We start from the raw sequence: 144,179 nt of genomic DNA on the forward strand, positions 1-144,179 counted from the left end.
AAATATAATGCTAAAGAAAAAGCAATAGGTGACAAGGATAAGCTAGAATAGAGCAGGGGGGTCATTATTAAAAGTTACTCCCATGTACCCCCACCTGCTGCTCAGTAAAGTCTGTAATGTGCAGGCATGTATTAGGACAGCCAGTATCAGCAGTATCCTAGCTGCAGTCAGGTAAAAGAATGATAGTTGTTTTAATGCTCTCTGATGATTTATTGTTCAGAAGTTGAACTATATGCATTCAATCACCTGTACTGGCAGATAATAAATACCTGTACTAGGTTACTGAAAATAACTGTAAACAACAAACATGGGCTTATAAGCACTCAAAAGATACAAAAAAAAAATAATGTATTTATTTAAAGCTACATTAAAATGAATACCTCTAAAAACATCTCCACTTGGCGAGTGCTTCTACATTTGGTCTTTTATGTGTCCATCATTATTTTTTTACTGAAAATAACTCTCAGATAAAAGTTTCATCAGGCACTGGTCTGATTGCCCTCGACATAACGAACCTGACACACATGTCTGATTTCATACTATACCACTATGGTATTAATTGACTAGACTTTGTTAAACTATAATTTATCTTCCATTATTGCTGCAGACTTTCATCTCCAAAATTAACGCAGCGCCTGTGTTAAGTGCAAATCATTTGTCTTGCGAAAGCTGCTGATATTTACACAAGTGTAAGAACTAATTTTAGCGAGTTATGTGGTGGCAATTTAGGTCAAATTGTGGATATTTTTTGTAGACAATATAACTGTTACAAAAGACAATACAAATTAATAGTTTATATAAATTATCAATACATTGCACTGATAAAGTATTTTTTTTATTAATGTATTATCTAATTCATTATGGACAATTATTAAATAACTGCTATTAGTAACACTGGTCGTGTTAATTGTCATCACATCTAACCCCCTAGACAATTTTGCCTTACTATTTCACATTTCCACTACTTCACTACACTACACTTTCCGGGTAGTGAGAGAAATTGGTGCCATTTTGGCATGGATAGAAAATATTTTAGTATAAGACTTAAGTAAATACATTGTGCCATAAATGTGCAAAGAAAGACATGAGGTTGCAGTTTTGTAAAACAGCTCTGGTAATTTAATTTTGTTGTTATTTTACAACAATCTGTTTACTATATGTGTGTCAATTGTTGTGTGTAATCGTTTTTTTGCAAAAATACTAAAAAAAAAATACTAGCGCTTGTAAAATAAACATTCTGGTAGTGTAACATACATGATCCAATGGGAAACTGATTCTGGGTCTGATGGGTATTGTAATTAATGTCAAAGTCACAGGGACATATGGACTGAGAGTTGGTGTTACAGTTTGGAGCCAAACACCCCAAGAGGAAGAACAGATTGTACATGTTGTTTGGCTTATGTGTGTTTAATTAGCCAATGCTGTTGGTGAGATAAGCAAGCCAAATATATTACTCTTTAGAAATCATGGATGTGTTTTAATGGCTTATAAAAGTAAACTTTTACATGTTTATTAGTGATATATTATGTATCTTAAAATGTTCAGGCATGACAAAACCTAGTTGTCCTAGCTGTGCAGCATTCCATTAACATCCTCCAAATTACATGAACATATAGTTGCTTGTTAACTGATTATAACACAATATTAGGGTTAAGGAAAGTAGTAAAGAAGATTGATGCCACCCAGACTAAAACGGCAATTAAAGCAGTGACATCTAGAGACCATGAGGGAAAAAAAACAAGGTGGAAATAATTTACCACTTAATATTTCTGTTAAATATAAATTAACACATAAGGGGGCATTTAAAAATGCAGTCATTTATATATTACATTTTTCCTATGGGACTCAAAGCTCTTTTACAGCAATCAAGGCATTAAGTATGCCGGGACATTGGGAGACTTCCAGGGTCACAAGGAATTGCAACAGGGAAGTACAGTATACAGATGAATACGTACCCTCTGTCCTCCAACGCTAAGGGAAAGGCCGCCATCATGCACCCCTCCAGGAATCTAGTCATCATCGCACATTACTGAAAATCTTAGGTCACTGTCACATTCAGTCTTCTCTTAGGTATGTATGCCTTCCTTTTACCTTTTGTCATTTTCTACCCTTTGTTCCCTTGCATGAGTAAGAAGAGAACAGAACACAGTAACTCTTTGGGGTCTCAGAAATATGTCTTGTTACATAGTTACATAGGGTTGAAAAAAGACCAGTGTCCATCAAGTTCAACCCATCCAAGTAAACCCAGCACACTTAACCCACACCTACCAATCTATACACTCACATACATACACTATATATACAACCACTAGTACTAACTGTAGATATTAGTATCACAATAGCCTTGGATATTCTGATTGATCAAGAACTCATCCAGGCCCCTCTTAAAGGCATTAACAGAATCTGCCATTACCACATCACTAGGAAGGGTATTCCATAACCTCACTGCCCTCACCGTGAAAAACCACCTACGCTGCTTCAAATGGAAGCTCCTTTCCTCTAATCTAAAGGGGTGACCTCTGGTGCGCTGATTGTTTTTATGGGAAAAAAGAACATCCCCCAACTGCCTATAATCCCCTCTAATGTACTTGTACAGAGTAATCATGTCCCCTCGCAAGCGCCTCTTTTCCAGAGAAAACAACCCCAACCTCGACAGTCTCACCTCATAGTTTAAATCTTCCATCCCCTTAACCAGTTTAGTTGCACGTCTCTGCACTTTCTCCAGCTCATTAATATCCTTCTTAAGGACTGGAGCCCAAAACTGCACTGCATACTCAAGGTGAGGCCTTACCAGGGACCTATAAAGGGGCAAAATTATGTTCTCATCCCTTGAGTCAATGCCCTTTTTTATACAAGACAGCACTTTATTTGCTTTAGTAGCCACAGAATGACACTGCCTGGCATTAGACAACTTGTTATCAACAAAAACCCCTAGATCCTTCTCCATTAAGGAAACCCCCAACACACTCCCATTCAGTAGATAGTTTGCGTTTATATTATTTCTACCAAAGTGCATAACTTTGCACTTATCAACATTGAACCTCATTTTCCAGTTTGCTGCCCAGTTATCTAATTTTGTCAAATCGCTCTGCAAAGCGGCAGCATCCTGCATGGAACTTATAGTTTTGCACAATTTTGTGGATGTCTGGACTGATGAAAGCTTTCAATATTTATACAAAGCTCAATATATTAACACAGATAAAAAAGATCAGTTCAACTTTCTGTCATGTAATGGAATGGTGTTGTATTTTGCCTCATTTCTGACAGCTGGAACTTTTGGTAGAGCTCTTAAAGGGAACTGTGCACCTTTTTTAACTTGTATTTATCGTAGGTTTAAACAGTGAACACATACACAGCAAAGGAGCAAACCTTCAGCACCTTTCCATTGCACATTACCTGCCATGGGGCAGGTGGAGCTTTTTGCAAAAATAAGTTCATTATTTAGACTAGAGAAGCCCAGACATGGGAAGCATAAGTATGGACTAACATTGTCAGTACCAAGGTATATTAATAAATGTGTTTTGCTTCCTTTCAAATTGTTTGTGTAGGATTTTATGCTTGAATGATTTTATTTAATAATTATTTGGAAAATACCCCATTAATAATTTTAGCACCAGGCCTACGAGGTTCTTAAACCACTGGGTCCAAAACAAAGGAAAATTTCTTCCCCCTGTATTTGTTGGGAGTCGAAAAGATTTATTTCACTTAACACTTATATCACATGTGTCAGGCACAAGGCCCAACTGGCTGTTTTTTGTGGGCCCCAGTGACTGTGCCTAAAGCTGGTCATACACGCACCGATAATATCGTACGAAACCTCGTTTCGTACGATATTCAGTGCGTGTATGGTAAGTCGGCGAGTCAACCGATATCGCAGGAGGCTGCTGATCTGCCAGGTTAAAAGATTTTGATTGGGCGCCATAGAAGGCGCTTGGTCAAAATCTGCCTTCTGGGCTGAATCGGCAGAAGGAGGTAGAAATCCTATTGTTTCTACCTCCTTATCTGCTGTTTCAGCCCTGAAGGTTAGTGGCCGATTGTACGATCGATGGTCGCACGAAAGATTGTAAATCGCCACGTGTGTGGCCACCTTAACTGTGCAGCACCAATCGCCTAACTGCACTGTGACTGTGCCTGACTGTGCAGCACCAATTGCTTGACTGTGCCACTCCAGTCCCAGTGGCAATATGACTGTGCCTGACGGTGCAATTGCCTGACTGTGCTGCTCCAGTCCCAGTGGTGTTCTGAACGTTCACCCTTCAGGGCAGAACGTAAGCGGTCGCTCGGAGTCCCACTGGACTGGAGCGGCGCAGTCAGGTAAATGGTGCTGCACGGTCAGGCACAGTCACCAGGGGCCACATAAAACAGGCAAAAGCGTCCACTTACACAGCACTGTTACCTCATGCCGCAAGTTTGCACCTAGTGAGTCCTGTCCCACGGCTCACAGTTTGTAATTTAACTTCTTCTAATTTAACTTTTACTTACAGTTTGCTTTGTGATCGTTGTTATTTTCTGAACATGATTATTGCACAAGGATGGATTGTGATATGGTGTTTCAGTGTGAGTAAGGATTTATCCTTCTACTACTTGTGTTTTAAATTTCAGCCACCTTATGTGATTGGGTTTGACACCCCGGACTTATATGCATGACGCCAAAGAAATCTAGTTGGCTGGTGTACTTTGACAATGTTTATTGCTGGCTTTTGAGCATTTTACTGTCACTTCTCAAATCAAATGACTGCAGGGATACTGAAAGTGTAAGGCAACAACATAGCCAGAAGGCATGGCAGTCTGGCAGAAATATATTGCATTTTAAAAGTTAAACTTCTCAGTGTCTTGTTCTTTATTAACAGTGGCATTTTGTTTTTTCATATGTGCAATGTGGCACAAAACCAGAATGTAATAGATACAGATCTAAACAAAAATTACAAAGGTATTTAAAACACACACACACATATATATATATTACACAGGGAGGAGCACACTATACATGTCCAAATGCCCTTGGTGCAGGTCAAAAACAAAAATAAAATAGAAAGAGTGCCGCACACACAGGGACCTGATACAAAAGAAAATGTGTTTTTATTGAAAAAATTCCATTATTTTTAATAAAAACACTTTTTCTTTTGTATCAAGTCCCTGTGTGTGCAGCACCCTTTATATATATATATATTTTTTTTTTTGTGTGGTACATTGGTATAATAAATGGGGTAAGCTCCCCAGCTGAAATTTTGCTTGAGTGCAGTCTCTATTTCTGTTTTGTTCTATACATTGTTGGGGTGCTGCCATATGCCTAGGAGACTTTGCACCACAGAAAATTGCCTAAGGTGAGTGCAGCTGTTTGCTAGCATATAAAAGAGGCCTGTCATTCTATCTTAGAGTCGACTCTCTTAGACAGGATGGGCCTTCGCTATATGGAAGAGACCATGCGGAGCAAAGGGTGTAGATAGACTACAACTCACTGTAGCTGTGTACTGCAGGTGTAGTAAATATGGACGCCAGAAAGGTTCTTGCTGTTTAACTATGATATGTGACAGGCAGAGGTAGATGTTAATTGACAGTACACTCTGAGGAAGAAGAGAGGATGTACACCGTTTTATCCCACCTCTTAGTATAGTCTGGGCAGGGTAAATACACCTTTCAGCTTAATACCCCTGCGGAGGTATCCTGGTAAGATATCTTTTCCTTTAGGTTATTAACCTCTATTATATGAGTCCTCCGGGTGAGTAGGGATCAGCGTTTATTCTAACCTGTCACTATCACTACTCCGTGGCCCTACACTGAGGCAACATTGCCGGATAGGAGAAATACTCCCAGAACTAACTCTCATTTGTTGGGGCTATTAAACTGCCCTTGCTTACTAGTGCTCACTATGTCACTTTCCTAGAAAGTGCTATGACAGACCTGCTGTGCTTGCTAGACCTCATTCACAGGGGGCCCTGTCCCCGACTTCTCCAGAGGGTATGGTGTTCTCTGAGGTAAAATGGCTTCTGGGGCCTCCTTGCCAGACACTATATCAGTCTGCAAGGGGTGTGAACAACCAAACTAACCAATAGGGTATAAGTATAGTACAAACATAGGACTCTGCCTAGTAACAGTAGAATATGTGAAGAGGTAGGGGAGCTTAACCCTAAGGGTCCCTACACAACATTCCCTCTAATTTCACTTTTTGTGTGCAACAATGATAATTAGTATGAAACATAGTCTCCTATGATAGATTTGTGACTTGGAATAAGTAAAAAGAATGATGCTTTTCCAATAAAAATGCTTTGTGTGCAACACATTTTGTGGTGAGCGATGGCCTTAAAATATATGGTTTGTTAGGAAGCCAAGAAAGTATTGGGGGCTCATTTTGCAATTGGTGTTCTTGGGAAGCATGGCCTTAAGTAAGGGGAGCTTTCCACTGTTTTTGCAGTTGAATTTTTAATCCAGCTGCTTTACCTGCCACTAGGTTTAAATTAATTGTGGTGGCACATCCATGGTATACCAATGTTTTTGGCTGGCATTGTCTGTGCTCCTGTCTGTGTTGTGAAAATCTTTTCCTTCTTTACAGCTTCTTTTTCTTGTGCCATGGTTTTTCTCACCTGTTCAGCATGGTTCAACCTGCAACAAAACTGGTTTGCCTGGTTCCTTTGTTTAGGGAGCGTTTTCATTGCTTAGAAAACATAATAAACTATTACACACATACAGAAGCAGCACATTACTGATTGGTCTACAAGCTTTATGTAAATAACGGTAATGTACACTAAGACATTAAAAAAACTTTTGAAACACTTCCGGATTCTTAATTACAAACGAAACAAGAGATTATGTGAGAGCTGCAATGTATGCTGGGGAGTGTAGTTTTCAGGCAGCAATTGTGCTGTTGTGTGGGTCGATGTCTCCGCCTCTTGTCCCGGCAATTCAAATGTCTGTGACTAGAAAATCATTGCAGCATTGCACGCAAATGTTAATACGTAGCAAAATGTATGCATTACACGGTCACCAGAAATGTGCTACTAGGGATTTCTATTTGTATGTTAGTGTGTTTTATAAGAGTGGAATCCTTTGCTGTTTCAGCATATGCTAAACTGTATTGGGATTGTGTAACTATGGCAGTGCATAACTCGCAACAATCGCAACCAGACAGTTACACTTTCTATGAGAAGGTTGAGGGAAAACTACCATGGTTTGGGTTAAAGCCGCAGTGCAAGCTGGGTAGTGTAGTTTTTTGGCTTCGGCAGACGTGTGAGCTGTTTGTGTTGCCGGGGGCAACCGTTCTTCGCCTTCCATCACAAGCTCTTTATAGAACTCAGGATTTTAAAACTAGGACCTGGAAGACTGAACCAAAAGGTATTTAATTGCTACTGCAAAAATACATGATCTATATTTCAATAGCTCTTTTTTTATTTAAAACTTTGGGATTTTAAAGGTTCTTATGGTCTGAGGGAAATTTGAAAGAACAACACACTGCATATATAAAAGAGAAGACATAAAATGTGACATGGAGTTATTTAGTGAAGGCACCAGGTGATTGTGTTTTGTTGCAAAAACATTTATCAGTCTGTGTATTTTTTTTATACCTGTGCCCACAAATTAGTGTTGTACACACAGCTAAATATGTGTAAATACACATAAAGGCTCACTTACTGAAATAGTTATGCATGTAAAGTGCTAAATATTGGCACAGAGCAGGTTTCTTTTTTACTTGCAATGTGGCATTTTATCTAGCACAATTGTTGTCATTACAAGAATTGTGTGACCTTTTCTACATTATAGTTTTAGCAAAAAATAGCTTCTAATGCAATACAATTTCTTTTACCACTGTGGTGTAATAGTATACAGTTATAGGATCTGTTAGCTGAAGTGCCTGGGACTTGGGGTCTTCCCCAAGGTTTTTTCCCTTTATAATGAGCACCGAAACTTCTAAAATAATTTTTATAAAATTTAGTAGTGCATCTAAAGCTAACACCCTGTTTCTGGATGCCAGGAGTTCCTAAACCAATGGCAGATGTTTATCAAGTATACAATGAATCATTAATTAGTTATTTAAACTCATGTAGCAGAACTGATGGAGTTAAAAGTTTAGGTAAAGTGGTCATAGCAATATACAATTGCAGAGCACTGATACTCCCCTCAATATAGCCTATTGGCAGAATCCCACATCACCCCTGTGACACCATTCAGTGAACATGGAACACCTCTAGTGAAACTTCCAAGAAAATCCTTTAAACCTGAATCTCTTTCAACTATGATCTCTAATCACTAACAGGCAGTATCATCTCCAATCTATCGATTCTAAATTTTAGCTCAGGCTGCTCTAGCTCAAACTGTCTTCCCTACTACTAGAGCAGTGGTTCTCAACCTTCCTAATGCCGCAACCCTTTAATACAGTTCCTCATGTTGTGGTGACACCCAACCATAAAATGATTCCTAAGACCATCGTAAATATGTGTTTTGCGATGGTCTTAGGCGACCCCTGTGAAAGGGTTGTTTTACCCACAGGTTGAGAACCACTGTACTAGAGTGTACTATAACAAGAGCTCAACTACCACTAGCTATTCACTGGGTCCCCAACCTCACTAACGGCTGACCTCTCTTAGGGCTCTTTTTCACTGGGGCCTTGGTCACAGACTCCCCAGTTGGGTCTGCTCCTCCTTAAGTTGCTAGTTTAATGAAGAAATGGAAATAGATAGATAAATAGATTTCAAATTATTGAAGCATCTGCTACACATCCCATGCCACAGCCTTTTTCCATTGAAAAAACTGGTTTGCACAGCATTAGTGCATTAGCAGTAATATTTACTCCATGTATTAATAAACTGTTCAGGGGTCCTTACCCCTGGTCATTTTGGCTAACCTCCCTAATAATATCAAAAGTCATCCTAACCCTTTCTGACTTTTACTGCTGGCCTCCCACCTTGTATTATACACTTTGCATGCCAGAAATGAAAAGAATGATGCTGTGAGATGGTTTTGGAGCATCAGCACAAGTTGAGTGAGTATTTGTGTTGTATGGTATTAATGCAAACTCATCTGTTTTTTAAATTATGTCCCTTAGATAAGAAACTATGGAAGAGTTTACTGTTTCTGACAACCTCCTTGAACAAACAGACATGCTGTTAACGCAAAAAGATGAAGATCTTGATGATTACTTCTTGGATGGAAATGAACAGATGATGGGTAAATAATAAATGGATGTACTTGTATGAATGTGCTAGAAAACACACAAGCTGCGCTTGGCTTTGTCTGCAGTTAGGACTTTTCCTTTTTAACTATTTTGTGTCCTTCTTTGAAAATTTGTGGTATTTTTCTCACCCTTGCTCGGCATCATCTATTGTTTATGTTTATTGAGGCACATTGGAGCATTAGGATATTAAAGGAACAGTAACACCAAAAAATGAAAGAGCTTTAAAGTAATAAAAATATAATGCACTGTTGCCCTGCACTGGTAAAACTGGTGTGTTTGCTACAGTAACACTACTATAATTTATATAATAAAATGCTGTGTAGCCATGGGGGCAGCCATTCAAGCTGAAAAAAGGAGAAAAGGCACAGGATACATAGCAGATAACAGATAAGCTCTGTAGAATACAATAGTGTTTTATCTGTTAACTGCTATGTGCCTGTGCCTTTTCTCCTTTGAATGGCTGCCTCCATGGCTACACAGCAGCTTATTTATATAAATTATAGTAGACTTTCTGAAGTAAACACACAACTTTTACCAGTGCAGGGCAGCAGCACATTATATTTTAGTTACTTTTATACACTTTCATTTTTTGGTGTTACTGTTCCTTTAAAAAGACACAAAAAATCTTCTGCTTGGAAGTGTTACACCTCATTTTATTCCAACTTGTTTACTGTTGAGGTGGAGCCTAGGGCCTTTTTTAAGCTTTTGCTGATTTCATTATTATTCATCTCCCATTCCAGCCAGCACAATTACCAGCTACTGGACAGGTGTAGGCAGGCAGGTGTACCCTCTTCACAGTTTTCTCAGACCTTGCCTGGCCTGCTTTGTTTCAGTCATGTCCCTGGTCCATTGTAACTTTTTTCAGGTAGGGCCCTTTGCTTATTTGTCTGTGCTGTTTTGCATTGATTATATTTTCTCTACATGTATTTGATAACAGACGCAACCTAAAACTTTCTGTGCCATGTACCTATGTGATGCATCTATTTGCAAGCACATTTTGCTGGCAGCTTAAAGCATCCTACTGGGACTATAATTTGGTTAAAAGTGTGCATTTCTGAAGCATATTCATGTTTTATTTTGCAACATATAAAAATGGTATAATCTTAAACTGTAATGTTACTGTTCTGTCAAATCCTTATGTTTTTTTCTTTTATGCCTTTATTTTATATTAGAAAATGAACATAATGCTGAGTATACAATTGCTAGAAGCGAATCTGAAGAGCTTTTTCACGAAATAAGTGACAGCTATGAATCAGAATCTAGCTGGTAAGTGCAAAGGCGGAGAAATACACATATTACTCAGTGTTCATAGGACGAATGGTGTATGATTACTGTTATTTTTTATAGTTTTTATAGAGAAAATAGATAGCAGAGGGAAACAGAAGTTTCAAAACACATATGATTACATTTAGATAATATAATTTTCTTACCCCTTTCTTATCTTAAGAGGGACAGACTGTCATTTAAATTATAAAACAAGAAAAAAAGCTAGTTTTGTTTTTACTGCTCATTTGCAGGATGCTTCTCCTAAGAGGTATTAGAATCAGATGCTCTTAATGGAAAAATATGCTGTGTATACAAATACTGTTTCTCCTACTGTACTGTAAATCATTCTTTACCAGTTTATTTTGCTTATGAACAGGAGGTGCCATATTGCTTTTCTGTGTGCAATCACATATGATAAATAGTAATTCAATACTTTGTTGGCCTGGTCTGCTCCAAAAACAAATACATTTTTTGGCGCTGTATTCGTGGACCCAAGCAGCTATGATTGGAGTAGTACTACTTCACACAGAACTTCCTTTGCTTCTAATCAGCAGTGCTGAGTATCAGTTATCTTAGTCTAAATTCTTTAGACCATGGGCTACTTATTCATTTTGATTCTTCTTATGCTGGGCATAATTATATTTATGTTAATGAATGTGTGAAAATCTAATTTTTTATTTTAGTGAAAATGAGGTGTATCCTACAGACGAAGAGAGATTTTTGAAAAAGACCGGTTATATAGATAAAGTGCAGACCTTCCGTCTACGCAACAGACTAAACCAGCTGGACAATCTTTACAGGGAAAAGGAATCAATGATTCAGAAAATCAGGTTTGTAATTTTTTTTCTATATTTCATTCCCCAAATTCAGGAAACTAGAATCACTTTACAATAAATTATTAGGAGTCACTAGAAAGTAATCAGCTATTAGTTGTCATCAGTAAGCATCAGCTGGACTACGGAAAGCAAAATTCTCATTGGTTGCTATGGGTTACTGTTCTAAACGTGTACCCTTTACGAATTATTTAATAGTATATTTTCTCCCAAATGTACACCCTAAAACTGTAAAATATATGGGGTGTGGCACCAGGGTGCTGTAAGTGAGGATGGGAAAAAGGTAGTGCATGGCATGAATGTGATAAACTGGTGCAAATACATTGGGGGATTAATATTTCTAATGATGAGCTGGGACAGGTGTTCTTTCATTTACTGGGATTTGCAAATGCAACTATGTGCAGCTGGATTAAGGAAAGGCATATTGGATGGGAGCATGTGCCAGCTGCAACTAAAATTTTCATTACCAAGAAGTCTCTTAAATCTACTTGAAACTGTACTGTTGTTACTGTAAAACCCAGCAGCCCTGTCATATTAATATGAAAATCCTACAAACCATAGTTCTATATTTTGGCAGACCTTTAAAGCAACCCTAAGGGGCACATTTACTAAACTCTAATTATTATTTTTAAAATTCAGCTAAACTCACTTACATGAATGTCTGACATTTGCCAAAAAATCCAAACTGAAAAAGTCAGAGCGGAAAAAAAGTTGGCAATGCTGCAACCTTTCCGAATTGTCGCCCCCGTTGTCGCAAAACATCTATCATTGACTTCTACATGATCTCGGCAACTTTTATCTGGCGAATTGTTGGATTCGGATTTTTAGCCCTATTTTTTTTTCCACCCACTTTTAGCGCTAAAAATCAGAATTGGAAAAAAAAATCAGAAGGTTAAAAATTACCCCCTCAGCTTTTGCAGTATGCCAAATTTACTGACCACAATGCAATATTGTTCCCAGAATTCTAAAATTATTGCACTCAGTTAGACCAGTGCAAATTTTAGCTCTTGGTACAGGAGGTAGAAAGATTTGTGCTGGTATAATACATTTTGTATATTTGGGCATGTATTCCTTACAATTTAAGGGGTGGGGCATGTTTGAAATGTTTACATTTACAATATTGCTATTGTTCTAGCACCATCATGCCCTGCAGCATTTTACAGAGTAAATGGATACAAATACAAAACATAACAGTTTAGGAGACAATATGTAGAGGGCCCTGCATGCAAGATCTTACAAAAGTAGCTTTGTACTGCTCAAGGCAGCTGAGCATGCAAACTGAGGCACCTTTTGTCTCTTTCAAGAAAGCACGCACTTCTAGCAGATTGGTCCATGGTGCTCCTATACTGTAGATGGATACAATAAAGGGAATTTTTTCCTCCCAGTTTGCACTTAGTGTTATTAAATAAACCCTTTTGTCTCTCTTTTTACTTGCGGAAACTTTGATGGTGGGAATATGTCATTGTTTTCAGATGTCAATTATGATTTATCAGTGCTTGTAAGAAAAATCTGTTTTAAAGGAGACATATTAGATAAATGGTAAAAACGCAAATTTTGTAGGCAATTATGAATAATATCTGGTGCTGGTTTCCCTTTGTGCTAAAAATTAATCCTCTCTGTAAAAATGGCCCCTTTATTGGAGCTCCCTATAGATCGTATCACTTCTCCGTCCAGTGTGAAATGAAGAGTGGGGGTGTCCTAACGGTCCCTGCCAGAAGCACAGTAGGAGGGGGATAGCCAATCACAGCCCTGCACTCACACAAACACAGACAGGCTTCAGTTCCCTATCAGGTCAGCCTAGCTGCTGATTGGTTCCTATCCTACCGTGCAGTGTACGGAGGGCCGCCGGTACCCCAGCTCATCCAGAGAATTCAGCTAGCAGGAAGTGACACAGATGGGCGGGGCTAGTGAGGGTTTGAGGGAATTTCTCAATAAATCAGTCACACAACTTTTTTAGCACAATCCTTCTAATTCACTGGTACATTCTTAATATTTATAGGATATGTCTCCTTTAACAATTACTAAACAGGCAGAAAGAAGGTACCGTATTTGATTCTGCAAACCATTTATTATTTTGAATGTTTTATTAGAAAATATCTGTTAAAATTTGGCTTCCGGTCATTTGGAAAAAGGCGATATGACGATGCAGGGGAAGTATAGCAGGATAGGGCAATTATTGGGGCAGGGTAGAATAGATTTTTTACTTAAAAATTTTTAGTGTTATTTTTCCTTTAACATTATAGCTATGAACTATAATATTATACCCTGATAACTATTGGAAACATATTTACGTCTATCTTCTGCCTTTGCTTTAGGGAAGAACTGACTGCATGTAGAGAAAGGATTCAGACTCTGAAACAAGAAAAAAATAATGCAGAGAGAGAAACCGTGGTAGAGCAAGAGACTAACAACATGTAAGTAGTACAGGCTTCTCAAAGTAATTGATCCCACCTGCATTGCAAAAAGTTCTGTAGAGCAGCCTTTTTCTTGCAGTTACACAAACCTAATACCAAAAAAGAAATAGTCCTGTGGAACTGTCTTCTATTGTATATCTTCAGTGAATAATTACATTTTCAATGTTTGCCTATCATCCAGCAGTAAAAGATAATTACAGAATCTGGTGTTTACTCTAGGGATGTAAAATCTCCTTATGGGCCTTCATGGTTACATCACATTCACACACCTGCAATAGCAGAAATCCCATTTCTAGTTTAACAGATTAGGCTGAAAAATATGTAGGCACCCATAGGGTTAATATGCCTAGTCCTTCCACAGTGGTGCCTAACTGGTCTGCTATATTATCTGTACCATCTGCCTTGCTATAAATCCTCATGGTCTGTGAGTATATTCGCTGAACCCTGCCTCTTTACGTTTTTTGCATCAATAAACCTGTTATTTAGTTCATCAGCAAAGGCTCCTGGCTTCCACCTGTTTAATTCTTGCACTTTACACATACACACGGCAGTGGGAGGTGTATTTATACAACACCCTCCCTATAGCACCTTCTATATTGCGAAGGCCCATCCTGTACCCCATGTTCTATCCTAGCTGGACATATTGACTAATACAGCAAATAGGGGTTACAAATATAAAGGTAAGGAATGTTAAACATTAAACTGATGCATCAGACTAGTGTGGGGCGGTATACCGCCATATACCGAATACCGTTTTTTTTAAAAAAAAACTGATATTCATTTTTTAAATACCGGCATACCGGTGAAGATTGGGTTGCGCCCCGTGCATACGTGACGTCAATACGCACGGGGCGCAACCCGAAGCGGCAACAGAAGCGGCTCGGGCCTCAATCCTTTCTGTCGCTTTGAACATTTGGACTAGTGGAGGGGCTGTATGCTCCCTCTACTGGCGCCTCACTGGGACAAACCTCCCAAAATTGCACATTCTAAGTACAGAACTGCATGAAGCAGTGCTTCATATACCGATTTAGAACCCCTGAGGAATTGTACCAACATGAGCCTTTCCATATTTTCAACTTTGTTCCCTGTGGATTAAATACTAATTGTCTCAATAGCAATATTTAGGGGCCCTGGCCACCAATGTTAATTGGGAAAAAAAATACCGTCAAATACCGTGACACCGATCTAATTTTGAAAAATACTGTGATATAAATTTTTGGTCATACCGCCCAGCACTACATCAGACCTTGTGTATGTTATATGTATTGGCTCCACTACACTATTTTATCCACTTACTTGGATGTGCTGTGATCTTGATTTACCTATTGGTCATTAAATTCACCGTAGGGTGGACTCCTGTTTTGTCAGTATTGTCAGTTTACAATACTTTAGTTTCAACTTATGGTGCTGAATAACAAACAACTGCAATTCGTTATGATTTGGTTCTGTATAGTTCTACTATGCTCTAGAGTACTGGATGTTAACTTTTTTTTAACATTTGAGAGCAACAGCTCAAGCATTCACTCACTTGTCCCTCACAGCAGTACCAGAATGCTTTATGACTAAGTACAACACTTTTTCTTATAATGCTTAATAAAAAAAAGCCTCCTTTATATAACATTCAGCAGCAGGGAGAGGGGATCACTGAGGACAGCTCACATACATCACACATGATTTACCTCTATCAGCAGGTTTATGTTCAATAGGCAAAACAATTAAACAGCACCACTATTCTGTGAGGCTAAACAACTTTAGAGAATTTAATTTTCAGTTATTCACAGGTGGCACACCCTAACTAAGTTGTTATAACGCCTTCTTGTAAAAGTATTATAAACACAATAAAAAAGCTTTGGGTGTGACAACAAGGGAGACCTAGGCCTTGTAGTCTTAAATGCAAAAGTTCTGTTATTTTCTAGTAAAAGTATGATTTTCATGTAATTTAAAGGGAGAGAAGTAGTATGATGTGGATAGTAATCTCCACAATATTATTGCTGTTCCATAGATATAAATATTTACCAATGTACTGCAATGGGCATGCTTCACGGCTTCAATAACAGCATTAGAGTCCAATTCATTTGGGGCCAAAGTCAATTGCAGCTATTGATGAAAAATGCTAAGGGCACCCTGAAATTATATCCAGGTCCAGGCTTACTGTAATTCTAGGGTTTTCTTGCATTATTGAGTGCACTTTCACTTAATTCATCATCTAAAGGACTGCAAGATGAAAAGGAGCATCTGTGAATGCACGTACATTTCTGAATAATATTAATACACACTCAGTGTATGTCTTATTTTTACTTTCTCAGTTGTGTATGTGAACGAGCCCTATTAACTGAGCCGTTGTTGTGGATAGAAATATACATACCGTGGATAAACCCAGGCCGAGAAGCAGACCCTGCTGGCATCAGCCTTTCCCTGTGCCTGCACCTGGAGCCATTGCATTGGCCAGGGTGCAGGGAAACGGAGCAGATTTTGGTGCTAAAATCCGAGAGTATGCATTTCAGAACCAATATCTGCTCCGTTTGCCAACACCCAGGCTGTCGCAATGGCTCCGGGTGCAGGCACAGGGAAAGGCTTGTGTCAGCAAAGGGGCTGTGTTTATCCACAGTCCTAAAAATGTTAGGGTAGATTTTGATATGTGATGTGATAGATGTGATATAATAGATATAAAGATGTACTTTTGTTCTTTACAGTGCTTTGACAATTAAAAATTTTGTTATATAGCAACATTCTAATGATTTACTTTCTGAACATTTCTCTTTTTCTCCTTATTTAATGTTACAGTGCTGCTGTGTCCCGCCTACAAGCTGTGCATAAACGTCTCTGCACAGAGTTAGACAATGAAGAAGCCGTGGCATCTACATTAGCCACTATGCTGAAAGAGAACGAGTGAGTGATTTACAGTGACAGCTTTTGGAAGGAAATTCAAGTTATAAAAATTAATAGCCGTTGAGTCTTTATAAAACAGCCAGGCAGTAGTCTTAAGTCATGACCTAGATTTGGAGAGTACATGATCGTGGAGGCATGACTGATGGGAATAAGGACTTGATGGGAAAGTTCTTAAAGGAGCAGTTCAGTGTTAAAATTAAACTGGGTAAATAGGATAACTGTCCAAATATAAAAATTGTTTTTAATATAGTTAGTTAGCCAAAATCTATAAAAGCTGGAGTGAATGGATGTCTAACATAATAGCCAGAACTCAGCTTCCCCTTTTGTATCTCTCTAACCTGTTAATCAGCCAGTGACTTGAAGTGGGGCCACATAAGACATAACTGTTCAATTAATCCATTGATGAACTGCACATCCTACTTTTTATTTTAAAGGTTTGACCTATGGCAAATTGAAGTGGAGCATGGGAAATTTGATAGCCTTCGCGAGAGACTGGTAAAAGATGAAGAACAACTGGAAAGGCAGGAAAAAGAAAGAGCAAGCCAGCGAGCTCAGGACGAGAAAACCTTACTGACCCTTGCAGAGCGCAAGAAACAGAAGGAGCAACTGTGAGTTGAGGCTCTTTTGGTAGAGAAAGTGGTGTTTGGCTGCTCTTGGTTTAAAGGAGAAGGAAAGGCTAATTCACTTGGGTGTGCCAAATACTTAGGCACCCCCAAGTGACTTTAATCGCTTACCTTGCACCCCGGGCTAGTGCCCCTGTTCGGAGAAAACCACACCAGCCTGGGGTACCGGCAGTGAGTGCTTCCTTCTTCTGTGTTCGCTTTTCCGGCAAAATCCCTGGGCCGGCGCATGTGCAGTAGAATGAAAAGCTGACTTTTTTGTTAGAGTTCGGCTTTTCACTCTACTACGCATGCGCAAGTGCAAACACGGAAGAGGAGACGCTGTATGCAGCTACCCCGGCTGGTGCTGTTTTCTCCGAACAGGGGCATCAGTCACTTGGGGGGGCCTAACATTTTGGCACCCCAAAGTGACTTAGCTTTTCCTTCTCCTTTAAATTAGTAAGCAAGCCAGAGCTATTTTAGTAGATTGTTCTTACTTACATTACTAACTCTGAGATTGCGTTATGTTTCTTATTTGCAAACACAGTGTAGCTCTTCGGTATGCAGTTAGTCAATAGGACAAACAAACCAGAGTCATTCTCATAACTGTTACCTGTTCTGGTAGGAAATCTCTAGCTAATCCCAAAAAGTTATTTATCAGTACTCTCTAGCCACAAATTTTTACCAGAAAAGTAGCAGCAACAAAATCAAACCATGTACTTCCCCATGTTGATAATGGGAATCTCTACTAGGAGCGCACATGACTTTTAGGAGGTAACAAACACAAATATCCAGGTGTGGTATTAGCCTCACTATGGCTGTCTAAGAAGCAGACTTGTTTTTGAAAGTAGCAGTAGTGATTGTAAGAAATAGCCATTTGTAGCACACAGTAGCATTCAGTTAAGCATGCAAAACTTCAGATCAGATGTGTATTTTGTCCAGCAAATTGGCTTAAGCTTTAAGCAGCCAGTCCTGAAATGACAAAACATAGGAATGTAAGATAATGTAAGATAATTGTAGGCAGTATGACTTGCCATATACATTAATCGGTAAACAACTGCCAGTGTTAGGTGGCCATACACGTAGCAATTACCATCTTTCCTGTGACCATTGGTCGGAGGAAAAATAGTTTGTTTCCCCCACTTACGTTCAGGGGGGAATCGTCAGATATGGAGGTAGAAACAATAGGAATTCTGCCTCCACCTGCCAGCTCCCCATCAAAATCTTTTAACCCGCCTGATCGACGAGATGACAATATTGGTAGTCTTGTCGAACTGCCATACATGCCCCGAATATCGTATGAAACAAGGTTTCACCTTAATTACACCTAACTTTAAGTGACAGAAAATAAAAGCATGTGAAAAACAAACACCCTTTATTTTAGACACCTACCTGCATTACCATTTCTGCTGTTTCTCATGGTAAAATATCAAGTATATCTTTATATTACTACTAACTTTATGTTAAGTTCTATATAGGAGCCTCTGCATACATAGTCATTTTTTAACTTAGTGTTTCTTGCCATCACTAGATGGCAATATTCCCATACTAGTGTTTTCACATATGAATTGACAAAATAGTGTTATGTACGTAGTGTGTATATCCTTTTATCTGAAAAAAATAATGCATCTGATTCAAAATTGGGAAATCAGGGTAAAGAAAATCTGTGGTGTTGTGTGTGTTATGTGTGAAATTTGCATTCTTCTCCCTGCAGCAAACAGTATTATCATTGTAAATTAAGTTTGTGGGGAAAAGTTTTGTAAGACAGACCACAGCTTAAGGGAGCAAGCAGGGAGTTAACACCAAACATGAACTGCCTTCCTACTGTGTAAAAATATTGGTAGAAGCAATTTATTCAAATCTTAGCCTTAGGGGCTGATTTACTAACCCACGAATCCGACCCGAATTGGAAAAGTTCCGACTTGAAAACGAACATTTTGCGACTTTTTCGTATGTTTTGCGATTTTTTCGGATTCTGTACGAATTTTTCGGATCCAATACGATTTTTGCGTAAAAACGCGAGTTTTTCGTATCCATTACGAAAGTTGCGTAAAAAGTTGCGCATTTTTCGTAGCGTTAAAACTTACGCGAAAAATGCGCAACTTTTCGCGTAAGTTTTAACGCTACGCAAAATGCGCAACTTTTTACGCAACTTTCGTAATGGATAGGAAAACTCGCGTTTTTACGCAAAAATCGTATTGGATCCGAAAAATTCGTAAAGAATCCGAAAAAATCGCAAAACATACGAAAAAATCGCAAAGTACCGATCATTACGAAAAAAACGCAATCGGACTCCATTCGACCCGTTCGTGGGTAAGTAAATCAGCCCCTTAGAGTGTTTATTTTCTGTTTACATTAATGCAGAGATGAATTTCTTAACAGCACCTTGTATATTATTAGGCGAGAAACAAAAAGACTGAAGGAGCAAGAAGTACAGTATCGGAAGGTGATGGAGGATGCCCAGAAAAACCATGTGACTGCTGTTCAGTTTCTGAAGGAAACAATGACAAGGTGTGTTTCTCAACATTATACTTTTTAGCTTCTACTGCTCTTTGCCTGTAACTTGTGTGGTTCCTCTAAATTGCAATGCTAAAATTTAAAAATATATATTGTGCTGGAGGGTTTTGCATCACCAAGTGGCTGGGTTAATAAAAATAGTAATAGCAACATTGAAAAGGATTTATATAGTAAATGTCACAAATAAGCAATCCTTTTAGTGGGGTATTCGGGGGGAGTAAAGGCTAAATATTATGTGGTTGCAATAGCACCTCCCAACTGTCCCAATTTTCCCAGAACAGTCCTGATTTTAATAGCTCAGCCCGCAGTCCTGGATTCTTTTTGAAAACTCCCTCATTTTTCTTTGATCTCCTGCACTGAATGCCCTAAAAAAATACAAAGTTTCTCAAACTTAATTAGATAAGTAGCTTTTGGCAGAGAGCACAGAATACTCACCATCTGCACTTAGATACAATTGTAACTAATAAGCTAAACAGGTGTCTTGGGGGGACTGAGACTTGCATCTTAAAGGGCAATTTCACCTTCTTTAGCAAAACTGTAATAACACATAAAACAAGACCCCAAAACCCCCAGAAATGTGTTCATACTTTACATAACCTGCCAAATTTTAAAAAATGGAAGTAGTATTTAGGGGGTGTGGTAACAAACTTGGCGTGGCTACGCATGGCATTTCTTTTTGTCCCTCATTTTAAAGATATTGGGAGGTATGGCAATATTACAAGCTTCATCTGAATCACCTGCTTTTGAATCCTGCAGCTATGATTCAACCAAGGATTAAAACCATGGGCTGATCATATCTTCTGCTGGCCATTGATCAGTAATAATTTATTAGGTGATTTAAAGGTCATGATTTAATGGTCAGGTTTATGATAGTTTGCTGTGCAGTCTCTATAATTGCACCTTACATGGATATCACAAATGATGTAATGAACCATATAGCCCAAAAATCTTGCTGCACTAGTACACCTTGCAAGTGTACATTGCTCATCTGCTCATGCTACATCACATATACTGTTTACCTTTTTTTATATCATTTTATAATGTATGAAAAAATGCACTGTGATTATGTAGGCAGTATGCAGGTTATCAGGTGTCTTTAAAAACTCTGTTTATACTTTGGATAACTGTAATTTTAAAAAGTTGTGAATATTTGGGGCCCCAAAGCATGAGAAATGTCACATGTGGCCTCCTGAACTCCAGTTTTACATGCCTAATCCAAAGTATTGGTGTTTCATACTTATCTGAATAAACAAATCTTGGTATTCACAGAATCCGTGAGAGAGAGAACAAAAAAGAAATGAAGAGCAGAGAGGAAATGGAAAGGAGGATGCAATCAGTACTTTCTCTTAAAAACAGCATTTCTACAAACAGGGTATGCTAAAATACTGTTTTTAATATGGAATAGGTAAAGCTGTTGCTGAAATTCTTCAAATAATTGGAAAATTAGAAAGATCTACGGAATCTTAAATTTGAATTAAAAACAAATTTCCTAGGCAGAGCTCCTTCACAACTCTCATTGTAGTGTAAAATAGCAAGAACAAATCACTGCGGCTAGAGCAATGCTGATGGGACTCTGCAGGTGTATTTCAGCTGGCAGAGATGTACAGAAACCACATTCCTGTTCAACAGGAAACATCTGACAGAGCCACTTCTCAACCTGAAAACACTCACGAGAGCATCCTCGGGCTGAAATTACTGGTGCTTTTAGGTGTTTCCAATTAAAGAATGGGAGTTGGCAGGGGAAGTTTTCTATCAGCAGAGAAATGGCTCTTAGGGCTGTGGCAGACGGGGAGACTAGTCGCCCGCAACAAATCTCGATTTCGGGGAAATCGTGAAGCCGCATATGCCATCCCACCGGCAATTTACATTTTCGCCGATGGGGTGGCATTTCGGGGAGATTAGTCGGCCGCGACAAGGAAGATTTGTCGCGTGCGACTAGTCTCCCCGTGTGCCACAGTCCTTAAGCTAGTATAGATACCTAAGTATAGATACCTAAAATCTAAAAAGGTACATCTATATCCTTGCTGTGTACTAATAATAAAAAAAATCCAATGATTAGGCCTATGGCCTATATTCTGATATGCCTTCCAGCTACCTGTTTTTTTTTAATATCCTATGTTAATTCCCATACAACCTCACAAAAACATAAAACAGAATATATGGGAGGCCAGAGGCAAGTAGTCCGATGGGCAAAAAGGATATTGTACAATTTAAATATTGTTGATCTGCTGATTCACCGTTAATAAACATAGTAAAATATTGAAGAGATTTAAATATTGTACATTCCATTTAATACATTAAGATAATTAATAGAATTATAAATATAGAGGTGTAAAATGGAGCACAATGTAAGATAAAGCAAAATAACCAAGGCAATACTAAATTTAAAGAGCAGAATAGAAAGCAAAAAGAAAAATCACGAGCCAGAGAAAGTAGAGAGAAAAAGAGTAGGTGAAATGGAAGATTTTGAGAAAACCATGTATTCAAAGGGGCATAGATTTACGTGAAGGGGGGGTCCCTCTTCCATTTTACCGAGTGCTGGTAAGGCTCTATCTAGAATATGCTGTACAGTTTTAGTCAGTGCTTAAATGGGATATTTTTGAATTAGAGTCCAAATAAGGGTAACTAAGCTGGTAAAGTGCATGTAAAGTTTCAGTTATAAACTAAGACTGTATAAGATGGGTCTGGAGAAGAGGTGCTTAAGAGGGAATATGCAAACTATGTATAAATATATAAAGGGGTCATAAAATAATCTCTTGAATGCTTTAAATGCTCAGCAAAGTGGGTGAATTTTTCTGTAGTAAACTCTATAGTAAACTTTGACACTTAGGGGCCGATTTAATAAAGAACAGTGAAACTGCTTTTGTCCACTTATTACTGATAATGTTACATGGGGCAGAATTGAACAATAAGGCCCCGTTAACATCCCCACATAAACAAACACTTCGAATTGTACATTTTGTCAGGCAACTATTTACTGACCAGCGCTAGCACAATCAGGCAATATCAGTGATCCCCAACCAGTGGCTCACAAGCAATATGTTGGACACCAACCCCTTTTATGTTGCTCCCAGCAGCCTCAAACCAGAGTTGGAGTTTTGGAGGCATAAAGACCTAAGGCTGATGCCAGATGTGGCGTTTTTACGCTGCATATTTTCTCAGCCTAAAAATGCCGCACAACCCACACAGCTCCTGACTATGGTGTTTTTCAGCCTAGTACAGGTGACGTAGCAAATCCCGTTTCCCATGGTACTACGAGTGCAAAATAGTAAAAACGCTGCGTATTTCCGCAAGGTCTGGCAGCTGCCTTTGTGTACACATAGGAATAGGTCGCTGTGCAAATAACGGCGTATTTCAGCAAACACATGAAAAGTCTGTGGTAACGCGTTTTCTAGCGTATTTACGCATAGTGTGTTTTCCATCCAGACTGTTTAAGTTATTTCTATGGATGATGATATCGTGCGTTTTTCAGCCGCCGAGAGAATTAGAAAATACGCAGCGTAAAAACGCCACGTCTGGCATCAGCCTAATGTACTGCCAAATAGAGCCTCCTGTAGTCTGCCAGTCCTTCTAGGAACTTGTGTTGCTCCCCATCTTTTTTCATATTTAAATATTACTCATGAGTAAAGAAGGTTGGGGACCCCTGGGAAATATCAGTGGGGCAATTTAGAGTTGTGTTTTCTGGACTACATAAAAATGCTGCACAGAAAGCACCCGAAGTACCTTATGTGATACACATATGGTGATTTTCTGTGGTTCATCAGGAAAAATGCATGAGATTTGGAGACTTCCATTGTATTAAATAGGAATCACCTGAAAGTGCCAATGCTGGTGTATTTTCTGAAATTTTAGACTGAGAAACTACACTACTCTCACAGGGGCCCATTTCTCAATCTACGATTGGGTACGATTAAAAAAAAAATCGTTTTAGAACTGTGTGCATTTTCTGCGACTTTTTCTGCGAAGTTTTTTTGCGTCTTTTACGATCATTCGGATACGAAAATTGAACTTTCAGATCATACCACAATATTTTCGTACCAAAATTTTCATTTCTAATACAATTTTTTTTCTAATACAATTTTTTCCCACTTGATTTTTGAAGTCTGAAATTTGGACATTGATAAATCAGCCCCTAAGTGTTTAGGGTGAGGATTGCCCAAAAAAGTACCAGTGGTGTGTTTTTAGGTGCCAAAAATGAAGTAGCTAAATACAGGTATCGGACCCGTTATCCAGAAAGCTCCGAATTACGGAAAGCCCGTCTCCCATAGGCTCCATTATAAGCAAATAATTCAGAATTTTAAAACTGATTTTCTTTTTTTATGTAGAAATAAAACAGAACCTTGTAATTGATCCCAACTAAGATATAAATAATCCTTATTGGATGCAAAACAATCCTATTGGGTTTAATTAATGTTTTATTAATTTTTTAGTAGACTTAAGGTGTGGAGATCCAAATTATGGAAAGACCCCTTATCCGGAATACCCTTGGTCCCAAGCATTCTGGATAATGGGTCCTATACCTGTACTTGAAAAATGATCAGTATGTTATAAGCCTTAATTATTGTTTTCTTGTGACAGGAAAATCTGCGGGTCATTGAGGCTCGAACTAAAGCAGAAGCTATGAAGGCCAAGAAGCAGGAGATACTGGAAAATGAGTCTGTGCTTGCTAGGGGTGAAGATGTTACCAAATTTATTATCCATCAAAAGCGACTGAAAGAGTTTGAAAAAAGGAAGCAGTAAGTGCCCATGTGCATTATTTGTCAACAACAACAATTAAATCATTTTCTGCAATAACAAAGCTCCTATTTCTCTCCTTCCTAAGCTAATATAGTATTGCTGCTTTATACAGTAACAGTACACAGTTACAGTAAACAGAATTAAAGTCTAGGACTGTAGAACATTTCACACCAATTATCCAGTTGAATACCAAAAAAAACAGCTTGAACCATGCTAAAGTTACAAATTACACACTGTGCACCCTGAAACTATAGTGCAGGGTCATTTCTTTTTGGATGTGAAAGTTACAAATGAGGCAGAGTGATTATTTAACAGATTTAAGTATTAACCATTCTCTGCAGCACTAATGCAGCTATTGTTTTCTAAAAGACATTAACATTACTTTTTTAAGAGAATTTGAAGAACAACAGAGAATACAGAAACAAGAAATTATCAGCCGACTACTGAAAGAAGAATCCATGCAGGAAAAACAGAGAAAGCAGGTGTCTTCCTTGGACCTGAGCAAAGGTCGCAAGAGCAGCAAACTCCGTGCCAAGACCATGCAGTACATTAAATCTGTCGTCTATCCTGAGCCAGAGGAAAAAAAGGATCCTCAGGTTTCTACTTAGCAATGATTTTGTATTTGATGCCGACATACACTGTAAACAGAAGATTCATCTCATATCAAAGTTATATCATAGGAGACATATAACATAACAGTATTGTAGCCAATAATGAATAAGATATGGTGCTGGTTTCACACTGGGCTAAAAATTATCATTAACTTAAAAAAAAAAATAGCCCATTATTGGAGCTCCCTATTGATATGCTATGGTCCCTATCTGTGTTTCAAAGGAGGGGTGGGTGTGTTCTAATGGTCCCTGCCAGAACCACGGTAGAAGAGGCATAGCCAGTCACAACCCTGCAGTTATACAGACTTCAGTTCCCTGTGGGTTCAGGCTATCTGCTACAGTGCCACGTGCTGATTGCCACCAGCTCCCTTGCTCCCTTGACTCTATAGGAGCTGCATAACCTTCTTTTCCTGGATCAAAAGGATGCACACAAAAATTTTAAAAGCCAGTAAGCTGGACAAAAAGTGGTTTCAGCTCACATTTGCTGGTAATAATGGTATCCCAGTCATTATAACTGTTTAGCTTTCAATAACAGCAAATGTGCTGCAATAAATATTCTGTTTCACTGAGTGATTTCTCTTAATTTTAGTTTTACTGTGTAGGTTCGGCACTTTTAAGATGCATATTTGGGGGCAATGGGGCACTTTTGCAGTATATATAAAGCACCAGGAGAAGGCTTTGTGGTTATACACAAAATGCTGTGTAACACATAATTCTAATGAGTTAATTGGATTTGAGCAAACATTTGGGCTGTACGTTTTGGTCTGTGATACACTTAGGGGTATATTTATCATGCTGTGTAAAAAATTACCAGTGATGTGTTCATAGCAGCCAATCAGATGCTTTGATTTGGTTTTCTAACAGTTGAAATCTAATAGCTGATTGGTTGTCCTGTAAAACATAACAGTAATGCTTCACTCCACTTTTTACACAGCATTATAAATATACCCCTTAATTTATTTTAGGATGAAGACACATGGAGCTATTAGTAGCAGCTACTTGTCATGGCTACAAAAATAAGTAATGCTGATAATTTCCTAATAATTGTCTGTATTTGTGTTGTAGCAGAGGCTATTCTCAATATTGTCTATGGCAGGGGATTTTCTGGCGTTTTGTAGCTGTGACAAGTAGCTGCTGTGTTTTTGTCCTTAAAGCAGTTTGCCACCTAGTAAAAATCTAAGAAGGCCTGAGAATTATGGTAGTCTTAAGGAAATATCTTAGTTTAGAGAATGACTTGATTCCAAAATATGGTGTTGCATAGCTTAAGAACTCCTATCTAATTGTTTTTCTGAATGTTTAGGATTTATACTTTGCAAATTTTAACAGGGAAACTGGCGTTCACCTTCACCTTTGTCATTCTCATCTGATGAAGAGACAAGCAGCAGTGTGGAAGAGAAGTCTCCAGATGTACCACCAAGATTTACATATAGTTCTGAGGAAGAAGAAGCAGAATCACTTGCTCAGCCAGAGTTTGTGGGATTGTGGAGTCAAAACTATAAGCCACACAAGGTGCAGTATGTTTGTGCAGCAGCCAGGTCTTTTAAACCCGTATGATCTTATATTTTTATTTTCTATTTTAAAGTCTAATTATCAGCATGTGGAACACAACCTTACCTGTGGGTATTCTAGCAATCTGTCTCATTACACTAACTTTGTGATGTGGTGATAAGATATTTTCACATTTTATTGTTGCTTTCATAATAGGAATCAAATTTAGTAACATGCAGCCTACTGGTTACTTTGATTGTGGCAAATAAAAAGAAAATTGTGTGATAATACAATGCATTTAAAAACAGCTTTGCACTAATTTGAGAAAAGTATACAATGATATCCCTTACATCACACCTCTGTAGGGCTCATGTAAGTCCCCAAGTGCAGTGGGCTACTTGAGCTTTTTCCTGCAGTAAGTTGTGCCTAAAACCACTTTTATAAAAGGTACTTGCATCAAAATGTTTTCCTTTCACTTCCCTATAATTGAGCTTGGGGCCACTTAGTCCCTACTGCCTTCTGTTTTGAGTTGTGCATTACTGTCAGACAAGGTGGTAGCTCCAGGGTTCCTCCAGTGCTGAAAGAATAGGGTTGCACAATTGTGTCAAGAGGTGCAGCACAATTGTGTCAACTTTGGTTTCCCCCTAATGCTTCTCAACTCTCTCCATTCCTAATTCATCCCACCACAACTGTGCAGGGTCTGAGAAAACGGAGCAGCATGTTAAAATGATTTAAGAAGAGTATATTTTCTATTCATTTCTAGGCACTTACATTCCTTTTGTGCAGCCACAAATAAAACCCAAATGCATAATGCTGAAAAGTACCAGTGATCAATTTAGATGTGTTCTACATGGCTGCATAGAATTCAGTTACAGTCTACAACATTTATCTGTGCTGATTAAAGAAGTGAGTTAGTAACAGTCTGCACATATTTGGACACAAGCCATTCATTGTGGAATATAATACTCTTGTGTATTATATGCTTCCTTTCGTCTTGTATGTATATTAGTGTATGTGAATACAGATGTAAGGCTGAAGTAGCCTGTTTAATGCCCAGCTATAATCAGAAGTGACCAGTAAGCCCTAGGTATGTTCATTCCTCATATCAGGATAATTATCTTTGCAGCTACTGCCTCTGCAGTATTTCTATTTCTATAAGTGAACATAACAGTCAGATGTGCTGATGATTTCAGTATCACCTCCTGCAGGAATATTTCAGGTCAAGCGCTATGCATAAATAAATCTGTTGTTTCTGTAAACATGTTTCTATTTTTAAAGTTTATCAGCAGCTGAAAGATACAAGGTTGCAAAATTATGAGATAAATACCGAACATATTTAACAATTGGTATGCAATATAATGGCATCTTTTTATTTCGAGGATTTGGGATATATGACCTATGCACCCAACAATCACCCTGACTTAGTATTGCATAATGTGTTGGTTTTCAAATGTTTTCTCAAGCCTTCAGTCAGCAGCACAGGGGACATAATTACCTGTTTACATTCTGACCAACTTCTGCTTTTCAAGGAAAACGTCTGGAGGCCTATTAACTGATGCATTTTGTAAAAAAAAACATATCTTCCCATGACAGAATCCCTTTAAGTTGAAATCTGTGCAGTCTGTAGGTTATTGTTGGTAAACCTATTCATGTGATGATAATAATATATGATAAAGTTTACCCTGAATTATTTTAGATTAATGGCCTCTTGAAATAATTTTCCTGTTCTGTATCTTTGTATATTACTTTGCACTAACCCGTTTAATAAAAAAATGTCCTTCCTTATGCATGTTTGAAGGTCCCAAAGGAAGAAACTGATATGAACCTACAGAGAGGCAGCAAAATGGAGATGGAGATAATGGCAGAGAGATTACAGAAGCTTCGTAGTGGCATTGTTGAAAAGCAGGTGGTCTCGGGACATGAGTTTAAGGGCTGTCCCTTTCATAGTAAACCAAACCTTGTTCATTTTAAGGTTAGTGGAATATATTCCAAATGCCTAGGGGAAGATTTACTAAAACTCATCATCTGACATCTAACGCAAAGTAAATCTTGAAAAACCAGCAATTTTTTTCTTCAACTTTTTCGAGTTTTGACTCGAAATCAGAAAAAATCAAGTGTTGTAAAAGGTCCCTGTAGTGTAATATGTATATAAAAAGAAGTGTCATTCTTGTGAAAAGCAGTTGATGCTTAAAGGGTTGATGCTTGTCACCCTAAGTAATAATTCCATATCCTTTTCTATCATGTTAGTTAGCAAAATAAACTTTATTTAAACTATATAAACTATTTCATTTTTTTCCCTTCAGTCTTGGAATTTACAGTCATGGCAGGCAGGCAAACAGGCACCATTTTGTGAACACTGTTATAAAGGCAAGCTTTGTATCACCCCAAAATCTTATGCATTTGCCATCTAGGAAGTGCTCAATGGATAGATAAAGTAGTTGCTACCCCTCCTCAGTTGACAGGTCAGATGTTTAAATACATTTATAACAGATGAATTAACTTGAAAAAGAATTTGGGTTTCATATTTCAATTTTAAAGAACTTTTAATATACAGCTTGTCATGTGTTGGTGACAGGTTCTCTTTAAATAAACACAAATCTGTGAAATGGTTAGGTATAACCTTATTTTTTTAAGGCAGGTTATTATCACTTTGTTTTTCATGTGCATAGGGTCAGATTCTCGACAGGCCAAAGTCCCATCACGTGGCATAAGCCGCCTGTTGAGAATCTGACCCTATGCTTTAATCAGTGCATTGGCCCAGGTGCAGTAACACAGAGCGGATTTTGGCTCCAGAATGTATACTCACTTGTTTTGGGGCCAAAATCTGCTTTGTGTGCCTGCAACCGGGCCTAAGCAGTGGGTGCAGACACAGAAGATCTCTGATTGAAGCGTAGGGGCAGTTTCTTAGCCTGTGTTTATCCGCCTAAGGGCTCTTGCACAGGGGCATTAGTTTGCATTGCTGTGTGGTGACTTTTTTTTTTGCAGGAATTAATCAACCCCAGTCTTCTCTATAAATACTGTACTGTAATATGGAAAACAGATAAAGGTGGATGTGCAGCATGTTGTGCAGTTTGGTGTTTCAGTGCACTCTCTATAGGGAAGACTGGGATCAATTAACTCTTGTGTTCCCATGTGCAGTAATGCGCAAGAAGGCCACTGCACAGGAGTACAGTTAGAAACAACCTGGATAAATTGTATTATAAAAGTGTTGTTAGCAGATTTTACTTTATTAGATATCATTCTTCATCTACCAGGCTACATACACATCAGCAGGAAATAGCAGCTTCAGCAGGATAAGCTTCTTAGCTTAATAGTCAGTTTGCTATGGATAAATATATTAATGAAGATGATGTCTGGATCATTATAGGCCAATGGTTCCCAAACCATGTGGCTGCCCCTCTTGGGTCCCAAAGCAGTTGCTCAGTTAGGGTGAGATTAGAGAGATCTTCTAGATAGACACCCAGAATGAGGGTCCCTTATGGTGAACATTCATTTTGCTCTTCTACATAAAAATCTAACAATTAATTTTCTGTTCAACAGCATTTTAAATATGAAATTGGATTTCCGCTTTTTGCTGTGTACATGAATTTTATTTTTCTCTGACCTTCAGAACCTTGATGTGGGTAAAATTTACAAGAAAAGAATAACTTTGACCAATGCATCATACACAATTAACTTCTGCAAGCTGGTGGGAGTCAGTGAGCACTTGAAGGATTTCATTACAATACAGTAAGCACCATTATTATTGCATTCAGAATGTTGCTGCTGCATTCTTATACCAGTTTTCAGAAATATGTGTATGTAATATTTATATATAATATTTTACTATGTATTCTATGATTTTTATGTGTACTTTTTGTTAACACAATATCTTAGTAAAACCTTGGTTTTTGTTTTTATGCAGTATTTTATACCTTTCTGTTCTCTTGTTAGTCCTGTTTTTTAAGTGTTTCTGTTTTTATTTTCCTTTTCTCTACTGATGTCAACTCGAGTTCTCTTCTTGCTAAGCTAAGGTGCTTTACCTGTTACATGCTTTTTCCATTCAACTATGCAGTCAAGGGTTCCTATTAATTTTTGGTTTCCATGCCGTTATGTCTGCACTGTCTCATATGCGTGTTTTACATCCTACTTGTCTGTTCACTTGCATCATTGCATATATGCAGTGTGCCCCCCACATAAATCTTAGTTGTATGACAGTCCTAATAATCTAAGGCCTGTAAAAAAGAGCAGAGTGATGTGATATTGTTGCAAAATATTAAATGTCCCACCCTGTGTTTCATCAGAAATAAACAAGACCTGCCATCAATTCTTGGCAATTGCTGGTAATTTATCATCATTTACCATTTAGATTTACCAGTTTATAAATATTTCAAAACTGAACTTTTTTTTTAGATTTGATCCACCTGGGGCAATGTCTGCAGGAATGTCATGTGAAATGGTAGTAATATTTAAACCAATGGTAAGTAATGCACTATGTATGTATTATAGGAGAGATGTGTATAATTTATTATTATATCATAGCATGCAAATTGAGTGTTTTCACAGAATTCCAGCATGCATGTGGCCACATGCAAGTCGCATGTGCTGCAACTGCACAAAAAAATCTGAACCCAATTTGTATATTTCTATCTGAAATAAGGAAAATAATTGCATCATCTGTGAAATAAAAATTGTTGCATTCAAGTGTTCAGGACTTTAAAGTTACATGAATTCAAGGGTTCAGATTTGCTTTGGCACTATCCCTAATGAATAGTTTGGCTCATCTTGAGCTTAGTCTGCGTTGGTTGTATGGTTGTCTTTCTTATTTCTTGCCTAACAGTACTCTGCATGGCTTCATATTAACACTTGATGTCTAGTAGTCTGAATCTGAACAGCTAGTATGTGCTGCATTGCTCTTAAGGCTGTGCCTTCATTTCATTTGCCAGATAAATGAAGATTTAGAAGGAGAAGTGAAATTATTGGCCCAGACTGGTCCTTTTTGTATTCCAGTAAAGTGCATGACGAAAAAATGTGAGGTAAGTTTTTTTTAGGGTAAGTTGGCAGGCAGCAACAAATACAGTATCACTGTATTATTAGGTAAATTATTTTAAGCTATTACACAAGGCTTATGAGGAACCTGCTCATTATATTTTTTTGCATGCCTTTGTCTCAGATAATTATAGTCACTGGAATATTTGTTTCAAAGTCTTATAATTGTGTGAGGCAGTTTCATTTGTTTTTTCAAAAAATATATAAAAACTACTACCAAGCACAATTCAGCTGGAGAATCTTCCTGCTTCCAGTGTTTTGATCATGCAAAACAAAAAAAAAAAAACAAAACAAAAGCAAGCTTGAAACATATTGAGTTACAGGTTCTAGTAGAGTTGCCACTTGTCACTTATTTTGACATACTGTATAACCTGTGTGATGACTGATTTGTTTGTCTTTTTAGTTCCTTTGCTGTGTTTAACATATTTAGACAGCCTGTGCTGTTATTTTTGTGTACATCTGCTCTGACTGTACTTTGGAAACTATGCACTGTGTGAATGAAGAGTTACCATAAGTATTTATGCATGTTTGTGTTTACAGAGGCAGTCTACTGTGTAATGTATGTAATAAAATGGTGCCACATGGTGCTACATGTTAAATATTTATTTGGCTACTGGTAAAATAATACCAATAAATGTGTTTTTCTCACAGCTGGCTTTAGAAAAAGAGCATATTGACTTTGGTACACATGTGGTTGGAGAGACAGTAATACAGACTATTACCTTGATAAACCATGGAGCTCTTGGAACCAAATTTTCTATTCACACATTGACTCATGACAGCGGTACTTGTGAGGCAGAGACGGCACACGTTGCAAGCATGAAAAAAATTGTAAGTGTAAGAAGGGTTTAAATCATTCAAAATGTTTTTAAACAGTTTGAAAGACAATACAAATGTTGGGATTCAAAGCAAAGGTCATAATAATACAGTAGACATAACTCTATAAGCACAGTGTCCCACTAAAAGAAGGACTAAAGGACTCATTAAAAACATATTTGCCAAAAATACAATACCACTGCTCTGAATTTGCAGCTGTCAGACGTAAAGCTTTGCACTTCACTCTGAATGACATGCTAAAAGGTTGTAACCAACAACTAAGGGATATTGTCCCCAATGCTACCAGTGCACCATTCTGCAAATGAAATCAGCAGTAGGTATATCAAGAGCCCTGCACCTAATGTCTGCTCAAAGACACAAAGAAAGCATGGACACATATCGCAATTGGACTGCACAACCAGTAGACTGAAGTGCAATGTACACTGGGCAGTAATTGATGCCATTTAACTACCATTAGCATACCAGCTCTTGCATCTACTGGTTTGTAAATTAATATATCAGGGAAAGGACAGAGCTTATGTCAAAAAAGGTATTAATAATTGCACTTGGAGGCTGAAAAGAATTGAAGAACTGCAGCTTCTAACATGTATGGCCACTGGTATGGTATCCGTCGATTCAACCCATAGGCCGATTTGTTGCAGCATTGTAAGAGTTGGACCATTAATGAATCAAATAAAAGCGATTGTAGGACTGGGCAGTTCAGCTTGAAGTATATTGCGATATATAGACAAACAATCCCTGTTTTGGGATTATCTTAATGTTCTATATATATTTATAATGGGTGAGTGCAGAGGACCTTCTGTTGCTGTCTACAGTATATCCCAATCTCAAAAATATTACGTGTCTGGTATTTGCATCTGCATGAATATAATTAGAAAGTAGTTGTGCCACCTTAGGAATGAACTCTGTAGTGTACAAAGAAAGCATGAAATACTTGTATTACAATGAGCAAGGCCTTAAAGGCCCCCTGACAGACCTTCCCAATCGAAAATCATCCAGGTGTTAATCGAGCAAGTTTGATTTTCCCATCGGATTGAGGACTGCATCAATGATTCCCCAAACCCTAGGACCAAATGTTCAAATTAACGCAATATCACCCACCTTAGGTGGGCATATTTTGAGAAGATCTGCTTGTTTGCCGACCTTGCCAAACAAGGAGATCGTAACGTGTATGGCCACCTTTACTGTAAGTGGCAGGCATGATACACAGTGATGCAATGAAACAGGCACACATTTATTGAGCAGCATCTTGCAGGGAGGCAGGTTACAGACTGGGGCACTGGTTGCTGACTCAAGAATATTAGTTACACAATAAGCAATACTTCAGCAATTTCTCTTTCTGTTTTATACACTCACACAGCTTTCCTCTCCTGAAGCCTCCAGGACCCCTGTTGTGTAGGAATGCAAAGGCAGAGTGGCGTTAGACGTACAGGGGTCTACTCTTCCTAATAAACCTTTTTTTTGTTTCTCTGCAACGTCCCATATACAGTACCCAAGCGTCACCCGGTTCTTCTCTAACCTACACCCAAACATCACTCGGGATTCTACCTCAAAATAGTTACTCCTCGTTGGGACAACAGACTGTCTTTTCTGGCTAACTTAACGACCTTTCACTCCTAGAGTGAACACCCAACTACTGTTTACTTACTAGCCCTAAAAGAATCATTCTCCCACTTGCTTTGGCCACAACTGTCTTCACTCCTGCCTTGATATTCTTAGGCAAAAAGAGGAGGTGGCTGATTTGTGCACTCCCTTATATAGGCTTCTGCAAGGGAGTTCCCCTGCAGACATAACATACCCCAACTATTTATATTATAAAAATAAATATTTATTTCACATACATTTTTTTATTGCTTAGGCTTCTCCAAATTTACACAAAGAGACTGAAACATCCCTAGTGTCTCCAGTGCAAGACCATTCTGATCAACATATGTCACAACAGACTGAAACTCAAAGTAGGGAGGAGCTCTCTGAGAGTCCCCAGCCTAAAGAAGAAAGGATTCTCACAATAACAAATGAAGCAACTGAAGGTACGGTTAATTTTTCAATTTGAGAATGTTAAGGATGGCGACTTTTTGTTTGTGGAGGATATTTATGATTCTTAATTAGAATTAATACAGCTCATTGTGCATGAATGTGCTTTATCGCAACAAGCATTATTAAGCCTGATTTTAGATTTTCCACAATAAAAATTAAGACTAATAAAAAAAAGGTACAATATGTCTTTTGGTTGTTGGTCAGTGATGGTAACAACCAGTCAGCTTTTTAATTTGCAAACTGAAAATATGTATTTACATTTACACCAGAAAAATGCCTTAAAGCTTGTTCATATTGGTGAAATCTATTTTTGTTGTGAAGACACATTCAGGTATTATTATTTTTATTTATGTTAAAAAAAAATATACCAACAAACAAATTTCCAAAAAATTATTCACAGTTGCAATTGGATATTGTTAGGAGATAGTAGGGGGAGGGACCTGCTCGCGAAAGGGAGAAATGTGAGACATTTGGTGAACACGTATAAGTGATAGTGTCAACAGATCTTGAGTCAGTTTGAAAACGCCAACACTTGCTCTTGCAGACTTAAATTGGGCTTTTTTATGTCCTTTGCTTCATACTGCAGTCTTTATTATCTCCTCTAATTGGGCAGTAGCACTTAAACTATGGTGCTGTCCTCAAAGCAGTGTAAGGAGGATTAAATCTGGCCATATATTGTAAAATCTTCTGACTCTTTCTCTGCTGGGCCAAGGTTTGAAAGTCTGGTTAAACAAGGACCAAATACTCTAAAGGTCTCTGTGGGACCCTATTATGATGATCATTGGTCTGGGGGGCAAATGATCTGATTGTCCTGATTTGGCCCACAACATTGATAAATTGAAATACAAGGGTTAATGCTTATTTGCCCTGGAACTATAGGGAATTAGCCATGTTTTAATGCAGCTATAACTTTGTTATTAGCTAAGGGAATCTTTAATTTTAGGTTCTCTGTGTAGGATGATAGTTCCCTTTACAAGAAGCAATCAGGGGCACAGACAGCCTGATAACCATTGGTAAAAAAACAGGTATATCAGCAGTAGAGAAAAGTTAGTTTGTGATTCCTTATCAACTAAAGTATTCTAGTCTAAGCACAATTTAGTGAGGGGAATGGACCCTGTAGTAGCTAAATATTTAATATAACAGCTGATATGTCTTGCTGTTCCATATAATTTCTATCATATACTTGTTATAGAGCATATTAAAGAACCAGGTGCAGCCCCTGTAAGCGAAGACAATGTTTTGGAAGTGTATTCTGAAGAAGGTGTGCTAGAAATCAAACTGGGTGAGGTAAGTGGAATTGACATGTCATTAGTGGTATAATTAGATTATAACATGCCACTAATCTTTGTGGCAGGTAGAAACAGACCAAAGCTATTCTGCAGCAGAGAATATCCAGTATTCTCAAAGACTGTCAGAGGCTACTTATATTTATAGTTGAACAACAGCTGGAGGTTCGTGTCCATTTGAACTCATCCATCTTTACTCTTGATTATATAACTTGTATTTTTAGTTAAATTTATCTTGTTATACATATGGAATAGTGCTTATTCAGTATGATCTGCAAACTTTTTTTTACCATATAAAATAATAAGCTGTTTTATTCAAATTCTTCTACTTGTGTAGACTGGTTAGACAGGTTAGTTTAAGAGCCAGATTATTATTTTGTTTTCTCATTTTTTGACACAAAAATGATTTTCCCTTAAACTGCATTAAGTGTTTCTGAATTCTAATTTTAGATTACAGAAGGTGAAATAGGACCTTTGGGCACAGTAAAGATCCCAGTAATTTTCACTCCGATGGTTCCTGGAAAAAGCTTTGCACAGTTTGAAATTACATTTGATAACTCCAGCTGTAAAACAGTAAGTATTCCACACTTCCTATCATTCTTAATGTTATAAGTTATAAACTGCAGATGCATTCTTAAATAGAACTATAGAACTTCTACACAGTAAAATTAAAATCTTTTTGTTTTCATAAGGGATGTGTATATGTCTTTAGCAATAAGAAGAGAGTAAATAAGTAATATAAAGGCATTAACCACTGCCTGTGCTGTTTGCAATTTCACTAGTGGCTTTTATTAAACATATCATATAAACAGAAGTTATTTTTGTATTTCTACACTATCTAATCTGTACTAACTTTCTGAAATTAACTCTTTCCTGTAGATTCCTGTCTTGGTTACTGGTGATGCTATTGATGTACCTGTCTATCTTCCAAATTCAAACATTGATCTGAAGATATGCACATATGATCGATTGTATCAAGACAGTATTATGGTTCACAACAGGTATATAACCTGTCAACTGAAGCATAACTGCAATTTGTTTGGTGTTTTTTATGTTTGTTTTCCTCTGCATTAAGTTGTCCATTTAGAATTGATTTTCAGGTTAACCAGTCAATTGACCCATCTGCTGCTTAATTGGTTTATATGGAATCTGATCATATACAGAAGAGTTTTGTTTTATTGACTGATCAGTTTGATTGAATTTCTTGCTGTAGACTGGCAGCTATACTATAACGGCAATGAGGATCATTGGCTAAACCGACTGAGTTTTCTTTAAGCAGCTCAACTGTGTTATACAATGAAATCAAAACTAATGCACAGTTTGCATGACCCAGCTCATCAGCATATAACATGATTCCAGAGATATTGTCATCTGGATGATTAATAGCTTGGAATTAATCCTTGTGGGTCAGGTGATTGTTGCTGTCAAATAAAACAGGAGACTGACTGAATTTTTGTAGCCTGATGTCTTCTTACCTACTATCTTTAGGGCATTTAAATGTACTTAGTGCTACTATGAGAAACTTTCAGGCTTACGTACTCCTGCAATGTTAAAGAGCAAGGAAAGCCTTTCTTACCTGCATATTCCCACTAACAAATTATATTGAGCTGAACCTAATTGCTAAGTTATATTCTGTAAAAAGTGCTTCCCTGACTTACATTCACTTTCATTATGTGGTCTGTGTCGCTAAATCACACCGCCATGTTTTCCTGAATGACGTAATTAGTTATGGGTGATGCAGTGTCTTTGCGCATGAACCAACATAATCTGTCCCCTTTACCCTGCAAATTGCTGTCTTGCTTGCACTAACCAATCCCATTCCTGCTGCTGATTTCAAGGTGCATGCTCTGGTCTAGGTCTTTCTCTCCATATGAATTATGGGTAATTTTCAAAGAGAATTCAGCATTTTTTTTCCAGTGCACTGCTGCAGACAAAGGACTGTGGGTGGCGTGCATTAGACAGCTGTACTTAAGGTATTTAGTTAAGGCTTTTATTAGAAGACTATATTTTCCAAAGACATTCCTTGTCCTTTAAGCAGTCTTGGTTTTATGGTAAATGAACTCATGGGCAAAGTGATAGTGGATGCCTCTTGACACAAGCTGATAGTTAAAGTGATGTTTTTGAACAGGTCAGTATGGTGCCTCCTTTCACAAGGTAACCTGTGTTGCTGCATAGGCCTGTCTACTTATGTCTGCTTATTATCAAGGTGTTTCATGGCTTGCCCAGAATCAGTCCCAGCAACTGACCAACGACAAGCCATCTTTCTAAAATTGTTCTTTAATGTTCTTTAAGACATTGCATGCTGCCAACTTTTTTCTTGACTAGTAGGCATAAAATAGTTTTTTTTTTTAATTTTAATAAATAAAACATGAAAATAAAAAAGGTATACTGACATATAGCTATTTGAGCCAACCCCATTGTTAACACAGGTGTATAATGAATTACTGACATGCAATCTATAGCAGCAAATAGATGAACAAATATGGATGAATCTGTGGTTGACTGATGCCTGAAGAACGCCACCTGCCAACTCCCATTTCCTCCAATATTCAATAGATACATGCCTGTCTGTCTGTCTGTCCAACCTTTTTTAAAGTGTCCAGTTTCTCTGAATATATTCTATACTGCTCATCCCAATAGCTAAATTTATTATATATATTATCTCAACTGTATCCAAAGGGGGGGATTCATGTAATTGCTGACACTGTAGGTCTAAGCCTTTCTTCTCATATTGTCATGTTGTTATTTTTCCACTGATCATAAATACATTAGCAAGGCCCCATTTATTGCTCAAAATAGAAAAATAGGGGGACCGGACCATGAATCTATTGCTGGTATTGTCCAACCATGTTTTTGAACAGTATTGCAAATGTTGCCTCATAATCATTTTGTCAGTAAAGGCCAGAATCAAAATATAAAGATAAATATTGCATGTTTTTCTTTTGAAGTATCGTTTGCATGTACATGTGAATATGTATACTTGTGCTGCAGAGCAAGGACTGCCCTACGTTTAAAGTTTGAAGTATGTAAGGAATTGAAAAACCACATGGAGCTGCTTCCCAAAACTGGTTTCATCCAAGCACAGTCTTCTTTCAGTGTTCAGCTAAAGTTCTTACCAAGGTGAGTGCATTCAAGAAAAAAAACCATGATTTGGCTTGAAGATTTGCTTGAAAAAGTAATATGCTAATATAGGCACTGTTCAGGTAAGAAAGAGCATATGTTGTTCTATGTTGGCTGTCTTTGATTATTGTGTGTGTTATTAATTCAAATCTGCTCTGATTACATAATGGCTTTGGGGTAATGTCCCTCATCCTCAGAGGCTTGGGTTCAACGTTAATGTGTGTCAAATTCATAGAGACATATGGACAGAGAATTAACTTTATAGTTTGAAGTCCAAGTCCCCAAGAAAAAGCAGATTGTAAACATTAATTGGCTTATGTTTGGTTAATTAGATTTTTGAGTAATGTAGGTATGGGACCTGTTATCTAGAATGCTTGGGATCTTGGGTTTTCCAGGTAAGGGATCTTTCTCTAATTTGGATCTCCATAAAATAGGTCTACTAAAAAATAATTTAAGCCTTAATTAAACCCAACAGGATTGTTTTGCCTTGATTGTTTTTACAGATTAAGTATATTTTAGTTGGGATCAAGAACAAGGTACTGTTTGTTATTACAGAGAAAAAGGAAATTATTTTTAAAATTTTGAATTATTTGCTTATAATGGATTCTATTTGCGATAGCCTTTCCATAATTTGGAACTTTCTGGATAACAGGTTAACATACAACGGATCCCATACTTGTAGTACATATCAGCCTATACTGACTTTAAATAGGTAACAAATATTGTCCCTTAGATATCACTGAAGTGTTTTCCTTATATCTAATCCTTTATATTTTTAGTAGAATATAGGAATAATTGGAATCAAGTTTCGAGTTTGTGAATTTTTCTAATTCCAATAAAGTCACATTTTGAATTCTCGCTTATTTATTAATTCGAAAAAAAACTCAAAAAAATGGAAAATCTTAAATTGAAAATATGGCTTGCCTAGGACAACTTCCATTGACTACTTTATAAAGTTTTATATTTGAGTTTTTTCATTATTTTGTACTAAATAAATACGACATTCGAGTTTTTGAACCATAATTCGAATTGTGTGAGTTTAAGCTCTAAAAAAACTCTAATCATGAAATAAAATGTAACTTGAATATTGATAAATCTCCCCCTAAGAAGTGTAAGCGCACATATATATACCTATACAGACCTATCTATACACTAACATGCATAAATGTTACAGAACCTTGTAGGAAAGAGCATATCTCTGATTGTTTGATTGATTGTTTCTATTTTATTTCCAGACATTCTCTCCCAGAGGATGCCGGCACATGCTTTGACAAGGACACTGGAGTTTTGGAAGCGCCAATGACAATAACAGTTGCTGATCAGGTTAGCTACTGGTTTCAGAGCTTTCTGATAAATAACTAGGGATTTATGGTCCCATTTGGACCCCCATCTTTGATTCTTATGTGTTTTTTTGCCTAGACAAAAATAGTAACCCTTCAACTGCTAGTTAAGCTCCTATAACTAACCCATTTAGCAGTGAAAAACACAGTCACATTCCTACACCTTACAAATCTGCATACAGTACACTTTTGGTACAGTGGTACAGCAGTGGAAATTCAAAGAACCATATTTCCCAACAGAACAAATGCAGAGTTAAATATATTTTATTAATACAAATGTACAGTAACCTAGTATATAAACTAAGAAGGCCTATTGCTACAGAGTTTAGATTACTGAAGCAGTAAAACTGTGGAATCAAATGTTTTCCAGCAGTACCAATGCAGAATCAAATATATTCAGGTTGTGCAAGTGCAGAGTCAGATATAACCCATTGTCTATTTTCATCCTTTACTTAACTCTTAATTTTCTGCTCAGTTTATTTTTTTCCACAGTATTGGTTATCCTCTCCCATGTGCTATTTTATATTCAAACAGACAGAAATGAGAGGGTATGCTATGGGCTTCTCACTTTATCAATAATGGTGGGGTGATGTATGCTTCTATACACGTAGTTACTATCAATCCATTCTGATGGACAATATTCATCTCATTCAGTGTCTATTCTCTTGACTATGACTGGCAAGTGACTCCAGAATTTAAGCTACTTGCAGACGTGGTCAGTAGAAACGAGAGAGAGGTTGTCCTAGAACTGAGAAATGTATAGGCTTCCTGTGCCGCAAATGTTTCCTTGCAATAATATTTATCTCAGTTCCCTTACCCTCACAATATCATTTTTGAACATGCAGTCCCCTGTGGAAAGAAATGCTTCACCAGAAGTTGAAGACCACACAGAAAATATTTGTTAGCATTTGAAAATGCACATCACATTATAGTAGAGACACAAGAATCTGTTGCGATGCAACGCAAGTTTTAGAACCCAAAGGCTTCTACTGATGTGAATAACAAGTATTTGTGCTGTGAACAGACTGAAAGATGTCTCATGATTGTTTTTGCTGATTATTGGCCCAATGTTTGTTGTTTTTTGCGAGAATGTACTTAATAAATGTGCAATTTTAACATTAATAAGGTGTTATTGCTCTCCGTAACTGAGTGGCTTGTTTTTGAATATGCTGCATAGCCATAGTGTAGATTTATTTGCATTCAACTGAAATCTACTCTGCTAGTTCATTTGACTTTACAGGTATAGGATCTATCATCTGTGATGCTTGGGACCTGGGGTTTTCCAGATAATGGATTTTTCAATAATTTGGATCACCATACCTTAAAAAAAAATGAACATCAAATAGGATGGATTTAATCATCCAATAGGGTGATTTTTGGCCAGCATGAAAAGGGCCACATCTACCAATAGCTCTAGGAATTTACAGTCCAGTACTGCTCTGCCTCTATGTTAATGTATACAAATGTGATGTACTGAAGTAGATAATATTGATACAGAGTGAAATTGAGTGTTTTCCCTTAACTGATATTCAGATGAATGTAGGTAAGGAAGCCAAGTTGCCAGGTAAAATCATGCCACAATACAAGGCTTATGTCTGTAGCAGGCTGCTGAGCAAACATTTTTCTGTAATTTTGCTCATTAAATGACTGCAGTCATGCTGGTAGTATGAATAAAGGCACCAAGTAATAAAGCCTGAAGGGACTGCAGTCTGCCAGAAGATAAATTAATTATACATGCATTACTCTTTAGTTGCTGCTTCCATTATTATCTTTTGCATTTTATACCTTTCTGAATCAAAATACTTCCATAAAATGCCAAACATGTACTGTGGCACCACACCAGACATTTATTTTGTATAAACATAAATAACAAATCTTTAGGATTTTTAAAACCTATCCAGGTTGTACCCTTGGTGACTCTGTCAGTCAGTGCTTCTTTCATTATGCTTTCAGACCCGGCCTGTTCCTTTCACAGTTCATGCGATTGTTACTTCTTCAGATCTGGAAATCAGCCCAACTGAAGTGGATTTTGGATACTGTACTATTGTAGAAGCTGTCCAGGCATCACTTCAGCTAACGAATAAGTCTATACTGCCCCAAGACTTTGGATTTGTTGGAATCCCTGAGGTACACAAACATCAGTATGTAATAGACCTGTGAATATATAAATGTTTGTAAAATATATTATTTTATTCTGCATGAAGAGCAGATCAATTATATCTGGTTCATTTGCATGTACTGGTGTTTATCACAGGAAGTATCACACTGCTTAAAGTGCCCATACACTGAAAGACCTGCTTGTTTGATGTGGTTGCCAAAAAGTGGATCTTTCTCCAATGTGCCCATCTGAGTTGGGCATTCGGATTGATCTGATCATTTGGGCCGGAGGCCCAACAATCAAATCACAGTAACAGGATGTAGGACGTTGGGGCTGTCAGGGACCACATGAACAAGTCGATGCCCTCCTTGTCTCAATGGGATTTTTAAACCTGCCCAATCAACATATGCCTGTTTTTTGGGCAAATATCGGTGGGGTAGGCCTCTCTGATGGCCCCATGCACTGGCTGGTAAGCTGCTGACTCCATCTACAGCTTTTATCGCTCTGTGTATGGCCACATAGTCTGTGTCCCTATGGAACTGTTATCATGTCCATCATATTATTTGGCAAGATTCTGCAGACGATATTAGGCTTCATTATTAATCCTTTCAGAGTGCCGTAGTCCTAAGGGACATTATATTGTGCCCATGGAATTTGTGCAGAGCACTTTGCTGTAGGACCAAAATTCTTCCAATTCCAGTATTCAAGTTTAGCTAACTCCTTTAGACAGGCTGTCACTCCTGTGCTCCTGTTGTAGCACTACATAACCATATACATCATATAGAATAATGGAGGACACCTTAAACTGTAGGTCTTTGCTGCAAATTAGTGTTTATTGGCGTGTTCTGAATTCGTGTTTCATACTGAAATAAGAAACTTTCTAAATATAATCAATTAAAATTATGTACTGTTTCTGAAATAATCAAATTACATTACTATTTCCCTCTTAGCTTCTGCCTCTCCATTTTCTCCTCATGTAGGAGTTGGGTCAGAATTTCATTGACAGTTATATCTAATATATCTTTTGGGGTGCTCCCTTTCCAAGCATATGTATTAGAGCTAACAAACAAAATCTAACAAAATAACCAACTGCATGTAGAGAGAAAGGATTTCTGGTAATTTTAAAATACTGAGCTTTAATATGTTCCACATTTAAATAATGCACAAGCTGGGGGGGTTCCAAAGGGGACACACATACCGCACCCACAAACCTACCTCCATCTGTCACTAGTATCCCAATCATACTCTGTCACCATGTTGTACAGGGTGTTTAAAGGAGAAGGAAAGGCTAATAAAGAGTTAATCTCAAGCTGCAGGCATACCTTCGTTGTCTCAATAGTGCCCTTATGTCTTCCCATATTTCACCTGCCCAGATGATCAGAAGCCAAACAGGAAGAAAAAACACTGAGCTGTGTAAAGAAAGTTCCCATAATGCCTCACTCCTGCACCGAGACCAAGACCAAGTGTACATGCTCAGTTTATAAGACTATGGGGCACATTTACTAATCCACGAACGTCCGAAAAGCGTCCGAATGCATTTTTTTCGTAATGATCGGTATTTTGCGAATTGGCGCTGAATACGAAAAAGTCGAAACAATTCACGAAAGTCGTAATGGCTATGCAAAAGTCGCGACAATTCACGAAAGTCATAATGGCTATGCAAAAGTTGCGACAATTCACGAAAATTATAATGGCTATGAAAAAGTCGCGACAATTCACGAAAGTCACAATGGCTATGAAAAAGTCGCGACAATTCACAAAAGTCATAATGGCTATGAAAAAGTAGCAACAATTCGCTCAAGTCGTAACGGCTACGAAAAAGTCGTAACGGCTACGAAAAAGCCGCAAAATGTTTCCAATCCGATTTTTTCCCATTCGGGATTCGGATTCGTAAATTAGTAAATCAATCCTTATAAGTCAGCTTCCTGCTGATTGGCTCAGATCCATATTCCTAAGGGGGGGGGAGTGAGTTCTTAGCATTCTTGAGGGAGGGGGGAGCAGGAAAGGGGAGACAGCGGAGAGCTGTGTGTCTCTGGCACAGGAATTACAGACCCAAGAAATCTTTTGACAGAAGTCAGTGCAGCATTTTTGTGAATGCTTATGGCTGTATTTACATAGACCTTTCTGATAAAGCTTACTTAGTTTTTACCTTTCTTTATCCTTTAATGCTCTTGTTGCATTTTTGGCAATACGAATGAGGTTAATATGCTATTGGAACACTGTAAATATACTTATGGGGTTTCAACCTTACACTGCTAATGCAAAATAACATATCATAATTATATAAAATGCCGTGTATATTGAAAATGAAACTGTGTCTCTAGGGTCATATTATGAAAAATGCCGAAGTACTTGCCAGCAGCATTTGTGCTTTAATTAAGGCACAAATTTATTTCGGTGCAGTAAACTATAGTAACCAGTGTGCTTAGCCTAACTTGCAATAAGCTCATTAATGCTGATTGAGTTTGCTCCCACACTGGTACAGATTTACAGCCCTTATTCTAGATGATTTTCATATTTGCAATAACGTTTGACCAGTCCAGTGCAATTAACAAATGCAGCAAAGAAAGAAACTGTTGGTTTTTATCCTTTGCTTTATTAAGTATATTTATTTTACTTTCATTAATAGTATGTAGAGATTCAGCCTAATGATGGATTCGGAACACTGCTCCCTCTGGAGACTGTGAAGTTGGATGTTATATTTAGAGCAGAAAAGGCCAAAGAATATAAATTTGAACTAACGTGCAAGTCTGCAATTAACAGGTAAAATATTTTTATGTACATTGTACCAACATATTCTGCAGTGCTGGGTTACTGGGCAAGTGACAATAAACATACTTTAATTATATATGATAATTAACTAATCATTAATTTGGCCAAACTGATTACTTTGTTTCCTTTATGTGTATTGTTAGGCAATTCAAAGTCTCTTGCAAAGCCATTGGGGTCCATCCACCTTTAGCGTTGTCTCACTCTTTGATACAATTCCCTGCAACAGCTTTAAATGATGCCTCCATTGCAACATTACACGTTATCAATTCACATACCAGCCGTAATGAGTTCACCCATCCGGTTCCAAGGATTGGTAAAGGAGACATTGCTCCTATTGGACCCACATCATTTGAGTTCCATGTACCAGAAGATTATCCAATCACCATTTCCCCAGCAGTCGGCACTGTTCTTCCAGGACAGGTAAACCAGTAGAGCTGTTATTGCTAATGCTCTGTACAAATATACGTTATGCAACATAAATATTTGCCCTCATTTTTGATGGAAAAATGTACCCTCCTTTATAATTAGATTCATTTTCACTCTGTCTATTAATTTTCAGTACAACATATGAACATTGTTTATTCTGCATAGAGAGTCTTATTTAAAATTATTGTATTCACTAAAGCAAAGTAAAGGATATGCCCAAAAGTTTTGCATCTGTCCAGTATTTATAATCATAATGGCTATTAAAAAGCCTTTAAACATACTGTTATTTCATTTTAATTGTTGTCTGTGAAATTTCTCACAATTCTAAATTAAGCTCCATCGTCCCCCTTAATATATATATATACAAACAAATGCAATGCACACAAAAATTTAATATTTCACCCCATCCTTATATTTATATCTTTATCTCTCTCATGTAAAATCTTACTGGCATCACTATCAGTCCCTGTTTCAGTACTGAACTGCCCCCATCAGCTGTACTCTTCCAAGTGTTTAAAATGTGTATTCAATACCCTTGGCCAGTGCAGAACTGTAACCTGCAGCTCTGATTTTCTTTTAGTTAGTAAAAAACAGCACCATATAGTATAGGCAGATACTCGTATATGCTCTACACATATACATTGTAATAGAATAACTGTGAATAATACTAGGACTTTTATATTGCCCTCTTGTGGCACAAGAACAGAAAGTTCTATCTGACTTGTGGATGAAAGGAGAAAATGTTCAGACTGAGGGACTGTCATTGTGCCTGTAAAGAGAATGAAAAACAATTATACAGAATTTATTTGAGAATACTTGTAAACAGTGTATCACTTATGTTTCAAGTTTACGTTGCCTGGTGCAGGGAGTGTCAAAAGTCTGTCATTGCTTCTGATTTGTACACGGAAATATTATGCAGATGTTATGATTTCTTACAGGGCATCACTGATTGTTTCATACATAATGGGAAAATGGTGTTCAAGTTATCTGTGTATGTCTAATAGACACTGTAAATAGCAGATCACTGTGATCCAAGGAATTTAGTTGCCTGCAAAGTTGTTTTATTCTTTCTGACTGTGTGTCAGATTGTTTTAGAATAATTCAGTTTAAATGTGGCAGTGTAGTGAGAGGATTGCAACCAAATATGCACTGAAAGGTTCATTTATCAAATCATTTGAAAAACAAGGGTTGATGTGTATCCAGTTTTTCAGATGCTTTGGTAACCAAAGGTCCAAAATGTATAGGCACTTTATATATTGCTGCAGAAGTAATTGCATTGAAATGTACAAAAAGCTGTGCTTTAATGAGTTACTTGCATGTAGAATAGGCATGGAATCACATTATATGAAGATCATCTCCCCAGACTCAATCAAATATTTTTACATTTATTTTTTTTCTCTGTAATAATAAACAAGTACCTTGTACTTGATCCTAACTAAGAAAAAAATCAATCCTTATTGGAAGCAAAACAATCATATTGGATTTATTCAATGTTTAAATGATTTTAGAAGACATAAAATATGGAGACCCAAATTACAGAAAGATCCTATATCTGGAAAAGCCCAGGTCTCAAGTATTCTGGATAACAGGTCCAATACCTGTAATAATGTTTTATAAAAGTGGAGTGAGCATGATAGGCTGTTACAAAACATTTGTTTAAAACTGACAGTTCATCTTGTGACACCTTTGCATATGGGCTTCTGTACATTTTCTTTATTAATGACATATTTCATGTACAAAATGGCTTTAGGAAGCATTCACAAACAAATCTATTTACACTTTAAATACTCTGCCTCAGAAGTAAGAAAATCTATACACTGAAAGCCAGCCGGCTGCATGCATAATGTTGCTGTGTTGCTACAAACTGAACAATTTTTATTTGGGTTATGTAATGTGGGGTGTGGGGTAATGTGGGGTAACACCCAAAATGCATGGGTTTTGAATTGGTTTTGTATGGACTTAAATATAATGCACTGATAAAAATTCAGTTTGATTTATAAGCTACATTTTATGTAAATAAGCTGCTATGTAGCCATGGGCGCAGTTATTGAAGCTGAAACCAGACTGCAGAGCACACATTTACATTGCTGATAATAGAAACTCTGTGTAAAATAGGACATTTGTTATACAAAAGTGGCTAAAAATTGCTATGCACATATATTACTGTACAAAAAGATACATTCATACATTATGGAAAAGGCCTTCTGCAGGAATACATCTTTTAAATATTATTTCTCTTTGGAAAAGAACAGGTTGTTTCTACAACTTGACACTGTGGGTATTTAGCAGAAGAGTATTTTGCCTTCAGCTTTAGTCTTCAAAATAGATTTTGTGTCTTTCCAATATTTGCCTATATGTAGGCGCCATGTAAGTAACAAAAAAACTGAATACAGAATTGTTTTGTGGTTTTACATTTATTAAATTAAGTCTCAAGAAAAAGGAAATTCATTGGGGAGGGTGCTAATATGCTGGATACCCCCTCAGCAAATATAATCATTAATTATATAGTAAAAATGTACAAGCCCTGGGGAAAAAAGTAGCTCAGCACCATGTTGGCATGTTTCTTATCTTTCTCAGTCCTCCCTAGTGCAGACTTAGGGTGAAGACACACAGAGCTACTTTGTAGCAGCTACTTGTCACAGCTCCTAAACCCCAGAAAATACCCTGCCACGGACAATACTCAGAATAGCTTCTGTTAAAACACACGTAGAGACAGTCATTAGTAAATGATTAGCATTGTCTCTTTCTGTAGCCATGAAAAGTAGCTGCTACTAGTAGCTCCGTGTGTCTTCACCCTTAGGGGCATCAAAATGTAAGCATTTGTTACTGAAATTCTAGTGGACTAGCATATTTAACAAAAAATATCACAGTCACAGTCTCATTATGGCATGGAAAAAAAATCACAACTGTTTCAATAAACGTGTAAAAAAATAAAATTAAAATACAAGTTGCTTGAAATCTTCGGAGACAATCCCCACTTACGTCTATAGAAACTTGGCGGCTGTTACTAGCTGAGTTTTTTCATTTGAATTTTGGGCGTTTTTTTTTCTTTAATAAACCACAACTATTCAAGTTTTCTGAAAATACTTTCATCTGTATTTGCATTTTTGTTTTTTAATAGCAAATATAACAAAATTTTAATAAATCGGCCACATAGACTTGCACAGTAGAACATGCACAGTAGATCAAAATCAAAAAATTGTACTCTACTGCACAAGTGAGAGTCTGCCAAAGGATGCCTCGTTAACATGCTGGCACCCCGACAGTAAATTTAACTTTCTTTGACCTTTAACGAATGTGTGTTTTGATGACATCTCTTTGCAGAGATGCAAGATCCAGGTTTCGTTCCAGCCTTTGCTCTCACAAAAGGAAATCAGAGAGGAGGCAATACATATTGTACGCCGAGCTACTGAAGCTCAGGCCACTATGGAAACAGAGGCCACACAGATGTTGGAGAAAGAAATGCAGGTATGCCATATATTGGGCACTGTGAAGGTGCCTTCACTAAAAACTTGAGTCTGATACCCATGCACCAGTGCCAAGTTGCAGTCACATGGGGCAGATTTATTAAAGTGTGAAATTAGAGCTCACCACAGTAAAATGCCCCCACTCTCTTTTCAATGCTCTGGAATTATTAGAAGGGTATTTAACAAAGTGCGAATTCTAACTTTTACTTATTGATAAATACGCCTCTAAAAATCCCATAAGAATGCATAGAGAGTGGGGGAATTTTACTGTGATGAACATTAATTTCACACCTTGATAATACTCCTATTATGTAAGACCAAATTGCCATAATGTGCTGGCTTGTTAATGAAGTCTCTGGATTGCCTGTAAACTGAGAAAAATGTTAAAAAATAAAAAATCGTGTTCCTTTGGCCTTCTTCCACTTCTTATCCAGGCTAAGGATAGATTGATAGATAGGTACATTTTGTCACTTTAAGTTTAATTAGTGCTTTCCTATTAAAAGCAATGAAGAATTCTTATCACTGAGACAGTAAGGTGTCTCTTTCCACATGATCATTAATCTATTGAATATGTTTCTTTTTAACAAGCTGGTATTTGGCAAAATTTGTTCACCCTACTCTAACAAAGTTAAGTGACATGTAAAACAGGTTGTGTGTTAAAACATAACAAACTTTAAAAAAAAGCAACAGAACCTGTGCATTGTTTGGGTCTGCACGAATTCTCAACAAAGTCAAAGCTAATGTACAATATCAGACACAGAAGAGCGCTTATTCTTGGCCTGCGTTTATCCACAGGCCTAGACTGAGGCGGTGCTGTCCAACTTCTACACAAGAAGTTTGTGTAGAAAATCAGCAAGAATAAATATGGGGAGTCATACTAGTAAATAGAGACACAGAAATTCATAGCATTTCTAGAATATACCAGATGTTAGAAATCTTTCATATTAACAACGCTGTTTTGTGGCTATTATTTAAAGGATTTCCTTGCATTCTTTTTCAGGGTAGAAAAGAAAAAAAAGTAATGTCTGGAAAGAAGGAAAAAAAACCTCTCCCTTCCCCAAAACAGCACCCAAAAGAAAAGGGCCCACAGCTGATGCATTCAGTTCCCACAGAGTTACCAAAACCTGAAGACATAAAAGTCAAGTAAGAATGTAACAGAATTGCTTACAGTTTAGTCGGATGTTGCTTTTCAGGTTTGTGCCCCAGTAGGGCCCACCAGAGACATTGCACATGCAGCGCATAGGCCCAAAAATAGGAGAGTGTATGTGGTGCATGTCCCAGATGAAGGGCAGACTGGGGGGTCCCAGGTGCAGTTTTTGCACCTGGGCCTGTGGTCCCCTAGTTATACCACTGCAATCATATGTCACTTTAGCTCTCTACAGTTCTGTCTTACTACCTGAGCTGTCTTTATAACAGAGAATGGGCAACAGAAACCCACAACTTATTATACTGTACAACAAAGTAATAACAAGCAACCAGTGCTCAGTGCTTTATATGATACATATATTTCCTTTATAGCAATGATGTGCACTTGTATTGTTCTCAACATTTGGTTTTCAATTTCAGTTCTGATGAATATGCTGCTGCCCAAGAGTCCATCTATAGAAGATTTATGGGAAAGTTTGAAAGATATGTTATACCATGTTTTATTGCCATTGGAGACACCAGCAAATCCAAAGATGAAAATTTCAAATTCAGGTGCGTAACTATATATCAATATTTGGAGGTACAAATGAGACTGTTTACATGCATGAAAGATCACGCAAAAAAAACAAAAAAAAAACAGACTTCTGGTTAGAGTACATTAACTTTCAATTTTTATTTTTTTTTTAAAGATGCATCTTTATTTACACAAAAATACAATTTTGTTGCAAAAAGAGCACAGGTTTTTTTGAGATTTATTATGAGAAATCCGAGAGCAAAAATACACCTAAAATATACACATCTAAAACCTGCCAAGATCATGTAGAAGTCAGGTTAGCAGGTTGTTTGCACACTGCCTTCCCCATAAAGGACATGGAACATGGACAAGGAAAGTCTAAATATGATAAGGAGTCCAGGGAAAGGCATTCCTTATAACAGCCTGTCACTGCCATAGTTTTGCCCCTCAGATTTTGATCCTTTGATTTGCCGATGCTGGAAGAATGTAACGAGTGCTTCCCCATAACTCACCGCGCTGCTCTCAAGACCAAGACTGAGATACATGCCCAATTTCATTCAGAGAATGCATTCTTAGGAGCTAATACATTAAAGGAATGATAATTCACTTTCAAGATGGTTTTTGCAAAAAAAAATTGTAGTGATCTGGGAGAGGGGAAATGAGCCACTTTGTTAAAACAGCCTTTCCTTTTCCTTTAAGTAGATGTTTTACAAAAGATCAGAAATTCACATAACAGTAAATCATAGTAAATCTGAAGTAATTTCAGCAACATCTTTACACTCTATTCTCATTAACCAGCTGTATCTGTTTCCCACTGCTAAGCAAAGTAACAGTTTTTGTTAAGACCCACACTTGTATATTAAACATTACTTAAAAGACTTGTAACTGAAAGCAGTTCTAATGTGTAGTGCTGGTGCCTTCTGAAAGCTCAGACTCAGGCACAATGCACTGAGATGGCTGCCTACACACCAGTATTATAACTAAAAAATACATTTATCGGTTCAAGAATAACATTTGGAATGGTAGAATAAATTATTTGCAATTTACACAATGTAATTTAGTAATAAAAATGAAACCATGAAAATCATGATAGAATCACTTTAAGGGGCACACACAAAATTCAGTTTCCTATAATGATTTTCATCCTTTTTCACTGGTCTGTTACCTAGACAGAAACATTTGCAGTATTAAATAACTTGTATGTTATATGTAATGAATGGATAAAGGAAAAACTATTTTTATATAACCCCTTTTTTTTAATTCCAACAGCCATTATAATACCCTGTATCTGGAGCTACACTGTCCGGCTATAGCGCCCCCTCTTATCATTACCTCTGAAAATGGAAGGCATCTTATTGACTTTGGAGAAATAGCAATAGGTACTGCATATTTTAATTAAAAAATTACTCTTTAACAACCATCAGACAAATCATATTTCCATATCATCATCTAATGAAATAATTGTAAAAGCACAATATTGTTTTTGAGATAAAGCAGGAATGGTGTATGGTATGCACTCATTTCTTAAAGGGCAGTACACACTTTATAGAACATTGTCCTGAAATAAATCTGTAGGCAAACAGGATACTTCAAACATGCTTTTGTAATAACTACAAATTATACTGTTCTTATTACTACATATATCCCTACTGTTAGAGATAGGCCAACTGATAATTATAAAGAATATTAGAAGTCACTAAGTAGTTCCATGACCTATAGCATTGTGCCTTATGTTCAAGGAACTTCATCTTGATTTCCAATATACTTACATTTATAGCTGGGGTACATGGGTATTTAGCAGGCTGGTAGTGCAGTTTGGGTTTGCAGAGCTGTTGCTTGTGGTTGTTACTATGGTGCAGCTTGATTCAGATATTCTGTTCATGTTTTCTAATGCCAGTATCACCTACTCCTCTTCTTTCTCGTGCCTCCAATGATATCACATCTATGTTACATTCAGTAAAGTAGGTTGGACATTTGATAAAAGTTGTGGGTTAGGTGTGGGTAATTGCATATATATGGGGGGTGTATTTGTAAAACAAAATGCCTGCTAATTTTTAGCAAGCCTGCTTAGTTAGTATAACCAATATGTTTCTCGCCAGGCTTGGGACTTTTCCACCTCTAATCACAATTTAAAAAAATCTCATGAGGATAATGGGATTGCTAAACTGAAGGCATATTAGCATTTATTTAATCAATAGAATATATCAAATTAATGGAAAAAGTACTAATAGGATGCACCCACTGAACTGCCTGTGGCCCTAGGGCCTAAGCAGGGATTATAATCATGATAATAATATTGTTTGATCACTTATAATGTTCCTTGAGGTAGCCACTATTTATTTTTAATAGTGACATTTGTTTTTGTTTTTAATTTTATTGGGTGTCTTATTTTCTCTTGCTACTTAACTTTGCATCTGCTCTATTGAGTTCTTAGATTTTATTTTAGGCAGACATGTCAACATGAGTTTCCTGTTATATCACTGCAAGCTCCTAGTATAGTGAAAGTATCTTTCCATGGTGGGCTAGTAAAGAAGTACTATGCATAGATATGTACAGTGGCTTGCAAAAGTATTCGGCCCCCTTGAACTTTTCCACATTTTGTCACATTACAGCCACAAACATGAATCAATTTTATTGGAATTCCACGTGAAAGACCAATACAAAGTGGTGTACACGTGAGAAATGGAAGGAAAATCATACATGATTCCAAACATTTTTTACAAATAAATAACTGCAAAGTGGGGTGTGCGTAATTATTCAGCCCAATTATTCAGCGAGTCAATACTTTGTAGAACCACCTTTTGCTGCAATTACAGCTGCCAGGCTTTTAGGGTATGTCTCTACCAGCTTTGCACATCTAGAGTCTGAAATCCTTGCCCATTCTTCTTTGCAAAACAGCTCCAGCTCAGTCAGATTAGATCGACAGCGTTTGTGAACAGCAGTTTTCAGATCTTGCCACAGATTCTCAATTGGATTTAGATCTGGACTTTGACTGGGCCATTCTAACACATGGATATGTTTTGTTTTAAACCATTCCATTGTTACCCTGGCTTTATGTTTAGGGTTGTTGTCCTGCTGGAAGGTGAACCTCCGCCCCAGTCTCAAGTCTTTTGCAGACTCCAAGAGGTTTTCTTCCAAGATTGCCCTGTATTTGGCTCCATCCATCTTCCCATCAACTCTGACCAGCTTCCCTGTCCCTGCTGAAGAGAAGCACCCCCAGAGCATGATGCTGCCACCACCATATTTGACAGTGGGGATGGTGTGTTCAGAGTGATGTGCAGTTTTAGTTTTCCGCCACACCTAGCGTTTTGCATTTTTGGCCAAAAAGTTCCATTTTGGTTTCATCTGACCAGAGCACCTTCTTCCACATGTTTGCTGTGTCCCCCACATGGCTTGTGGCAAACTGCAAACGGGACTTCTTATGGTTTTCTGTTAACAATGGCTTTCTTCTTGCCACTCTTCCATAAAGGCCAACTTTGTGCAGTGCAGGACTAATAGTTGTCCTATGGTCAGATTCCCCCACCTGAGCTGTAGATCTCTGCAGCTCGTCCAGTCACCATGGGCCTCTTGGCTGCATTTCTGATCAGCGCTCTCCTTGTTCGGCCTGTGAGTTTAGGTGGACGGCCTTGTCTTGGTAGGTTTACAGTTGTGTCATACTCCTTCCATTTCTGAATGATCGCTTGAACAGTGCTCCGTGGGATGTTCAAGGCTTTGGAAATCTTTTTGTAGCCTAAGCCTGCTTTAAATTTCTCAATAACTTTATCCCTGACCTGTCTGGTGTGTTCTTTGGACTTCATGGTGTTGTTGCTCCCAATATTCTCTTAGACAACCTCTGAGGCCGTCACAGAGCAGCTGTATTTGTACTGACATTAGATTACACACAGGTGCACTCTATTTAGTCATTAGCACTTATCAGGCAATGTCTATGGGCAACTGACTGCACTCAGACCAAAGGGGGCTGAATAATTATGCACACCCCACTTTGCAGTTATTTATTTGTAAAAATTTTTGGAATCATGTATGATTTTCGTTCCACTTCTCACGTGTACACCACTTTGTATTGGTCTTTCACGTGGAATTCCAATAAAATTGATTCATGTTTGTGGCTGTAATGTGACAAAATGTGGAAAAGTTCAAGGGGGCCGAATACTTTTGCAAGCCACTGTAAATGTGCCATTTTTCCTTAAATGCTTTTTTTTTGTGCCAACCATAATGTTTCTAGTATTTAATGGAAGCTTTCAGTGATGTAATTATATGTTTCCTTATAGGTCAGAGAGTGGTTAAAAGAGTGGCTTTGCAAAATATCTCTCTGGAGCCTGTGGAAGTATCCTTAATGCTTTTATTTTATTTACTTTCTTATTTCTGTATGAAATATATTTCAGTATTGGCTTAGTTCTGTATTTACGCAAGGTGCAGAGCACAGCCAATTTGCTGGGCAGAAGTTCTCAAAGAATAAGCTCTCCCTCTCTGCCTGGAACCCATTAAACTCTTCCAGTGAACTGATTATGCAGTGGAAACATCAAGAAAAGTAATGAAGAAACATAGTAAATTAGGTTTAAAAAAAACACATCCATCAAGTTCAAACTTTTATGTCTATATATAACCTGCCTAACTGCTAGCTGATCCAGAGGAAGGCAAAAAAAAACCTTCTGAAGCCTCTACAATTTGCTTCAGAGGTGTAAACATTTCTTCCTGACTCTAAGATGGCAATCAAACCAGTCCCTTAATCAACTTGTACTAAAAGCTATTTTTAATAATCCTGGATTTTCTCTCTTGCTAAAACGCCATCCAGACCCTTCTTGAAGCTATCTAATGTATCAGCCAGTACAACTGATTCAGGGAGAGAATTCCACAGCTTGTCAGCTCTCACTGTAAAAAAACGTTTCCAAATATTAAGATGGAACCCTTCTTTTTTCTAATTGGTGGATGCTCTCGCATCTGCTGAAAGGAGTTTGTGGAAGGCTACAAACTCACAGAAAGGGACCAAGTTGCAAACTTTTTCTGGAAGCAATGTTGGCACAAGAACTATTTTCTGTAGCATAAACAAGATGATTTTCCATGGAATAGCAGCACAAACACACAGGCCTTAGCTAAGCAGAGTCAGCTGGAGTAGTGAAAAGGTCTCTGCCAAAACACAATGTAGCAGTGGAGTAATGAGCCACCATCTGGGAGTCTGATGGACACATCTGGATTTGGAGGATGCCATGGGAATGCTACCTACCTGGATGTTCAAAGTCAACTGTAAGTTTTATTTAGGAGGAATAATGGTTTGGCTGCAGTCAAAGCAACCTTTTTAATGCTACAGCACACACTGTTATTTTCAACAATTCCATGTTTTCTATCTTGTGGCAACAGTTTGGATAAGGTGCCTCCTGTTTCCCCTGTGCACAAAGTAAAATGAAGCCAGTTACAGTACATGCTGGGATTGATTAGTACAAAATGTATTCCTTGACATTTTACTTTTCAGCTTAGTGTTTCCATTTTAAACCCCTGTGGGCCCTTCATGCTGCTGAATCCTCTTTCCGTGGTGGAGCCAGGGGCTAACTGCTTCCTTCTCATTGCCTTTTTACCTGATGAAAATAAAGTTGTAAGTATTTCTACAAAGAATGTGATGCACAGCTCAAAAATGCAATTAGGCAAAACCAGGTTGTAAAAATGCTTCAGAACTATGTTTATTGTTTTTTAAAAAGAGAGAGATGCACTTTTTTCTAGATGTACAACAGGATACATTTCATTCTACCTCATTCCAGCCAAATGATTCTAGCTTTTTGTGGGTATGATCAGTGACTAAACAAGCCTGTTGCCCCACAAAATAAGAAAAGATATTAGGATATGCTCTAGTTTATTGTATTATTTTTTTTGTGGTTGTCAGGGAGAACTGCACTTATCAAAACTGCCTTCCCACATGACATTGCCTCCCCTCCAAATTATTGTTAAAGGACAAGTCAACCCAAAATATAAATGTTTGCCTAATGAAAGGAAACATAATTCTAAGCAACTTTGCAATATACATTCATTACAAGTTTGCAATGGTTTTTGACTTTTTATATATAATTGCTAGTAAAAGCAGTGTTTCCCAGTCCTTTTTTATTCTCTGCCCTGGTGGCTCTGGCGTTTGAAACAATGTAACACAAGGCAGCAGACTGACAGACCTGTCATGCTGGAGGAGACTGGCTTTTGCAACATTGTTTAAAAAGAAACAAGCAGGGGTTGACATGTCCTTTAAATATAATATTGCATTTCAGCATTTTCCAGCAAAATTCTTTCTTTGTTTAGTTCTTTGAAAACATGAAAGTTAGCTGCAGACATGCCACACTGACACTCTCTATCAAGGGTCGTGCTTTAACACCTTCTGTGTCCTGCTCCCTGGAAGGCAGAATCCTGGACATGGGATATGTTTTGGCAAATGACAGTAGCAGCACAACATTTAAGGTAATGGTGTAGCTTTTCCCCTCCCTGAAATACAGGTACTTAAAACAGGACATAATCTAAAAGTGGTAGGTGTTTCCACAGAATACATGAAGTACCATGAGAGAAACCATGAGACTTGTCTGTATATGATGCACCAGGCAACCCAGGCAACCTGGTCGGCTTTGCCTGCCCCAACCAGCAAGACACCCCCCCCCCGTGTGGCGGGGTTGCCAGCCTGCTGCAGTGGGGGGAAAGGACCCTAGGCAGGTGCCTCTTCTGCCGGCCCCTTCTAGTTGATCCAGAGGAAGGCAAAAAACCCCATCTGGAGCCTCTCTAATTTGCTGCAGAGGGGAAAAAATTCCTTCCTGACTCCAAGATGGCAATCGGACCAGTCCCTGGATCAACTAGTACTAAGAGCTATCTCCCATAACCCTGTATTTCCTCACTTGCTAATAATCCATCCAGCCCCTTCTTAAAGCTATATAATGTATCAGCCAGATTCGGAGAGGGAATTCCACAACTTCACAGCTCTCACAGTAAAAAATCCTTTCCGAATATTTAAACGGACCCTCCCTTCTTCTTAACTATTTTACTATAATTACTATTTAAATATTTTTTTAGTAGATTTAAGGTAAGAGATCCAAATTACAGAAAGACCCCTTATCCGGTAAACCTGAGGTCCCAAGCAATCTGGATAATGGGTCCCATACCTGTACAGGTCAGGTCCAGTCTGGGATTCAAAATATGCCTTGACATTTCAAGTACGCAGAGGCCCAAACAGCCCCCCATCAACCCAATTAGGCATCTTACAGCAGAATTCACATTGTTAGAATTCACAGATTGTCAGTCAGTTCCTGGATATGATAACTATAAAACTGTTCAGATTGCTTTCCATTATTGTGGGGCTTAGGGCACACAGGGCACTGAGCCATATGTTTTGTGACCCTCAAAGTAATGGAAGGCAATTTGCTGCAGTTTTCTGTGTTTTATCAGCACAGTTAAAAGCAAATGTACCATATTCTAAATAGGAAAAAAGACATTTTCTATGAAGAAAGTTGATGTTCACTTAGTTATTCTATAGAAAATAAAATAGGAATAGATTTTTCTGTCTTGATTGAAAAGCATTAAGCATGTGTATAATATTGCCCCTTTGGACTACAGTATTAATGTTTTATCAGTTTTTTTCCACCCTCCTTTAGCTACAGAACACCTCTACAGTTCCAGTGACATATTCAGTAAAACTGGGCAGCCTTTCTGTCAGCAGATACAGTGAACTCCAGAAACTTCCTCCTTTTATTACCTCTCTCAAAAGGCCATCGGCTTTAGTAGGTAAATATCATTAAATGTGTGGCCTGCTTAGATATATAAACTATATGTGTTTGTTTTTCACTTCTAAAACAGACCATTATTGTACCAGAGGGTTCAGCTGCTGCAGGTATTGCAAATTAGGAGAGATGGGTTTGAAGTGATTATTGTCATGAAGCAAATTTTAAAGGAAAGCTTTATCTAAAATGCACATTATTGCTGCCTGATACAGCACAGCCTTTGTATGATTCATGCTTGTACAAGTCATTATTCAATGGAAAGTGTTTTGAAAACCTTACAGCCACTGTGTCTGTTGCATGGGAGATATGTACGCGGGTGGCTTTCACTTTCTAGAAAGAAAATGGTTTACATAAGAAGGCATAATAAGATATTATCATCACACTGATTCCTTTTTATGAACCTCATTTAATGGCAAATACAAATAGGCAATGCCACCTAAAAGGTCCAAATAGTGTTTACCTGCTCAAAACAAAAAAACTAGAATTCCACTAACTTGTCTTTAATGGGTTTCTTTAATTTTCTACTTTTTACCTTCTCTGTTTTAGGCACTCAGAATTTCAATGGTCTCAGTGTGTTCAGTGTACATCCTGTAGAGGGAACTATTCTCCCAGGAAAGACACAAGATCTCACTGTTAATTTCAGCCCTGATCATGAGAGTTTCCATTACTCTGATGTTCTGACGGTGGAGCTGTTTGGTAAGGTAAGAATGAAACCGTCTTAGAGTTAATTTTTGAACATGGCACTGGCATTGTACAGTGTATGTGCCTGAGCATGGCTAAAGTGCTGGCAGACAGCATGTACAAGGGAAGACTTAATGCGGTTTAGGAGGGAGCAGGATGACCGCATTTTAGTTCACTGCCACATGATCATTATTAAGCTCAATTGCAATTGTAGGCATAGATGGTGTGTTCTCCTGGCTACTGAATTGCCTTTTAACCTGTTATGATGGCAGAAGTGTCCTCTTAAGGTGGAAATGGAAATGTCTCTAGTGTCTCCTGAAATCAGTGCTATGGGCAAAATGGAGCATGCAGTCATGCAACTCATGAAAAAAAGTAAACTTCACCTTCTCCGCCAGCAATCTGAATGTGCAGAGACTGATCAGTGAGAGGGAAATGGGGAAGAACTTGAGTATCTCAGAAATTGTAACTGATTATATTAAGAAAGATTTTTGTTTTATATTAAAGCAGGTTCTTGAGGTAACCATAGAAATTTTCTGTGGCATTTCTTATGGGACTTGGCCAGGTAGCTGCCCTGCTAGAGCACTGCATCCAATACATTCTTAAAATCAGAATTTTGTAGTTTTATGAAGAAAGATTTGTCAAATGTGCCATTCTACTAATGATCCACATTAATCACATAATCACTTTATTTATATGGTGCTGACATTCTTGTTTAATAGTAATAAATGTTATTTTAGCTTAGCGCTCACACTATCCAGATGATGGGTGCATGCAGAAATCATATCATGTATGTAGAAGGAGGCGACCCACTGGATGTTGCAGTTGAATCCCTAAGCGTAATCCCTATGGAGGAAGAAGGTAAGTAGGTTGTGCTACTGTTATGAACAGTAGCAGTTATATTCTGTGAGTTTCCAAATACAGACAAATATAGATGGTAAAGAGAGCCCTGATCAGTAGAGCTTACAATATAAAATACTATATATATATATATACACTATATTTATTAACAAGAACATAAACACAGTATCCTGTTAATGCCAATCCTTGAACATGGTATACCACATGTTTCCAGAAAATGTGCAGCATATATTAAAGAAAAACCTGTAGAATCTATGGTGTCCATGCTAACAGGGTGTGTAAGAGTATATAATCCCCATACAACTGTACAGGGGAATATTAAAATGATGACATAAAGAAGTGTTCCCCAACCAGTGGCTCGTGAGCAACATGTTGCTCACAAAACCCCTTGGATGTTGCTCCCAGTGGCCTCAAAGTCAGGCCCGGATTTGTGGTGAGACCACAAAGGCCCTGGCCTAGGGCGGCACAAAATTAGGGGCTGCCCTGCCACAACGAAATTGCGACTTTTCGCTCCCATACAGAGAAATGGGGATTTCTCCCCACAGCTCCGTATGGGAGTTTAAATGCCTGCGCATGCGTGCTGCTTGTGGCGGGGGGGAAGAGATGTTCGCGCATGCGGGATTGGGGAGCTTGTTCGCGCGTTTTTTGAATGTGCTCGGGAGGGGTGGGGGGGGCGAATGGGGAGCAGCCTCAGGCGCCCCAAATTTAAATCCGCCGCTGCTCAAAGTAGGCGCTCATTCTTGAATTTCTGGTAAGGAGGCAAGTTTTGGTTGGATAAAAACCTAGTATAACGCCAAACAGAGCCTTCTGTAGGCTGCTAGTCCACATAGGGGCTATTAAATAGCCAATTATAGCTCTTATTTGCACCCCCAGGAACCTTTTTCTTGCTTGTGTTGCTCCCCAACACTTTTTCCATATGAATCTGGCTCATGGGTATAAAAGGTTGGGGATCCCTGACATAAAGTAATGATATAGTAAGTTGGGTTGAAAAAAGACATACGTCCATCACGTTCAACCATAATAAATATGTGCAATATTGGCATAATGACGCTGATCATGAGATGCAAAAGAAAAGTGGCCTGTCTTTATAATAGTAGTTCACCAGCCTGAACTTTTTGATAAATTGGGGAATTTTCACACTGATGAAAAGATGTGAATGTTCATCAAGCAAAGTTTATTTTCCAAAACTTGTCGTACCTCTTTAGTAAACTGTATGTTGTGACAAGTTTTCACTTTTGGAAAAAAAATGAAAATTCTCAAAACATTAACTTTAGGCCCTTAGTCATGGATTTTAGCAGTTACTTGCAAGTTTTATTTTGCAGCCATGAGATGCAGAACTGCATGGACTTTTAATAAGCGCAGAATGTTTTTTTCCATATGAGCCGAATACCACACCAGATTTGTACCTTCTTCATATTTAGATTTAAGCAGATGTGCAATCCTTGCGTGAACACAGTTTGTTATGAGACCTTCCTAGAAATATTTTTTGAGCATTTTTTTTGCTTGATACATATAGCCCTGAATTCCCTGGTATCCCTGCTTGGGAATTCAAGAACAGTGCAAACGTTTGAGAGCTTTTGGAGTTTATTAATTTAAATTCCATTCCTAAACAATGACCCACATTATCTGTAACTAGGAAATGTTTGGTAGAAGCAATCTACAGGTTGGATGATTGCAAGACCTGCACTGCATAGATACATTTAAAAACAAATATAAGTTAATATGGCAAGAGTGTTTATTTTTTATTCTGTATTAATGACTTTCTAATTTGTGCTCTTTTAGATTCAAGTGATTTGGTGAATTCACTTCTCCTGACCCTTCACTGTATCCAGACTGAAACTGCTCTCAAACCAGGAGTCAGGGAACTACATGTTGGCTGTATACGCACATCACTATTACCCACAAAAAAGGTAAATACATCATAAATATAACCTGATAGACACCAATACCTTCCTTAATGTGTGGTTTTATTAATCTTATGCATACATAATTATGTAAGGCTGGTCGCATATATTAGTCTTCAGAAATAGAATGGAAGATTTACAATAATAGGGTGCTCAGGCAACACAACTGCACTTGAATTAATAAAATTCCATAAAAAACACAAGGCACCAACCAACCTTCAAATAGCTGATAAAATCATTAATGTTGCAGTCATGAAACAATCCATCTTTTAAGAACATTGTCTGCAAACTAGTGCCATATGCTCAAGGCAATACAGTGTCATTTCTCTTTCTGGTAATGACTATGCAGCCTCAAAGTACTAAGATATACAACAGTATAACAGAAAAATAGAGAACCGTCTATGTTAATTAAAAAAGGGAAAGTTTGCCTTAAAATAAACCTTTAGTGACAATGCCAGTAGTATTCCAGGGTAAAATTGGTTTCCTGGTTCAATATTTTTTCTGGTTAATTGTTGAGGGCAATTTAAATTCCATAGAGCCAAGACAGACAAAATACTGAGAATTAAGATGTCGAAAAAGTAAAAAAATAGTTTCAGGAAGGTACAAAGTAAATCATATAATAGCTTATTTACCTATGTTATTTGTATTTATTTACAGAGTGTAGAATTCTTCTGGGAAAACATGCAGGTTTTACAGCAGAAAGGGTTTACTATTGAACCAGCTAAAGCAGCGGTAGAGCCAGGACAACGGAAATCAATATCTATACAATGGACTCCACCTGCAGGATATGATGTATGTAACAAATTTCACAAAACATCTAACATATGATTTACAAGTGTTGCTTGGTGATTCAAGGCTTTAAACAATAAATCACAGGGGAAAGGTGCAGCAGCTTAAGCAAAGTGTGGGTGTTTTGGTGCCCAGTGCCTGTGCCTACATTATTAAACAAGTCCCTAATATCTCAGATATCACCAGGTCATATGACAAGATGAAAAAGAACAATAAGAATTGTGAGAACTGCTTAAAACCATGTCTTATACCACTGACACATGTCACCATGACATGGGGGAACATATTATTTTGTTATGGGTAATATGAGTGGAGTTCTTGGAACTGGAAACCTTAAATGAGATCTACAAAAGGAAAATGTATGTTCTGTGCAAGCTGGGGTGTTAACCAGCCATATGCAATGACCCCATGAGTGTGGAAAATTATTAACTGGCTTTTACTTGCCACACTTGCCAGTTAGGTCACTGCAAAAATGGATAGATTGAAAGCATAGGTAAAAAGATGAAATCATCACTACAACCCAATTGTAAAACATGCTAAAAAGCTACTGTTCCATTGCAATTCATCATGGTGTAGTTAAAAAAATCTTCTAAATATTCTAAAATTGCTAAAGACCGGTAAAATAGCTATAGGTGATGAACTGTGTCTGTTTGTAAATTCAGTATATTTATGCAGAATGGTTAATTCATTCCTTGTACAGATGAGATTTATGTTTTTGCAGAATATACTTGTAAGTGTTGGTATCTTATAATCACAAACACAGATTTTATTTTTTTTGTTAAAAGTTTGTGCATGACATTGCCCAGACTGAAGGCGAGGGCATAGGCACCAGGGTATCACTGTTTGTGGGTGCAACACCTTTTTGGCAATGATGGACTGAGTTGAGTTATGGACACAGAATTATTGGTTGAACCAGGTAGTGAAAGTGTTGCTCACAATGAACCAACAACCTCAGCTAGCCACTGAGCCTGGCACAGGTCTGATAGAAAGCTACAGCAGTACAGGAAAACAATTCAGTGACTTTCAGACAATCCATAGTTTATAACTACATAATGCTTTCTCTTTAGGCCACTTATTTCCTCATGATTTTGCATAGTGAAGGGGGTTGGCTACAGTCTACAATGTAAATTTCATAGGACCTAATCGTATATTTTCTTATTTTCTGTGTTCCCTAGCCAATGAATCCTGCCAGAACCACAGCCAAATTGACTTTAAAAGGGGACATCACTGAACAGTACCAGGTTATTTTGGCTACCCAGGTTGTGTCAGCCTGAAACTATAGAGGATATCTGTAAATAATTGGACTGATCTGTGGGAACAAGCACTTCATTCCTGAATTTACACAATACTAGAAATACAAACCTTCCATACAAATTCCAGCATATGAAAAATGTCAATTTGAAATAAAATATGTGCAAAAAATATTTTAATTTGCAATGATCACTGAATGCCTAAGTAAAACTTATGTTGTGTCAATATGTTTGCTTCATATGTGGCCAGATAATAAATATATTTTAAATATTATTTAAATGAAAATACAGTATCTAACCATTCATATATTTTCTTTATTGTGGTGACGAAATCTTTCAAAACAGAATTTTGGGCTAAGGTACTTGTGATATATAATCTACATGAGGCTGCATGCAGGGAGAAAAGTATATTATCCTGGGGGCCATATAGAGTCTTTTTAGGGGCTTTTATGATAAAAGGCTCATTTATCCTTTAATGTCCACTTCAATTAAGGATCAAAATCTCAATACAGCCCATATCATATATTCTGGTTAACACATTAGCTCACTCTTTCTGGGTTGAGATTAATGGTTTAATATGTAAACTTGTCACCTATGGATATTTTTTATAGGTTATGATAAACGTGTCAAAGCAGTTTTCAGGTCCATGAAGAATTAGATAAAACAAATTTAAACAGCCACAAGAATACCAGGGAAATTCAGGGGCTGGGTTAATAAACATAGTTTTAAAGTAATCCCTGAGTAATTATGTGCAAGCTAGGTCTTAATTACAAGCTCAGAATGATCCCTAGATTGCCTCATGGGTTTCATATTACTTTTACTTGTGCATCCTCTTGGTTACTATCTGGCTTGTCACTGTGAGGATCCATAATTCATAATAATTTTATATATTGCACAGGCATGGCAGCATAGCAGGGTATTTCATCTGTTTGAATTTCTTTGTTTGGTTCTTTTTCTCTTGGCCAAAGTATCTGATTATTGTATTGTGACTAATTATGGGATATAACATGCTTTAGGGCTCGTACTCACAAGCATTTGCTTCCTCGCTTCCCTGTCCTGGTTCTTCTTTCTTCCGGGATAGCAGGCTGTTTATCTTTTGGAAGAGCTCCCCCTACTGGGTAACTGCAGGCACAGCCCAGTCAGTACCTTCTTTCATTCTTTTTTGTCAGCCAGCCTTAACCTCCTGAGGTCTTAATGTAACTGGCTGGGTTGCCTAGGGCTGGCTTGGCCCGGCACTGTCACCAAAACGGTAATTAAAGACACTCATTTGAAGATTGGCGTCATAAAGGCCATCAAGGTCATGTTAGCTGCCTTTTGTTTTTTGTAGTAAACAAGATACTACATTCCCACATAGAACACTGGGTACAGGGCTAATTATTCTACTAGTCATCAAATGTGGTTTAAATAGGGATAAAAGTTTCATGTGCAATTATGAGTTATAACCCCTAGGGACCCAGGGACTCCCTCCCATGCCCATGCGAACCATAGACATTTTAAAGGGCCTGACAGCAGTACTGAAAATTCAAACAACACATTTGGTACCCAAGTGCTTTCAGGATAATCAAGAGATCCTTATATTATCCTTTTTCAGTTCACTGTTATATACTTTTTATTTCACATGTCAGATTACTACTCTGATTCCTACGGCCTCCTATTGTGTCTCTCTGTGTATATATATCTTCAGTTATTTGAGATCGTGCCTGCTGAAGAGATGTCATTTTTTTCTCAAAAGCTTGCATTCTTACATATAGCAGTTGCTAATAAACGTATCATGTTACCACAGAAAATATTTTTTTCTTTTTTACACATTGGTTATGAACAGAGTTGGATATACAGGGTGTCCTTTCAAGACCCTATATTTATTATAAAATAACACTGTTTACATAGCAAATAATTCACTCTACCATTTAAACTGTTATTCTTGAACCAATAAATGTATTTTTTAGCTGTAATATTGGTGTGTAGGCGCCATCTCAGAGCATTGTGCTTTCAGAAGGATCAAGCACTGCACTATTAAACTTTCAGGTAACCTATTGTTTCCTCTACTAAATGTATTCAGAAGTCGCATGGGTGCTATTCCCATGGCTACCCTCATGGGGCATGGAAGCACGTTAAGCAATGGGAATGATTTCTGAATTTGTTTTTATTTTTACAATGCTGAAATCTTCTCCAGCCTTCAGGTAAGTTATTGATATTCTTTATGTAATGAATGTATATTCAGGCCCTTATGATCCAGCAAAGTAAACTACAGGTATAGAATCTGTTATCCAGAAACATTGTATCCAGAAAGCTTCAAATTATGGAAAGCCCATCTCCCCTAGACTCCATTTTAATCAAATTATTCAGATTTTTAAAAATGTTTCCAGTACCTTTTACTTGATTTCAACTAAGATATAATTAATGCTTATTGGAGGCAAAACAATCTTGTTGGGTGCATTTAATATTTAACTTGTTTTTTAGTAGACAAAGTATGGTGATCCAAATTACTAAAAGATCCCTTATCTAGAAACCCTTGGCCCAAGCATTCTGGAAAACAAGCCCCCATACCTGCACAAGAAATTTCTTTTCAAATCTTTTAGGGCCGTGGCAGACGGGGAGATTTGTCACGGGCCTTAGGGTAAGTACACACGGAGCTAGTACTAGCAGCTACTTGTCACAACTACAAAAATAGACAATGCTGATGATTTACTGATCATTATGTGTGTTTTAGCAGAGGTAATTCTTAGTATTGTTTATGGCAGGGTATTTTCTGGCGTTTAGTAGCCGTGACAAGTAGTTGCTACTAAGTAGTGTCTTCACCCTTAAAATTATAGCATAGCTCATATTCCTTATGGCTGACAGTCTTGCCTATGTAGTAAGAAGTAGATGGTTAAGGGCAGTGGTACACGGGGAGATTAGCCACCCCGCAACAAATCTTCGTTGTCACGGGCGACTACATTGCCCGTGGGATGGCATACGCGTCTCTGCGTTGTTGCACAAGTCGCCCGAAGTTGTCTTCGGAGAAAACTTTGGGCGACTGTGGGACATTGCATCGATGCGTATGCCATCCCACCGGCGATTTACATTCTAGCCGGTGGGATGGCATTGTGGGAAATTAGTCGCCTGCAACAATGAAGATTTGTTGCGGGGCAATTAATCTCCCCATGTACCACTGCCCTAAAGGGAAGATGAATACTAAGGAAGAAAAAGAAAGAACAGAAGGAAAATTGGTAAAATGGCCTGGGTTGCCCCTGTATTTTAATCATTCTAAATAACTGCTTAAAAAAGTAATGAATCTTCTTTAGGCAAAGAAACACAGCATGGGCCATGAAATTTATACTGGTGCTGACACCCCAAAACTGGAATGTGTAAGGTGGATCTGTCAGCTGAGCAGCTATCTTGTTGTGTTTCTTATTTGAGCAGTCAGTTGGGCAAAATAGTATATGTGGTGTCTCCTGCATAAGCCTCTTGGTTCTTGGACCAGCAGACTTCAAGCCAAAAGTGTGCATTTGCTACACATCTGCTATGTTTCTCATTGTTATGACTGTATGCTATGTAGTGAAGATTAGGAAAAAGAAAGGAATGATGTAAAACAGTTAACAAAAAAGAGAGAAATTGTATTGAGGAAAAGAAAGCAGCTAAGATAAAGCTGGAGAGTTTAAGATAGAATGGTGTTGGTATCAAGAAGATGCAAGTGATTGGTTGTCTCTTGCTGGGCTGCTGCAAATGTAGTTCTTTATACTTAATTTTGTATACATCTGTAGGCCAAATGACTGGTTTCAGTTCTGTAAATTTATGTGAAACTGGAAAGTGCAAAGTAAATCATGTAATAGTGGAAACTATTTCAAATATCTGCCTTTATTTACAGAGTAGCAAATTCTTCCGGGAAACCTTGTAGGTTTTTACATACAAGGATTCGCTGATGAACCAGCTAAAGCAAGGTAGAGCCAAGACACGGAGAAGGACGGAGATCAATATCTATACAAAAAGGAGGAAAAAAATTGGCAATGCACAGTTAGTCTTTAAAAATCATTTCTACAAGAAATGAGGTGTCAGTCCCACATTTTGGCCAAACTATGTAAGCTCATGTGCCCTGTCAAGGCCCCTCATTGTATGCGAGTCCTACACTGCCAATTAGCATTCTAATAATTCTGTAGTGCCTTTAAAATCATGAGTCCCCCAGCAATCAATGTGACTGAGAAGTTAGACCATGTTGCACTTACCCTTAACTCAGATGTCAGTTGTAGTGAGCAAGCATGGAGCTTTTCTTGTTCTAAAGGCTGAATGGCAGCTAGAAGCAATATCTGGCAACAATTTGTTCACAAAACACAGGAAAAAAATTGTTAAAAGAAGCTATTCCTAGCAGCTGGTCAATGCCATAGCATGGGTTAAAACGAGCGCTGGCGATTTCTTTCTGTGTTTCATATACAAATGTATGTATGGTATGTATGGTATTTTAGCTACATGATGATCATTTTGGTGTCTAGTGCTTACACCTATATTAATAAACATGCCCTAATGTTTCCAGGGGGAAACCAGGGGAAACAGGAAGGGCTCATACTCGCAAGTGTTTGTTCCTTTGTTCTTTTGCAATGTGTTCCACTACAGGGGAGCGCAGGCCCAAATGCTCTTGAGTACAATCTGTAATCTGCCCAAGTGACAGGGAGTTGACACTGACCATTTGGGCCTGCACAACTAAATCCCAAAATGTTTGTGCTAATGTGAAGTGCCCATTGGACTTTCAGTCTCTGAATGTAAAATAAAAAAAAAACTAGCCTCCCCATAGTTCTAACGCACAACCTCCTATATATGTAAAGCACTCTTTTCTTGTGTGTGATAATACATAGACAAACAGTGTTTCACATTTCTGGCATGTGTACCATCTGCCAACCAGTAGATATTCTGTACTCAAGGGCAATCACAGAAAAGGGGAAAAAAGGCTGCACTTCACCTGCAATGTTAAAAACAATCCTTTATTGATTTGTTAAAACCATGGGTGGCTGCTGAAATACAAAGGCCTGACACATTTTGGGTATAAACCCCTAATTATAGGTAAGAATGCACCACACACAGAGCTGGCACGCAAATATATGCAATGAACTCCATAATGTTAATTAAGTAAACACTCAAGATATTTGTCTGAAAGTTCCCCCCCAATGCTGTTGCAGTAGTGCCCCCAAACCATCAGCACTAGGTGACTTGTTATCCATTTAATCCCAGATCAGCTCAGTGAGGTTAAGGTAATATCACATTCAGTTTCCCTTCCTTTTCCATTTTCTTCAAATAATTCTGCAAAGTTTGCATCACCAAAGGGCAGACCAATTAGTCTCATACCAGAGGGTATGGCACGAAGGTGAAGAATACTGTGGATTTCTTCAAATATTTCTTTGATTTAGAATTTTAGAAAGTCTGCATGCTCCCAACTTTAGGAAAAGCAAAAGAACCCCTATCAATAACACTACCTTTCTATTCATAACCATGCCCTTTAAATACTGAAAATGAATTCTTTCACCCTGTAGATAATGTATAAAATTTATAAGTTAGAGTCACAAATCCACAATACCAATTTGTCTGCAGCAGTCTAGTTCCCGTGTTTCTCAGACCAAGCAAGCCTCTTTGTTTTGTTGCCTTAGCAGAGGTTTCTGAGCTGCTGCATGATATTTTAGCCTGGCTTCTTGCTTCTTCTCTGCACCAGTGAAGTGGGCACTTTGCTATGTTTGAACTCATTCAGCTGTAGCTTGATATCTGGTGCAATCTAGTGACCCTTACCTACTTACCCAATCTTTCCATTTATGTAGGTCTGTCAGGTGTTTATTGAGTTCTTCCCTGTTTCTTAATGTCATTGGATAGTGCAAGACACATCAACGTTTATTTCAATTATAATTAGATCAGGACTTTTTAAAATAAAATAAAAGTAACATTGTTGAACCTGTTCCAGAATTATATTTAGAAAAGTTTTGGTGCATTGATTAAAATTCTAGCTAAAATAAAGCAATATGGATAAAGTGTAGACTGAGCACAGGAACATCCTTCCATAAAATATCACTTTTATTCAGACGATTAAAACCATCACGGAGTTAGGCACCCACAGCTTTACGCATTTCATGGCTTCTCGCCACTTCATCAGAAGCTACACAGGTGCCATGACACAGTTGCATTTAAATACACACCCCCAGCCCAAACCCTCTGTGTAGCTAAAATAAGGGCGTTCAAAAACCTTTGGCTAGTAGTTGTTTGGCTTATTCTCTGCAATGATTATTGCTGCATATAATAGGAAAAACTGTCAGCATATTAAAATGTTCCTTCTTTAACATTCTTCTTTCTCTAACATTCTGTAGCAGATCAAACTATAACAGTCTGAGAGTTCCACAGTTTTGGTAATTGCCAGAGGTACTAATTGCCAGAGGTACTGTGTTGATTAATTTTGCAGACTTTGACACAGAATTTGTAGTTAAAGGTGTGACTGTGCCACTCACAATGAATCAGCAACCTCAGCTAGCCATTAAGTCTGGCACGTGTCTGGCACGTAGGTAGCTGCCTAGGGTGCAGCTGCAGGGGGTGTACAGTTAGGGGGAAAAAATGACAGTGTAGTCTCTCTGCTCCGCCCTCCTCTGGTCTGCTCTAAGTTTAAAAATGGGTGAGCTGGAGCAGTCCAAAAGGAGGGGTGGTTTAAAGCGCTACCCTCTCAACATGGCAATGCACTAGATTAAATTGTTCTACAATCTCAAATGACCTAATAATGAGATATAGTCACAGCCAAACTAACTTTGAAAAGACACATCACTGAACAGTACCAGGTTATTTTGGCTACCCAGGTTGTGTCAGCCTGAAACTTTAGAGGATATCTGTACTTAATTGGACTGATCTGTGGGAACAAGCACTTCATTCCTGAATTTACACAATACTAGAAATATAAAGAATATAAAACAAAACAACTCGGCAGTGATCCTCCCCCAAACCATTACACTTTACAACTACTTTGCAGAGAATGAAACTCTATTTTATGAAAAATGATGTCCACTTGAAATAAACCATATTAAATAAAGAAATTGTCATTTTTAATTTAGTTCTAAATTTTGTGGTTTCTTTTTATTTGCAACAATCATTGAATACATTGTCTCATCCAAACAATCTGCATGGAGACGATTCATAAATGGGCATTAACAGTAGTATAGATACATACATGTGACTTATGAAAGACATCACAATTATCATGTGGTTTTAATGGATTACCTATGATGAACATGACATAGGAATTGTATTGGTGGTCACTGTATTTATCCATTGTTTTTTTTCTTGAGGTTCTAAATTTCAGGATCACTGTGTTATATAATCTAGTTAAGATATTAAGCCAGCTTTTATGAGCAGAGATTCATGTCTAAGATGATATTCAGTTAGCCACCAACAAATAGTATTTTATAGAAACCAGTCATGGCAATTTTCAGGTCTACAGAGTATTATATAAACCTGAATTATATAAACCACGAGAATACTAGTAGTGGAAAAGTGGATATTCCAAGGGAATTCGGGACTAAAAAAAAGTTACTGAATATAGCTTTTAAGTAATCCCTGAGTAATTATGTGCAAGCTAGGGCCTAATTACAAGCTCAGATGATGCCCAGATTCCCACATGGGTTTCACATTACTTTTGTTTGTACATCCTTTTTGTTGCCAACTGGCTTCTCACAATGAGGATCCATTATCCAAAATAATTCTATAAACTGCACAGGCATGGCAGGACATCAGGGTATTATGCAAAGAAGATAATTGTAAGATATAGTATGTCTTAGCCGGAAACCCATTATAGAGAAAGCTCTGAATTATGAGAAGGTCATCTCCCATAGAGTCAATTTAAACCAAATAATTCTACAGTACAGTACCTTGTACTTGATCCTACTAAGCTGCATGAATCCATACAGGTGGTAAAACAATCCTAGTAGGGTTATTCAAGGTGTAAATGAGTTTCAGCAGGCTTAACATATGTAGATCCAAATTACAGGAAGATCCCTTATCCAGAAATCCCAGGTTCCAAGCATTCCTGGTAACAGACCCCTATATTACTCTAATGTACCATTTCCTGGAATTAATGGAATGGGGACTAATGTTCTAGAATCTAGACTATTACACAGAGGCATTTTGGATTGTTCCACAACTTCAAAATTCCGAGTAAAACGTTTTTTAAATAATTAGATGGAAGCTTTTTCTGCTGAAGCATACACAGAGTGTGCACCTTTCTCTGATTCATATATTTGAATGCTAATAAGGAGATAAAGAATGTTCTGTGCATATAGTAGGTTACACCCTTTTTACTCATAAATAATTAAATATTTTTTCCTTTAACTGGGAACAGAACAAGAACATCACGTATGTAGGACATCACCATAAATACAAATCTGAAGACTTGTTTTGCCAGCTGTGTTATTGGTTATAAATAAATGTGTTAAACCTCCAATCTCAGCTGCCATTCAGGGAAGTGACTGCTGTGAGTGAAGATGGTGGCTGCAAGCTTTTAGAAATGGTGATGGCTTCAGGTGATATTAAAGGGGTGATATTTAAAGGGGTTGTTCAGTTGTTAGTATGACGCAGAGAGTGATATTCTGAGACAATTTGCAATTGGTTGTCTTTTATTATTTGTGTTTTTTTTATTAATTTACTGTTTGTATATCAACTCTCCAGTTTGGAATTTTAGCTGTTATCTGGTTGCTAGGGTCCAAATTACCTTAGCAACCAGGGACTTGCTAAGGTAGGCTTGCAATGAGAGACTGAATAGAAATTGTAGCCTCACAGAGCAATAGTTTTTTGACTGCCGATGTCAGTGACCCCCATTTGAAAGCGGCAAATAGTCTGAGGATAAAGGTAAATAATTCAAAAACTGAACAAAATAAATAATGAAGACCAATCGAAAAGGTGCTTAGAATTGGCCATTCTACAATATACTAAAAGCTAACAAAGTTGGACCTCCCCTTAAAAATAAATCTGTTGGTTTGTGGGAGCAGCACTGGGGCAATATGTACTCTATGTATTATCTGATGTTGCCTATAGCAACCAATCAGATCCTTTCTTTTGTTTTCTAACGTGCAGGAGAAAATTCAATTCCAATTGCTGCCCGGTGATATTGGCTTACACACTATAATTAATATGCTCCACTCACAGGCAAACACTGCGCCAAAAACCATGGTGTTGGCATTTGATTTATGCAAATGTATAATTATTATTATTATTATTTTTATTATTATTAATAGTCTGTCCAGCATGTCACTGACTTGTGAATTGTGAAGCTGGGTTGTAACTACTGTAACTCACAATTAGCTGTAACCCTTTCTAATGGCTAATGGTTGGATAAATTCTGTGGGACTTTGTTCACCTATGTGTGCTCAGGCTACGGTTCTGCCCATGTCAATCACTAAGAAAACATTTTCTAAGCCTAATTTATAAGCTTTTGTATCCCAAGGGAAATGTTCCATACGTTGTCTGGAAAAGTAAATGAACTTATTTGCTTTCGTATATGTTGCTATGCTTTTCATGGAAAGAGTAATTTTCCCTTAAACTGCCCAAAGTAGCAAAGTCCAGGAAGGGAATTAGAAATAAGCTCCTTCTAGGCTCAGCAGGAACACCTGCAGGATTTATGCCATGTTCTTCACGTCAGCTGACACGGATTGTTTTGGAGTCACCCTGATTTGTCCTCACCCAGTCACCCTCAGTAAGAGCCCAGTCACCCACTAGGAGGTGGGCATTGCCAGCGCAACACGACTCACCCAAAACTTGCGTTGCCATAAGACAGAACATTGCGTATAAGACAGAACATTAACAGGCGAGACAGCCAGGCCCAGCTTTGTGGCAAGGCCACAAAGGCACGGGCCAGGGGCAGCACAAGTTTAGGGGCGGCATGCCGCTGCACCAAATTTTTGAATTTTTGCTCCCGTACAGAGCAATGGGGACCTCTTCTCACTGCTCCATATGTAAGTTTAAGTGACGGTGAATGGGCATGCGTAAGGCGGAAGTGTGACGAATGGGGGTGGCCTCGGGTGCCCAGATGAGAAATTTTCTCTGTAATAATAACAACACAGTACCTTGTACTTGATCCCACCTAAGATGTAATTGATCATTAATGAAGGCAAAACAGTCCTATTGGGTTTATGTAATGTCAATATGATTCTTTAGTAGACTAAAGGTATGGCGATCCAAATTACAGAGAGATCCTTCATCCTAAAACCCCAGTTCCTGAGTATTCTAGGTAACAGGGGATTAATGGGTGGGCGGGTGTATTTAGTGATGAGCAAAACTAGGGGTGAGCAAACTTTTTTGCCTGTTACAGTTTCACTGCAAACTTCATGTTTACGCAAAAAAACTTTTTTGCAAATCTGCACTAGAATTTCACCATGTCCTTTGTTTTGCCAAAAATAAAAATGTTGCTTCTTGCACTCAGGAGTGACAGCTGCAAAAATGGAAAATAAAAAGGGGGTTTTGGGCAAGCTAATTTGGAAAATTTCTGGCCTGAGCATCTGGGAAATACAATACTGAGAACTGCCTCTGCTAAAATACACGTAGAGACAATTGACTGCAAACCTTTTTGGGGTCACAAACTTTTAAATAAAGCAAAATACAGCAAGTTTGCTCTTCATAGTAATATCAATGCACTGCCATATAAAGGATTGTTATAGCAGGATTAAAGTTCAAGGACATTGTTGCTCTACAATGTTATATTGCATGCGTTGTCTTAAGTAACAGAGCATAATACATTAGATTGCATGCAGTGAATTCTAGTTATAGACTTTGAGATACAATGGTTTATTGTGGTCTCTGCTTTCATCATGTTTCATACGAAATAATAATAATAATAATAATAATAGTGAAAGTGATTGAGCAGATATAGACACATCCTGTACTGACAATAACTACAAGGACAATGTAGCTCCGTGGTGCTGCAGAATTTAATGAAATTGCACTGATTATAATGAATGATATAATATGATAAAATTACTTAATATCAATTAATTTTTTATAATTCAAAGTAATTAAGAGATTTATATTACAGTATACTGCGAAAGTTAATGAGCAGTAAAATCATCACAAAAGTTGATGATTCTTTATAATCAAAGGACAAATGCTAAGTGGTGTATAACAGACATTAGGGCTCATTTACGTCCCCAAGTGCAGCAAGTAAACTAATTTTGAGTGGAATCGTGTTTTTCCTACAATGCAGCATTTTTTTCCCCAGAATTCCAGCATCATTCCAGTCAAAAAGGGTGTTTCTCTTGACACAACTGAGCTGTGTCTAACACATTTGCATCCAAGTTGGCTAAATGACCACAACTCTGCAAGCGATTGTGGCAAATATTTTGTACGTCTGTCTGGCGCCATTTCTGATGTTCAGCGTGCGAGTTATGTGTGTACCCTATTCTTTTGGCACAACTGATCTGAGGCCATTAACACAGGGCACTGCGGGAACCCTGGAGCTACTGCCTGGCCCGGTTTTCACTGTATGAATTTATGTAGCAGCACTCTAGTTGGAACAGAGGGCGAGAAGGACTGAGCAGTGCCAAGCAAAACTATACTGAAGTGCAAGGGGAACGTGGAACTGACTGCAGGGATCCCTATGGTTTAAGATGGATTTCTAAAATTCTCCCTTACCCTGGAAAGCTATAAAAAAAAATATAACGAAAACTCTCTGCCTTCCCATTGTAAAATCTATTTACTGTTAACAGTGAGAAATGGCTTTATAATATTTGTTTTGCTGTGCACTTTTTTTTCTCTCTTTACACAAGCATTAACATTCTTTACAATACAAATAGGTTTTAAGGAAGACTGTATATGTTTCAGGAAGCGTATTCACCGCAGATGATGCAGGGAAAACTCACGACTCCTCAAGTGGCACTATCTGAGTGTCAGTGTCATTTAGTTTGCAGCAACCTACTGAACTATACAGGCTACATGTTGTTCGTGGCAAGCAACCTAAGAGGCTGAGCCACCGCAGAGCACTCTCAAATATGCCAATATCTCTTTTAGGTGAAAGGAATAAGAATTCTTAAAACTAAATAGCATTTTCATTCTTTACATTACACAGTTAACAGTCATACAGCTCAGTTAATTAATATAAAGGGCTTCATATCTATTGTGTTTTATGTAAAATCTCCCAGAATCCATAGCAAAGTAAAAAAAAACACAAAAAACAACTAATTTATACCCCTACCCCCAGAAACCATAGCAAGGAAAGGTAGTGACTACTTTATGTGCAATCCAACAGAAGCCACAGAGAGGTAAAAGGCAGTGTCTTTGGGGTTATTTTAATTATTTTGCCCAGGGCCCACCAGGATAGGGGGCACCATAGCACCTGGGATAACTTTTGGCAGAACCATCCTGCAACCAGAATGTTAATTTCTTTGCCTTTTTTCTTGTGGCACCACCATTTGTCATTTTTCTGCTCCCAGGGCTGTTGGTCCAGAGAGACACAGCCTGGGGATCATGTCATGAAAATAATGTTCTGCTCCACCTGATGACCTTTGGAATTATTTGTCACCCTTCTGGAATTAAGTAACCACTTATAGTCAGACTTTCACCTGCTTATTGATCTGTTGTTCTCTGAGTTCCTGGGTGTGTTGCTGTGTTGTTTCTGGTTCTGACCCTCTTATTTTACTATGTTGCTACCTGCCCTAACCTGTGCTTCATCACTTGATTGTCTCGTTTGCTGCACCCTGACCTGACCCATTCCAGCTATACTGATCTCTCCAACCCCTGACCTCTGACTTTGCTTGACATGATTCCTCCTCATTCCTTCCTTCTGACCCCAGTTGTGTTCTACTTTCCTGCAAACATTTGGAGAGCACCTTGGCCCATGTACTCAGCCTACTCAAGTGCTGGAGGGTTCAGCCTGGAGATAAAGGTTTATGTTACAGGAGAAACCCCAGTGACTAGATGGCAAGAAGGGAAAAGGAGATGCTGCTGGGGAACAGCAAATAATTCTAAAAAGTTAACCGCTGTTTCCACTAATTAGTAAGCTAGACAGGGTAGAGTATGGAGAGCTCAGAGTGAGGCAGAAAGGCCAGAGAGTGTAGCAATGGCACAGCTGACAGCTAGAGGTGTTTTGGCAGGTGCAAGCAGATGGAATACGGATAGTCCATACTCATCAAAGGAGATGCTGGTTTAACAGTGTGCTGGATGTAAGTGCAGCCACACAAAGTATAATGATAACCAAAGAGTATCAATAGAAAGGGCAGAGGCAGCATCTAAACTGGGCCACATTGAATGACAGATATTCAGGTGAAGTGCATGCCAAATAGGCAGTGTTTTGCCATGTGGTTAAGGTGAGAACCTTGCAGAATTTGACCTGCTACGAGCACAAGTGAAGTAAGAGCATTGGGGCTGCTGAACCAAAAATGCCCTGGAGCACAAAGGGAACTTAGAGAGGCAGTGGACAAGGAACCTGCTGGGCTAACATAATCACACAACTGGTATTATACAGGAATTAGCAAACTGTCATTAGTAACAAGGAACAGCTAGGGAACTTGAGATAATAAGAACTGCATGCTAGTTACATGCACTGAACCAAAATGATCGGGCAAACAGCCATAGCAAGAAGGGGATTAAAAATGTACTATAGGTTACTGTAGGTTAAATGTTGCTTTCCCAAATTGCCAGTAATCCGAATACATACATGTTCTGATGTTTGCACAATAAATCCAAACGCAGACCAAACTGCCTGACCACATCACACCAACACAGGAGCACCTTCTCACATTGTGCTACCCATGTACGATCCTTTTACTTCAATTGGGTTGCTGACCTTGGAGAGTTGGAACAATGTTTTCTGTAAATAAAAGGAAAAAGGTAAATGTAAAGTAAATGCAAAGTAAATAATGCTAAAGTATTTAAAAGGGTGGTTCACTGTTAAGTTAACTTTTTGTATGTTATAGCATATGCTATTCCTAGCAGTTTTACAATTGGTCTTCCTTATTTGTTTTTTTTTATAGTTTTTAAATTATTTGCCTTCCTCTCTACATCTTTAGCGACTTTCAAAATTGGGTCACTGACCCCAGCAGCCAAAAACCTATTGCTCTGTGAGGCTACAATGTTATTAATATTGTTACTTTCTATTCCTTATCTTTATATTCAGTTCCTCTCCTATTCATATTCTTACCTCTCACATTCAAACCACCTTAGCTGCCTGGTTGCTAAAGTAAACCAGACCCTAGCAACCAGATGCTAAAATTTCAATCTGGAGAGCTGCTGAGCAAAAGGATAAGTAACTGAAAAACCACAAAATAAAAAATTAAAACCAATTGCAAGTTGCCTCTGGATATCTTTGTCATACTTAAAGTTAATTTATAGGTAAACTACTGCTTTAAAAAAATATATATATATTAAAAATATCACAGTTTGAATGAGAGAAATTACACTTTGCTAAAGCTTAAATGGCACCTATCAGCATGGAATTGCTCAGAGGTGCAGACTAATAGAGCCCACGCACTGGTTGGGGGAAACAATAGTTTTTAAAAAAAACAGCCTCTGCCTAGCACTCTATTAGCCCACACCTCTGGTGGGGGAGGCAATTTTAGGGCGATAGGTGCCCCTTAAAAGAACTGTAAATCAGATCTGCATTGTCACGTTCTTCAACAAATTGCCAAAACAAACCAAAACAATGTCACATTTCAAGTAATAGAAATACAGTGCACCCTGAAAGGCAATAAAAGTTTATTTAGGGTTGTTAGTGGTTCCTTTCTTGCTAAAGAAAATGCATTTTTAGAAACTGGCTACAAATCTATAATGCTATGAAATGTGACATGCACTGCTTCCATTATTTCTCTGTATCTTCAAACTGGTTCCCAAAGCAGGAATTCATAACATTTTAAATCTTCTAACAATTACACTGCTCTTGGTGACTCTTGCTGGTGACTATGGAAACTGCCCCAAAGCAGTAAACAAATGAATGGTATGTTTGAATTTCAGCCTTTGTGTCTCTCTACAGATATATCTTTAGGTGTGTTTCAAGTCTCTTGGTCAATAAACCAGTCTATTAAAGCAGCATAGGTGGTTCTTCATATTGAGGGCAGTGAGGTTGTGGACATTCTATGAATGCCTAAGTGTGGCTTGGATAATTTCTTGAAAAAAAAAATCTGCAGTTTGTATGGATATTGGTAAATATAGTTTTGTATATATTGTGACATGCTGAATGCCTGTACATGCAATTTTGGGGGAATTAGCAATGGTAGGCAGGCAGGCATGCAGAGGATCTGGAGCATAGAGACAGGAACACCAAGTCTTCAGGCAAAACTCAGGTTTATTTAGGGCCAGTTCTTCCCAACAGAAACATAAAGACATAAGTTCATAAACAGTTCAGTGTTATGATATGTCCCTCTCACCTTCCAGGGTTGGTTCCACACTCTGGAACACTCAGGCTTCACAGTAAGCCTTGCTGAGCCCTCTCAGCACTCATCCATTTGGTCAGAACTCCCTCTGCTTCCTGCAGTGGCAGGTGGCACCCCCAGCTCCTCTGGGAGTTCCTAACACAGGCAGCCCTCCTGCTCTGAGAGTGACCTTCACTCAGTTAGCGTTCAATTCCAACTTCAACCCTGTAAATCACACAGCCCTTTTATTGGCTGCTCACCTGCAGCCTAATCAGGCAGCTCCCTACAGCTGGCCAAAACAAACCTTAAAGGAGATTTACTCCAACACAGCATTACCTGCTGTAAAACCAGGTATTTTACCTTGGGCCATTTGTATCCCACCTTAACACTGGTGGAATTACACCAAGTAATGACCTCTTCTATTGCATCACTCACAATATATATACAGTGGCTTGCAAAAGTATTCGGCCCCCTTGAACTTTTCCACATTTTGTCACATTACAGCCACAAACGTGAATCAATTTTATTGGAATTCCACATGAAAGACCAATACAAAGTGGTGTACACGTGAGAAGTGGAACGAAAATCATACATGATTCCAAACATTTTTTACAAATAAATAACTGCAAAGTGGGGTGTGCGTAATTATTCAGCCCCCTGAGTCAATACTTTGTAGAAGCACCTTTTGCTGCAATTCCAGCTGACAGTCTTTTAGGGTATGTCTCTACCAGCTTTGCACATCTAGAGTCTGAAATCCTTGCCCATTCTTCTTTGCAAAACAGCTCCAGCTCAGTCAGATTAGATGGACAGCGTTTGTGAACAGCAGTTTTCAGATCTTGCCACAGATTCTCCATTGGATTTAGATCTGGACTTTGACTGGGCCATTCTAACACATGGATATGTTTTGTTTTAACCATTCCATTGTTGCCCTGGCTTTATGTTTAGGGTTGTTGTCCTGCTGGAAGGTGAACCTCCGCCCCAGTCTCAAGTCTTTTGCAGACTCCAAGAGGTTTTCTTCCAAGATTGCCCTGTATTTGGCTCCATCCATCTTCCCATCAACTCTGACCAGCTTCCCTGTCCCTGCTGAAGAGAAGCACCCCCAGAGCATGATGCTGCCACCACCATATTTGACAGTGGGGATGGTGTGTTCAGAGTGATGTGCAGTTTTAGTTTTCTGCCACACATAGTGTTTTGCATTTTGGCCAAAAAGTTCCATTTTGGTCTCATCTGACCAGAGCACCTTCTTCCACATGTTTGCTGTGTCCCCCACATGGCTTGTGGCAAACTGCAAATGGGACGTCTTATGGTTTTCTGTTAACAATGGCTTTCTTCTTGCCACTCTTCCATAAAGGCCAACTTTGTGCAGTGCAGGACTAATAGTTGTCCTATGGACAGATTCCCCCACCTGAGCTGTAGATCTCTGCAGATCGTCCAGAGTCACCATGGGCCTCTTGGCTGCATTTCTGATCAGCGCTCTCCTTGTTCAGCCTGTGAGTTTAGGTGGACGGCCTTGTCTTGGTAGGTTTACAGTTGTGCCATACTCCTTCCATTTCTGAATGATCGCTTGAACAGTGCTCCGTGGGATGTTCAAGGCTTTGGAAATCTTTTTGTAGCCTAAGCCTGCTTTAAATTTCTCAATAACTTTATCCCTGACCTGTCTGGTGTGTTCTTTGGGCTTCATGGTGTTGTTGCTCCCAATATTCTCTTAGACAACCTCTGAGGCCGTCACAGAGCAGCTGTATTTGTACTGACATTAGATTACACACAGGTGCACTCTATTTAGTCATTAGCACTCATCAGGCAATGTCTATGGGCAACTGACTGCACTCAGACCAAAGGGGGCTGAATAATTACGCACACCCCACTTTGCAGTTATTTATTTGTAAAAAATGTTTGGAATCATGTATAATTTTCGTTCCACTTCTCACGTGTACACCACTTTGTGTTGGTCTTACACGTTTAATTCCAATAAAATTGATTCATGTTTGTGGCTGTAATGTGACAAAATGTGGAAAAGTTCAAGGGGGCTGAATACTTTTGCAAGCCACTGTATATATATGTGCACTGGGGTTCATTTGGAGGGTTGAACTTGGTGGACTTTGTTTTTTTTTCAACACAACTTAACTATGTAACTATGTCCTATAATTTTTATTTATAGATAAAGCCAAACACCAGCTATGTCCCCAAAAGACTGGCAGTGTTTATCATCTGCACCTAAATGGCTCTATGCACTGGTATATTTATGTACGTTAATTTTAACTTAAAGGAAAACATATAATCAATGGGGATGACAAAATGTTAAGTACCCCCTCTTTACTGACCACCTTCTACAAACTCCTTGGCTACATTCCTCTCTGACTTTGAATCTTAGTTCTCTTTTCTTCTATGTTCTGACACATTTTGGGTGATTTCAATTGCCATATAGATAACCCTTCTCAGTCCTGGCCATCTTGATTTCTAACCCTCCTTTGATCTCCAGCAGTAGACTAATATAGCTACAGGATGGTCATTTCTTAGATCTGGTCTTTTCCAAAAATCTAGATCTATCTACATTTAACAGTGAGCCTTTTCCTCTTTCAGATCATCATCTTATCTCTTTTTCTATCTCGCACACATCTCCTTCTACTAACACTAAAACCCTGATTCGTAACACTCGAATTAGCTCTAACCTCTCCTCCTTCTGTGCTTACTGGCAAATACTTACAACACTATTTAATCATCTGCAATAAACACCCATGCCCCCTGCAGCTGCAATGCAGTTGTGCCCATAATCCCCGTCCCTGGCTTAACCCTCAGACGCGATTTCTGCACTTCTGTGCACGATCTGCTGAGCACATTTGGAGGAAATCTCACACCAAATCAGACTTCCTTCACTTTAAATTTTTAATGTCTCAATGCTGCCCTATCCCAGGCCAAGTAAGCAAACTAAAATACACTTGTAAATAATAATAAATCAAACCCAGGGCGCCTATTTATCATATATAACTCACTTCTTCATCTATCACCTAATGAATCCATAATATCTAAACATACCCCCCAGGACTTTGCTGACTTTGCTGACTTTTTAAAATGCAAAGTCGATTCTATCCACACAATTTTCCCAACCTTCAGATACCCCCCTCTGTGTGGCCCCCCTACCTGTCTGGCTGCTTTACATTTATAAACACAGAGGAGAGCACCTTCATGCCGAATATCTGCTAAAAATACTTTTATTTCAAATCACTGCACACACTGCTCTCCTCAGCTGAACTATCTAGGGTTTGTTCCCACTTATTTGACTGTCATAGAGGATTTGGAAATTGATTTTTTGAAGTTTATACAAAACGTTAAATTAAGAATGTGTTATCATGATAGTGGTTCATCAAGTACCCCCATGAGAAATAATATGGGTGATGCTAGTACAGGTAGCACTTTTGAAAAATCTAGTACTCTAATTCCTGACATACAAAATGAATCTGTGGATGCTTTTGAAAAGATTGTTATAGCAGAAATAAGAAAGATGTGTGGTGATAATTTGCTAAGGTACCCAAAGAATTTATCACTGCAAGAGAGGTATGCTTTACAAGCGGTAAAAAATAATAAGGAGATTATAATTCGTAAAGCTGATAAGGGGGGGAGTATAGTTGTACTTGATAGGAACCAATATATTAAGAATTCCTTACTACTCCTTACCCACGGGTACCTGTCCTGTATCTTCTAACCAAAGTGCATAAGACTTTGCTTAACCCCCAGGGACGCCTATAGTCTTGGGTATAGGGTCTGTATTGTAGCCTTTGTCCAAGTATTTGGATACTTACTTACAACAAGAAGTACGGAAAATTAACAATTGTTTAAAAGACACAACAGACCTTTTAGCGAGACTACAGCAGTTGGGATCAGTACCATCAGATATCATCCTTTGTGAGATTGACATTCAGAGCTTGTACACCTCTATTCCCCACGAAGAAGGTATGGCCTATATAGAAGAGGTGTTACTAGAAACAAATTTGGCTAATCCTAAAATCTTCTTTATACTTGATTGCTTAAATATGGTTTTAACTAGGACGGTTGCGCCATTATTTGCCAATATTTTTGTCAACCATCTAGAAAAGAAGTTTTTCCTAGCTAAAGAACCTTTTTGTCAGTTCATACATGCGTATTTTAGGTTTGTAGACAACATCCTTCTGTTCTGGAAGGGACCGTTAAAAGTGCTACAGGATATGATCAGTGAGGCGAACAAAAGCCATGATACCATTAAATTTACGTATGAATGGTCCATGTCAGAACTTAATTTTCTAGATGTTAAGATAAGTTTGCAGGATGGTAAAATACAGAACGACTTATATAGGAAAAGTGTGGATAGGAATAATTTATTGCACGCTAAGGGGCTGATTTACTAAGACACGAATTCGAATCCGAATTGGAAAAATTCCGATTGGAAAACGAACATTTTGCGACTTTTTCGCGATTTTTTCGGCGACTTTACAACTTTTCGGAAATTATCGCGACTTTTTCGTTACCAATACGATTTGCGCGAAAAAACGCGAGTTTTTCGTAGCCATTCCGAAAGTTGCGCAAAATCTGGCGCCTTTTTCGTAGCGTTAAAACTTGCGCGAAAAGTCGCGCCTTTTTTCGTAGCGTTAACTTAAAAGGCACGACGTTTCGCGCAAGTTTTAACGCTACGAAAAAATCGCGATTTTGCGCAACTTTCGGAATGGCTACGAAAAACTCGCGTTTTTTCGCGCAAATCGTATTTGTAACGAAAAAGTCGCGACAATTTTCCGAAAAAATCGCAAAATACCGATCATTACGAAAAAAACGCAATCGGACGCATTCGGCCCGTTCGTGTGTTAGTAAATGTGCCCCTAAGAGTTACCATAATCCAAAAGTAATGCGTGCAATACCCAAAGGGCAATTTATGTGCGCTAAAAGAATTTCCTCGCGTCCAGAAAAGTATGAGGAAGCGAAAAGTGGGCTTGTGGAGAGGTTTGCCGAGAGAGGGTATAATACAAATATAATACAAACTGCAATTAAGGAGGTGGAAAAATTGAATAGAAGTGATTTATTATCGAGTAAATGTAAGAATCTTGAAGATCAGAGAATAACTTTTGTCTCTACATATAGTCAACATAGCAGTAAGGTACAAAATGTGATTTATAAATACTGGCCTCTAATACAGAACGACAAACAGTTTGGCAAGCTGTTCCAAGATAACCCTCTTTTTTGCTATAAACGGGGATCCACACTAAAAAACATTCTGTGTCTTGACACCAGAATAAAGAAATCAAGAAATCAAGAAATCAAGTACAGTTTTCACCAACCACAAGCACAAAACTTCTAGAAAAAAGGCATTTTACTAAACTGGAGTGCTGTCATATGAAATTTCCACAGAACATTTGTGCCTGATTTTGTAATCTGATACAAGGTGCAGAACTCAGCTTGCATCTTCCCCGGTACACCCACAGGTGCTCCATTTATAAGCCCTAGAAGGCATCATTTTGTGCTCCTTGCATTCCAGTACTTGCACCTGTACCAGTGGTAAATTGGCTCTGTTATCTTGCAGTAAAGTATAGATGAAGAAAGATGCCCTGAGAAACTGGTGATTGCTAGGAGTTGCCTGGTTGTGCTTTTGCTTATCAGTGTGGGATGGAATTGCCACTACTTATTCTACTCACAATGAGACCATATTATGCAGGAGGCTCTTCTTGTTGATGGAAAATGACCTGAAGCTATTTTCTTTTACTGTCTGCCCTAACAATAGAAATTTTCCGACCTCACCTATCAACTGTCACTCACACTGTATAGATCCAGTTTGGCTGGAACGAGCATAACAGGAACTGCTGCCATGACTGTCGGCTGGAAGTATATCATCCTTCTCTGAGACAATGACTGATTGTTTGCATTAAAGGCATATAAAGGTACTGCTTTTGTTTAAAATTTGCCTAAATAATATATATATGCCACCCAAACTTTTATTATATATAATGCCATATATGCTATGCCCACTTTTTGGCCACCCCCATTGCCATACACCCACTCATAATCACAGCCACATATTTTAATCTTATTATATTTGTCTAGAATAGGCGCTCCTCTCCTTTTCGGCACCTTGTCCAAAATGGCAGCATCCATGGCTGTCACATGGCACATGGCTCTGGCATTGTGATATTACGGCGTAGGTGTATTCTGTCATTATGCCGCGTTTGCCATAAAAATATCAAAATAAATAGATGCCAAAGACCAGGGTTCAGTGCCCAAATATAGGTTTTAGTTCCTGGTGCGTCTACTATTTCAGCTTGATCCTGACTACGATCTTTGCTGCCTACCTCAACCTTCTGATGCCGCTTAGTTCCAGTCTATGTAACACACAATGAACAGATTTCAGATTTTTATTTAAGCTGACTAGAAAATGTACTATAATTAGTGATACCAATGGCAAGTCTAACCTAAACAACAACAAAAAAAGAAGAACAGAAAGACGTTACAACTCCTTATGAAGCCGCTGCAGTGCAAGGCAGGAACTGTATAAATTGAAAGTTAGACTATTTTGAACCTATTATTCAAGGAACTAAAAACAGAATGTTGCTTATTTTTTATATACTGATCTTACCAGCCCAGAGATTCATCAGCCCTGTAACAGTAATAATCTATGCCTTCTAAGTAGTCCCTAGAAGCTACTCATCTACTAATCATGTTTTAGTGTTTTTTTAGTGTCAGTGACTTCTCAGGCTTAGTGTTCTCTGGCCCATATTTATATATAGGCACCCATGGGCCAGTGCCTAGGAAGGCAACTTTAGGGGGGCTGTCCTTGTGTGCCTATACAATAGGTTACATTTTTTGTAAGAAAAATTCTCACCAGCTGGTAAGGTGAGGGCTATCAGGTGCATCATTGTGTTTTGCAGGTGGAAGTGATGTCACACATGTCTGGAAGTGACGTCACTTACCCTTGTGCATGTGCAGTTCACAAGCTTGTTGGGGCACACTTAGGTCCAGTGCCTAGGGTGATACTGAACCTAAATACGCCACTGAGTGTTCTCACGGATGAGGTTGGGGAGCTAGGCTTAGGGGGTCATGGAAAAACACTCAGCAGAGTGTGAGTTTACAGCTTATGCTTCAGGGCAATATTGGTACTGTAGAAAAAAACAGTCACAAAAGGTTTGTTATAACACAACAAAGGAGAAAAAAATGGAGTAGTCCTCTTGTAATATTTTCTTGGTATCAATACAAAGTACATGAACATGTATTATACATCTTTGTGTTTTAGCATTCCATACAGAAATTGTAGTAGGATTATGGGAGATAGACAACAGAAGTAATAAAATACTGATTACTTTATGAATTCTTTGACAATTGTTCCCTAAATTTTTCATTTTCTAGCTTCATGTGTGGTCATTAGGAATCACAGACATAACAATGGCAGAAGTAAACTAGGGCTGCACAAAATCCACTATTTTGGGATTTGGCCTAACCCTGAATCCTTCATAAAAGCAGATTCTACTAACAGAATCTGAATCCTAATTTGCATATGGAAAATAGGCTAAGGAAGGGTTAAAGAGAACTGCATGCTGCGTGGGTGGTTAAAAATGTACTGCTTCTGTGTCCTTTTGATGAAAAGTCACGTGATTTTAAGGTTTGGATTCAGTTCAGCCAGGCCATATCTAAATCCTGCTGAAAAGGCCCAATCTTGTCTGAATCCTGGATTTGGTGCATCTCTAAGTTAAACACAAAATATAATGTGAGTCTCAAAGACTTCAATAGAGTTTTCATAAACCATGTGATACAGTAAGCTATTCTATCTATGTTTTATTACATTAACAATGACAATTCTGCCACGGTGTTTTTTTCCAGGAGTATTACATTCCGGATGTTTGGTAATCACTGGCTGCAGAAAGATCCCTTAAAGATCCCTGTTCTGTCTACTATTGATAAAATGAAGGTGAAATATAGAATAGTATGAACATGCAGAAAGGCAATGCAGATTGCTTATTTTATTCATAATATGGATGATGTACAATAATTCTACAAGTAAAACCTGGCAACTATAAAGACTTAGATTCTGGAACCTTTAATGACAATTTGAACAGGTATCTATTTTGTGCACTGTTCAAAAGTAAAGGAGCAATGGTACAATATACAAAGACACAATTTGCAAATAAGAACTCTATATAGTAAATAAAGGACCAGTAACGCCACAATAATAATGAAAATATATCCGTTTGACCTTACTTTGAAGCAGAAGCGCAGGTTTTTAATGCAGCTTTTTTTAGCCATCTTCAGTTGTTTTTTTCAACATAGCTCTATAAAGTCTTTTGTGTTTAGTGGCCTTAGATAATACATTATCAATCAGTATTTGCATGTAATATGATTAATATGCTGTTTTATTGTATATCACGGGAACTATGCTTCATAAATACAGGTATGAGATCCGTTATCCAGAAACAGATTATCCAGAGAGCTCCAAATTATTGGAAGATCTCCCATAGAGTGCTCTTTTAAGAAAATAATTCCAATATTTAAATAAGATTTCCTTTTTTTCTGTAATAATAAAAAAGTATGTTTGTACTTGATCCCAACTAAGATATAATTAATCCTTATTGGATGCAAAACACTGCTATTGGGTTTATTTGATCCTTACATGATTTTATAGTTTATTAAGTGCTATAAGTCCAAAAATGTTTATGACTAACTGGGAGCATTTCTGATCTATTTCCTATTTTATCATTCCAAATGGAATTGTTCTATAACAAGATAAAAACAGGTCACATGAACAGTCTGGATGGAATATGATATAAATATGAAATCCCCCATACAGGAACCGCACATTTATTTTGAGACTGAAATGTCCCATGTTTGACAACAGAAAAATCTGGGTTCTGTGTATAGGAAAGACATTCAGTCTATAAATGAATGATGATTGACAATCAAGCCAGTTGTTAAATCCCCTAAATGGGGTTTCTGGCTTAAGGAAGGTGTCAAATGATCTTTATAAAGTATGCAGACAACTCACAAATGAACATGAAATGAAATCCCACACCACTATATTGAAAGCAACTGAAAAGAATGATCATGGGGGTCACACTTTAGAATTTCTAAAAATAATTATTATTAAATGCTATTAATTCAAAAATGTGGACAGTGAATGCACAAGGCAAACCTCCCAGCAACCATCTGGTGGAGTAAAAAGGGTAATGGGACATGTACATGACACCAGTCATTTGTGGCACTGACAAGAATAGCCAAGGACCTAGAGAAAACAATGGATAAAAAAAACTGATTCTAATATAGGAATTAACAAAATAAGAAATAATTGAATTTCTTTACTGTATCAGATGCCTGACAAGTATTGAAAAACGGATATACACGTACTTGTTAAGTGTATAAACACTGTCTTTTAAAAATGCTGTCTTGGTTAGTACCAAGTTGGTTAGTACAACTGCAGGATAGGATTGGGCACCAGGAAAAACCCGATGGGCCTCGGCCCTGGTGTGCCCAGATCCTATGTCTGCCGGAAGTTCCCGGTCAGCAGACACGCTAAAAGTAAGTTTAATTTATGCACTCTCAGGGGAGGGGTGGAGAACCATGCAGGGGGGTGCAGTGGACCTGCACCCCCCATTCCGACCCTCTACATCTGGTACAATGAAATTCAAAGGAATTGACACACAGATGGCTAGACATCGAAAACATCTTAACCTAACCTATAGGAGTGAGAGACCTTCCTTGGCTACATAGAAAACACAGACCCCTGTCCACAATCCAAACCTCCCCCTATGTTTACCACACTTTACAGATATGTGACCACTGCCAATATAAACCCCAAATAAAAGGTACACCAAGCATTGTCATTCCCATTCACAACAACTCTGAATTTCCCTGGGGCTTGGTAACCCTAGGATACAAACAATGGGCAAGTAAGGGCATTTGGCAGTTCATCCACTTGGGCAAATTAGCCACCTGGGACCTGATTAAAGAAAAATTTGATCTATCTGTGCAAGATGAATGTCAGTATTGGCAAACAATCCACTTCATAAAATCTATAATTCCATCCATCGTAACAGTAAAACAAACTGTACTCAAGGTGATTTATGATAATTCGTCACTCCGGAAAGCACTGGTCTCCGAAATGTAGTGGTTATTGTGGCACAACCAGACCCCCAATAGAATACACTACACTATGGCACACATTTCACAAAATATAATCATTAAAGGAACAGTAACACCAAAAAATGAAAGAGCTTTAAAGTAATAAAAATATAATGCACTGTTGCCCTGCACTGGTAAAACTGGTGTGTTTGCTACAGTTACACTACTATAATTTATATAATAAGCTGCTGTGTAGCCACGGGGGCAGCCATTCAAGCTGGAAAAAAGGAGAAAAGGCACAGGTTACATAGCAGATAACAGATAAGCTCTGTAGAATACAATAGTGTTTTATCTGTTATCTGCTATGTGCCTGTGCCTTTTCTCCTTTGAATGGCTACATAGCAGCTTATTTATATAAATTATAGTAGACTTTCTGAAGTAAACACACAACTTTTACCAGTGCAGGGCAGCAGCACATTATATTTTAATTACTTTTATACACTTTCATTTTTTGGTGTTACTGTTCCTTTAAGGAAAAACCTTACAAAATCCTCTATAGCTGGTACATTTCCCCAGCACAAATACGAAAATGGAATCCAGCAAGTCTGGGCTCATACATTCACCCTCCTATCTATGGAACCCATGGACACATAGACAGGCCCAGGACACAAACAACCAATCTTTAATTAGGTTTGTCTGGTAAACTTGATAATATTTACCTATAGAAAGCGACACAGTGACAAAAAACACATTATTATTATTTTTATTGTTTATTATGATTGTATACTTATGCTGTTTCTACCTCTACCACTTGCCGCCACCCTTCCTCCAATCTCTCCTCTTCCTTCTCCTTCTTTACCTCTCTCTTTTCTACCTAGATCATATACAGTACCACCAGTTTTTAAGCTTGGAACAACTCCATCTTTGTTTTCATGCTGTCTTACCAATGGTAATAATATTTTGTATATTTTTATATATTTGTGTAATAAATACAAATACAGTTAAATAAAACAATTAGAAAAAATAGTTAATATCTTCATTTTTGTTTTATTTTTACAGCTTTCAGTGGGTCTACTGGATCACAATAGCCTTGGATACTATGCTTGTGCAAGAAATCATCCAAGCCATCCAAAACCAGCAGGGCATTACCCAGCTTCACTGTCCTCACCAACCTTGACAGTCTAACCTCATAATTTAAATCTTTCATCCCCTTTACCAGTTTAGTTGCAGTCTCTGCACTCTCTCCAGCTCATTAATATCCTTCTTAAGGACTGGAGCCCAAAACTGCACCACATACTCAAGGCGAGGCCTAACCAGGGACCTATAAAGAGGCAAAGTTATGTTTCATCCCTTGAGTCAATGCCCTTTTTTATACAAGACAGAACTTTATTTGCTTTTGTAGCCACAGAATGACACTGCCTGGAATTAGACAACTTCTTATCCACAAAAATCCCCAGATCCTTCTCCATTAAGGATACCCCCAAAACACTACCATTTAGTGTATAACTTGCATTTATATTATTTCTTACAAGTGCATAACTTTCTTCTCTGCAACTTTTTCTAAAAAATTTGAATCAAGTTTAAAATTAAAAATCGATGGTTAGTAAACAGGCCCCTAAGTCTCCTATGCTATTTCCTGTATTTTATCTGATGCAGGATAGGAAAAGGGACTAGAAATTCCCTATGGAATATTCTTATTTCTGTTCATACCTATTCTCAGCTATCCTCCAGAATATACATAATTTTCCTTCCACATTCAAATGCAACATCTTCTATTAAGATATTTTCAGTTCTTTATTCTTATGTTGTAGGTTTCTTTATTCCAAAGCCCAACATTAGGTCATGTCTGAAAGTTCGCTGCAGGGAAGCAGCGGGTTAATAGGATTCGTTTTTTTTTACCTTATTTCAAATTAAAGTAAAGTAGAGTAAACCTTTCTTCTCACATTTCAGTGGAACATGTAGAGGTGCTAATTAACCTTAGTTTCCTTAGCTACAATTAAGCTCATTTCTTGGTTTACCTTTGCAGGCTGCTTGCCAAACCCCCACCTCTTACTATTACAACTACATTTACTTATAACACATATTGTACAGAGCAGGCACAATGGGTTTGAGGGCAGTGGCAGAAGACAAAACAATGGCTCAGTAAGGTCAGGCGTTATCAAGAATACAGTGTGAGGCTCAGACGCAAACACGCCAGGGGCATTACCCTGGGAAGAGTAAATGACTATGTTTTCTCATAAAGACTGTGATACTGCGTATGTAAGCATCTGCCTGTCAAACACCCCATGGGGTTCTGCATATTCTAACCTGCAGGGAAAATACAATTCTATTCACAATAAACAGGTAGGATGGTCCAAGCAGGGTGACTTTAAGGCCCAGGTACAAGAGTCTATTGGTGGGGCTTATGGTCTCAACAGATGTATGGCAGTATTACACATACCCTTCACAATACATACATTTGTTTATATAATGCTGTCTGTTAAGAATTCAGGAATAACCTGAATGAATAGATGGTCCAAACTTATTTTCAGAATCAGCACAGCTGTTAAAAGGGTTACATTCAATTAATATTTAGAGAAGCTCTTATGAGTAGGTTGGCAAATGCTTTAAAGCGGTGGTTCACCTATAGCAGTGCTGTCCAACTTCTGCGGTGCCGAGGGCCGGAATTTCTCTATCATACATGGTGGAGGGCCGCTAATGGAAGACAGTTTTGACCACTCCCCCTTTTTAAACTACACCCACTTCAAACCACACCCATATTATCACAATGGTGGTAGCACAGCAAAATCCCAAATGCTTGGTCCTTACAGCGAGGATATCAACCGTCATTCATATGTGAAAGAATTATATTATGTCATATTAAGACACACCCTTAAATCCATATGCCTCCTCCTCCCCTGTGGATAGCACAGCAACCCCAGCATATAATTACACACCTTAGGGACCATTTAATGGCTATTTCCAACTGCTAACAAACCCCTGCCAGGTTCAACTCCCACAGGCAGCATAGGGCAGGCAGAGTATGGCACACACAGGCAGCATTCTGTCTGCCCTATGCTGCCTGTGTGTGCAATACTCTGTCTGTCTTATGCTGCCGGTTTGTGCCATAATCTGCCTGTCCTATGCTGCCTGTGTGTGCCATACTCTGTCTGCCCTACCTGTTTGTGCCAAACCCTCCCTGCCCTATGCTATGTGCCATAATCTGCCTACTCTATGCTCCCTGTGTGTGCCATACACACAGGCAGCATAGTCCAGGCAGTACCTACAATGTCTAAGGTGTGAACAGGTGAACAATGGAGGTGATTACAGCCTGAGCCTGAGGTGTGAAAACTGCAGGGGGGTTAACAATGCAGGGATTAAAAGGTGTGAACAACACAGGGAATTACATGTTTAAACAATACAGCCTTATTACAGCCTGAATCTGAGGTGAGAACTATGCAGGGGGCCAGTTAATCTCAGTACTGATACCATTTAAAGTTTACACAAAGGTAAACCATCAAAGCAGCCAGACAGGTGGGGGGCCACACAGAGGGGGGTCGAGGGCTGCATGCGGCCCGCGGGTCGCCAGTTGGACAGCACTGACCTATAGGGGCCAATTCACTAAAGGTCGATAAAACGAGTGCTATTTATAGCATGCGTTAAAAATTTTATCACTTCTTATTTTTTGCGACTTAACGATCGTTTCACTAAAAGGACACTTGTCATTATTAAGAAGTGATGTTCTTTGCGCTATTTATCTGGCAATGACTGGTTTCAAGCGTTATTTTCCGCCGCGTGCGTTATTTTCCACTGCGTGCCTGCACGATTTTACTCATGTAACCATTACTTTCTGAAAACTACTGTTCTGAAAATTACCATTTCCCTGAAAACTGGAGGCTGCATCACTCTAGGATGATCACATACTTGAAAAAATCAGACTGCAAACTCCATGTTGTGTTGCCAAACACTCACGAACCACAATGTTGTTTAAATACCGCCTGCCCCAAGCAGAAATATTCGCACAGATTAAAGCATTATTTTGCACGTTTAAAGCTTTATATGTGTTTGTGAATCATGCGTTAGTACTATTTCTATTCGCTAAACACAATGCGATAGAAATAAATGCATTTTTTTGCGCATGCAATATGCGTCTTAACGCATGCGAAATGACTTTGATGGATCGGTACTTAATTATCGCATACTTTTTAACGCAAAAAAGCATGTGATAAGTGTTATCGACCTTTAGTGAATCGGCCCCATAGTAATGACCAGGTCTTAGCAACTTTTCAGTCAGTCTTCATTTGTTATTGTTTGTAATTTTTTTAATTATTCGCTTTCCTCTTCTGACTCCTTCTAGCTGTCAAAAGGGGGTGATTGATCCCTTTTTGTTATTGTTACTTTCTATTACTTAGTAACATAGTAAGTTGGGTTGAAAAAAGACATACGTCCATCAAGTTCAACCATAATGCCTATATATAACCTGCCTAACTACTAGTTGATCCAGAGGAAGGCAAAAAACCCCATCTGAAGCCTCTCTAATTTGCCACAGAGGGGAAAAAATTCCTTCCTGACTCCAAGATGGCAATCGGACCAGTCCCTGGATCAACTAGTACTAAGAGCTATCTCCCATAACCCTGTATTCCCTCACTTGTACTGAGAGCTATCTCCCATAACCCTGTATTCCCTCACTTTCTAAGAATCCATCCAGCCCCTTCTTAAAGTTATATAACGTATCAGCCAGCACGACTGATTCGGGGAGGGAATTCCAGAACCTCACAGCTCTCACTGTAAAAAATCCTTTCCGAATGTTTAAATGGAACCTCCCTTCTTCTAAACGGAGTGGGTGCCCTCGTGTCCGTTGGAAGGACCTACTGGTAAATAAAACATTAGAAAGGTTATTATATGATCCCTTTATATATTTATACATAGTTATCATGTCACCTCTTAAGCGCCTCTTCTCCAGTGTAAACAGACCCAACTTGGCCAGTCTTTCTTCATAACTGAGACTTTCCATACCCTTTACCAGCTTAGTTGCCCTTCTCTGGACCCTCTCTAACTCAGTAATGTCCCGTTTGAGCACTGGAGACCAAAACTGAACAGCATATTCTAGATGGGGCCTTACCAGCGCTCTGTAAAGGGGAAGAATAACCCCCTCCTCCCGTGAATCTATACCCCTTTTAATACAGCTCAATACCCTGTTTGCCCTTGCAGCTGCTGCCTGGCATTGCTTGCTACAGCCAAGTTTATTATCTACAAGGACTCCAAGATCCTACTTATCTTTCTAATTAGACCTACCCTATTCATACTTATCTTTCTATTAAGACCAACTCCTATTCATATTCCAGTTTCAAACCACTGCCTGGTTACTAGGGTAACAACCATATAGCTGCTAAAATTCTAAACTGAAGAGTTGCTGCATTAAAAGCTAGATATTAAAAAAAAACACAAATAATAACAAATGAAGACGATTGAAAGTTGTTTTAGAATAGCACTCTCTACAACATACTACAAGGAACAACCCCTTTAAGCCATCAACCACAGGCCATGTTATTTCTAATAATCCTTCCTGACCTGGGCAGCATCAAGGCAGCTGGTAATCTTTACCTCATACAAACCTTCCCCTTTCCCCAATATTAGTTAAATGAAGACACTGAGAGCCCAGCAATTCTGAATATCTTCTATGATTAAGGAAGCAAGAGACCAAGTTACAGACTGATGGGAGAGGGCATACAGATAAAATATAGGTCTGTCTGGTACCCCTAGCCCTGTGCATGCATTTACTTGATGTGTCAGTATTTCTATACTAGGCCCAAGTACCATGTTGATCTCTTTTGCATTAGTAGCTTCTTCCTTGTGGGATCTCTCAGACACTAAACCCACCTCCGACAGACTGTCCTCCCAGTGCCAGCAATGCTTCTTTAGCACACAGCAGTGTCATTAAGAATCCCTGCAAAAGGCTTCCAAGGGCAAGGGGATTGGAGGGCAGTAAAATCAGATCAATATATTTTCTTAAATTTACAGTTCATTTGTATTCAGTGTTCCAGTAGAAGTGTCTCATTTAGACTATTCATATTATCATGTCCATGACAAAAACCATTACACTTAGGTTCTGGGTGTAAGTTTGCTGAGCCTGGCAAGCATAGACATTCAGACAATGGGAGCAAGGAGGGCAAATATTCATCTGAAAACTTTACAGATACTTTTTTAACAATTTCCAGAACAAAAGACTATTTATCGGATGATTTCTCCCCATATGTGAATGTGTGCGAATCAGGAAGGAGTCAGATGAGTATTAGTGCACAGTAGTGAACCCCATTTTGAGAAACTGACATATCTATCAGCTTTGATAAATGGATCAATTCTGTTAAAACTTTCCTAAGTGTAAGAAATATGTTCCCTGACATGTGTTTCCTCCACAGGTCATTGCAGATAACAGCACACAGGCAGGCATTATACATTTTCCAGGATCTAATGTGCCGGTGGTTTTTTTTTTATGACGCACATCCATCTTTCAAAAGGGATTGAGTTATTTTAAGCATGATGCCATGCATTTAGGTCAGAGCTAATATGAAGTGTATCAAATCAGAGTACAAATGTAAATGTATAAAGAGACTGATATATTGGGTCCCCAGTGTATACAAGAGGCCAGTTTACAAAAATGCTTTACATATATCCTTTCATTATGCTATTACTTATATTTACTATAAAACTGCTTTTCTCTTGAATCTCCCTTTCCATTCTTTTCATGCATTTCATGCCTGCTGTTCCTCACCATTTCTTTTCTTACTACAGTTTTCTCTTCTTTTCTCTTTTTTTTTCTCATTTATCATCCCCTTCATTCTTTGTCATTAGCTTGTCTTTCCCTACTTTGCTCCTTGCATTATTTTTTACTTTGCCATATTTCCCTTTCTTCTTTTCATAGTCTATTTTTCTCACACATATCTGTGTTTTTTGTATAATAATGTTTTGTTTTTTCCCCTGTTTTTCTATTGGATCGCTAATACTTTACGTCTGCCATCCTCCACACCCAATCCCATTTTGCTGCAGTTTAAGAACTGAAATTCCACTTTGGGATAGCATAGCTGAAAGCATCAGTAACAAGGAGGAAAAAATGAAAGAGGAAGGAAGGGAAGGAAAATGAGGACATACAGACAGAGCATCACTCTGTCCCACCCTTTTTTGATTCGTTGAATGACCATAAATTCCCAAGAATAGTATCGCTGCAGTAGAGACTGAACACAAGTGCAGTGTGCAAAGTGCAATTTCAAAACAGAAGGTACGATGGGCGCACTGGCACCAAGCATAATTATACAGAAGTGCAAGAAGCATCTTTGGACTTAAGTACCTTTTATATGAATGATGACAATATGCCCAATGCCTGCGTGCGTGCACCTGCGCCTCTTATGGTAATTGAGCCCTTGTAATCATGGTCATTTTCCTGTTTTATTCTGTGAACCCCTTCTTGGAGCCGAGAAGCTCCAATTTTTTACATTTCAGATAAAGATGTATGAAATAATACACAGATATACAGATAGATAATAGATAGGTAAACTGCTAACTAAACTTGGAGACAGAGATAGATTACATTACACACTAGATAGATAGATGATGGCTAGATGGATAGATTGATAACTAGACATTGGGACTTTTTCACAAATATGTATAAATTAGGCAAGAGCCAGGACCTTGACATTATCATTTGTTGTCACATTCCCAATTAGCAGCTTCTGTATGTGGTGTTATGGCCCTATTTTATGTATTTGTGACAGAACCTTCCACTTTAACTATATATAACTGCATTTTGCAATGTGACCTGTCTTTTTTCTGTTCATTTTTCATGTTTAGTTCTTCACCTTATTAAAAAGGAGTGACCCATTTGTGTGCTGGAGAGGAAAGTAAAGCAAACACATACTGACATTACCCAGGCCTGCTAAAGTCATGCCTCAGCTTGCCAGCTTTCCAGATTAAATGTGAAAAAGAATGAAACTCCTTACTGCCATATGACATAAAGAAACTCAAGTATTGATTATCGGTACAGTACAGCATGTTTGTTTCCCAAATCTCCATTTAAGCTCACATGTGAATGCTGAAGGCTGTCACTGTGGATACTAGGAAGGGCTTGGCAACTTAAGAAGTGTGAACAGTCGGCGAGTGACACATGGAAAATGTATAGTGTCAACAGAAACACATTAATGTGACTTCTCTCCAGTCACCTCTGCTGTGCTGTGGCAGCAAGCTCCAGTTTTTATAACACCACACACACACACACACATTATATATATATATATAGTACATATCTATCTATCATCTATCTATCTATCTATCTATCTATCTATCTATCTATTATCTATCTATCTATCTATCTATCTATCATCTATCTATTCATCTATCTATCTATCTATCTATCTATCTATCTATCTATCTATCTATCTATCTATCATCTATCTATCTAAAGTTACTATAGTCTATAGTCTATCTATATATAAAACAAACTATTGCACTCAATGGGACTTGTATAAGCAAAGCAAAAATACAACTTTGGGCAGCCTCGGGGTGCGCGGATAAGAAATCCGGATAAAAAACACCAGTTTTACCAGTGCAGGGCAGCAGTACATTATATTTTAATTACTTTAAAAGACTTTCATTTTTTGGTGTTACTCTTCCTTTAATAATTTTATTATTGTTTCAGATCACAACCACTCTATGATCAATCTATGGGTATAGTGATATAAAAAACAAATCATTGATGGATTCCTAAAGATTTACACAGGAAGCTATCTATAAGTAGCATAATGCATTAGGCTAAGGGCACACATGGTACAGCCTCTGTTTCTCTCCACCTACATTTATTCCACCTACAGAGAGAAGCCTAGGTGCTCCCATCTGCCCATCTGTGTCTGGTGTTTCCACTACCCTCCTAAGGTGCAAATCCCTTTTTCTACTCTCTTAGGCATGGGTAGCATCTCTAATGCTATAAATTTCATCTGATTATAAGTTTGCCCATGCCTAGATACGGCAATGTAAGTCGCTGGTGGGATGGCACACGCGGCGGCGCGATTTCGGGAAATCGACTAAGTTGCCTCGCGAGGCTTTTTCGCAAAATCGCACCGCCGAGTGTGCCATCCCACCAGCGACTTACATTGTCGCTGGTGGGATGGCAACTGGCGGCAACTCGGGGAGATTAGTCGCCGCGAACAGGGAAATTTGTCGCGGGTGACTAATCTCCCCGTGTGCCAGAGCCCCTAACAGTAGACTGAACACACAGGTCTCCCCACTCTCAGCCCCAATCACATTCTCACACCTCAGGGCCAATTTTATCAGGAGGCAATTAACCTTCTGATTTATTTGGGAAGAAACTAGTGTATGCAGAGCAAACTCACATAGACATGGGGAGAACAAACAAACACATTGGCTGCAATCAAACTCAGGACCCCAGTGCTGCAAGAAAGCACTGCTACCTGTTGAGCCACCATGCAAGGGTCTGGCCCTTCATAAGACAACAACATTGGGCACAAGTTCCCAAACATTTAAATACAGAATCATCATGTCTTCTCATATAAAGCTGAGATCCTATAGTGCACCCTCTCATGTATGACATATCAGGAAAATATAATGCATTTCTGTTTCACGTCACCCTTTCTGTAAGATATCAACTTTGCATTCATCTTCTCCTTGAACTTGGCTAATTAATCATTATCCATACCACACTCCAAGTCAGCAGATATTTAGACATGTCTTTATCTATGATCACTTGCACAGAGGCTGATGTTTTGGAGGAGGAGTGCATTTGTGATAAATATATGCAGGCAGAGGATCTGTTATTCAGGATCTGGGGTTTTCTGAATAAAGGATCTTTCCTTATTTTGAACCACCATTCCTTAAGTATACTAAATAAAATTTAACCAGTAATTAAACCCAGTAAGGGTTATTTTGCTACCAAATGGTTTCATGTAGCTTAGTTACCATCAACTACAAGGTACTGTTTTATTATTACAGTGAAAAAGGGAATCATTTTCAAAATTTGAATTATTTGCTAATAATGAAGTCTATGGGAGCTGATCATCCCATAATTCAGAGCTTTCTGGAAAACTGGTTTCCAAATAAGGAATCCCATACCATTATATATATATACAGATAACTGTTATTAATATTAAACTTTACTCTGTATATAAAATAAAGGCCAACCAAAGATAATGATAAGATACACGTTTGAAAACAATAAGTTTTAACAGTTATCAGTCTTTTCTGCATTTTACACAAACAAAGGGGAGAATGCAATCTTAAAGGACAATAACTTTCATGACTTTAGAGACAGGAAGTCAGCTGTTTGTATTGATAGGTTCCAGTTCTTGCAAACGTTTATATTGGATTTACATTGTTTGGTTAACCACGTACAGGCCTGTTCCTGATTGCACTAGAAGTCTCCTCCTTAGGTATCCATAGAAGGAAGAAACATACCGAATTTTTAGTCTGACAAAGCTGACTGTAAAGCTGCCCATACACCTTCAGATCCGCTCGCTTGGCGATGTCGACAAGCGAGCGGATCTTCTCCTGATATCACCCACCTATGGGTGGGCGATATCGGGAGAATCCAGGCTAAACGATCTAATTATAATGACGGGTATAGGCATCAACGAGTCGATGTGGTCCCCGATCTGACTAGATTTTTTAACCTGCCCAATCGATATCTGGCTGATTTCAGGCCAGATATTGGTCAGACAGGCCCATCGGTAGTGCCCATACATGGGCCGATTAGCTGCCGAATCGTTCTAAGGGGCCGATATCGGCTGCTAGAATCGGCCTGTGTATGGGGACCTTAAGACTAATGTCCCACGGAGTGAAGAATTCACCCACGATTGATCTTTGCTACCACGGGCAACTAACCACTCCAAAAATACCTTTCCACCGGCAACAACAGGAGTCGCCAGTGGAAAGGCCTAACTTGCTCTGTGGGACATTACCCTAATTGGAAAGGGTCATATGATGGTTGCACTAGTTGTTTGGAAGAGAGTCATAAATACAGAGAGGTGAATGCTCCACGTATGCTCCATGTGAGGCCAACTTTTCAGACACCTGGAAAGAGAATCTGTAGCGTCTACGAGTAGCTGTGGTAAGTTGGACAAGGCCACTACTTCTAAAACCTTAATAAGTAATTTAAGAACAGGAAATAGCTATGAAAGGCCAATATATAACTTAATGGTAACAAATAAATATAATACGTTAGAACTTCTGGGAGCAAAAAGAGTTTTCCCCCAGTGCAGTTTGCACTTAGTACCAACACTAATAAATGTATGTATATATGTATGTATATTTTTATTTATAAAGCGCTACTTATGTACGCAGCGCTGTACAGTAGAATACATTAATACAAACAGGGGGTTAATAAGATAATAGATAAATACAAATAAATGGGGAAAATTGTATCTCACTTCATTTGAAAGGGTGCCCTACAAGGTTTCCAGTTCTTTTGTACTGAAGTTCCTGGAACAACAAGTCACTGTTCTTTCTTTATATACCCGGCTAATTATACACAAGCACAAATTAACTTTGAAACACATAAAGCCACTTGGCAAATGGACACTTTTCTAGCCATAGTATTAGGGTACAGGATTTCATTTCTATACGTCACCATGCTGCTCTAGATTGTAGTCATTACCAGTGCCATGCACTCATTTTATAACTTCTCCAACTTCCTATTTTAAGACAGGTGAAGTAAAATTAGCGCATGCTGCACCATCCATCTATTAGTTATCAGTTATCCTGGTACCAAGAACCTGCTACTCTGCAAAAAAATGGAGGTGGTGAATGCCGGGGAACTCCACAGTTATCTATTTACTTGCATGGAATATTTTTAGTGGCATATTTATCAAATTCTGCTCAAAACCTTCCTCCAAGGTGCAATGCACAAACTGTTATAGCCTTAATTTTGTAAAAAAAAAATTACGAGTGACCTAGGTGATTTTTGATTACATATACTATTTACTATTCTAATCATATGTTACTAGTGTTCAATGAAATGTCATCTGATAATGTTGTCTGACGCATGTGGTTCCATATTTATGTATAAATAATTCCGTCATTCCAAACTTTTATCAGGTGATCTCTCTGGCATCCAATAATAATGTTTGAATCTGATTTATATTAGTGTAGCTATTTCGTAACAGTAAGGTCATTGCAGAAATGGCCCTTGTCAGCAGCAATATTACCTATACAGCATCTATACTGGGCGACAGAGGGGCCTGGACTGCAGGGTTTGCTGTATTGCAGTCCCTCCTCCCCCACACCTCTACTACTTTTTTTTTTTAAAAATAGCGTCACAGCGCGTTGCGACCCGGAAGGTGTGACATGAGTGGCCCAGGAGGCAGGGGAGGAGGGACTTTTCGAGGCAGAAGATTTTTTGCATGGTGGCATGGCTTGACGAAGTTACTAGTGATGGGTGAAATAATTCGCCAGGCATGGATTTGCTGCTAATTTCCGTGTTGGATCCGTTAGTGGATTTTTTCACGGAAAAAACATTTTTTGCCTTTTTTCAAAGATTCACAATTTTTTTGGCAAAGCAAAACAGGACAGATTTGGTCATCATTCCAAGTTACGCCACTGACCCTTGAGCACTCCATTAACCACAGGCTTGCCTGTAAGACCACAGCAGAAATGGCCATCTGAACTCCATTAACTCCAGACTTGCCAGTAAGATCACTGCAGAAATAGCCATAAGAATGCCATTTACTCCAGACTTACCAGTAAGATCTCTGCAGAAATGGCCATGAGAACTCCATTAACCCCAGACTTGCCAGTAAGCTCACTGCAGAAATAGCCATAAGAATGCCATTTACTCCAGACTTACCAGTAAGATCTCTGCAGAAATGGCCATGAAAATTCCATTAACCCCAGACCTTGCTGTTTATTTCTCTGCCTCCTCTGTAAGCTGTATCATGAACATAAAAAATAAAATATGACTTTGCTTTTCACAGTTGAAAACATGGGCATCTTTGATTTATTCCAGTCAATCAAGAGGGAGCAGCTTTGGCTAGCAGGTGGGACAGGCACTATAAGGTCCCTTCAGACCCTGGCGGCAGGGATGCCTCGTGCTGTGGAGACTGCGGGGAGCTGGGCCTTATTTGTGCCATTGGCAGTGGGCCCCTAACACTAGGTTATTACTTAGGGTGCCTAGTGGGTACTCTGGCCCTGCACACAAGATGTTTTGTCACCCACTATAAACCTTGGCTTATGGGCCAACAAAATGCTCACTGGTGATTTACATAAAATTAGTTGTGGTAGAGGAGATTTTTCACTGAAGACTAATCTCCTAGTGTGTCATTGCTGTTTTGGTTTTATGACCTTATACTTTTAGTTACATTAGTAAGAGAGCTGTAGATTGTCAGAAATCTGACTGGCAAAGGAGTGCGAGAAGGTTTTCTGCTGGTAGTATATAAGTATATGTTGAATTACATACCATTTTGGTCACATTTTGAGTGTATCAGTGGTTTTTTGAACTAGTGGCCAATAGCATGCAATTTGTTAGATGCAAGTGAGGTGTGTGTAGGTGCAACATATAAAGGAAACTCCTCAAGGCAGGTGTTGATTCCAGAACTCTTGTACATCCATGTGCTTGCACCCAATATAGTAAAACAACAGGCGCTGTCGTGCAGGTACAGAGGAGAGTGTTCTGATGCAACCATTGCATACATTTTTGCAGTAGACCTTGCATTAATAAATGAGCCCTTTGGTTTGTTTAACCAGTGTAGGGACTCGGAGTGCATTGTTGGCACAGCTCTGCAGCCTGTGTGCGAGTGGCCCCATTTTTCAAGGCATGATGTTACTATGTTTGATGGTAGCATCATGCCATGGGGATGTTTTTCATCAGCAGAGACAGGGCCTTTGTTAAAAGAGGAGGAATAATGGATGGATCAATATAACGGGAAATAGATAACTTTGATCTGTTAAGAAAAGGAAGCTTGGGAAAGTTTATCTTTCAGCAGGATAATTATCCCAAATGCAAGGCCAAAGTAACACTGGAGTGACACAATAGAAACGTAACTGAGAGCTATATTTTAAGGTAATTTAGTAATATGAAACAATTGGTCTGAATACTTCTGTAAGGTGCTATAATTTTCAATACCAGCACCTTCTCTGTCCGACTCCCCAGTATCCATTATTCCCTGGGCTAGTGCTCCTGTTAGCATAAAACTGCACCAATCGGTGCATCCCAGCATCACAGTGCCATTGTACCTGTGCATGCACAGTAGCACAAAGTCGCAGAATGTTACACTACTGTGCATGCAATGACAACATACCTTCCTACATTTGAAATGTGCAAAGAGCATAGTGTGGCAAAAATGTTTGGCCACGCCCATATCTGTGACCATACCCCTTAAATACCACTCCCATTTTACAAAATTTGGCAGGTTATGTAACGTTTGAACACATTTCTGGGGTTTTTGGGGTCTTGTTTATGTTTTATTACAGTTTTGATAATAAAGGTGAAATTGCCCTTTAAATGCAAGTCTCCCCCAAGACACCTGTTTATCTTATTAGTTACAATTGTATTTACGTGCAGATGTTGAGTATTCTGTGCTCTCTGCCAAAAGCTACTTATCTAATTAACTTTGAGAAACTTTGCATCATTTTTGGCATTCAGTGCAGGAGATTAAAGGGAAAAGAGGGGCTTTTCAATAAGAATTCGAGGCTGCGGGCTGAGCGAGACTGTCCCACGAAACTTGGGACAGTTGGGAGACATGAGTGACAACTGGGAAATGTAGGATGGGGTCACAGAGCCAGTGCAGTTTTTACTGTTTTACTTTAGCAGCAGCAGCCAGGGAAACTCACTTAAGCTGGTCATACACATACCGATAAAGCTGAACAAAACCTAGTTTAGTGCGATTTTCAGACCGCGTGGGGACGCCGAATCATTATCCTGATAGTTTTCGTACCATGGCGATCAGTTGTTTAGGCGATTGGCCAGGTTACAAAATTTAAGTTGGATAATTATAAAATCTTCGCATGAATTGTGTATCGGACGATATCCTTGGGGGACCTACAATGGAATTCACTTTCGTACGATTGGTATCTGCCAATTATTTTATGTTCAGAGCATCCTCCGATTTGTATTTTAAGGGCTTTAACCTACAATTTAATTCTGAATGTTAGTTTTAGATTGTTGCATTTAAATGTACAACCAATATCTGAACTTTCGTTAGAAGATGAACCCCCCAGTGAATAGGGCTTTCCTTGTCCTTAAAAAACAGTAGAATGGTACCTATACACAGTCTTTGAGGTAACTGGTTCAATCTCAGCTTCCACAAACAACACAGACAGAGTAAAACTTTCCATAGAAGAGAGACAAAGGGCAGCTGCAGGTTTCCAAGCTGTAGAAAAGGCACTCAAGGAAATTTACAGCATTTCACTGCATTACTGGCAAATGTCTACAGCATTACTTTCCCTGCTTCAAGGTCTCAATCCAGTGATCATACAGTAATATAGTGGAATTCCTTGCAATTGTTAGACTGAGGCCAGGCTAACCAAGGGGGACACAATCACCACATTCTTGCTATTAATATCTCTTATGTTCTGGCATTGCTGCATTTTCTTTCTTACATTATTAAGAGACTTACTGGGCCTGGATTGCTTCCAGTCCTGAAAATGTTTGATTGACTTTAATATCACATTACCCAGTGCCTGGGGCTTTTAACTCATTCTAACTAAAAGGGAGGCAATTCATTCAGCATAACAATAATGTTGTTCGCTCTATAAATACATTTGGTTTTTTTTCTAGTGTGTATCCTCTGCTAGACATACCAGAAAGTTACAGATATATACTATATATATATATACTATTTTTATTTCTAATTGCATGAGAACTCCATTAACTCCAGACTTACCAGTAAGATCACTGATATATACTATATATAGTTTTCCACCATCAGCACTCACCAATCCATAGACAACGGCCGGGTGCTGACCCTCAAAACATGATGATGATCCCATGGGACTTGATTTGGAGATGTTCATGCCATGAGTGCTTTCTAAGGACTGGAAATATATATATATATATTTATACTATGGCCATATTATGGCTGTTTATGCTACTTTAAATATATGTTTTGATTTTTTCACAAGAAATCCCGGAGTTGCTGGTCTTTTTTATACTATTGGAACCTTTTACCGAGCACCCGAGGTATGTTATGTAGCGGTGTGCCATCCTTTGTGTATATATATTTATACTATATATATCTTATTTTTATTTCTAATTGCATTTTATTTTTTCCCCAGTCTTAAAAAGTGTTGTTACTTTATGTCACATTAGAGGCGTGGATGTTATTTATTTATGCAGTTTAAAAGGTCGATGATTCTGTTTGTTCTGTCTAAAATAATCTGACTTTTGCAGCTGAATCAGCCACAGGTATCTCCAGATAGAGAGGTAGTAAATGAAGGACTATGGAACATGGGGCATTTCAACAGGGTGAGTGCAAGCATTTCTTAGCAGTGTCAGTCTGTCACCCCCAAGCTCCATTAGGGTGCCATCAGTGGCGGCCCTAGCCAGCAGGTCCCTGGCAACCTGGCTGTCCAACTCGCCCATCACACACAATCCGTACACACATGCCCAACGATGGTTGGGCGGGGGAAATGTACACACAATTACTACACGCTGGTCGATGAGGACCAGTGATGAACCGTTGGTGGGGTGACAAGGGCAAGGAGTAGGGATAGACAGAGAGCAGAAGTACCTGCCTAGCATCTCCCCCCAGCATTGCACCCTAGGCACGCGCCTCTTCTGCTTACACATAGTTCAAAAGTCATAAGTTGAATTTAGACTGTTACCCTAGAATAATATTTGCATTTGTACTGGAGTAATCCAGTCTCATGTAAAGCAAAACAAATTCTCAAGGTGATTTATGCACACATATCTTTAAATAGATGGTGCTTTTGGCACTGATGTACATTTCATGTCATACTTGATGTAAACACATACAATGCAGTAAAATCAGATTTGTCGCTGTGGTGCTTTTTTTTTTTTACAGGTCACTTGTTTTCTGTGTTCCAATAGCACTGCCTCATTGCAGTCATATCTCTCAGCTGCTTCCAAAAATGTACCCCAGACTGGTAAGTTCACAATGGAGTCTCTCCATTTGATGCTTGTTTGGATGGGGTAACACCCTGTGGGAAAAGCTAAAAGCTACCCATGTCACATTAATATTGACATAAGAAAATATAGCTAATGGCTTCAACACTAGATTAGGGGGCATACATTGCAGTGGGGTTGGTGTTCTTGTACCACTGATTTTCAAAGAAGGTAGTATACTGTACACAAACACAACTGAATAAAGCTATAATTTTCTACAACGGAGTAAACCAGTTCTCACTACATGACCTAAAATATGTGTAACACTTATACATACTACAGGTATAGGATTTATTAGCTGTAATGTTTGGGGGGGTTTCCAGATAAGGCATCTTTCCATAATTTGGATTTACATACCTTAAGTCGGCTAAATATAATTTGAAATTGAAATAAGTAAATAAAGGTAAAGGATACAATCCAGATACAATATTTGCTCCCACACAGAAGAAGGCATGTTACAAACCTGCTATAAAATAATATAATTAACAAAGTTTACACACAGTATCATAAAATATTGGCACAATCTAAATATCATACACTCCCTGATAACTGAAAACCATCTGGAAAATATGCTCTCAAAAGGACATAGATTATGTACTTTAAAGAGGCAGGCACTAACAGTGTGGCTTCATATGAACCTACTGGCCCCAAATGTATTGCCACTGTTCCTTAATAGATTGGGAAAAGGGCAAATGTGCTGGCAGATCCTACACATGCCCCTTGGTGGCAGGCTACAAGGTACTGTAGACTTTCTCAATCCACATGTGTCTGCTTTTTCTGTATATTACATTTTGTCCAACTGGTGGTATGTATATTATGCATTGTAATTGTATTTACTGTTTTGTGAATATTTCCCATATAAAGAGCATTATATGTTAAACATACCATTTGCTGCCTTTTTGTGGTTAGTAGGTGTGCATTGAGTAATTGATTGATTTGTATTAATATTCTGTTTGCCCCTATGTGGGCTTGGGGAACAGATTCTCATTTGCACCCTTTTCCTTCTCTTTGCTGTCTTTGTTTTAAAGCCAGCTATTTCTGCTTTAGCAATTGTGGTGGGTGTGCCCTCCAAAACTATTTGTTTACAAGGTACTGTAGTGCCAGTGACAAATAACTAGTGTGGTATACTGGGAAAAATACCCATGTTCCAGGAAAATAATTGATACATATAACAGAAAATCTTCCAGTTCTCATTTTAACAGAGGTGTAACCCTACACAGCCTGGCACAAGGGAAGGGGGAGTTAAAAATAATATACAATAGACACAGGGATGCTTTTTTTGAGTAACCATTAAATAACCTGATAAATGGGGGTTTGCTGGTTGCATATCTCTGGTATTTTAACCCTCAGGAAACTGCAACTGCCAATTTCCTTCATTGTCAGAGGCCACTGTAATGTGATGGGAATATATCAGGTTCTTGCCTTATCATTATGCATAAATGATGTACCTACAGATGTAACTTTTGTTATACTGGCTCAGTAGCAGTTTATTTATTGCACCCTGAGTTAAGGTGCCCATACACTATAAGATCCGCTCGCTTGGCGATGTCGGGTAGAAAGTAACTTGAAAAAAAAATAAAACGATCGGATTACATTTGTGGCTATGGGGCAGTCGGTTCGGGGACCGCATCAACGAGCCGATGCGGTCCCCGATCCGACCAGATTTTCTAACCTGGCCGATCGAGATCTGGCCAATTTCAGGCCAGATATCGGTCGGCCAGGCCGCTCTGTTCTGCCCATACACGGGCCGATTAGCTGCCGAATCGGTCCAAAGGACCGATATCGGCAGCTATAGTCGGCCCGTGTATGGGGACCTTTATAGCAGGGATAGAACAGCCCTGTGTAGTTTGGGTTACAGCGACATAATGTATATAGAGGAGGATGAGGAGGAGTGGTGTCATTTTGCATGGCAAAGTGTAGTAAATAAGTAGAGAAACTCTAAACAATGACAGAGCTACCCCAGCACGAACACTGAAAGTAGCTGTGCTAGAACTGTGGTAAATGCCAAGTTGTCAATCAAAGTGGTACTATATCACAGCCATCTACAGGGATGTCAGTTAACCATAAGACTTTTTACCTAGGATGGTGGGTATAGAGGGGCAGCCCTCTGGTGCCTACATGGGAAAAAAATGCAAAGAAAATATTTCTCTTCTGCCCACCACCATATACTTGCTGGTGGGAGCGTAGGAGAGGCACTGAACCCTGATGTTACCTTTTTAGAGTGAAGAGAAATAACGTTTTAAAAAATCCAGGAATGGAACACCCGAATGATATGGGGTTAGTTGACATCACTGTAAATAGCTGTGCCACCTTGGGCTGTGGTGTATTGCCTCGTACTGCTCTTTCTACAGTGGGCAGCAGAAAGAATCTGCAAAGTTGCAAAACGCATTTGATTGGTGGGTTGTAAGCAATAAAAGAACAGAATGCATTACAAACGACATTACGGCAAACATGTCTGCCACATCCTGCACAATGTGCTAGCCCTAATGCCAACCCTACACAGAAGTCCAATGCACTCAAAGATCACACATCTCCAGCACCTGGGCAGCCAAGTAAGGGTAGCCTTCTGATCAGCGTGAAGTTCGAGTTCAGTCGGGGTTACAAGCACGTGCAGTGTAGGACAGCAAACATGAACATTTCTTGTTAATCCCTAGCCGTTTCCTCAGACTGCACACACTCACATAAAGGCCCTGTTAACAATTAAGCCGCTGGTCCAGCAACCTCTAGGTAAGCACTGACCTTGTGCGGTGCGCCGTACTTTTCCACTCTTCCTTTCTGCCTTAAATTACAGAGCCCTAAATGAAATTTAATGACTTTCATTACTACACAGATGTGAGAATAAAAGCTCAGCCTGAGGATGTAACTTATGTAGTATGTGAATTGCAAGCCAGAATGATTTGCTGGTAAAAGAAAGTGACTGCTTCTAAACCAAAGGAAAAGTACTAAGAAGTGGGCAGCAATCCTTTGTTCTCTCACACACTTCCTATGCATGGAAAGGGAGCTGAAAATATACCCCATGTTCTGACATAAGATCATTGATTTGGGCTTATGTACTAAGAAGAATAAGCACTGAATACATTTTGTTTTACACAAACTTGATTTCACCAATTGAAAGAAAACCATGATACTATGAGAAGCCATTTCCTAACTCCCCTTAGGTTCAACCCCTCCTTCACCTTGTTTCATTGTGGATGGATTCTGGGACTTGAAGTCCTCTGATTTTCATAGTGGGTCACAAATAAGTAATCTCCTTAAATCAAAGTGCATAACCCTGTGGTACCTGGGGGCCCAGAAGTATAGGGGAACCTGTCTGATGAACAATTTTAAAATATTGTCTTTGCTTAAACATCATCAAACAAAGAAACAAAAGCCCTCATCCAGCACTATAACACTTGTCTCTGAAATCTATGGGGGTTATGTAATAAAGGCCACTCAGGTGCAGTAACCCATAGCAACCATTTACTGGTCACCTGTTTAAAAGCAAACATCTTATTGGTTGCTATGGGTTACTGCTCCTGGGTGAACTTAGCACCTTTTATAACATATGGGGGTTTAAACTGTAAACTGATCTTATGATGTATAAGAACCCAGTAGGATTATCAAAGAAAGAAAGTAAGAACATGTTCACAAAGCTCACATACAACATAGAAATAAAGATGAGCAATACATCAGCAATGCTGTGGATATATTTATGTGTGGACACTAAGGTACAGGCCAGAACCATACTTTAATCTGTGGAATTTAGTCATTTTGTTAAATGAGTCTCCCTGACACTAATGCTTTGGGGATCATACACTCAGCCATTCCAGTCAGTATCAGGAAGGGACAGCAAAGTATATATTCGGGGGAGAAGGGGGTCATTTCTCCTTTTTACAAAGCACTGATAACGCCCCATCTAGAATATGCAATGCAGACTTGGTCTCAAGTGCTTAAAAAGGATTTTAATGAAATGGGAAAGTCCAAAGAAGAGCATAAAGGAACCAAACTAGCAGATGTGCTATTCAGCAGTAGATCATTTCAGCAGAAACCAGGGTATTCTCTTCCCATAGAAGTTGCACTGACACATCCAGGGACTGATCCAATTGTCTTCCTGGATTCAGGAAAGAATTATTTTCCCCTCTGAGGATGCAGTTTTCCCCAGTAAAAGAGTGAATTTATTACACAGTCATTATTTTTTATTATTTTATTTATTAATTACAGTCATTGATTTACATACACAAGCACATTGCTGTTCCAGAGAGCTGGTGAGCAATGATTCTACCATGTGATATCCATGCTCTGTCTTTTGACCATGGAGTTCCTATTGGCACAGATACCTGCCTCAATTGGCACAGCAACTTGAATCTGTCGCACACATCATTTTGATGGCAGGAAGTGCCACAGCAGCAGGGGTGATAATGCTGTCCAAGTGTGCTGCCCTCACTCCCCCCCTCACTATTTTTGCACTCCTACAAGACCAAGGAGGGTCTGCATTACTAGAACAATTGCTCGCTGCACTAGAAGAGTGAAAATTTGTCTCTTAAAGTTGGTAGGAGCATTTTTTTGCCACCCCTGGTAAGCCTTTGAAGCGCTACCACCTGAGGCAAGGTTCTCAATTTGTCTTATGGCAGGAGCACCTACAGAGGGTAGGCCTTTATACATGAATCTGAATCTCCCAGGAATTTAGCAGTGTGAAAGGGCAGTTTGATTAACAGTGTTTCAAATAAGCCTGAGCAGTAGGCTTGGGGCCTTAGACAAACTGATTTCTGTAAAATACTAGCTTTTTTTTTTTTTATTCTAGCCTTTACATGTAAATACCTGTTATATTTTTGGGTAGCATGGCTGAATTTGTTAGTTTGTGTCAGTTTATAGCTCAGATTTCCTCATGCTGAAAATCCCTTATTTTATCAAACAAGGAAGAAGATTTCTTTGCCCTGTGAATAAGTATAGGATCCTGTAAATGAGTCATAGTTACAGTTCAACTCCAAGATATGACATAGATGGCATCCTGTTATTTGTAGCACCAAGTTATCATTAGTTTATAAACGTAGTGTAACCTCCTGTATTGCATAACTCCAAGGCATTGTAAGGAAATTCTGGAGTATTTTATGTTTCCAGAGACACTGGTGTTATTCTAAGCAGTCACACATATTTGTATGAAGTGTCAAAGGGGAAAACAGTGTTGCTCACTGGTCAAGGTGAGGCTCGAGCAAGCAATGCCCCTACAGATATGGAATCTGTTATCTGGAAAGCTTGTGGCCTGGGTTTTCCGGATAAGGAGGCATTCTCATGATTAATTTAATAACATTAAGTGAACCAAATAGGATGGTTTAATCATCAACATGGGTTTAGCTTAGTTGTTATTAAGTAAAAGGGATTGGTTTATTATTACAGAGGAAAAAAAATTGAACAATAATTTGAATTGTTTTATTTTAAAAGGGGTGCATTGGGAAATGGCCTTCCCAATCTTGTAATTTACCTCAAATGTTCGAGATTACAAAATTTGAAAAAACATGAAAATCTCAAATTGAAAATATGGCTGAACTTTGCCTAGGACAATTCCCATTGACCTCTACATGAACTCACAGGCTTTTAGGTTCGAAGAGTTTCTGCACTTAATAAATACCAAAAATTCAAGTTTTTGAACTATAACCATAAAAATTATTTGCTTAAAATGGAGTCTATAAGTGATTCGGAGCTTTCTAGATAGCAAGTTTGTGTATAACAGATCCCATACCTGTACTACTATCTCATGTCACACCTGGATGTACAGGGATTAATCTTATTTGGCAATTTTAAATCACTCATTGCCATGCTGTGCTAATATAGCACATACGATGGGACATAGCGATGAAACAAATCAAGAAAATGTAAATGAGAATACGGAAAACTTTTTGTCCATAATAAGTCCTTTAAAATGAACTCTTTTTGCCCCAAATATAATGAAACTGGTGTTAATTTATTCCATTACCTATGGTCTTGCCCGAAGATTAGTAACATCTGGAACATGGTGGAAAGATTCTTGAACCACAGGCTGAATTTAACTTTAAAGCTATGTCGCTCTATTACACATTAAAGAAAAAGGAAAGTCATTTTGGCATTTTACTGCCAATAGATTTGCCACATTAGTGCCATCTAGAACGCTATATTTATTCTGCAGAAAGCTTTATCATGCCTGAGTAAAGAGCCCTAGAAGCTTTCTCTGTTTAAGATCGCAGCTGCCATTTTAGCTTGGTTGCTTCCTGCTTGTAGTCTAGCCTTTATAGCTCAGATCACACATCCCTAAGGGTGGGGGAAGTGAGTTTTAGGAATTTTTATGGGAGGGGGAAGCAGAAGAGGGGAGAGAGGAGAGAGCTGCGCAGACTCTGGTCCCTTCCCCTTTTTTTGCTAGCTAGCAAGAGGCCATCAAAGCAAATACAAGTGAACCTAAATCCAGGATCCCTTTTAAAAATACATGGTCATTTTTCTTGAATGTTATAGACAAAAGAAATAAGGATCAGATTTATAAAATGCTGTATATATAGCTTTATTTCAATAATCTATGAACATATAATTTCTAAGCAAAATAAACCTTGATTTTGTTCTCTGGGAAACCTTTCTTTCTATAGTTTATCCTCTGGGCATAGTCAATTTGTTTGTATAATTAAATTGGGTTAAATTACAAATTTTGTTTCTCTGTAAGCATTCTAATTTCTTGTCTTTTTGATCAAACTGTGATTTTTGTTCTATAACCTACATTTAAATGATTTTTCATTATTCATCCTGTATGTTTATTGCAAAAAAATGTTTAAAACGTTTAAAAAAAATAGAAAATGTGTTCAAAGCTAGTGATATGCTCATTGTGATCTGCCCCTCCTTTCTCTTGCCTGTAATTGACTGGACCCTGGTGGTGTGTTCGCAGGTCAGGTGATCTATTGCAGGCAACTAATTCGCTCCATGGGACATCAACCTAAGGGCAGTGGCAGATGGGGAGATTAGTCATCCCGCAAGGGACCCAATGAAAGCATTCATCTCTTGATTGCATCAAAAAATGTGAACACTACATTACCCATCAGTCCCAGAGACACCCATGAGAAATAGCATGGTCAAAAGACATGATAAAGAATGTTTAGCAAAAGTCCTTCCTTGGATTATCAGTCCATACCTTAGTCCATTTATTTGGTGAAAAGCTGCAGTGTTCAAAGTGCCAAAAGTAGTCATTACCAAAATGTTGTTTTGAATTAATGAACAATACTGGAAATTGCTCACTTGGAGCCTATCCAGGGGCCCCTGTAACATTACCTCTCTGTATTACCTCTGTATCTCATCTCTGTATCTCATGTCACGAGTTAAACTAAAGTATGCGCCACACCTCTTTCAGCATAATGTGAGGTTTGCCACACACGTATAAATATAGACATAGAGTGAATACTTGCATGGTGATGTGACACAATGCTTTCATTTCCAAGCCTAACTAATAGTTTGTTTTATAAGGGTGATAGATAAACCGTTCAAGTAACAAAACTGGTTTGGGTAATACAAACAGGTTTCTTCTCATTTTATTTTTTCCATGACATCAGGGATTAAATAGTCATCATTGTTTGTGTTATTTGTTTTGCTCTGTTTTACAGCATTGTAGTATAGAGTAAGAGAAAATACAAACAGACAATGGCTGAGTTTCAGTACGTGTGGGGTTACACTACTTCACTCTACAGACACTGTAGAGGATACAAAGAATAACACAGATGTTAGAGAAGTAGATCTGAGTAAGTAATAAAGGAGCCAGATATTGCTAATGCATATCCCATGGCACAAATCTGTGTAGAGCAGGGCTTTTGCAGGCTGAATGTAGCCCTCCAATGTGTTTTATAGCCACTTGCTGCCTACAAGCCTTGTATACCATTGTTTTGACATCTAGCACATTAGTTACCTGGCACACTGCATGGAAAAAATTGGATTTTGCTGATGCAGAACAAAAGAATCCAATAACATATAAGTCATTTACTTACATTACTGCATTGGACAAAGTGTAGTTCTGCACACAATCAGCATGTTTTTTTTCATGAGCTTAGAAGCACCTTTAAATGATATACTTTATCAGCTGTAGTGAATACTATCCTGCATAGACTCAGGAAGGACGGTATAGTACAAATTCAATACTGTATTAAATAAGCTATAGAGTAGCTATAGAGTAGTTTTACAAATTGTGGGGCTAGGTTCTGTATTGAGGACCAAAGTGGTGGAAGGGCTGCCCTGGCTAATTAAGGTGACATTTGAGGACAGTTAATTTAGAGCTACGTTTTGATAAGTTTTGCTATAAACTATGGAGGAACCCACTAAATTGTTTGACTGCAAAGGGGAGCTGAACCCACTAAATCTGAGCCCATAAAAAGGGCATCACAAAATGGACTAAAACTAAGGAAGGAAGAATAAATGGATAAGTGACATAAAGACAGGTTGATTATCTGATTTCCTTGCAACACAGAAAGGGGAATTCAAGGTGAAATGATTCATATAAATAAGTACATGGTTCATACAAAACAATCTCTGGACATTTATTTATGATGGTTCAATATAAAATGGAGGAATTTACGTTAGGTTGTTGAGTACAGTGCCTGAAATGTGCTGCCAGATACATGGATAGTTACAAGAAGGGACTGAATAGAAACTCAGAAAATACAATGTTTTAAATATGAATACAAAGATCCTTGTGTAACATAAAAAGGAAGGCGGCATGTTGTATACTGCTTTGAGGTATGTTGCCTTTTTTTGGATTAACCAAGCCCTTTCACACAAAAGATCAACATAATAACATAACATAACATAAAGACTGCAAAGTGGCAGGTTTATTTCATGTTTAAATGTTTTTAATTACAAAAAACCCTTATTCAGACACCCTAGGTCCCAAGTATTTCACAATAGAGCCAGAACGCTGGCTAGCTGCTAATGAGTTCTTTACTTGAGACCAATAGTGTATTGCTGGACAGGACCAAATCATATGCAGGAGATTAGCTATGGGGGTTCCACATATATGGCAAGTATCATCTGCCCTTCTGCCCATTGCCTTGAGATTCAGGGGGTGATAAGAGTAGATGAAAGACCTTAAATTGGATTAGTCTCATGGCTTTGTCCCAATCATCCTGACACCTGTGCTGTAAGGCGTGCGGGGTGGAACTAGCCAGCAGGTTGCCAGGATGTTAACTTTGTAGGTTGTTCTGCAAGAAGTGTCTCCTCCACCACAAGAGTGCACAGTGTAGGGGAGTGTGTACCAAACTGTGCCCTAAATAAATGGCATATTTGTAAGCACCTTAATAGTGGCAGGTTTGAGGAGTTACATTTGGATTGGAGTCCCTTGTATGAGAGAAAGGTGGTGTCCTGTAGGTGATCTCCCAGGTATTTAATTCTTTGGCTTGGCCAGTAGAGAAAGTCCTCTAGATTGTGAAAGTGGGGGAGATTGGAGTTGCCCCATAGTGGCAAGCCGAATGTGGCAGGTAATGGCCTTTTTTTGGACACTTGAGTCCAAGCCCTGTGGGGTGTAGTGATGGTGAGTAGTAATACTTTGCAGTGAGGACGTTTTTTTAAGCCCTCTAGCAAGCCCTCCATGGTGACTTGCAATGCCATGTTGGGGTTGTACATATTTGAGTGGTCCCACCAGTTCAAGTAAGGGGTTTTGGCTACTAGGTGGAATAGCTGGAGGTTGGGTAGGGCTAAGTCCCCATCCTCCTATTCAGCTGTCGGTTTTTCCCAGGCAATAGTTGGGACTTTGTGATTCCAGATAAAAGTGGAGAAACAGGCAGTTTATCTCTTTGAAATCACTTTTGGAGATGATAATTGGGGCATAATGTGGATGATACAGGAATTTAGGGAGGTAAATTAATTAAATTAATCCTGCCCTATAACAAGAGGAAAAGGTTTGCCCAAACTTGGAGATCAGAGGTAACTTTTGAAACTGTGGGGTCAAGATTTCTGCATGTCTTCTATATAGATCAGAAGATCGTCAGCATATAAAGATATTTTTTCGGTGAGTAGTCCTAGGGTAAGTCCAGCATTTTGGCTGAAATCTGGTATATCAATGGCCAGGGGCTCAATCGCTAGAGCAAAGAAGAAGGGGGAGAATGGGGATCCCTGCCTAATAACCCACTGTGGGTGAAATGGGGTGGATATCAATCCAGTGACCCTGACCTTTGCAGTTGGAGAAAAACCATTTAATAAATTGGTCTCCAAGTCTAAATCTACAAAGTGTCTGCCAGATGAAGGGCCATTTTATGCTAAGTCAAGTAATCTGAGTATCCCTTGGAATGGCTTTGTGTACGCTAGTACACCATTAGTCAATTAGTCATTAGTCAAACAGAGAGGGCTCAGTCGCCATAATCTGGAGCCTGTTGGGGCAGACCATTGAAGAGAAAGCAAGAGGGGAGAGCAGGGCCGGAACTAGGGGTAGGCAGAAGAGGCAGCTGCCTAGGGCGCAATGATTGGGGGACGCCAGGCAGCAGCCTCTCCTGCCTACCCCTAGTACAGTTTTGTGTTGCGCCGCATCGCATACCACGTCGCGCCCCGCCCCCGCGCACATGCGCGTCAAACCACACGGGGGGGGTGCGATAAAGTGGCGCAGGGGCGAGGTAGCCGACCGGGTTGCCTAGGGCGCCTGGTCGGCTCGGCCCGCCCCTGGGGGAGAGTGATCGGAGAGGATATAGGGTATGAAATGTTCCTTGTCAATAAGTTGAAAGATATCTGTGGTCACAAGTTCTAGGTCAATTCTGGAGAAAGATTGGTGGGAGGTTGAGTGACAGGAAGACTCTCTTTCCTCTGGGTGTTTCCATCTCGGTGCATCTACGAGCTGGACTGCCTCTGCCCATTGGGCTAATTTAGTTGGCCCGGTGTCCTGTGTATGGAGGCGATCAGCCTGTGGGTCCATCATGAAATTTCCAAGGAAGCTTATGTGGATGGTGGTAGAGCTGCCAGCGTTTTTTTTTTTTTATAACTTTGTTTTTATTAGTGTTTTTGCAACATAGTAAAATGCATACAAAATATGTGGAACAAGGGGGGTTTAAAGAAAGTAAAGTAGGGGTTAGATAGGGGGTTATGGGTGAAAAAAGGAGGGGGGGGGGTTGGACTCTCGCCTAGCCATTTTTATCCAGGTAGTCTTTTTTCTTTCCTTTTATTTAGTTCTCAGGTTAGCGTTTGGAGTCTTCTTTTAGCATTGTCCGTTTTTAGGTCTGGTTAGTTGGTTGGTTATTTTGATTTTCGGTCAGAGCTGCCAGCTTTTTAACAATCTGGTCTAGCAATGCCCCAGAGTTTAGGGGAGGAACATAGACATCAATAATAGTCATAGGTTTGCTGTGCAAGGCGAATTGCATAATAATACACCAAACCTAGTGGTTCGTGAGGACATGAGTTAGAGAGAAATTTGTGTATAGATACACCCAGGCATGAGTGGAAAATGTGGAATGATAAGACCAACCCACCCATTTCATTTCGATGACTTTTTGTCCTGTGAAGCGAGTCTGCTGCAGGAGTAGGATAGATGACTTCTTCTTCTGTATTAGATCTGTGTGTCCTGTAGGCATTGCTTAACTCCTTGAAAGCTAGCTCTTTACTACACTACTGTCAAAAATCTGTTTAAAATGAGATTTGGGCACCATTATTATGGATATCACATTTTTGATGGGATGCTTTGAGGAAAGGCGTTGGCGAAGTCCCTGGTGGGGATGCTTTAGTGGGGACTCTATGGGCCCTTTCCACCATAAATGCTGTAGAAAAGGTGTTTGCCCCCAAATAGTTCCTTTAGCCAAGACCCCATTATTGTTCAGGGTGCTGACCCTCAGCAATCTGTATATTATACCATCTGTGCCTCTTGTCCAGGTCCTCAGATTTGTCTTAAGTAGATACAGTATGACTGCAGTGCCTGTCTAGTGTTTAGCAGGGGAGAAACCTTGCCTTCCAGTGTAGAGATCCTGTTGTCAACCTCTGTATTTCTCTCTCTTATGTTCTGCAGATCCTGCCTCAGCAGCAATATGTCAATTTTAATAGCTTTTAGCTGTTAAAGAGTTACGATTTTCAATTATAGCCTCTAGCAGCTCAGTAAGCGTTGGTTCTGAGGAGCCTGGTCTGAGTGTGTTGGAGAGAAGTGAGTCGCAGGCGCCATCTATATCTGGCACTTGCTGGAAACCACATGTGCCGCAGCATTGCTCTTCATTTTCGTTATGTATTTGTTCATGTGTGGTGCTTTTAACAGGTTCCACTTGTGCTGAGGAGTTCAAGGGTTCAGGTACGTGCTTTTCAGTGTTGGACTGGGCTGGCGGGCCACCAAAAAAACCCTGGTGGGTCCCACTGATCCAGTCCTGCTCCCAGGGCCACGATAAGTGGGTTTTTGGGTATTAGGGGGGCCCAGCTGTGCTGCAGGACCCCCCTGCTGTCAGTGAGATGCAGACTTTAGAAGTAAAGGTGGGCTTGGGTGCCTGCATCTTCTTTTCCCCTCCATGTGGGGATTGGATGAGCTGGAGGGGAAGTTCAAATATTGCCCATCCAATCCCTGTGCAGCTCTACCGGGACTTAAACTGAAGGGATGAATGCGAATCAAGCAAGCTTTTTAGTAGAAAGAAGATGCAGCCACTTGAGCTCCCACCCCTGGTAAAGTGTATTCATTTAATATTGGTCCTATTTTATGAGATGGTGTTTGTAGAGTATTATATACACAGAGACAAGGGGGCGATATAAGAATGCTTACGTTTTCAGGCTCGAGCATTTGGCTACTAAAATCACACAAGAGATTCTTAATTTCTTCAGGGTTTCTTCATTCGAATGGCTTCCTGCCATTTGGGGATTTTTTCCCTGTGTTTTTCAAAAGAATAAAAAGCTCCCCCAAAGTGAAAAAAAAAAACCCACAAAAAACTTATCGGCAGAAAGTCAAGGTATTTGAATGCAGAAACCACACAAGAATTTAGCAACTCTCGCATGGTTTTAGTAGCTGAATGCTCGAGCCTGAAGGCTAGGATATTCTTAAATCAGCCCCCTTAAATCAGACAAGTGCTCCTTGCATAGAAGTAGCTGTCCTATAACAGATATATACAGCTGGAATATAAGAATTACCCAGACATAGAACACTAATAAAAAAAAAACCTAATATGCAATCCACAATAGACAGTTATTCAAGCAAGTATATAGATGTAGGAAGATAAAGCCCTCCTATGGTGCTTTAGAGCTGTCTCACCTGGCTATGAGAAAGTCTCTCACTGCTAGTGCTGTCATTGTCCATATAAAATTGACTAGAGAGGATATGCTTTTGAGATGTACCAAAATTGAGAGACAGATGGCTTTGCTTGTTTCAGTACTTCAGCAGCTAGAGAACAGAAATGGAAGACCTAACACTGCTTTCATATGTCATTACATTTACAAAAATCTAACTTATTTTATTATTATTACAGGTATGGGTTATTATTAAATGGAATTACAGGAAATTACAGGAAAAGCCATCTCCCATAGACTCCATTCTTAGCAAATAATTTTGATTTTTAAAAATGATTTCCATTTTCTCTGTAATAATAAAAAGTATCTTGTGTGACGAAAGAAAACCAGGGTAATGGGCTTCTGGATAACCTATCCCATAGCTGTATGTATATGTGTGTAACGGCACTGGCACTTACAGAATGGTCCCAGCAGTAACAGAAATCTTGAAATACTCAGATATATATATAAACATATTATTTATCAGTAAACTTTTAAACCCATTATATAATGTTCTCCAAAGTCAGACATAGATTGACACAGGAGTCTTGCTTCAGTTATGTACCCGTTAATATCCATTTCTATAACTAAAATTTTTCTAATATAGTTTGTATAAAATCCATTTAAAAAAACATTTGAACTATTGCTATAGCTTATTTATAAAGTCCCTATATATTGCAGAGTGACACAGAAACACATAGTAACGACCCTTTATGATAGGGCTTACAAAGTTAATGAGTGTCTGGGGAAACCAAGACTCTTGCCATCTGTGCCCAGCATGCAAGGTAAATAAAGCCAACTGGGGCTCATTTATAAACACTGGGCAAATTTGCACATGAGCAGTAACAGAGCAGCCAATCAGTGAGTGAGCTGCCAGTTGAGCAGTGAAAACAAACATCTGATTGGTTGCCAGTATTTATAAATAAGCTCCAGAGGATTCTTATTTATTTCCTGATATTTATATAGTGCCATCACATTTCCACAGCGCTTTACAGAGATTTTTCATCATTCACATCAGTTTCTGCCCCAGAGTAGCTTACAATTTAAGGTCCCTATCATATTCACACATACTATTAACCTGCCTGTATGTTTTTGGAGTGTGAGAGGAGATTGGAGTACAGTACGAGTACAGTACTTAGAGGAAACCCACACAGACATGAGGAGAAAAAGCAAACTCCTTGCAGATAGCACCCTAGCTGGGATTGAACTCAGGATCCCAGCACTGCAAGGCAGAAGTACTACTCACTAAGCTCTTTGCTGGGAAGTTACAGAATTTTGTGTTCAATAGTGATTAGTAGTGATGGGCGAAATAATTTGACAGACATGGATTTGCGGCAAATTTCTGCGTTTTGCCATTGGCGGATTATTTCACCCAATATATATGCCCAACAAAATTTGCTGCGTAAAAGTTCAGCGCGCAACAAAAAATGAATGCCCACGTCAAAAAAAATTGTCACAAATGACAAAAAAATGACACGCATCATTTTTTTTACCATACATTTTCACCATTTCACGAAAATTCATGAAACACAGCTATTTTGACACTACCACAAATTTTCTGCGCCTTAATTTTGCGGCAGTTTAAAAAAAAAATATACCCATGGCGAAATGCGGAATTTGGCTGCGCATACATGCCTGGCGAAAAAATTCACTCATCATTAGTGTTCAACTATTATGTGCTCATATGCTTTGTGCCAGGAAGGGCTATGTAGCACCAGTTACACAGTTATAGTTCACCTTGGAGACGTAGTTGAAGAAGTAGTTATTAGGAGAATGCAGTCTCTATTCCTACTGCTAATAAGCAATAAGCATTGAACTTAATAACTGTGCGTATAAGCTGATCCTTGCAAGAGTATTACCCCAGTGTGGGGGGGAGGGTAGGTCTGAAATTTGGATACAATGTGACCTTAGTGATATAGGCCATTGGTGACAGGGTTAATAATACCAACTAATGTTTTACTAAAGGGATAATGAATTGGGGCTCAGATTTTAAAATACATTTATAACAGGAATGGATGTTTTAACAGATAAAAAGATTAATTTGGAAAGAGTTTTTCATACTACTTTTTATGTGTGGGTGACAGGTTCCCTTTTATAAATATCAAACATTTGAGTTTTTGAACCATAATTCAAATTTTGGACCATAATTCAAGTTGTAGGGCTAAAGAAACATTACATTTATAACAGGAATGGATGTTTTAACAGATAAAAAGATTAATTTGGAAAGAGTTTTTTCATACTACTTTTTATGTGTGGGTGACAGGTTCCCTTTTATAAATATCAAACATTTGAGTTTTTGAACCATAATTCAAATTTTGGACCATAATTCAAGTTGTAGGGCTAAAAAAACTCGAATTGTTAAAAACATCAAACTTAAACATTGATAAATCACCAGTAACCTTGCCAACTGCATCAAAGTATAATATTTATATATTTAATATGCCTAATAAGAACAACTAGTATAAATCAGCAATCAGTTCAAACAAGCTAATCAATTTAAGCTGGAAGGTATCGATATACACACAACTGACATAAATAAGGAACATTGCAACTGTCAGTAGACGGTACAGGGGTACAGGGGCTCTAGGGGTACAGTCTGTAATTCTCTGAGAAACACAAAGGGAACTTGGATAAATGACTAGTTGGTCATGCTAATGCATTCCTACGCTAATGCGTGCCCACAAATGTGTTCCTAATTTCAAGAAGCATTTTCATTATTTTGAAGGGTATATCACCTTGAAATGATATATTTGTTTGTTCTAGACTGCAGGGCCGCATTTGTTAAAGCGGCACCCCAAGGCCGCCCCCATTGCTTGCCCCCCTCCTGTACGGAGAAGTGGGGAGAGAACGAGCTGACGTTTTCTGCGCGTCCGGTCCCCATTGCTCCATATACAAGCTGATTTTCAGTGTGCCTTGCCGTCCTAAATTTGTGCCGCCCTAGGCCTGGGCACAAATCCAGACCTGCTAGACAGTGGTAAGACAATTATGATCTCATTTTGGAGCTCTTTGTCATGCTACAATGGAATACAAAGACTTGAACCTTGCTGTGAATGCAGTGAGACCTGTGTATGACAGGGTGACAGGGCTGCATTCAGAGGTGGAGGGTGGAAGCCCCCTAGCTTGAGTGTCATTCAGACATGCAGACTTAGGGGCACCAGGATCTGTAATGTGCACTTCAGTACACTCAGCAGCAGAGAGCAACCCATAACCTTTGCACAAGTGTTCCATGAATGGGCACTAACAGGAATAATTTAGCACCCTTTAATACTCCTGTGTCTGGGGCAATAGTAAATCAGCCCCAAAATCCACTTTGCAGTCTGGTTACTGCTCGAGGGTGTAATGTATGTGTTGTTTTAATGTAATATATCTGCAAGCATAACCCAATCTACAGTTTTTTATTTTTATGATGCAAATAAATGTATGTATATTTTCCCTAAAATAAAACATATTTTATGTGCCTGAAAGTAAAATAGGGAGGTTCTGTTTAAGCTGTAAATCTATTAGATGTTCATTCTGCATGATTTGCACACTTCTTGTTATCAAATTGCATACCAACAAGAAACTTTACTCATGATTTATAACATACATTCAAAGTAAGTTTAATTTTACAATGTCTTCAAGCCTAAGTAGAATGCGCTGAAGTTATAGCATTGATGGCTGCCCTCATTAGTGATGCACAGATAGAAAATTTCCAATAATAAGCCACCTTTCTACACAAGAGCCAAACTGAGCTCAAAGTTGAGAAGGGACTTCACTACCCATGCCCGTACTGGTGACGTCAGGTATGCTATCAGAGGGGGTGGGATCTGCACAACATTATTCCACCACTGATAAAGAAAAACACTTTACTAAGACAGGTATACAAGCTGCAGCTGAAAGCTACTTGTGCTGCACTGGCCCATTGGGAACCATACCTAACCTGAACTGTTTGTAGATGCCTTGGCCCAACCTGTGAGTTTCAAGCTAGCGCATGCATCACTGGTTTTTATTATATTATCTGCCATAGCAGAAAAATTCCCACTCAAAGACATATATTAGTGAAATCAACAAGTGGAAAGTACCAAAGCAGTAATGTTTTCTAGACTCATTTCAATGAAATTCCTGACGATTTTGTAGTATCTTTTTAGTCATCTGGTGACTGAAATAATTCACTATTGATGTGTTCTACTGCCCTTATCTGCTATAGAACAGCACATTTGACTAGATATGTTTGGTATAAAGCAGTTAGCCTGGCTTGTTGCATAGAATATATAGTTAGAATCTGATGATTCATTGTTTCCTATAGGGTCACAATGTAGCATTTGCCCCAAAGAAAACAAGAAAGCCTGTTTGTAGCCTGCTGTAAGCAGCAGCAGCAGCAGCTCACCTCCGAATGACAATAGCATGATGAAAGAGGATGAATGAGGTATCAGAGTGGTAACAGGAAAACTTCTCAATAGCAAAACAAGCCAGTTCTATGATTATCTGAATATTTGTAAATGTGAATATTTTAAGCAGCTTTACATGTTGTCCCATTTATACAGCAAAATATATTTTGGTTAATATCTAAATAGGTAAAGAGAGATCCAGAGACAGTGTGGCTGTGTGAAACCTGACGTATAGAGAGAGGTTATCTCTGAACTGTGAGTAAAAGGGTGCTAACCTGTGGTGGTCTGCGAGAGGCCTGGGTAATCAGGAAAACTACAATCTCATGAGAGACTGTTATATTTTATTGCCATATAAAAACCTTCTTAATATTTTTGAGTGAATAATTAAAGGCAAAGCATTGTTTTTCCTGCATTTTTGGTGCTCTGCATAAGAAACCTGTTTGCCTACCGTTATAAAAGCTAATCTTCCTATAAAACCTAGAATGTACTTCACAAGTGACACTAGCTGCCCTAGTGGCCAGTATCTAATAGCCATTCTGCTTTTTTTCTGCATTTAGTGAGACTGGAACACAAGCTGCAAGAGTTTAAAGAGTGAATTCGAACCAGAGAATGGAATTCTCCTAATGAAGGTACCCAGACAGGGAAAAAAGTGTAGGAGAGAAATAAAAATTGGTAGAAGTAGAATAGCAGCAGGGGACATCAGCTTGAGGTTAAAAACAGGACATGAAAAGGGAAAGAGGAAAACAATCTGGTTGGGTTCTTGTCAACCTGTTCCATCGCTGGCTCAGCAGAAGTCATATATTATTTCAACTGTATGCACTTTCCTAGATACCAAAAAGGGCAAGAAGCACAGATAGGATGTGTGCTGAGTCAGACTCCATCTACAAACTGTTCTATAAACCTAGCTGGGACTAAGTAAAACAGAATGGGATTTCTAAAAACCAGTCAGTCTGAATTAGCCACAGATAAAATGATTCCTACCCACATTTCCTGGGTCAGTTCTTTGTCACCTTGTGCAAGACATTTATATGGGATGTTCACCGAATGGCACACAGGTAATTTTCTCCATTGCCGTGTATATGCCAACATAGAAAAAGTGATCCAGTGCCAGTGTCGGACTGGGACCCCAGGGGCCCACCAGAAAACCTTAGACTATGGGCCCAGTCTCCAAACTATTTTTCATCCGCTTCTTACTCAGTCTTTATATTTTCCTAGTTTTTTTTTCATCTTTACATACTATAATCTATTCTTCTACGTATATAGTTGCTTTGTTCCCAAAGAAAAATTAGTAATCACCATGAATTAGGCCAAAAGGCTAGAAGCAGGAGGGCCCACTGACACCTGGGTTCCCCGGGAATTTTCCTGGTATCTCTGTGGGCCAGTCCGACACTGTCCAGTGCCTTTTGGTTCCTGAATGTGTGTCTGCCGACAGGCACAGGGTCTGCTGGTCAGAGCACACACAGAGTGGATTTCGGTGTTGATGTGAAGACCAAACCAGATCATTGATAGGTGGCAATATTGGGCACCTATCCACTAGTTTAGTGGATCAGATGTATGGCCACCTACAGTCTTTATTTTTTTACTGTTTGCTGTCTTTAAATAATGTTTTTTTGTTCTGAACCTTTTTATAAACTGTTACATGGTTGCTAGGGGGATACGAATGAAAATGAAAGGGTCTGAAAGAAAATGAGTGGCTACTGAAATATCCTCTACCACTTCTTGGAGAGCCTCAGGGGTATTGTGACAACAGACTGTGTGACAACAATATCAAAGAACAAGACTTAAGAGACCATTATCAGCAAATTAAACATGTTTGTCATGTCTCCTTCAGCTTTTATTACTCAGGTTATTGAGTTTCCAAAGCAGATAATATCAGTGCACACTTCAGATCCGCTACATGATGTTATTTATTACTGATAAGCCAGAAATAAAATGCTCATTACCCCATGTACATATTCCAAATCCGTTAGTGGACTTCTTCATTGCTGATAAAAGAGGAGCAATGTTCACTGTATAATATAAACCCGTTATTTAATATATTTTATTGCTGATAATACAGGAGCAATGTCTATTCACCTCACATGGAATGGACTGTACATTTGTTAATGGAGCGTAAAGGGCAACTGCCATAAAGAGCGGAGAGAAGTGATAACAGCACTGCAACAAGTTGGTGTGAAGTGCATTTTAGGCATGGAGTAAGTGTACTGTATGTGTATGGGAGCATGAAGGGAATAAGTGCAATACTGGGGAATATCTCTGCATTAATGGAAAGGATATAGGATTGAAGCTAAAAGGCAATAATGGCAGTTCATGTAAATAATTACTCTGATTTATATTGCTGTTATTGAGTAAATGCACATCAGCTTTACTGTAGTTAATAGAAACAGACATATGAAATGCACAATTTTATCTAAATGAGAATAAAACACATATCAAAGCCATACCAAGTATAGGGTGAGTTACGTTGCCTGAATGCTTGAGAATCCTTGTAATTTTGGGCATATTTTCAAATCTTAGACTAACAACTGAGAAATGTGTCTAGTAATAAGAAATAGTCTTGTATGAGGCATGATAACAAAATGCCACTGCAAATAAGGCCCTAATTATGCTCATTTAAGGCATATAGATAGAAGGGCTAATTTACATCTGCAACCACAGTGGGCAGCTTGCACTCTTTCCCTCAGTGAGTTGCACATAACACTGTTTTCATTAAAGGAACTTTGTCAAAATGAGCTCCTTGCTCCTCCCTATAGTAGGACTTGGCACCACTCAGCCAGGCAGATCTAGAAAATATTTGTTACAATTTTTGCCTGATTCACAGCAAAGCATACATGAAGTTGTGTCTATTTTGGCAAATCACTCACAATCGCAGTAGGTGCAGTGCAATCAGGCAGAACACTCTATTCTTCTTGTCTGCAGTGATGAGTGAAATTTTTTGGTAGGCATGGATTTGCAGTGAATTTCGATGTTTTGCCATTGGCAATTTTTTTTGCAAAACAGACATAAAAATTCACTATGGAAAAAATTAGCCATGCGGCAAAAAAGTCGCGAACGTCAAAAGAAATCGCATTTCACAAATTTTTCGCAGCTTTGCAATTTTTTTCAGGTTCGCAAATTTTATGGTGAAACAAAACAGGACAGATTTTCTCATCACTATCTGTCTGTATTCAATATCGGCACCAGCATTACCAACATGTTTTGTTTGCTTATAGGTCTTAACTGCATGTTAAATAGGCTTTTAAACACCCTGCATGTATGCTTAGATCAAGCTTTTACAGTCTTTATAGAGATTTCAATAAAACACTCATGGGCAGTAAAAACACATCTTTTTTTGGAGTAAAGAACATATATGGTATCTCCTATCTGGAACCACATTATCCAGACAACTCGAAATTACAGGAGGCCTTCTCCCATTCTTCAGCATTCTAAGCAATTATTTAAAAAAAAAATTCTCTGTAATAACAAAAAACAGTACTTAGTACTTGGAGGGTAACTGGGCTGCATAAATCCTTAACAGTGGCAAAACAATCCTGTTGGGTTTATTTAATGTGTAAATGATTTTTAGTAGATTTAAGGTATTGTTACGTATGGCATGTCCCTTTAAGAACACCGTCTCGGCTAATGTATTCTTCTCTTTGTTTAATAACTACATTTACGCACATCTACGTTTCAGATTTATCTTGTACATGGCTAGCTTATGTTTACTAATTCATATTTCTCATATTAACAACAATAATAACAAAAATAAAAGTCCAAGACTCAGCTTGACAGCTATACATTATAGGGGTAACTTATATCTGCAAGCGCAGTGAGCAAGGTGCATAATGTAGTTTTTTTTACCAAAATTCCTTTTGCTTAATGAAGGGGAGTGCCGCTGAAATGTTGCATTTACTAATAAACCACTCATGGGGTTACCCCGCATTAAAGTGCTCTGAAGTGCTATTTTTACAAGGGATGCAGTGCACCTACAGCAGACCCAGTGCAGCAATATGTAGATTCTGGCAAATGCCAGATAGGCTAATGTAAGATGCCATAGACAGTCACTTTTATTTGGGCCTGTGGGGGCTGATTGGGCCTTTGTGTACTTGAAATTCCAAGTACAGTGTGGTACTTAGCAAAGTTAACATGGGGCAAATATATAAAAAGGTTAGGCATGACAACCATGTAAGGGGTTGTGTAAGGGTTTTGGGCAAGCCTTAGGGCTTTGAGTGTGGCATGTCAGAACTGCAGCCTTTAAATGTGTGTGTGTGTGTGTGTAAGTTATATAAAGGCGAAAAACCTGCCAGAAGTGCTCAGGCAGTACTAAGGGGTGATAAGAGCGCAGAGTATTAACCCTCTTTTCAGGGGTGTAACAACAGGAAGCAGACCCTGGAGCCCAGAAGTGTATAGGACCCAGTAAGGCTCAAATTAATGAGCAATTTCCATATATCATTGAACCCAGTAATACCTATTCTTTACTTCTTGTCTATTGACTAAAAATAGACTTTATGTTGATTTGCTTAAATAAAACTGATGTTATTTTACTTAATTAAACCCCATAAAAGGGATTTATACAAAAACTTCTGTTTAAATAAATAAATAAATAAATAAATAAAGTAATCAACAGAATAAAATTCAGATTACTTTTATTTAACTCCATGAAGATCTGGTTTATTGAGTTTAAGAAGTAAGCAAACCTGTATATGGATTGGTATGAACTGTATAAAACAAAACAAAATGATCAGCTGCGTAGTGTGTATTTATAATGTGTTGTGCAACTTGATGACAACATTAAGCTGATTTTATGCTTCAGTCAAACAAATAAACCCAGTTCTTTGTTTTTAGTGGCCTTTCCACTCCTTTGACCAGGTCATTCTTCATTCTCAGTGTTGGGCTTCCTGTAATAAAATGCATGCGTCACCCGAGGCAGCACCTTTGTTTGATCGTCTGTAAAGCTATAATGCACCTTCCTTTCTTTTCCTCATTCTTGGCAGATTGTTTTAATTCAATAACTACTGATTTTTTGCTATATATATATATGGCATATTGTGGCCCTTCCCTAATAATTTAGAGCTGTTATTGACCCATTATTAGAAAGCTGTGGGGTGTCTTCTGTCTGTGGGATTGTTGCAGTTTATATAAAAAGAGGTACTGCATGTGACACTTCTCTGCAAAAATCACATGCCCTTCTTTTACCCATAAAGCCTTCATTTATAACAATGGTAAAATATGCTTCTTAACTAATTTCAGCCCCCCACAAAAATGTTTTCAAGTTTTTCATGCCAGCCCCACTGTCAGATTCTTTACATTACAGAAAAAGTGACAAAAGTGGCTATATTATACAAGGTACAAATGCCCCTACCTATTTCTTATACATAGGATATAACCTTTCAAATTATTTGACAAATCATAAGTGTGATCCTACTATGCTTTTCAGTAGCTACAACACAATGCTGTTTAGCACGTTTTATTACTACTGTTTCCCAGGAGCATAACACTACTGGCAGCAGCAAAGATTTACAGAATATGTATTCCAAAATCCTGGTTAAAAGAATATGGTCAGAATACTTTAAAGAAATGACCCAAGAATCTTCAGTATTTCCCCCCAGTGAACTCATACTCTGCGAGCAAGGTTTCACTTTATCCAATTAAACTCATATAGCTTTCAAATAAGCAAACCAGATCATTGATTTAATAGTTACATTGAATGAACAGTAGCGCTGTTCTAATGACCACATGCACCCAAAAATCACATACACCGGGAAAAATGCTATTATCAGGCAAACAGACTTTCCAACATTTACAGTATGTTCTCAAATGAACAGCTGTATTAAAATGTTTCATAAAAAACATTTATTTTATTCATTATAGGCTTGTCTAAAGGTGGCAATATATGGGCCAACCTTAATGTTGTCGAATCAATTGACCAGCGAGTCTAAAATGGCCATACACAGGATGCTAAAAGCTAATGACAAGTCGCTTTATTAGCCCATGTATGGGGCCCCTCAGATGGCCTACCCAACTGATATCTGCCCAAAAATCATCCAGCTTTTGGGGTGAGGCGCACATCGATTTGTTGATGTGGTCCTTACCTCGATTGCCTGCATCCTGTCATTGGCCCAAGGGTGGGCATAACAGGGAAAGATCTGCTCATTTGGTGACCTCCCAGTGTATGGCCACTGTAAGTAACAGATATTGCCTGTTTTGGACGTCTGTGATGTGTTTGTTTCTCAACCAATAAAGGTTTCAGTTCAAACACTCACTGCACTCTGCTGAAACAGACAGTTGGCACTAAAGTAAAATAAGTGAATGCATTATACACAGAGGTTTGGGGGTTTTTTTGTTTTGCTTCGCCATATCATGACCTGAGCCATTAGAACAGTGCAACAGTTGCCATGTGATTTTTGTTGACAAAAAGTATACCTGAATCCATTCCACAAAATGAAGTCATTATGTGGCTGACAAATCACCCAGATAACTATTGTTTGCTTTCCTGTTTGTATAGTGGTGCCATAGCAGTAATGCTCTGCATAAACTTCACTAGACTTTACTGCATTTCTGTGGGGAGAACCAAGTGGCACTATGAGTTTTCTTCAAGAGAGACTATAGATGTGCATGGTGGGGGCTGACTTAAAATCAGCACTTAAAATATCAGCAGGGTCCTTTCTATTGGTTACATCCAAATAAAAAGAGGATGCAAGTCACTTGGCCACCTGCCTGCCCCCCATAGCTAAACCTAATTTCCTCAACCCTTCTAGAGCTGCACAGGTCCATAGAAGTGCACCCTGAGAACAAGAAAGAGAGCACTATTGGATTAATGGCACATGGGGTGGTTTGTCGCCCACGATTAAATCTGGGCTACTGCAGACAACAAATCTCCCCAAAATGCTTTCTCATCAGCAATAAAGTAAATCACTAGTGAGAAAGCATACACATTGTGACGAAACTTCTGATGACTTAAAGGGAAAAAGACACATACGGGGATTAGTCGCCACAACTTTTTAAAATGTAGCTGTGACTAATCCGTGCAGCGAAAACTGTGCGCAATTAGTTCCAGCAATTTACAGAGTAACCTGTGATGGGAAAGTCAACGTGATTAGTCGCCGCAACCGACTAATCGCCCCATGTGTTTTCGCCCTAGAAAACGCCATGTGTGCTGAAATGCTGAAAGGACTAGACAAATACTGTTCCCAATGGCAAATTACTGAAAAGAAAAATTGGAAATAATAGAAGCTTATAATTTTACCTTTCATATGGCAAGATGTTATATCTGGGTTTAGATCCCCTTCAAATGGGTTGTTCTAATACTAATTATTAGTATGATGTAGAGAGTGCTATTCTGAAACTATTTGCAATCAGTTTTTTAATTATTTTACTTTTTTTATCAAGTTTGGAATCTGTCTGCTGAGCTATGGGTGACAAAATACCCAGAAATGTGCCCTTGTAGTTATACAGGTATGGGATCCCTTATCCGGAAACCCGCTATCCGGAAAGCTCCGAATTACGGAAAGCCTTTCTCCCATAGACTCCATTTTAATGAAATAATTCAGATTTTTAAAATGCATTTCCTTTTTCTCTGTAGTAATAAAACAGTAGCTTGTATTTTATCCCAACTAAGATATAATTAATCCTTATTGGAGGCAAAACAATCCTATTGGGTTTAATTAATGTTTTATTGTTTTTTTAGTATCAATAAGGTATGGAGATCCAAATTACGGAAAGACCCCTTATCCGGAATACCCTTGTCCCGAGCATTCTGGATAACGGGTCCCATACCTGTACTGCTTATTTGGGTGATGCCCATTATTTTAAAAAATTTTATATACACAACACAAGATCCTCTGCACTCACCTATTATCAATATATTTTGGACATTAAGACATTCTGTGCATTAGCTACCGAGAAATGCTCTCCCCTTCCTGTAGGTGCCAGCGGCAGCATTCCTATTCTCTGAGCATGTGTGTAACTTGATCCTGTCTCCTGTTCTGAGCTACACATGCCCACCAGCCAATCAGAAGCGGATCTGGCAGAGGGGAGGGGGGGAGGGAATGAAACACATGTGCAGTATGAAGCAAGGAGGGAAAGGAAGGGAGAATACCTTTTTAGAGATGGCTGCATGTTCTAGAAAATGTGAAGTGTGACTGAGTAAATATTTGATTAGGTGAGCCAAAAGTGTGGCGTTTTTACTAAACAATAGGAGGACTATTGGGCAGTATGCTTTTTAAATTTTGACTTGCATTCTCCTTTAAGAAGGGGAGGGCATTTCTTGGTAGCTTAATGCGCAGAATGTTTTAATGTTCTATATATATTGATAATGGGTGAGTGCAGAGGATCTTTTGCTGTTGTCTATAAGCATTATGTGGTCACAGCCTCCCCCACCTATTGGTTTAGAATTTAGTGGTTGGGCACAACTTCCCCTTTTTTGTTATAAATATATATATATATCTTTCTTGTTTTTCCTCTCCTATATCCTTAGAGCAATAACTGCTCATTTGCACACATATATGAAAGTGACATTGTAAAGTTTCTTAAGGTATCCATAGAGATGTTGTAAAAAACAGTTGTTTTTAAGAAAAAACGTGCTTTTAAAGCATTCAAGTTAGCTGGGACAGCAGAAACTTTCATCAGGTACAAGGAAGCAAATAAAGCAGCAAAAAAATGCAATCAGGCAAGCTAAAATAGAGATGGAAAGGGATATTGCAGCTAGGAGTAAAAAGAATCCAATTTTTTTTTTTAATTATGTGAATAGTAAAAAAATGAAGCAAGAAGGGGTGGGAACCTTATTATCACGAGGGGGTAAGTTGGTTGATGAGAATGGGGAAAAAGCAGAAATTTTTAACTCTTATTTTTCATCTGTCTATACATCTGAGGAGCCAGATAATGAAGGCTTCCCTTTTAATATGCCCAGTTCTAGTAATTTAGCTACTGACGCATGGGTCACTCGGGAGGAAATTCAAAAGAGACTTGAACATGTAAAGGTAAACAAAGGTCCAGAACTGGATGGGATTCATCTCAGGGTATTAAATGAGCTGAGCGCTGTGATTGCCAAGCCTCTTCACTTAATTTTTCAGGATTCATTGAGGTCTGGCATAGTGCCGAGAGACTGGGGTGCCGATATTTAAAAAGGGATCCCGTTCTCAGCCTGAAAACTATAGGCCTGTTAGTCTGACATCAGTAGTAGGAAAACTTTTGGAAGGGGTAATAAGGGATAGGGTACTTGAATACATTGCAGTTCACAATACTATAAGTTTGTGCCAGCATGGTTTTATGCGTAACAGATCTTGCCAGACTAATTTAGTCGCAGGAACCTTGATGCTGGAATGGCAGTTGATGTCACTGATGGCACTTTGGTAGAAATAATATAAACGCAAACTATCTTCTGAATGGTAGTTTGTTGATGATATCCTTAATGGAGAAGGATCTGGGGTTTTTTGTAGACAACAAGTTGTCTAATTCCAGGCAGTGTCATTCTGTGGCTACTAAAGCAAATAAAGTGCTGTCTTGTATAAAAAGGGCATTGACTCAAGGGATGAGAACATAATTTTGCCGCTTTATAGGTCCCTGGTAAGGCCTCACCTTGAGTATGCAGTGCAGTTTTGGGCTCCAGTCCTTAAGAAGGATATTAATGAGCTGGAGAAAGTGCAGAGACTGCAACTAAACTGGTAAAGGGGATGGAAGATTTAAACTATGAGGTGAGACTGTCGAGGTTGGGGTAGTTTTCTCTGGAAAAGAGGCGCTTGCGAGGGGACATGATTACTCTGTACAAGTACATTAGAGGGGATTATAGGCAGATGGGGGATGTTCTTTTTTTCCATATAAATGATCAACGCACCAGAGGTCACCCCTTTAGATTAGAGGAACGGAGCTTCCATTTGAAGCAGCGTAGGTGGTTTTTCACGGTGAGGGCACTGAGGTTGGGGAATGCCCTTCCTAGTGATGTTGTAATGGCAGATTCTGTTAATGCCTTTAAGAGGGGCCTGGATGAGTTCTTGAACAATCAGAATATCCAAGGCTATTGTGATACTAATATCTACAGTTAGTACTAGTGATTGTATATATATTTTATGTATGTAATAGTATAGGTTGTGTGTGCTGGGTTTACTTGGAAGGGTTGAACTTGATGGACTCTGGTCTTTTTTCAACCCTATGTAACTATCCATTGATTGAATCATTAGGTACAGTATCAGTAAACATGAATTTCCGCATTTCTTACATGATAAGTAGCATGCTAAGGATTCCTATCAATGCCCTGAATAACTTAAATTGACTTTTCAAAATACTTTAAATAAAGGGCAAAAGTTTAATATGACATGAATTTGCCTTGGGTGAAATATAACCTGGGCGTTACAGAGATGCACAATAACATAAAAACTGGGACCAGATTTTGCTTTAAAGGAACAGTAACACCAAAAAATAAAGGGTTTTAAAGTAATGAAATTATAATGTACATTTCGCACATCACTATTGCACAAACTACTGTAAAACTGGTAATTAGTAATATAATAGTAATACTATAATAGTTTAGGTCAGTGCTGTCCAACTGGCAGCCCGCGACCCCCCTCTGTGTGGCCCCCCACCTGTCTGGCTGCTGTGAGTGCTTACCTTTGTGTAAGCTTTAAATGGTATCAGTATTGAGATGACCTGGCCCCCTGCATGGTTCACACCTCAGATTCAGGCTATAACCCCCTGTATTGTTTAAACATGTAATCCCCTGTACTGTTCACACCTTTTAATCGCTGCATTGTTTACCCACTACACTGTTCCCACCTCAGGCTCAGACTGTAAGCACCCACATTGTTCATCTCCTCGCATCTCAGACTGTAGGAGCAGTGCCAGCATTTTGTCATTGTATGTACTGCCTGATCTATGCTGCCTATGTGTATGGCACACAGGTAGCATAGGGCAGACAGAGTATAGAACACACAGGCAGCTTGTGCCATACTCTGCCTGCCCTATGCTGCCCGTGGGAGGTGAACCTGGCAGGGGTTTGTTCTGGGAGTTTGTTAGCAGTTGGAAATAGCCAATAAATGGTCCCTAATGTGTGTAATTATGTGCTGGGGGTTGCTGTCCTATTCACAGGGGAGGAGGAGGAATATGGGTTTAAGGGTATGTCTTAATATGATATAATTCTTACACATATGAATGATGGTTGATATCCCTGCAGTGAGGACCAAGCATTTGGGTTTTTGCTGTGCTACCACCATTGTGATAACATGGGTGTGGTTTGAAGTGGGTACAGTTTAAAAAAGGGGAGTGGTCAAACCTGGCTTCCATTAGCGGCTCTCCACCATGTATGCTAGAGAAATTCCGTCCCTCGGCACCACAGAAGTTGGACAGCACTGGTTTAGTTAAACAAGCTGCTGTGTAGCCATGGGGGCGGATATTTAGTCTGAAAAAAAGGAGAAAATGCACAGGTTACTTAGTAGATAACAGAAAAGTTCTGTAGAATACAGTGAGATTCTATCTGTAATCTGCCCGTGCCTTTTTCCTTTTTTCAGACTATATGGCTGCCTCCATGGCTACACAGCAGCTTGTTTACCTAAACTATAATAGTATTACTGAAGTAAGCACACCAGTTTTAGCAGCACTTTAAAATACTTATACTATTTACTATATTTACTTTAAAATACTTTTATTTTTTGGTGTTACTGTTCCTTTAGGGCAGTGGCAGGCGAGGAGATTAGTCCCCCGGCGACAAATCTTTATTGTCGCGGGCAACTAATCTCCCCGCAATGCCATCCCTCCGGCTAGAATGCCGGAGGGATGGCAAACGCGTCGCTACGATTTCCCGAAGTCGCGTAAAGTTGCCTTAAGAGGAAACTTCAGGCGACTTCAGGAAATCACAACTAATCTCCCCGTCTGCCACTGCCCTTAAAGAACAGCATGTTTTCCATGGAAAGACAATTATATACATAGACAATTATATACAGGTAATGGAACTGTGCAACAAATTTTTAGATGGGACATGGAAGTAAGATTATAAGGAAGGCATTTGAGTGTGCTATTAGGAGAACTGTAAACAACCAGAATTTAGCTACAATGCCCATTGAGGGCTTAATGTGATCAATATTGCACCCAGATGCCCTGTTAAAAAATAAAGAGGAAATGATTAAGAACCCAGCTAGTTTACAAAAAGGGGTCTATGGCTGAAGCCACTAGGGGTGTATTCTCAGCCTGTGGCCAAAAATATAAAGAGTTGGTTTAAAGGTGAAGACACATGGAGCTACTAGTAGCAGCTACTTGTCATGGCTACAAAAATAGACAGTGCTGATCACTTGCTGATAATTGTCTCTACGTGCGTTTTAGCGGTGGCAATTCTCAGTATTATCTATGGTAGGGTATTTTAGTAGCTGTGACAAGTAGCTGCTACTAAGTAGCTCTGTGTGTCTTCACCCTAAAGGATGCAGCTTTAATTTAATGAATCCAGATAAACATTTAAAATAAGCACCTGCTCCCGCCTTACCTGCCAGGAGCCTATCCTTGCCTTCAGTATTTAAATGAAATCAACAAAAAGCATTTATTTTCCTCCAAAGCTACAACAATTTGTTTCTATTTTGGAGGGGATACTTTTCATGGTCTCTCTTCCAGTCGAGTCATGCTGCTGCTGAAGCCGGCCCAGACCAGGTAAGTATAACCTGAGCACCTCTATATATAACTAGCCCTGGGTATGACCCATATTGTACCAAAATTACCCCAATAGGAAAAGAGTTCCAGGATAAAGCAGTGTATATTAAACATAAGAGGAATTAACCTTAAAAATGCCATTCACTGTCCCATGTGCAGTTGCAGGCCTATCTAATGGCCCCAAGCTGCCATAAACCTTGGAAAAACTGTTTTTTCTTCACTTCTTTAAAGGAAAACTATTCCCCCAAACAATGTAGGTCTCTATAAAATAATATATTGCATAAACAAGCTCATATGTAAAACCCTGCTTCATCTAAATAAACCATTTTCAAAAAAATATACTTTTTAGTAGTATGTGCTATTGGGTAAACAGAAAATTGCCATTTTAAAGGGACCTGTCACCCTAAAAAGTCATTCCAAATCCTTTTCTATCGTGTTAGTTGAGCAAAATAAACTTTACTTACACTATATAAACTATTTATTTTTTTTTCCTTTCAGTCTTGGAGTTTACAGTCACAGCCAATGGGAAGGCTCCATTTTGGGTACACTGTTATTAAGGCAAGCTTTGTTTTACCCCAAAATCTTATTTATTCACCATCTAGGTGATATCTAGGAAGTGCTGAATGGAAAGTTAATGTAATTGCAATTAAAAATCTAAGCTGGCAATCATATATTGCTTGCCGGCAATATATAATAGCTCAGATATTTAAATACATTTATAACAGGTATGGATGATTTCATTAAAAAAATAACTGGGGTTTCATGTTTCAGAGTTCTGTCATTTGCTTCCACACTACTTCCTGTTACAGTTAGAGCTGCATTATGTCTGGTCATATGAGTTCTATGGAAGTACACAGCCAATCACTTTATTCTTTAATAGGTCACTTGGCATAATATAAACTATCTGTTGGTTAAGTATTCATTCTGGGGGTATAGTTTTCCATTAAGAATCAAAACATTCTAATTCCCATGGTAACTGAGTTTCAGATGTATAGGTATTATATTTAAGAGGAATACTGAACATGTTAACAAGGGTTTCAGGCCATTTTAACCTGCACCCCACTTGGCAGCAGAGGATAAGTGGAACTGAGGTCACTCAAGTATGGATTGATTCCAAATGGTTAAGAAATATATATAAAGACTATGCTTTGTAAATGAATATATTTAAGTTTTTGAAATTTAACATAGCAAACAAGGAAAATTAAGATAATCCATGTTTGGTCCATTAAAGGTAGATACCAAACATGGAATAGAATAAAAGAAATAGAAATATAGGGAGCCAGATGAATCCCCATGCCACACCCTGGCGCTTCAGTCAATTAATGGCATGCATGATTTTAGTTATTAGCCAATGGATGAACCACTGGAGAACAAACTTTTAGCACTGATGAGCCAAAACATGCATTTTAAACATACACTTCCACACAAGAATTTTTCAACACATTTAGTTTTATGGGGTTTTTTTTTTTACCACACTTTATAGAAAGTAGAAAGTGACATCGTAATGTATTTCTGAAAAACAGAATTCCCCACAAATCTGCCCTAGTTGGCCATTTAGCTTTGACCTTTCCAGCCAATTCATCAGCTCAGCAGGTTAAGGGTAAAGACACACTGAGGTACAAGTAGCAGCTACTTGTCACAGCTACTAAACGCCAGAAAATACCCTGCCTCCCCAGGGGCTCTGCAGCGCCCAAGGGGCCCCCATCGACCGCGTCCCCCACAGGAGCCCCCGATGCACCCCCCCTCATTCCCTGTAAGTGAAACGCGTCAGGGGAGGACATCAGTGGCCAGGGGGAGTGGCAACAGGGATCAGGTCTGGGAAGCCGGGCCCAGATTTATCAATCCACAGTACCATTTTCCTCCTGCAGGAGTCCAGTACCTGTTTCTTAGCCCAAGCACCACTCTATACCTGTTTTTTTTACTTAACAGAGGTTTTTAAAGTGCTGCATGATCTTTTAGCCTTGCTTGTCTTCTCTGCACTAGTGATCTTGATGATGAAGCCTGATCTTGTTATCGATCTAGGTCTGCCATACTTTCAGTGTCAGAAGTCATCCCTGTTTTTGATGGCCTTTGATAATGTAAGTGCTCAGAGAAACTTCACATTTTTCTTTTCATTCATTTTTGCATTTCATCTGTATCATTATCATTCAAAAGAGTACATCATTACAGCTCAGTGCCACCACTGATTTATAAAGATAACAGAAGAGCAGGAACACTATTGTGCACAAGACTACTCATGCTGAAAACACTTCTTACTAGTTTGGTTGTGCTCTGCACCTTGTACCGGATTAAAAAAACACAGGCATGAAGTTCAGAATGCAATGTTGGTAGCTGCAGGCAAGTCCTGTCCTTATCACCTGCCAATTGGCAGTACAGGGCCCTCTTGCAGATGGCATCCACCACCACTTATCTAAGCTTCTAAATGACTGGCAAATTAAGGGATAGTTAGGGGGCTGGAGGGGGTGCCAACTGAATGCCTCCTGCTGCACAAGTGTTAAGATGGCATACCAGAATAATCTAAGTGAAGTGAGGGGTTATCTGCAAGCCTCCATGTTAGCTATAATGAGAGCCAAAAACAGGGCACTCCAATAAAATAAAAATCTAAATTTATTCATAGCACATTACAGAAAAAGTCCAGCGCGTTTCAACCCCCACAGACAGGGGCTTTCATCAGTGGCACATGCAAGAAAAGTACAGGTCTAGATCTTATTACAAATACAGCACTGCTGAACTGCAGGCAGCTCCATATTCATGGAGGAGGGCACAGGTATATTCTACAAAATGGAGCACAGCAACCTTGGGCAAATTCAACAAACATGGAAGGCAGGTTGCAAAGTGCTTTTTTGTGTCCTATAGCTACCAACTATAGGACACAAGGGCAGTGCTAGTATAATTCGAAGACAGCGTGACTGTGGATAATTTCTGAGAAATGCAAAACTAAGTATTTCTTAGAGTTGTACTTTGTACTTTACCTGTACCTAACAGACATTTAATTAAACATTGCGGGAGGCAATGTCAGGCAGATAGGGGCATCTTGGCATGATGACAACCCCACATGTGCCATAAACTGATTTCATTCCCAAATCTACAATCCCAGTATGTAAAAGTGAAAGGTGTTAAAGTGACTTGGCTTCAAGTCAGCGCAGTAATTATTTATTTAAGTCAAGTGGAAAAATGCCAATGTTTTTGTTACAGTATGTTATGATAACAATGTAGCTCCTTATCTTTTATCAGTGATGGATATCACACATTTGTATCTATTCTACAGAATTCTACAAACACAAGCCTTTGCTGACAGACTGCTTTTCCTGTTTAAACATAAAATACTCAAAGGGCTCTGGCACACGGGGAGATTAGTCGCCCGCGACAAATCTCCCTGTTAGCGGGTGACTAATCTCCCCAAAATGTCATCCCACCGGCGAAAATGTAAATCGCCGGTGGGATGGCATACGCGGCTGCGCGATTTTGGTGAAATCGCGGAAGTTTCCTGTCAAGACAAGAGTCATCCTATGCTGGCATAAGCCTTTACCTGTCCCTGCAGCTGAAGCCATTGCATCCACCTGGGTGCAGGAACACAGCAGATTTCTGTGCAAATTGGACACTCGCAAATTTGGGTGCAAAATCAACTCCATGGGGCTGATTTACTAAGACACGATTTCGAATCCGAATTGGAAAAATTCCGATTGGAAACGAACATTTTGCGACTTTTTCGGTAATTTTGCGAATTTTTCGCGATTTTTTTCGGCGTCTTTACGATTTTTGCGTAAAAACGCGAGTTTTTCGTAGCCATTACGAAAGTTGCGCAAAGTCGCGATTTTTTCGTAGCGTTAACACTTAAAAGGCGCAAGTTTTAACGCTACGAAAAAATCGCGACTTTGCGCAACTTCCGGAATGGCTACGAAAAACTCGCGTTTTTACGCAAAAATCGTAAAGACGCCAAAAAAAATCGCAAAAGATACGAAAAAAAACGCAAAATTACCGATCATTACGAAAAAAACGCAATCAGACGCATTCGGCCCGTTCGTGGGTTAGTAAATGTGCCCCCATGTGTCTGCACCCGGGCCGATGCAATGGTTTATGGAAACTCTGGATGAACAGAAACCTCATTTACAAGGTAGCACAATGTGCAAAGTAAAATTTTGCACTCATAAATAAGGCTGAGACTAAATAAAAGCAAGCCTCTCATAAAGAAGTGTCAGTCTAGAGACCCCCTGTCTGTAGCTGACTGTTGATATTAAACATTTTGATAATGGGAAATGTGTCATACTAGGTTTAACAGCATTACAACCTTACACTTAGCCTCTCTGTAAATATTTAGTTTCCACAGAAGCCTTAATTATCAGCAACACCAAAGTGTGACTATAATTAATAAATATTTAAAGATAAGGTCTCATTTAATAATATTACCACTGTCAGCAGGCCCGAACTGGCAATATTTGGGTTGGGGAAAAAGCCAGACAGGCTGCTGTAAGTCACTATTTATTGGGCTGTTTGGATTTCTATGTAATAAAAAGCCAGTATCTGTTTTGAAGCACAATCCAGACCTGACTGTCAAGCTCAGAAGATTTCAAGATTTGTGCCTGACAGTGAATGGTGTAGGGGCAGCAATAGAGCATCCCTTTGTACATCCCTTACTTGAGCATTATGTACTCAGCTCAAGCTGTCAATATGGATCTTTAAATACTGGGCGGTGTTGTGCCCCAACTCTGACAATCTAAAAATGTATAGATTTATCAATGCAGATATGTGTTGATTAAGCAGAATGTGTTGGGCTGCTCTGAGCAGTTAAATACTATTGTGCACTTGGGGTTTTAAAGTAAGCAGCATAAGAAGCCGTGTTGAAGTACTGCCACAAGTCAAAAACAGAGAACCCTTAGAGAGTAACTGTAACAGTAGTGAAGCAAAGGGGTTTTAAATACCAACCCTGCCGTGGGCCCTGGTTGTAATGATGTGCAGCTACCGAAACATACTATGTATATGCTTTCTTGCAGTGATTTATTATAATCATTTAAGGGATGCGCCAAATCCACCATTTTCGTATTCAGAAGATCCCCTAAACCTTTGCAAAAGATTCGGCCAAATACTGAACTGAATTCAAATCCTAATTAGGAAATTAGGACGAGGAAGGCAGAAAGAGAACCGCAAGTGCAGCACGTGGCAAACAAATTTTTACTTCCATGTTTATGTGACAAAAAGTCATGTGATTTTAATTATTTAGATTTGGTTTAGCCAGGAGCATGGATTCAGCTGAAAAAGGCAGAATCTTGCCCGAATCCCAAACCGAATCCTTGATTTGGTGCATCCCTAATTCATTTTGCTAGTACAGCTTCAAGCTGCAGGCATATTACTACACTTTTGAGATCTAAACACATTTATACCTACAGTGTAGAAATATTTTTTTGCATTTACATTTTTGTTTTTTGCTACCAAATGAGCATTTGAATACAAGTTCATAGGTAGACAGGTGTACACCAGGAACCTTTAAAATGACTTTTATTGATTTAATACATTACAGACCAGGTCAACGTTTCGGTCCCCTTCTAAGACCTTTATCAAGACCATGTGCACATTAAAACCAACACATTTATAAAAAAATAAATAAAAGAACAGGCTCTCATCCAACAGCATGTCTCCTCTTAATTATGTGACTAACTCAGGCACCAGGTGAAACCCTGCACCAAGGAGAAAAAACACAGAGCATGTTACATGTAACATAATGAAAAATCATCATATCAGTAATAATGCACTTTACTCAATGTTCAATACCCCTTACCGTTGATTAAAGAAGCATAGATATGAACAGTACTCATTTAATCCAAATGGAGATAATGTATTGAGAGTCTTTATCCGAACACTTCCCTTTGTAGGAGAAGTTTAGATCTATTGCCCCCCCTCCTAATAGAAGGAACATGATTGATCACGATATAGCAGAATGTGGGCAACTTATGCCTCCACTCCAAAAAGTGTTTTGCCGCCGGTTATTGGTCACGCCATCTCTGAATGCTGAACTGATCACTGTTTTGGTGACCATCCATCCGTAACCTTACAGTCTGTTGTGTCTTGCCTACATAGGATAAACCGCATGGGCAAGTTATTAGATAAATCACATGCTAGGTAGTGCAGGTGATATGTTGCCTAATTGAAAGACGTTTTCCCATCTGTAGATGTAAAAAGGTCTCTCCAGGAGTCATATATCTACAAGATATATATATATATATATATATATATACAAAGTCCAAAAATAGGTAACACACCATAACTTGATATCGATACATGGGTGCCAGTGCAGAAAAAATAGATATAAATACAAACAATGAAAGCACAGGAATTTACACAATATGAGTCAAAAGGTAGTCAAAAGACATGTAGATAGCAAAAAAAATTAGGTTTTGTTTGACCATCCCCTCTGCACGTTTAATTTCACCCCTCACAGTTTATAAAGGAGCGTTGGCCAGCTCTAGGTTATAGCTCATCCCAGTGATTGCAAATAAAAAGGCCAACCATGTGGCAGGTAAAAATTACTCTGTTAAAAATATATAGCAAAGTAATAGAATTGTAAATAAATCAGATGAAAGTGAGTGCAGTACTGACCAGAACAGGGATGACTTTGATGTAGTTGCCCAGCTTGAATTTACTGCAATATTATGCACAAAATGTCTTTATGTGCTAATTATATTGATATTGGTGAGTGCAGAGGATTTCTTGTCTTTGTCTATTTATAGCACATGCAGGGGCTATAACCAGAAATATCAATAGGGATGCTAGAGATGGAATTAGATTTGTCCTCAGAGACCTATAGAGGTTACCATGGTGACCTAAGTAATAGCCAATATTCATTAGCTTTTCACGTAGTAGATCAGGGAAAACTGCTAACGTATACAGCATATATTATTGTGTTGGGTTGAAAACCCCAGGCAGTTCTTCCACTTTAGCTTATTCTTCCGCTTCTTCTTCTTAGCGCCCCCCATTTTCTAAACGCTACTCCTCCTACAGGTTTAGGGGTACAACACCCAAACTCCCCACACTTCTTCGCCCTATAGCGGAGCAGATTGCTTGTGCTTTTCTAAGCGATCCCGCCCCCCCGTCCCCCCCCCGTCTTTTTGTGGCGCCGCTCCGAACCCCCCAATTTTCCCATTGACTTTGACAGGGAAGAGTTTCAAACTGCTGCCACTCTTACAGCTTTGAAGCTACACCCCCCAAACTTGAATAACATAATTATGGGGTCACCCTGAATGAAACAGAGACATTTGATGGATGACCCCAAAGTGAGAGGGGCCAACAACAGCCAAACAAATTTCACCCATTGACTTTAATGGGGAAATTGAAACTGCTGCCAATCTTACAGCTTTGAGCCTGCACTCCTCAAACTTGAATCACATAGTCATGGGGTCAGCCTGATGATGATTGCTGGATGTCCAAAAGTGGGTGGAGCTGTAAACAGCCAATCAGATTTTACCTATTGATTTGGCGGAAATTCAACCTGCTGCCATTTTCACAGTATTAACCCCAGGGTCCCCAAACTTGGTCACTAGGGGACTGCAGTTTTAGTTTTGAAAAGTGGGCGGAGCCACCAACAGCCAATCAGATTTCACCTATTGATTTTTATTGGTTTGATGCCAGAGTTCCCAAACTTTGCACAGTCAGTCACTGGGTGACTACGCATTCAAGTTTTTTAAAAAAAATGCAAAGTGGGAGGAGCCAACAACAGCCAATCAAATTGTGCCCATTGACTTTTATGGGG

At 38.8% G+C, this 144,179-nt stretch overlaps 2 protein-coding genes across 4 annotated transcripts in view; one reads left to right on the forward strand and one right to left on the reverse strand.

Annotated features, from left to right (window-relative positions):
• The window catches only part of gabrd (gamma-aminobutyric acid (GABA) A receptor, delta), a 119,733-nt gene extending 117,716 nt beyond the window's left edge, over window positions 1-2,017 (reverse strand). The window contains exon 1 of the mRNA XM_018095783.2: window positions 1,956-2,017. Within this exon, the coding sequence (XP_017951272.2) occupies window positions 1,956-2,017 (62 nt within the window). The remainder of the gene's footprint in view (window positions 1-1,955) is intronic.
• Window positions 2,018-5,391: 3,374 nt separating this feature from the next.
• Window positions 5,392-63,983, forward strand: cfap74 (cilia and flagella associated protein 74). Of its 3 annotated transcripts, none has more exons than XM_031904865.1 (39): window positions 5,392-5,477; window positions 9,038-9,159; window positions 10,339-10,432; window positions 11,116-11,262; window positions 13,581-13,679; window positions 16,464-16,568; window positions 17,003-17,176; window positions 19,568-19,678; window positions 20,954-21,056; window positions 24,263-24,420; window positions 24,813-25,017; window positions 26,359-26,541; window positions 28,319-28,492; window positions 30,131-30,249; window positions 30,913-30,979; window positions 31,446-31,535; window positions 32,200-32,379; window positions 34,244-34,415; window positions 35,615-35,709; window positions 36,159-36,281; window positions 36,588-36,709; window positions 38,700-38,828; window positions 40,064-40,151; window positions 42,122-42,295; window positions 44,896-45,029; window positions 45,182-45,458; window positions 48,789-48,932; window positions 49,932-50,074; window positions 50,498-50,629; window positions 51,861-51,970; window positions 54,860-54,915; window positions 56,059-56,178; window positions 56,868-57,023; window positions 58,202-58,331; window positions 58,874-59,028; window positions 59,746-59,866; window positions 61,649-61,776; window positions 62,428-62,562; window positions 63,735-63,983. In XM_031904865.1, exons 2-39 carry the CDS (start codon window positions 9,048-9,050, stop codon window positions 63,831-63,833), a joined length of 5,064 nt encoding a protein of 1,687 aa, XP_031760725.1. In that variant the 5' UTR covers window positions 5,392-5,477; window positions 9,038-9,047; the 3' UTR covers window positions 63,834-63,983.
• Window positions 63,984-144,179: the final 80,196 nt, after the last annotated feature.

This window comes from Xenopus tropicalis, chromosome 7, assembly GCF_000004195.4.
Source record: "Xenopus tropicalis strain Nigerian chromosome 7, UCB_Xtro_10.0, whole genome shotgun sequence".
Lineage (NCBI taxonomy): Eukaryota > Metazoa > Chordata > Amphibia > Anura > Pipidae > Xenopus > Xenopus tropicalis.

Excerpts from the sequence above, each read along its gene's own strand:
- cfap74 (XM_031904865.1), top strand. The coding sequence starts at position 9,048 with ATGGAAGAGTTTACTGTTTCTGACAACCTCCTTGAACAAACAGACATG. Across the intron at positions 30,250-30,912 it reads AAGGATTTCATTACAATACA|ATTTGATCCACCTGGGGCAA; the intron begins GTAAGCACCATT and ends CTTTTTTTTTAG. Across the intron at positions 61,777-62,427 it reads CACTATTACCCACAAAAAAG|AGTGTAGAATTCTTCTGGGA; the intron begins GTAAATACATCA and ends ATTTATTTACAG.